This window comes from Protomyctophum bolini, assembly GCF_963924005.1.
Source record: "Protomyctophum bolini genome assembly, chromosome: 8".
Lineage (NCBI taxonomy): Eukaryota > Metazoa > Chordata > Actinopteri > Myctophiformes > Myctophidae > Protomyctophum > Protomyctophum bolini.
In genome coordinates this window covers 39,138,272-39,282,450 of record NC_137869.1, presented here as the reverse complement: position 1 = coordinate 39,282,450, position 144,179 = coordinate 39,138,272, and the positions used below count along the sequence as shown (strand labels likewise).

At 43.1% G+C, this 144,179-nt stretch overlaps 8 protein-coding genes across 11 annotated transcripts in view; 2 read left to right on the top strand and 6 right to left on the bottom strand.

Annotated features, from left to right (window-relative positions):
* shdb (Src homology 2 domain containing transforming protein D, b) overlaps positions 1 to 17,240 on the bottom strand; it is a gene marked incomplete at its 3' end in the record, with an annotated part of 36,108 nt that extends 18,868 nt beyond the window's left edge. The window contains 4 exon segments of the mRNA XM_080769999.1: positions 2,722 to 3,075; positions 12,330 to 12,480; positions 14,992 to 15,402; positions 17,088 to 17,240. Of these exon segments, the coding sequence (XP_080626125.1) occupies positions 2,722 to 3,075; positions 12,330 to 12,480; positions 14,992 to 15,360 (874 nt within the window). The 5' untranslated portion in view covers positions 15,361 to 15,402; positions 17,088 to 17,240.
* Positions 17,241 to 27,656: 10,416 nt separating this feature from the next.
* wwtr1 (WW domain containing transcription regulator 1) lies at positions 27,657 to 68,900 on the bottom strand. 2 transcript variants are annotated; one of them, XM_080770277.1, is made up of 7 exons: positions 68,120 to 68,900; positions 49,418 to 49,560; positions 37,686 to 37,979; positions 37,398 to 37,504; positions 35,917 to 36,035; positions 33,709 to 33,824; positions 27,657 to 32,245 (listed from the first exon to the last, which is right to left on the bottom strand). In XM_080770277.1, exons 1-7 carry the CDS (start codon positions 68,536 to 68,538, stop codon positions 32,058 to 32,060), a joined length of 1,386 nt encoding a protein of 461 aa, XP_080626403.1. In that variant the 5' UTR covers positions 68,539 to 68,900; the 3' UTR covers positions 27,657 to 32,057. The 2 variants fall into 2 exon arrangements, with proteins under 2 accessions (XP_080626403.1, XP_080626404.1); XM_080770278.1 differs by having other exon boundaries at positions 35,917 to 36,032.
* Positions 68,901 to 74,098: 5,198 nt separating this feature from the next.
* On the bottom strand, positions 74,099 to 79,225 carry commd2 (COMM domain containing 2). The gene is made up of 6 exons (XM_080769774.1): positions 79,037 to 79,225; positions 77,950 to 78,027; positions 77,364 to 77,446; positions 77,195 to 77,269; positions 76,070 to 76,168; positions 74,099 to 75,535 (listed from the first exon to the last, which is right to left on the bottom strand). The coding sequence occupies exons 1-6, from the start codon at positions 79,101 to 79,103 to the stop codon at positions 75,335 to 75,337; spliced, it is 603 nt and encodes a 200-aa protein (XP_080625900.1). The 5' UTR covers positions 79,104 to 79,225; the 3' UTR covers positions 74,099 to 75,334.
* A 1,558-nt stretch (positions 79,226 to 80,783) lies between these two features.
* On the bottom strand, positions 80,784 to 96,744 carry lmnb2 (lamin B2). The gene is made up of 13 exons (XM_080770688.1): positions 96,191 to 96,744; positions 92,997 to 93,133; positions 90,359 to 90,515; positions 89,801 to 89,926; positions 89,566 to 89,664; positions 88,708 to 88,779; positions 88,492 to 88,617; positions 87,962 to 88,182; positions 86,958 to 87,204; positions 86,326 to 86,433; positions 85,904 to 86,023; positions 85,125 to 85,214; positions 80,784 to 84,360 (listed from the first exon to the last, which is right to left on the bottom strand). Exons 1-13 carry the CDS (start codon positions 96,413 to 96,415, stop codon positions 84,322 to 84,324), a joined length of 1,767 nt encoding a protein of 588 aa, XP_080626814.1. The 5' UTR covers positions 96,416 to 96,744; the 3' UTR covers positions 80,784 to 84,321.
* Positions 96,745 to 97,967: 1,223 nt separating this feature from the next.
* Positions 97,968 to 100,309, top strand: rpl36 (ribosomal protein L36). The gene is made up of 4 exons (XM_080770689.1): positions 97,968 to 98,014; positions 99,027 to 99,121; positions 99,595 to 99,729; positions 100,160 to 100,309. The coding sequence occupies exons 2-4, from the start codon at positions 99,029 to 99,031 to the stop codon at positions 100,247 to 100,249; spliced, it is 318 nt and encodes a 105-aa protein (XP_080626815.1). The 5' UTR covers positions 97,968 to 98,014; positions 99,027 to 99,028; the 3' UTR covers positions 100,250 to 100,309.
* A 3,198-nt stretch (positions 100,310 to 103,507) lies between these two features.
* On the bottom strand, positions 103,508 to 118,848 carry lonp1 (lon peptidase 1, mitochondrial). The gene is made up of 21 exons (XM_080771285.1): positions 118,270 to 118,848; positions 117,412 to 117,500; positions 116,054 to 116,173; positions 115,099 to 115,270; positions 114,421 to 114,534; positions 114,256 to 114,317; positions 113,626 to 113,755; positions 113,178 to 113,261; positions 112,801 to 112,869; positions 112,381 to 112,532; positions 111,177 to 111,315; positions 109,945 to 110,123; positions 108,820 to 108,907; positions 108,492 to 108,614; positions 107,966 to 108,082; positions 107,402 to 107,542; positions 106,762 to 106,927; positions 106,279 to 106,377; positions 106,041 to 106,168; positions 105,336 to 105,500; positions 103,508 to 104,372 (listed from the first exon to the last, which is right to left on the bottom strand). The coding sequence occupies exons 1-21, from the start codon at positions 118,843 to 118,845 to the stop codon at positions 104,223 to 104,225; spliced, it is 3,063 nt and encodes a 1,020-aa protein (XP_080627411.1). The 5' UTR covers positions 118,846 to 118,848; the 3' UTR covers positions 103,508 to 104,222.
* An 885-nt stretch (positions 118,849 to 119,733) lies between these two features.
* vmac (vimentin type intermediate filament associated coiled-coil protein) lies at positions 119,734 to 125,211 on the bottom strand. 3 transcript variants are annotated; one of them, XM_080769453.1, is made up of 3 exons: positions 125,190 to 125,211; positions 124,278 to 124,592; positions 119,734 to 123,567 (listed from the first exon to the last, which is right to left on the bottom strand). In XM_080769453.1, exons 2-3 carry the CDS (start codon positions 124,469 to 124,471, stop codon positions 123,156 to 123,158), a joined length of 606 nt encoding a protein of 201 aa, XP_080625579.1. In that variant the 5' UTR covers positions 124,472 to 124,592; positions 125,190 to 125,211; the 3' UTR covers positions 119,734 to 123,155. The 3 variants fall into 3 exon arrangements, with proteins under 3 accessions (XP_080625579.1, XP_080625578.1, XP_080625577.1); XM_080769452.1 differs by lacking the exon at positions 125,190 to 125,211 and adding an exon at positions 124,965 to 125,171; XM_080769451.1 differs by lacking the exon at positions 125,190 to 125,211 and having other exon boundaries at positions 124,278 to 125,171.
* A 175-nt stretch (positions 125,212 to 125,386) lies between these two features.
* LOC308319916 (NADH dehydrogenase [ubiquinone] 1 alpha subcomplex subunit 11-like) lies at positions 125,387 to 128,119 on the top strand. Its single transcript, XM_080770148.1, has 4 exons — positions 125,387 to 125,519; positions 126,306 to 126,398; positions 127,268 to 127,390; positions 127,908 to 128,119. The coding sequence occupies exons 1-4, from the start codon at positions 125,441 to 125,443 to the stop codon at positions 128,018 to 128,020; spliced, it is 408 nt and encodes a 135-aa protein (XP_080626274.1). The 5' UTR covers positions 125,387 to 125,440; the 3' UTR covers positions 128,021 to 128,119.
* The last annotated feature ends 16,060 nt before the right edge of the window (positions 128,120 to 144,179 follow it).

Sequence of the window (144,179 nt, the reverse complement as noted above, 5' to 3'; positions counted from 1 at the left end):
TGCGTGTGTCTGTGTCTGTGTGTGCGTGCGTGCCCGTGTAGCCTCACCAGGTGACTGATTGCACCCTGCCACCATGGCCGTGACTCCCCGCCCTCCCCTCAGCCTCTCCAGAGACCCCCGACCATTCATTCTCCTCAAGGCCCCTCCCCTCCGAGGAGCCATGGCCGTCCACGAGCATCAAATCTACCATAACCTTGGATGTCCCTCTCTCTCTATCTCTCTCTCTCTCTCTCTCTCTCCCCCCCATTCCTCTTTCCATCTCGCTGTCTCTCTCCCCTCTCCCTCCCCCCTCTTGTAGACACGAGAGCTGGGTGGTGTGTGGGGGAATATGGATTAAATGTTGAGAATGGAAAACAGTGTTTGTGTGTTTACAATGTGCAGTCAGTGCTACGGTCTGTCCAACACAGACAGACAGAGAGAGACTGACTGACTGACAGACACTGCTGACTCCAAGTGGAAAAGAAAACAAGGCAAGGGGGGTCGACTCCGAGTCACAGGAACGTTTTCCTCTCTAATCCTCCGCTCTCTCTAATGGTGTTGCTGTACATGCTCATTTTCAAGAGTGCATTTTTGGCATAAAATGGAGATGGGGAGAATGAGAATGAGGGGGAGAGAGAGAGAGAGAGAGAGAGAGAGAGAGAGCCCAGTAGGCGAGAGGTGACTTAGGTTAAGTCACGTGCACGTTCTGTGTGCACGTCCAAATCACATCGATTTCCCCCAACTTGAGTTATGGCACTACTTCCGTCGTTTGGTCGGCATGTGCAAAGTGATTGGAAAGAGAGAAAAAAAAGGTGTGCCTTTGTATTTATTATATATGTGCACTTATAGGCGAGCTTCCTCGCGGCACGAAAGCTAATTTAGATAATTTAACTCTGGTGTACTAGAAACGGAACCCGTATACGAGGTTTACGTCTATAATTAAACCGTGTAGTCGCGTGCCGTTCTGCTGACCATGACGCTTATTAGCACCGGATCAGTCACGCACATGTAAGCATGTAATTAACAGAGAGGGGGGGGAGCAGACGGAGGAGGGGAAACGGGGGAAAAGAGGAGGTGAGCGCGCGTGTGTGTGTGTGTGTGTGTGTGTGTGCGCACGCAAGGCAGCTTGATTTATTATCCCATCACCTTGACCTTGTGACTGCGAGATGCAGCTCAATGAAGCCGGCTTGGCCTGCTGTACTGTGTTATGATCTACTCCACACTTCCCCATCACTCACTCACAGCTCCTCTGCCTGGCTTTAAATTCACTGTAAAAGATATACTCTTGCGTTAATTCAACTCGTACAATTAAATGTACACTAAATACACTCCGTGTGTTAAAAAGATGGAACACTGACGATGGGGTATTACTCGGCCACTCTCCATCCACCCTTCTAGTGCTGTGGCCGTTTTGTGACCTCAAAATTTAAAAGAAATATTCTAAATCCTCCAGTTTTCTGAAATAAATATTTTCACGATTTTTCAAAAATAGCAGACCTACAAGCTCGTAGCGCGCCACTCGGTGGCGCGCTATGAGCTTGTAGATCTGCTATTTTCCAATAGCTAAATTACAACATAATGTTTAAAACGCCCAAAGGGGTTCCAGCCCAGATTGGGTTAAGAACAAATGATTATGAAAGAAAATGCTTACAATATTAAAATCACTGGGGAAAAAAAGAAAGAAAAAGAGATATGATTCCAATATGGATTCCCGTGCAGTTTGCTGTGAGTGAGTGGGTTCTCCGTCACGAGTCGAGTGTGTGGCGCCCGGCGAGGTGAAGAAAAATCAATATCCACCCCAGGTGGTTGAACGCGGTGAGACGAGAGCGGACATAGACGAAATGACTGTTTATCAACCTGGGGACGCTCGCCGTCTACGAGTGCTTTTGGACATGATGTGGACGCCAACTTTACCACGCGGTTATCGTCCTTCGCCACGACGCCAACGTCGTTTACCCCCTTCTGGGACCCATGACCTCCTTTCAGACCATTCTGCTAGTCTAGGTTGGCACTTGGCTCCGAGTAGAGGACAGCGTTATGGGATTGACATTAAAAAAATCACACCCGTGTGAACAGAGTGGTGCAACTCCCCTGTTGCTGTTCCTTGGAGTGGTTGCACCACTCAAAGATTGCCCTCCATGCCCTCAATTACCCACATATACCTGACTACGGTAATTACCTCGACAAAAGTCAGCGACACCCACAGACGCAACACTAGAGGGAGCGAGAAACGATCTGGTACAACAACCCACTTATAAAATAAACATCAGTCAATGTAATTCTCCTTCTACAGCGCTGCCCCCCCTAGTGTGGAAGGCCCCTGACACCTTCCCTAACAAAATGCAGATCACTGGCCTACATTCAGGCCAAAAGGAGAGGAAATATTCACTGCTCCCTTAGACAGGTGATGATCCCCCCCCCCACCCCCTCCCTCATCCTTACACCCCCTTTCTTTCTTTTTTCTTCCACTCTGTACATATAGTGTTTTTTATATGCAGAAGGAGGAGAGGACACTGGAGCAGCACGGACAGTGTTTTTTATATCTTGTGATGAGATTGAATTTTGTTGTTACTTTTCACGTCACGTTTATGAATTTAACACACAGGACCCGAATGGAAACGAGACCGCAAAGGACCTTGTTTTGATGCTAACCTTTTAAGACCAAGTGTGTGACTGCACAGTATACTCTCATTTCATTATCATGTCTAATAGTATTTCAAATCAATCAATAAATCAAGTCACCTGCGAAGGCCTTGGAGATGTGGTCCTTCTTCCACTCCCAGGGCTGGTCGTATTCGTCGGCCGGCCTCTCGTCGTCCTGGGGCAGCCTGCTGCTCTCCTTGGCCTCCTCGTGTGCCTCGCTGTAGCCCGGCGGCCCCCGGCCCGGCCCGCTGTACCCGGGTGGCCCCCGTCCAGGCCCGCTGTACCCCGGGGGCCCCCGTCCAGGCCCGCTGTACCCCGGCGGCCCCCGGCCAGGCCCGCTGTACCCCGGCGGCCCGCGGCCCGGCCCGCGGCTCCGCTCGTCCTCGTAGGGCGTGTCGTAGAGCTGGACCTCTCCCCGTGTCCACCCCCCTCCTCCGGGTCCACGCTGGAGCTCTGTCAGGCCAACACACACAGTCACGTACAGTACGTTACACACAGTCACGTACAACAACATCACCTGCCTAAAACATGCACACATTTCCAAACACTTTTACAACAACAGCACATAAAGAAATCAGTACTCACAACAAAGAGACGCACACGCTGCTGTGGTCTGTACAGAATGAGCAGAAAACTATAGGCTTGACAAACTCTAGAGTGTGCTGTGCTGATTGCAGGGTGGATACAGGTGCTCACTAATTGAGAATACAGCAGTGATAGGCTAGGGGTCAATTTGCCCTCTGCCAGCCAACAGTTCTTAATTGAGGAGGTCAGCATGACCTCAGCTCAGTAGAGTATAAAATGATGTGAGCTGGCCTTTTTCACAATGTCACTGTAGCCAAAACCAAGCCAGAGAATGGTGAAGCGCACTGATGTCGCTGCATGCACAATCAGCAGTGGTGAAAAAAATATGTTTTTTGTGTCTCTAGCTCTACAAGCTTGGCTATTTTCAAATGGCCAGCGTTAAAATAGGGCTGAAGTGGTGAATGCATGTTTTGTTTTAATATTAATAATCAAAATCTACATAGTAAGTATAAAGTTCTCAGTAAAAGTTGAATATTTGACTCCGAGATGTATAGTGAAAAATGTAAATGCTCCACACATTTGTACTCGAGTACAGTACTTGAGTACACGTACTTAGTTACTTTTCACCACTGCTCGTTAGCCATGCAGACACGACACACACTTTGAATTCCCAAATGTTTGCCAGACACCCGGCGGGGCGTAGGAACCTGTCAGCGACGGGGCAACACGCTCAGGGGACCTGAAAAGCTGTCGGAACACGACGAGGTTCCACTAAACAAAAGTGAACAGCAACATGCCTATTGATTGTCGACCTGACTGGGACTGGCGTGGAGAGACAGATTGTGTTTGCACAGCTTGCCGTATATAAGGCTCAGCGGCTCGTATGTGTGGGCTTAAATTGGCCTTTGGGGGCGAGACGCTGGGTTACTCAAATCATCTCCCTCTCCTTTCAACACCCCACGGCTCTCTTCAAACATCAGATCACGCATCAATCATTCCTCAACGCGGAATTCAAGGAAAATCATAATAATCCAAGGATGAATTTCTCAACCGACAGCCCCGTAAATCCACCGCCCCGAAAAGCCATTCGTCAACCCGTCCTCCTTCAACGTCAAAATGTGAAGAGTTTGCAGCATTTCTCAAGAGACGAGATAGGATAAATCATGTTGGATCTATTCTATAAACCATAGCGGATGTGTGTGAGTGAGCGAGGCCCCTAGCTGGCTTTGTACAGCGGTTTTGCTTATAAAGAAATGCTCAGGAGTCGAGTAAAGGGACCACGTCCACAGTACACACAGAGATCCTGTATGAGCGACAGATAGAGCACTTTGGATATCATCGTCCAGAATGCTATACTGTAGACTAGTGTAGACTGTATACTGTACTGTAATGCTATACTGTAGAGTGTAGACTGTACTGTACTGTAATGCTATACTGTACATGCACTGAGCGAGACGCATCCTTTGAGTGATTGTGGGCAGATCACTCCAACACTAGTCTGCAAAGGACAGTTAAATTGATTATTAGCTCTCCTCTCCCAAAAGCGGAAACTATATTTTCCGCTTGTAGTGCACAGAGAGCTAGCTACGCAAAGCACTGAGACGCGACACTCGGCACTATAGGTAGTGGAGACTTGACATGCGGTAATTGGGTATTATGATCAAAATAAGAACACTATTGGATAATGGTTTGTCAAAAAGAAAAGCTAGCTAGCTAGCTCAACCGTCTGGGCACCTAGGCTGCTAAGCCAGCCTGACGGCGTGCCGCGGGTTCGACTCCCGATCCAGACAGCCTTTACCTCGTGTCTTCCCCCCCCCCCCCCCCCCATCTCTCTCCCCATTTCCCGTCAGTCTATACTTTCAACCTATCAATAAAGGCAGAAAAAGCAAAAGAATAACTTTAAAACAAGATATATAATCAAAGAATGTCCACGGACAAGACCAAGTCTGTGTCACAGACACCTTGGCGTACTACGGACCTCTGGGCTGATATACAATAGAAAGATAAGGGGCAGTGCAGATGGGCGCCAGACAGAGACAGAATGATCTCCACAGTGGAAGCGAGGGGGAGACACAGACGACATCTGGCCCTGGAGCCTTCTGGGTTTACCGTCAGTATAGTTTGAACCTCCTCAGTTTTGATTGTTAGTGGTGGAGAGTGAGTAGAGTGTCTGGCGTCGGGCTGTGAAAGAGATGTGAAGGTGTGTGTGTGTGTGTGTGTGTGTGTGTGTGTATGGGAGGGTGCAGAGAAATTGGCTGTCTCGATTGTAGTTTAACAACAGGGTGAGTGGTCTCTCTCTGCTGGAGTACATTATGGCCCCACATGGGCTGCCTGTATTTTGGTCGCTCACAGCTGAAGGCTAGCCTCGTTAGAATCTGCCCATGACAATGACCGCAGAGTTTGAGAAGTCCCTCTAATCTACTCTATACTCTACTCTACTCCCAATTATTGTTTGGCAGAGTTAATTTGTTTTGTATAGTTGTTTTTCGTCCACTTTGCCGTTGAGAGATATGAGATCTGTGAGGAATATTCCATCAGACTTCTCCAGCGCTTCCGTGACCACAGGGGAGCTCATTTCTCAGTATAATCCTCATTTATAGCCCTAATGCCCCATGTGAAAATGTGGGCTAAATCTGTAAAGGAACCAAATCTGAAATGAATTGTTAATTATGTTGGAAATACATTTCAAAGGTTTTGACCTACATTGTTTTACAGTACATATTTTTTGTAACTCTTTTTTGAACAATGTATAACTGATGGCTCCTCCTGTCTACATACATGTCGAAGCAAGACACTGAACCCCAAATTGCTCCTGATGTGCTGGTTGGTGCCTTGCATGGCTTCCGCCGCAATCGGTGTATGAATGTGTGTGTGAATGGGTGAATGTAATGCACAATCTATGTAAAGCGCCCTGGATAAAGGGGCTATATAAATGCACCATTTACCATACTTCACTTTTCTTCAGTGCACCAAACATTGCACCGATAGTACCAATAGTAAGACGCCTAAGGGCAAGAAGCGATCTCGCCCCCAAAAGGGCGAGGTTGCATGCACGCATCCGCCTCGTTGACGGCAGACTGCCATCAGGATTACATTAGATAATTGACACTGGGTGAAAAAGTGTGTTGCAAAATTGTGGGATAAAAAAATTTAAACAAAACAAATCCACCTCTCCCACCTCTACCCCCACGGTCAAACCAGCATTGAGGTGAGCAGGTGAGTGTCATTCTTTATAGCCACTGGAGGCCACCCACAAAGACACTGCCACCAACACAGTGCCAAAGCGATGCCTTCATCCATCAAGCCCAACAATTAGTCCCATCACCGAATCCAGTGCACAAACACTTGTGTGACTACATACACACCTGTCAAGCGAAACAATGCACAGTATAAATCAGCGCACGCGCGCACACACACACACACACACACACACACACACACACACACACAAACACACTCTCAAGGGGAGCCCAAAGTGCTGTTCACAACAAGCACTATAACTCCTAACTATAACAAAGACGACGGTGAACTGTGTAGTTATGGTTACAGTGCATGAACACGCACACACACACACACACGTAACATTGCCAGCCGTAGGGGCGATGTCAGAGATAAACTTTTGTTTCCTCGCTCATAGCTCCTCGGTAATGCCTCCTACTCCTAATTCCTAGCTCCTCTAGGACCCTCATGCGAGGGTCATATTTCTCTTGCACACAACTTGCAGTCATTGGAGAAAATGTAATGTCTCCACTATGGAAATTTGCAAAACGGCGGCAGGAAAGAAATGAGCACAAAACATCCCTTCACGGGAACCCCTAATGAATGCTGGATAAAGGATAAAACAAAATGGCTTATGAATGAGCTACTAAAAAAGGTGGCAATAAGCCTTGTAAGTCCCCTGATGATCGGCCAAGCTGTGAATAAGAGACTTTACAAACAAACACTGGTCAGGACGGCGACACGCTTGTTAATGTTTACAGCTCAGAAAAGCGCTATATAAGTTTGAGATATTATTACAACGATATTATTAACACCAGTGACGACATGCAATGTTGTAATTATCTCAATTCCTCTCAAATTTACGAAAAGCACAAGCCTCTCTGTTCGATGATAACGAGACAGAGGGACAATTACGGTACCAACTTTACTAAGCGCTTGCATTCATCTATCGGTGGGCCTTTTTTCACGGCAAAATGGTGTATCACACACACACAGTGTTGTGCATGCAGGGTGTGGATTGAAAAGGACCAGAATAGACTAGACTGTGGGGGTAAACGACACCAACTGCCATGCACACAGAAGAGACTACCGTACACAGACGTCATCATCATATCTGTGATCGTCGACAGGGACCACACCTCAGGGTTCTATGGGCATGGAGACGGAGGTGTTGGAGAAGGTGACAACTGATCCTGAGGCAAGACATCCTTCCTCCTGGGGAGGAGGAGTGGCTGAGAGTCAGTCAAGACATCCTTCCTCCTGGGGGAGGAGGAGTGGCTGAGAGTCAGTCAAGACATCCTTCCTCCTGGGGAGGAGGAGTGGCTGAGAGTCAGTCCGCTATACGTCAGCGCTGACACCAAGGTGTAGCACCGACGTGGCGCAAACTGAAGAAGACATTTACAACAGTCTCCCACCTGAGAACCACTCATAAACTACATATACATAAAGGCCCATTTTTACGCCTTACGACTCACGAGTAAATAGCCTATCGCTTTTTTCCCCCCCATATCCATTATTTCTGTATTACCCCAGAAAAAAAAGAATAAATGGTGACGCACACATCCTTAGCATGTGTCTCTAGATCTAGAATATGGTGATGGAAGAATGTGATTGTTTTTCCTGAGAGGCCACTATACTTGAATAGCTGGTTGCCGTTTTGTTGTGGATTTTGTATTATGTTGTTGTACATATAATGCACATGTTGTCTTTTAAATAATATGTTGTGATTTTTTTTAGTTTTAAGAATAATTTTACAAGAAATTACACTCCTTTCTGGTGTACATAAGAAAGCTATATGAATGAATGAATGAATGAATGAATGAATGAATGATTTTATTTAAGTGTGATGCCACCATGTGGCCCAACACCTCAAATATACTTACAAATATCTCTAGCTATAAATAAGCTATATAGATATGATTCAGAATGCAGCAGTATGTGTCGTGTAATAGCGGTATACCTGTAGCCTACTGACCAAGACCCGAAGGAGAGTCATTTTAGAATACATTTTCCCCTCCCAGTTAGACCACTCAGGTCTTCTGGCACGGTCCTTTTATTTGTTCCCCGGGTGAGAACAAAGAACTACAGAGATACAGTATTTACAGTACAGTACAGTGTTTGAACAGGCTGCCAGAGGAGCTGAGGACATTTAATACACTCTGCAAACAACTGTAAAACCAGTCATAAAATATATAAGCTGCAAGCGGAGATAAGACGGGGACAGGGCTCGAGTCCACCTGGTTGGAGACAGAGTAATATTAGTGAGAGAGTGGCGACACTATAGCGTTGACTCCCGTTGTAACAATGGCATGCGGACGTGCTCATTCTATCTCAATGGGATAGTTCCAGCCATAGGAGCAATGTTTGGAACTTATAGCCCATAAGGCACCCGCTTTGCGGCGAGATCAAAGCGACTCCGCTCTTACTCTACTACACCCTGGTTGGATGCTGGGAGATGACGTCACTTCTATCGTTACTCCGATTGGCTGAAGGGGTTGTCTGTCAGCGCTGTACTGTATACGCCCGCCCGCAGCCAACCATGCATTAGCAGGGTCCAGACTCTTCTGCACAAATTAATGCTAATGCAATTTCAAGGGTACGAAAATCCCAGGAGTGGATCATATAATTTATACAATCATTATTAATTGGGAGATCTAAAGGTCAAAGGTTGTTTGAAAAACAATAGGGGCCAAGGCCCCTATTGTTTTTATTCTACTGTTTTTTTTCTACTCTATTAGGGACCAAGCCCCTAATCAACAATCAGGTATTAAGACATACCTTTTTACATTTTATTTTAATCTACGCTCGTTTGCTACTGTGCTACACCGGTCTCGCTGTTCTACCATGTCCTCCCACCGTTTCCTATATTATCATTTCCTAATATCAACATTCCCCAATTCATCATTCATTCCCCAATTCACCATTCATTCCCCAATTCATCATTCATTCCCCAATTCACCATTCATTTTCGCTGTATTTTCACCGTATCGTTAATCCCCTTGTATTGCAATTACGCACAAAGGGGTGCCAAATAATGAACGCTTGATTAACCGATTGATTGATCACAGCAGCAATCTAGCACAGCTGGCCAGGGCATTCACATTCCCTCGCTAACACATTCTCGGGGCGTCCCGACACGAGACACGGATCCCAACGGAGTCCGTTCTGTGGAGTCGAGTCAATTGCGACCTTCAGATAAGAAGCTTGACACAAGCCCACAGATAAAACATTCAGATAATGTTTCTAAAAAACAACAGGCAACATCGATAGCTTGGGAGCCGAGCAGCTGCGGCGGGAGCACTAAGTAAATAGGCCTTTGAAGTGGGTGCGTGAGTTTCCGAAAATGCACCCTTTTAAATATTAAGCGAACATGGAGACATATTGAATATCATACCAAAGGAGAGGGGAAAGAAATTGAAATAGTAGGCGTTTTTTTTTTTCTTCTTGTCCACAGCCTGCGGGCAGCCCTGCCGACGACGAGGTGCACTCATGTGAGAGGGAAAGAGCGCTAATGCAAAAAGAAAATGGGAGGGTTCAACGGCGAGAGGGAGGCAGAGCCAAACTTTAACCTTCAACACGCTATTGGATGGCACCGTTGTCACCATGGAGACCATGAGAGGAAGCCCTGGAGGAAAGGCCCTGGGGTTATGGAAGGAGGGAGGGAGGGGAGGGGAGGAGAGGGTAGGGGGGGGAGGAGAGAGGAGCAGGAGCTGTGGAAGAGAGGGGGTAAAAAAAAAAAGACGGTAAAAAGAGGGAGAGGAGGAGAGAGTCGGAAACAGGTAGAGGATGATGATGGTGATGAGGGAGGAGGAGGTAAGGAACGAGGCAAGGAGGAGGAGGAGGGAGGGGAGGAGTGATGAGAGAACAGGAGCAGGGAAGAGATGTGGGTGGGAGGGTGCAGGAGGAGGTGGGAGGGAGGGTGGGTATGGTGGTGGTTGGGGGGGGGGGGGGGGTGTTGTCAGCGTTTGATGTTAAGTCATAGAGACAGAGAGGCAGTGTGGCTGAACGGAACGCTGCTCTATACCTGCGCTGGCTGTAGCACCGTACACACACACACACACACACACACACACACACACACACACACACACACACACACAGTGTCAACGACACAACCGGGAGCTGGAACACATGAAGAAGGAGAAATGAAAGCAGACAGAGCTCATGACAAATGGATGAGAAACCTGATGGTGGAAAACAGGGTGACAGTCAGACTTTGACGGAAGTGTGTGTGTGTGTGTGTGTGTGTGTGTGTGTGTGTGTGTGTGTGTGTGTGTGTGTGTGTGTGTGTTCCATTCCACAGCAACCACAGACAGACAAACGTAGAGAGAGAGAGAGAGAGAGAGAGAGAGAGAGAGAGAGAGAGAGAGAGAGAGACACAGACAGAGACAGATCTAGAGTGACCATAAAGCCTGCATGGTCTTTTCAAAGAGACGTTGCGTGACAAAAGGCCAGTTATCACTGCTACGCAAACACAGAGAGGTCCGGCGGGGGTTTGGGAGATTACGGTTGATCCCCCCGGCTCAAGAAGGGAAATGAGGATGTGCCGATCCAAAACCTGCGGCCCCCGTAACGTGCCCCGTTAACTTAGTTTGACCATAATGAAGCCACACGGCCAACAGCACTGAACAAACAGGGGCAGGGCCGACACGTCCCAGAGAGGCAGATTATAGGGGCTGTCTAGACTCCCTCAGGGGGCCGACAGGAGTTCTCGAGATGGAGAGTAAATGGTGAGAGGGAGTGGGAGGGAAGGATGGGGGGGGGGGTCCACTACATGAGTAGACGGGGGGGGCTAACGGAGGGGCGGGGGGTGCAGAGGGGAGATTGAGATGTTAGAACAGAAAGTGACAAATGGAAATGGATGGATCTGAGGCTAGAGAGGATTGGAGACAATGACATGGGAGGAAGGGGGGGTGGGGGGTGAGAGAGAGAGAGAGAGAGAGGGGACGCTGGATAGAGAGACATTCCTGAAGGGCAGAGCTGTGAGACTAATGTCTAAAGCTTACAAATCCGTCAAATCCGCACACCCATTGTGCCACTTATAGTCTAAATTAGGATGAAAGGATAAGGTCGGAGCAGTAATATAATATAATATAATATAATCAACATAACCTACAAAACGTCCCAAGACTGAAAAAGGCATTCGTCTATACTTACAAGAATGGTCCATCTTGCCAGAATAAATAGGAAGTCATACAGTAGAACTCCACTATTGTCCAAAGCGTCAATGTAATTCATAACTGTAATGACCACGGGCATTGCATCTTCTTCCCGGAATCAGAACATAACAGGCTTTCAGAATGTGTGGCGACAGAGGTCAAAATGACGCTTCATAATTATACTTTTTTATTTTTATTTTTCTCCTTCAGATTCTGTGCAAAAAAAAAAGATTGGTACACACTAGGCTATCTCCATAGTCATGTGATCATGACGGATCTGTCCGATATTTCATAATCCATGATCCAAATGGTCCAACATTGGCTTCCAAAGTTTGCAGGATTGGCCCGTTTTGAACAAAATGTCTCAGGTCATGAACACAGCATGCAATTTACGTGAGACTTTGGCACGCACATTCCTACTAGACCCGAGGAAATACATCCCACCCTTTTCACATTGGTCTGTTATAGCGCCACCAGCAGGTGGATGAAACACATTTTTGGAACAAAATGCCTCAAAGGCGTAAGACAAAATGGCACTCTTTTCAACATTGGCCTATTATAGCGCGACCAGGAGGCCACAATAACCTACCTGACCTGGCGGAGGTCAGTTTTGCTATGATTCGATTAATTTTGCATTCAATTGGTAAAAATTACGAATCAAATTATTTAAATGAACCGGTCAAAGTGAATAAATTAAGAATGCCGGGACAAACCATTAAGCTGGTAATGGCCCTTTTTTTATTACCAAAGGGGCCCGTTAGACAAGGGCAAATAACCCATTAAAGAGAGAACTAATCAACCCACCTGTTAGGACTCTCTGGGCCTCGTACGGCTCCATGTAGCTGTTGTTCTCACAGGGAACCAGTCCAAGGCACGGTTCTGCACGTGGGTCCAGACGGGCATCAAACGGATCGGAGTAATCGGTGTCCCTCGCCAACGGTGCAGATGGAACTACCTAAAAAGGGACACAAGCCATATTGGTACAAAATGATACACCTCATCGTATCCAACATGTAGAGAGGTGATTTTACACTTTCCACTGTGAAGTTCTCGTATTTTAGAATAGAAAATACTGCATTGATCTCCTACAACCTGGATGTTTAAGGACGATGGGTAAATTCTGTTTTCTGGTGCATCTGTGACTAAATGGAACATTGCCCATGCAGTGTGCACGCAGTATATGCACAATACATCAATTAAGCCTGGAAACGTCATCTAACATACAAACACCCCATACGGTAACTTAACTCTTACTCATTTGTGAGTGGTTAAGAGATTATTGTACATTGATTTGGACTTTCATTGTGGACTCTTTCACCAAACAACAGGCAGAAAAACACAAGGCTGACACACCACATCACTGCCATCTGAGCAGAACATTATATACAGTATGTATTTCCCCAATGAGAACTGCATGCCAAGCATGCCCGAAAATGACTGCTCTGCTGGCAGAAGCAGCAGAGGAGTGAGTTGGTTGAGAACATTTGTTCCTCCATACAAGCACAGGAGGAAGGCGCTGGTCAGCTGGCACAGCATCAACTACAAAGGCAGCCATATGGTCTGTCTCTCTCACACACACACTCTCTCTCACACACACACACACACACTCTCTCACACACACACACACCCGTTCTCTGTTGTCTGTATTGTCCTCTCTCTTTCTCCGTAACACAGACAAGCAGAGTATTGGCCAAACTCGTGCAACCACAACACACCCTCACAAAATCACATCACAGATTCCCTGCAGACATGCAACACGCCCTCACAAAATCACATCACCGATTCTCCTTAGACATGCAACACGCCCTCGCTAAATTACATCCAAATCCCACGTGGATTCCGTAACAGGTTATCGATGCGAGGGAATCTGCAATGTTAATTAGAGCATGGACGTTCCCACAGACGGACCCTGGGAAATTAATGAGGGGCAGCAGCAGCAGCACCAGGATGGAGAAGAGAAGAGAGAGACAGGAGGTTATCGACACAACTCCAGAGTCCAGACCACATCTCTGTCCCGACGCACTTCAGACACACTTTTGCACTTGTAGCATTTTCCAAGGCAGGCCAGGCAGAGAGAGAGAGTCATGGATTTAACAGCAGCACTGAAGGTAGTAAAACCCTGGAATACGCTGCTTAACGTACTCAGCATGTGGGTTCAATGAATAGAAAGACAAAATCCCAAGAAAAAAAAAACACACATGGCGAGGCTCTATCTATCTCTGTCTTTTGTCTCTTGTGTGTGTGTGTGTGTGTGTGTGTGTGTGTGTGTGTGTGTGTGTGTGTGTGTGTGTGTGTGTGTGTGTATCTCTCTGCCACTCTTTCCCTCCCTCCCTCTCTCTCTCTCACTCCTTTTTCTTTTTTTCACTTCACAGTTCTCATCGCAGCAGCTGTGCTTGCGTTTTCCACAACCCACACAGCCACATACATCCAAGATGAGGCAGAAGGTCCCGATGGCACCAATAACACCGTGACATAAATTACGCCCACGTACGGCACCTGACATATCACCACGATACAACACTATACATGCACGGACCCACACACCCCATGTGAGGATGAGGCCGTCTCTCGCTCAGCTTGCTAAACCAAATCCTGTTTATTATTTATGGGAGGAACCAAATCCCAGGGGACTGTGTGTGTGTGTGTGTGTGTGTGTGTGTGTGGCCCCTCCCGACATATTGGTCCGTTTCAAAGCCATCAATAACACTTTCTTCCATTAAGCGTCGAGGACGGGCCAATTTATGTGGCGCTGCTGACCCTAATGAGATTTATGGACACAGTGCATATTTGTGACACACACACGTCACCAGTCACTTGCTTAGGAGTCTAATCAATAAAGTGGCCTCAGTGACGGAGAGGAGGGGGGTGGGTGGGTGGGTGGGTGAAGTTTGTCCTTTTTCAATAATGGGCTCAGTGCACACACGCCATTTTGGAAGGAACGCGAGTGTTACCGATGATATTAATGAAGGCTCTGTTCCATTCTGGTCAAACAAGAGTCAGGGTGCTGCTGATATTGTGCATGTTGGCTCACTGGAAACACTCTGCTACACCAGTGGGTCTCAAAGTGTCCTTTAAGTGGATTCCAAATGGCCCGTACAGGTCTGGAACTGGAACAAATGGAACCTTACGGGTCCATTTGTACACTCTCAGAGTTATGCGGGTCCTTGAAATTAAAACGTTTAAGAACCACTGTACCACTGAACCACTAAATGGAACAGAACCTTCATTAGTATAATCAGTAACACCTGTGAAGGAAGTATGGAAGGGGCCCCGGAAGTAGGAAGAGTTATTCTGTGTGCCCTAGAGCTTATGAATTATCTCCTGTCACGCCACACCAGCTTCTAACATTTACCCTCCATATATTCACGTGAACTTTTATTTTAAAACACACTCTCTAACCTTCCTTTAGCCCGTACTTAACAATGCAAAGAAATAAAAGCCAGACGCGGTTCGGGGGGACTCTTACAGGCTCCTGGTGGTCCTCCAGGGAGACGGCGCTGAGGAGGATCTTGGCGCGGCCCAGCTCCTGAGAGTCCACCTTGATCAGCCGGTGTTTCGGCGACTTCGTGTCCAAACTCGCCGACTTCAGCGGAGACCCGAACGCCGACGGGAGGGCGGCGGAGGAGGAGGAGGAGTCGGCGTTCCCCCCAGACATCGACGACTCGCTCCGGAAGCGGCTCCCCTCGTGCGAGTCCTCGTACGGGTCCTCGAAGTCCAGGTTCTTCTGGAGCCGGTAGGCCTTGAGGATCTCGCTCTCGGTGTAGTCCGGCGTGGGCGGCTGGGGAGGCACCCTCCTGCTGCCGAAGCTCAGGTAGTCTTTGAGCCACTTGGCCATGGAGGCAGCGGAGCTCCCAGGACGGAGAGAGAGAGAGAGAGGCTGCAGATAGATAGAGGCAAGAACGTTAGATTTTCGTTTTTTTTGCTTTTCTGCCTTTATTGATATAGGATCGAGTGCAGAATGATAGACAGGAAAATTGGGAGAGAGAGAAGGGGAGAGACACGCCGCAAAGGTTGTCATGAACGGGACTCGAACACGCGACGCACTGTTAGGCCAAAGCCTATAATATACCGTATGTGCACGGCTGCACCACTTGGCCAGCGGGCACCCCAAGAATGTTATAGTTGCTTGACATTGTGTCTGATTGTCTGAGAGAGGTTAGTAAATGTTTTAGCAGATTAGTGTGTGTGTGTGTGTGTGTGTGTGTGTGTGTGCAGAGTAAACTAGAATTCTATCTGGCCCTAAACAGAGAATACACTGTGGCAGAATACCTGAGCACTGTGACCGGCCCAGAAGAAAGATCTTAACTAGTAGGTACAGACTCATTGAGCACAGTCTTGCGATCGAGAAAGGCCGTCATAGACAGACCTGTCTCCCGAGAGAAGACAGACTATGCACCCACTGCACACAAAATGAAGTGGAAACTGAGCTATATTTCCTAACGGTCTGTCCACTGTACCAACACATCAGAGACACATACAGTACTTCACACAGATTACAATCACCCACAGAGATTTTGAAAACATGACTAATGGCAATATCTGCTGGGCGAAGTACAACAATGTGCAAACACAGCAGCAAGATTCGTGAGAGAAGGATATCAAATGGAACACAACCACCCTAAAGATTAATAATTGTGTGTATTCCTGCATCGAGTGATCTTGCTACATAGACATTGCCTTTCAAGTGTACTATACATTTTGTTTTGATTGTATTGTTCCACTTTTTGTTTTGGCAATGTAAACAGTAAACGTGTTTTCTCATGCCAATAAAGCACTTTGAATTGTGTGTGTGTGTGTGTGTGTGTGTGTGTGTGTGTGTGTGTGTGTGTGTGTGTGTGTGTGTGTGTGTGTGTGTGTGTGTGTGTGTGTGTGTGTGTGTGTCAAAGAATTAAAATGTAGCCCAACTGTGTAAAAATTTGTAATATTTCATGTAATTATTGTATCACATCTAATCAATTTGTGCAAGACACTGATTCTGATCCACAGAGGCACATTCCACACAAGCTATGGATGGATTGGACCCACACCACAACAGGATGGTTCTGATCCACAGAGGCACAGTCCAGCGAGTCCTCCACACCACTTCCCCAACACAACAGGATGATTCTGATCTACACAGGCACATTCCACACAACCTATGGATCATGGACCCCACAACACAACAACAGGAGAGACACTCAACAGCTGGGCTTGGTCTTGGACACGGGGGAGAAATAACATTCTAACTAACGGTTGGACTTTAACCCAAGTGCTACAATTAACACACGCCCTGCAAGCAGTAAAACAAAAGCGACCTTAAAATTACTCAATCAAAAAATTCAAACCAGCTAGCAGGTTTTTACTTTAATAATAGAATGAAATAGTATACAGGCATTGTCATTTGTTTTGTCTCAGCTGCAGTAAGAAAAAAATAGATATATTGACAAGCAAAAAAATGTAAAAGTAGAGTGAAAGTGTAAGTTCTTATAGCTCATAAAAACCAACAAGCCCCCCATTTAAATCCCACTAATGTTGCTCGCTGATATCTACTACGGTACACCAGTGCCACTGTCTGTCACCAACCTTATTCAGTACGCTACTTCAGCCACTTTGCATTCGTGCGCTTTATTCCGCTTTCCTTCATGTTGATGGCAAAAGAAAAGCACAGAAAACAAACCCGCCTCCAAAAAAGAACCCTTCAGTTTGAATTGTCTGTTTCTTGCAGAAAACAACAGATCTCCCACACACACACACAGATCCTTTGCGCAGAGGAAAAGCGCTGAAACAGAAAGGAGTTCCGCGCGGAGGAACAACTGATGTGCAGAAGAAGTGAGAGCAACTAAACACTACGAGAGAGAAACCCAGCCAGCCAGCCACCACACGCGATTAAAGGGGAGGCGCTTCATTCCCAATGGAGCAGCCTCCCCTTTTACAGTCAGCCGACCGTTCATTCACTGAATGAAACATCAGCAGCACAGACTCTGGAGAGCTGATAGTGCAGTCAGTGCCTTGGGCTGATAGTGCAGTCAGTGCCTTGGCCAAGTTTGCCACACAGATAGGAATCAGTCCCACCATGAGGACCAGAGAAGACACAGGAAAAATGGAGAGACTGAATGAAGGACTAGTATACACATAGTATACACATAGTAAGGACATAGTAGACACTGGAAAGTGTATTTGGATGGCTGGTGCAAGGAGAAGTCACCACGCTAAATATCATAACTGAAGTTGTGGACATTGAAGTGATGCACATCGTCGGAGAGGAACAGGCACTGTCAGATCAGTTACGCAACTTTTGGGAGTATATCCGTGTGTATATCCGTGCATTTCCACGGATATCCCAAGCCGTGCATTTCCACGGATTCACAAGCCGTGCATATCCACGTCTTCTCAAGCCGTGCATATCCACGTCTTCTCAAGCCGTGCATGCCTATACCCACTATAGGCTGAGGAAGAAATGCCACTTGACAGTTCTCAAATCAGCCTAATGGTTGCGCTACAACAGGCCAAGTTGTGTCTCTCACACACACACACACACACACACACACAAACCTAGCCCCATATGTGCCCTCTCCCTACGCTCAGGGAGAGGTCTCATATGGGGTTAACACAAACCCAAACAAACATGTTTAAATTACTCCTAAACATTTGGCCAAACATCACACACTCTCCTATCCTCCTGGTACCTGTGCCCAGAAGGGCACTTTTTCTAGTTAATTTCTGCATCTCTTAGGGCCCATTTAACCATATAATGCATTTGGATGGCAAAAATGCAGATCTGCAAGTTCAGTGTCTTGATTGATTGATTGATTCAATGAATAATTGTTAACAGTTTGCAGGGGGGGAAAAGCAAAGTAATACAACTAGGTCTGCTATTAGATTAATAATAACCCAAGAAAGCACTATGGCTTGTTTTCATTGGGGTCTTTCATATTCAATTAATCTGAACATTTAATCACATATACCGGTAAATATACAGTACTATGCAAAAACATCATTAGAAAACGGTTAGAAATAATATGTACAGTAAGGGGGGGGGGGGGGGTTATTATTTGAGTGATGGTGGCGGTGGGTGGGGTGGCATGTGGTGGGGGGAGCCTCCGGTCGGATTCGAGCCTCCTTGAGCCAGCTGCTGTGGTTGAAGTTGAACTCAACTCGTGCCCCGATTTATTCATAATAGCTCGCCATATTTAGCCGACTAGTCTCATCAATGTCTGATGACTGTTGAGAGATTTGGGACCAGCTTGGAACTGAAGTGTTCCACATGCCTATGCATGAGGGGTCTCCTCCAATGATGCTACAGCTTTGATGGCAAGATAATATTCATGTCATGACAGCACGTATAATATATCTTCAGTGTTAAATGTTTTTTTTTTCTTTTTGTTTGTTTGTTTGTTTGTTTGGATTCACGTTAACGTCAGACATTTATATATCGCACACAAATGTATCACCCAGCTAGCTGTATAGCCTAACTCTGAGGACCACTAAGACACTATTTAAGGTTTTTGGCGATTCTTTCACTGTACAAAAGCATCGCACTTGTGTGAAATGAGGGGCGCCCACTGTGTCTGCCAGTGCCACAGGACGTCACTGCAAAACATTAAACATTAAAAGTCCATAGACTTGGCTTCCACATGTCGTCACGAGTGGGGCCCTGTTTTCTTTCTTATTGTTTTTTTTGGGGGGGGGGGGGGGTTGAATAAGACGAACATTAAAAGTCCATAGACATGGCGGCTTCCACATGTCGTCATGTTTGAAAGCCAGACATTGGAGGGGCTATAGCGGCCCTCAGAAACGATTAGGCCTACTGCCAATGTACAGTAGGATGTGTGCAGAGGCCAGAGGGGGTTTGTGGTCACTGAAGGAGCCCATCGTCAAGACAATCAAAACTGGACCATGGGAAACTCTGGGCTGCAGGGAAGTGTTTGACTGTACTGAGTCTGGGCTGCAGGGAAGTGTTTGACTGTACTCTGGGCTGCAGGGAAGTGTTTGACTGTACTCTGGGCTGCAGGGAAGTGTTTGACTGTACTCTGGGCTGCAGGGAAGTGTTTGACTGTACTCTGTTGCTGTGTTTTGTCTCCACCAGGCCGAAGGCATGGGGAGAGAGTATATGTTTTGCACTCCGTCCGTCCGTGTGTCCGTACGTCTGTGTACAGCTAATATCCGGCACCGTTAACCTGGTCGATGCCAAACTTTGCACACACACTCCCTGGATGCCAACGATGAACCACGGCCTGTTATAGCGCCACCAACAGGATTTTTGCAAAACACATTTTTGGAACAAAATGCCTCAAATCATCCAATTGCCATCGAAGGCGTAAGAACAAATGGCACCCTTTTCACATTTTGGCCTATTATAGCGCCACCAGGAGGCCACAACCTGACCTGCCCTTGCCCTGGTGGAGACCTGTGTCCCCCGAGGGGCACATTTGTCTAGTTTCTGAATGTTCCCATCAGGCCCGCTTTTAGGCAACAAGGACGCTTCTGGAACCTGGAGAACAAGAGGATCTCTCATAGTGAGTTCAATGACGAAGGCACTGAGGCATATCCATTCTGACTGAAAGATGAGGCATTCGTTCACTTGGCACAGTGATCCCTCCTCCCACACAGACATGTCCCATTACCGAGCTTCCAGCCAAGTAAATTGAATTGTGCCTGCACTGGTCGAGAGACTCGAGACACATCTAAGGCAGTTAAAGGACCGTAAAATGCGTAAATGCCTCTTTTCTTTTATGAGAGAGCCATGAGCTCACTGGGTCTCTGCAGGGGCAGGAGGAGCCTGCCTGGATGAGGTCATAATTTTAATGTTAATCCGTGCACCCCCTACCACTCACCCACAACCACCATCATCCATACATCCATTCCATAGTATACTACCTTCGGTTGTACAGTTTGTTAAATACCTAAGATCCACAGCAGAATAAAACCATTGGCTTTACCTGTACTTTTTGTGGTAAAAGCGCTCAAACTTATTTTCCTGCCTTGATCCCCCCCCCCCCCCCCCCCCCCCCTCTCTTTCTTTTTTTTTCTTGGAAGAAAATGTCACGATAGGAATGAATTTCACCCACTTTTTTTACCTGTAAAACTGTGATGTGACAATAAAGCTTAATCTCATTCTACACCAAGCAGACCCAAAGGTGGTTCAGGTGAACCGGTTTAAAAATTGGGCCTCCAAATTCTTCAGGATGAGTATAGTATAGTTCTTGAAATCCAGTTGCTATGTGATTGCGGTCCACATACTGTATTCCTGCCATGTCACAAGTGGCTGGTACTAACTGAGTAGACCCAAATACACTGAGAGAGGATAGTAGCCTGAATTCTGTTTCATTCTGAACTTAATCTGAAGACTGATTCAACCAAGAAAATAAAGAATCTTTGAACAAGGACAACGTTCTTGCTGATCCATGAATCTGACCCCCTCTATACAGGCATATAGCCAACTCTTCATTCACTGAAACGCATCACTGAGAGGAGCTTGGCAGCCAAAGGAAATCTTTGTGAACGTGAGAACTATTATAAAGTTAAATGAAAGCGCACGTGGGAACGGATTTGGATCAAATATATCTCAACTCATGTATTTTTAAATATTCATTCTTGAAATGTAGGCCTATATTCCTAAAAATAAAATGAACCGCCTAAAAATAACTCTGTTTCATGCCATGCAAACGTTCTTCCGATTGGTTCGTCTGCAAAAACAAAACAAAGAAACGTCTTGCTCTGTAGAATACTCACCCCATTCACTCCCTTGCTTTCTCTGTCTTGCTTGTTTCTTATGAATCTGTGATGTCTCTGATGTTTCGAGAGGCCTTCCACACGAGAACGGCTCAGTCTCCTATACTCCCCCTCCTTGTACACATGCAGTCAAAGTATCATATTATTCCCCCTCACAGCAACACCTCTCCACCCTACCCACAGCACCTTCACTCCATTAACACACACAGCAGCACGCAATAGATGGGCTCTGCAGCCCAGTCTACACTGGGTCTAACCAGGCGAGAACGGCGTCGGCACTGTGTTGAGAGAGAACCACAGAAAATGTTTCTGTGCCTGGTGTGTGTGTGTGTGTGTCACAGTGTGTGTGTGTGTGTGTGTGTGTGTGTGTGTGTGTGGCAGGCAGGCAGACAGACAGACAGACAGACAGACAGACAGACAGACAGACAGACAGACAGACAGACAGACAGACAGACAGACAGACAGACAGGCTTGATTGACGGAGATACAATTATTATTCTGTTAAGTACAATGATTTGCATAGAGCATAGAGAACATATTTAGTTGAATCGAACTGAAAATAAGGATTTGGTTAGGGTAGCTGTACAGGTTCATTGGAATGTCCACGCATCATACAGATGTCATATTTGGTTTTATTTCTAAGGTGATACTCCTCTTGACAGTCACCAAGACACCGTGAAAACTATAATAAAGAAACAAAGACATTTTGTTCAGGTTTTTTGAGTCCATACACAAGGAAGCAGAGTCCTTAGTTAGAGAGAGTCCACACATGTGAGTCCAACTTGTCAATAAAGTCTGCAGTTCCACATTTACAGAAATATACAGCACACCACAATAAAGAAGAACACATAATAAAGAATATATGTACCGTGTGCGCCTTTGAACCATGTGCAGATGAACTTTAATTGTCTGTCTCTCTGACGTTCCCAAAACTTCAACTTCTCTCCAGGAACTCAGTTCAACCTCTGACCCTTACTGATAGGTGACGTCATGTGAATGACATGACACTTTGATCATGTGACTCCCTTGCTTAGGGTGCATTTTTACCTTGTGGTATAACCTTTTAACATAGTATGATCATAAACGTTGCACACAAAATAACATATTTAATATTACTTATTTTTATAACTGAAAACACTGTCTCCCATTCTGGGACAGTTACAAGGTTCTCCTGATATAATTATATCATACTTGTAACGGAGTACATCTATTGCAGTATTGATACTTTTACTAGTAAAACATTAAAGTACTTTTTCCATCACATGGCTAACGCGTTCCTGACAGGTCAAGGACGGCTCTGATTGTTACAGGTCCCATCCGCAAGTCATTACAGTAGCACCATCTGGTGGACAGTGTGTGTGAACGCGTCAAAAGTTCGATTGTGATGGATATGCTCAATGATAATTTATTTATAGAAAGGCAAGTCTACATGGCAAGTCTACATGGATCTGACCCGCTCACCACAGAACTCTCAGCTCATCAGGCAGTGGCACAAGTGGCACCTGTATGGCTGTATCATCTAAATATGTTTTAAGGTGCATTCAGTCATTATACCGGTACTCACTATAGTCAGAGGGTGGATTTCTAGGCGAGACATAGCAGGTGAAATACAATTTACAATTTAGGCATTTAAATCATATAGCACCCTCTCTATTTTCCATTTTCATGATTGGTTGCTGGTACCGAGGAAACACAGCGGACCAGTGGCGCAATGGATAACGCGTCTGCCTACGGAGCAGAAGATTCCAGGTTCGAGTCCTGGCTGGTTCGAAGTTTTTCGCTTATGGGAAGGATTGTTTAATAGGGTACAGAGGAAATGACTATATTTGGATCAAACCGCAGTCAGCTCAAGGTCCTTTCCTATGATATATGGCATTATTGGCATATGTTGTTGCCAAGTACTTATTTGATGAGATACTTTGTCTCAAAATAGTGGCTTAATTCAAATAAAACGTTTGGGGATTTTACAATACAAATCTTTAAAGGCCATATATTATAATAATACCTAATTATCATGTTTTAGAGTGGAAAAAAATCATGGCACTCCATCTTTAAATAATCAACTGTTTTAATTCAGTTCGGGGCTTATATAAATATATTAGTTCATTTGTCAACTTATGTTATTATCTTTTAACCATGATAGGCAACAATGTTAAAAGAAAATATAATTATATTAACATTAAATACATTGAATATTTTCTTTACCATTGATCATCAAGATAATAACAGAAGTTAACAAATTAATTCTTGAGTAAGTAGGCTATATATTATTTTTTTATTGGATGTTAAAAATCACACGGGTGTGATTTTTAAATTTTTAATCCCACAATTATTGTAACCCATTTTCTCACCCATTGCCAATTGCCTAAAATGTAATCCTGGACATTCCTTCTGCCAACCTGGAGAGAGCCCCGAACGGAGCTCATGCTTCCTTCAATGCAGGGGTGAGCAGGCCGCTTTCTCGTCACTTGACAGGGGGGTGTCGTAGTCATGGCTGCCAGTTCCCACCTGATGTTGTGTGGGAGTTCAGACTGATCCAGACCGTACTGAATAACTGCTAGTTTGCATAATGTCTTGAGGCTAGGATTGAGGTCTAAGACATACAGGTCATCAGAGGATGATGTGCGTTTGTACGTTCCATCCTCTAGAATAAATCCTATGATACGATCTCCCATCACGCAGCAGCACATCCTAAACGTCGGACACGGTTCTTTCCCCTTGGGCTCAACCTTCTTCCAGGAGAAGGTCTCTGGACTTGAATTTCCACAGATCATTGGAGGCCCGTAAAATAAATAAATTGCAGATAGGGTCACAATAATGGCCACCAAATATGTACAGCTCTCCATTGTAGGTAAAGACTGAATGAGCAGTACGTCCGTTACAACAAACATGCTGTGTTGAAGGTGTGTTCAGCGGTTGATCTCTGTGTCAAACACTCTGATAGTGTTGTAGAAGTACACTTGCTCACAGCTGCTAAATACAAACACCTTTGTCCCAATGATGGTGGCAGTGGCAGAGTAACCTAATGAAGCAAGTGGTGGAGTTCCTCTGGTGTTAATTAAAGCCCAGACCATTGTGCTGCTGGTGTCCAACTTGTAGGTGTCATTAATATTGTGTCTAGTCTGGGACCGTATCCTCCATGTATAAACATGACCACCCCCAGGACACAGGCTGAGTGCCGGCCCTCTCCTCTGGAACAGTCCCAGGAACATGTGGTTTGAAGTTGAACCATATGCGGCCGTCGGCATCAAATGCATGAAGAACATTGCAGTAAGGCCGCCCTCCCCAGAGGTAGACAGTATATTCTATCAGCACAGCTGTGTGGCCCCGACGGCTGGAGGGAACATCAAGGTGACGTCCTCCTGTTCCAGCAGGTGTCACTGGGATCAACCTTTTCCAGCATAAAGACTCTGTTGAAGACCAACGTGTACTTCAATGTAAGCAGTAGATCTTGTGTCCGACCACCATAGCAGCCTCTACTTGTTTCAGATGTGCCAGGTCCTTCCTATGTTGTCCTTCCAGATGTGCCAGGTCCTTCCTATGTTGTCCTTCCAGATGTGCCTGGTCCTTCCTATGTTCTCCTTCCAGATGTGCCTGCATGTTCTCCTTCCAGATGTATCGTCCAGTAGCTGAAACATTTCACACAGCAGCACCTTCCTCAATGAGTGTTGACAACAAATTCACAGATGAACTTGCTAGGCACCTCGGTTTCCTTGTTGCAAATCACCAACTGATGTTTAGTGTATCGGACAATCATTTTTAAAGAACAATTATATGGCTTCAATGTCATTGAATGCTTACGTCATATTGTAGGATAACTAATGATTTCACGCAATCTGATTGGCAAATTTGCAAAAAATAAGAAAAAAAGTTGATAATGTATTAGTTTAATGTGTTTGCCAGTACTATGTCAGTATTATGATGTCAATCATCCATAGTTGGATGGAGAGAAAGAAACAGGCAACACCCGGAACAGGACTATTTGTGAGGAAGTGGACTGGCATGAATTTGAAGTGTCTCGAAGCCCTGAGCTCAATCCATGTCTGTCCCTATTGGAACGAGTTCTCAACAGGCCTGAAAATGAAGGCCCTGAATGAAGGTTCTGTATGAACAGCAGCAAGAGGGTGACAAACGGTGCATGTGTGAATACCAGGACACTATTAATAGTAAAAAAGGGAGGGGTGAGGGAAATGGAGAACAAGGGGCATCTATGAAACAATTCAAGTCCAACATGTATGTTGCGACAACATTCATTGGCTGATTCAGATTCAGGGTATACATGCGTTTTGGTTTCAACTTCTGAAAAATAAGACCATAAGAACAAAAGAAAGCTTTAGCCATATATATACAGGAATACCAAATGACTCGCCTCGTTAATTTAAAACGACGTATAATTGGTTCTTTTATGGAGTCTCAGCTGTCTGCACGGGCAGAGAGAAAGAAATGCATCTGAACCAGCTAAATGAATGTCTGATTCAATAAATATATATCTCGTATAAGATCATTACTTTTGATGTCAGTGGCTGTACTGTAGCCTATATGGTAACAGGTACGGTCGCCTCTTACCATATTATTTTCATATCAGTTCTGGTTTTACAAGTGACTCTGAAGTTACATGCAAAAGGTTACTTACAATTAAAAATATCTGAAAGAAAAGGTTTGATTTAGTACAATTACAACTAGTAAAATAAACACACATACCCCGTTTAAAGCCCATTAAATAAACTATTTCTGAGAGAATTTCTGTGAGCCCATCTTCATTAATGTACTGTAACTTAGGTGTTTCTTATCAACGGAGTTGTGTTTAAATTCGATAACAAACAAAAAAATACAGAAGCAAAATGAGGAGTGTGCATAGAATCTATAATAAACGATAATTATTTTGGGCAGATATACAGCATAGCATATTTCACTGTAGGAGAGTAGGGACTTCAAACAAACTCCTTCCATGAGCCCAGTCAAAGTCCTTGTTTCTGTCTTCCTTTTGTTTAGAGAAAGGAAAAGGCAATAAGAAAACAGATTGTAAAAAAAATAAAGAAAGAATGTTAAGAGAAAAGCCTAATTTATTTATACACAACCAAGTCAAACGCAGCCTTGGCGGAGTTCGAAAGGATGACACGAAAGACACGGCAACGTCATCTTTGTGGTGTCATAACCAGTTTATTTTTTATTTATTTTTTTAAAACAAATTATACAATTTTAATGCCATTTTATTTGTATTTTATTCTTTTTCTTTTTTTTGTTCAGAGATTTCAGACATCATTACATTGCATCATCTTCTCGGAGCGCTACAGAGTATAAGAAGGTACAGCCCTGTAATAGTTATATAGGAAAACAAAAAGACTAGCTTAAAAACAAAGCAGTAGTATTGGAGAGCAGGCGATCTTAAACTCTGGGTCGGAACATAGCAAATGGGCTATCCCAGTGGTTTTCAACCATTTTCACATAAAAAAGGCCCATTATTTCTTTCTGCATTTTTGAGCCGCGGGGCCACCATTTTGATGAGCCTCTCAGACCCAAAAATGTGAATATTTTGTTGTCGTTGGATAGGACCTTTCCACAAGTCCATGCTGTATTGATGTTGGTACCATTAGGAGTGATAACAGGCAAACATTGATCAAAATAGCAATTCTTCTACATTCGTAAACACATTTGTAAATTAAGTAATGTAGATGTTTAACAATCAATTAACTCTTTGAGAGCTTACGGGCCCATTTGGTTTTCATTTTTCACTCTCAAGAGTTAATTTGGTTACCAACTCTCCATCATTTAGCTGCGGGGACCACCTGGAACCCCCTCTTAATGACCACTGGTGGTCCCCGGAACCACTGGTAAAAAAAAACCCCACTGGGCTGTCCTGTTTCTCTCACATCACCCTCGAATCTGTCTGGGAAGCAAGCAGGCTCAATAATGCAGTACTGTACATGTATGTTCTCATCACCACATGGATTAGTCTCTCTCACTGTGAGACTCGGACTCAGTAAAACATAATAGTACTCCTCAATTGTCATATCGGGGAATAGCAAACTGAGTAAAATATATTTCACGCTGGGACTCAGACCCATCACCCCCCCCCCCCCCCCCCCCCCCGCCCAAAAAAAAAAGGAAAAAAGGAAAAGGGAAAAAAGGGGGAAACACACCCCATTCTGGGTCCTTACCCATAGCTTAAGAAAACACTGCTTTAAGGAAAGATGGGCGTGAATAAGTATAGCATGGCATTTTTTATAGCCCGACATTTGAACACATAGAACCTGAATTGGATAGAAAAGGCATTCCACATCTCGTGTGGGATGTCGATTTGAGCACATTCTGAATGCTCAGTCAATGTAATTTAATTAACTTCTTCTGGAACTGTAACGCCCCACCCACCCGCAGTAGTCACATGACAGTCAACCCCACCCCACCCCACCCACCTCCCTCCTCTAGCTCATTTAGATAAGACAACATCTACTCTACATGTGTTCCACATGCCTGGAACAAAACCATAAAATACTTTGAAAAATGGACTCATCGATACCAATAAGTCAATTTCACAACTTAGATTTTTTTCTCTCTCTCTCTCATTGATGTTTAGAACAAATATTTGTTTTGTTGTAACTCAGCAGCATAGGAAATGAGTCTTTCTCTTCCTCAATGCATTTCCGAGATTTAAATAAAAGGTTGTTTGATGCAAAGCCTCCATTCCGCAGTACACTTCAAAGCTCCCCAGTCAAGTTCATCGTGTTTTTCAAAAGGACTACTCAGCTGACATCGATCATACGCTTGAGTGTGCAGGTGTCAAACTGCTCCTCCTACTCCCTTACTACTGTCCAAAATTCCTTTCCTCCCCTCCCTCCCTCTCTGGCCCTCTGCCATTAGGACATCCCCAACATTGCTTTTTACTTAGCCAACACTTCTCATCAAGTCACATTTCTTTGTTCACCCTCAACCAAGGCCCGTCCTCCATCCTCCACTCATCAGTTCCTCTCCAAAGTGTTTCGATAAACCTCCACTGCCTTTTCTCACAGCCTTGGCTCTATAAGCAACCACGGTCGCTACCACAGTAACTATATCATCATCAACCACATGCTAATTGTGAGTCACAGTTAAAATTATTTGACTTTCAGTTCAATCAATTCTAATATAAAGTGATAGGCTGCCACAAGGTTATGTAAAAAAAAATGTGATTCCTGATATAGCTGAACGTGAACTCAATTCAGCGTGGCATGCTTAAAAACACAACCCACCATAGCGTAATGATGGCACGACGCCAAGCAAAAGAAATACAAACAGCTCCGCGTCCGCCCATGCCTCTGACCTATAACGACAGTATCATAACAGCAACATGCCACAAAGAACCACAATACTTTACTCTGCGTTCAAACTACTTTCATCATCACCATGCTACTGTCGGTCTACCGATAAGATTATAGCCGTCACGTCGACGCATCATTTGCGGGCTGATGGCGGCGATGTTGCCAATCATGTTCAGCTATGACGACAAACTATCCAGAGCAGGAAAACCAGGAAACAATATGGCGATCGAGGTCAACACTGGCCAACATGTTTCTGGAACTTTCTTCTCGTGGCTATTTTTTATTTAAAACAAGCTTATATAAAAAGAAAACTGTTACCATAAAGCCTCTCAGCCTCTCACAATAAAACATAGCTGTGGTCATTCCAATCAGCTGGGAGCAGTCTCACCTAGTATATCCACCACTCAAATTATGGCCTTATCGTTGAAAACTTTACAAGGTAGAAGCTCTCGTTAATGGGAATGAGATTAGCTCCATTTTGACTGGTACGGCCGCTACATACACAGCACAACCCAAGAGTGTTAATGTAGCTGAGAGTTTTACAGTCTCGAGAGTTTAAAAGGTTTTTCGCTGTGTATATTTACAAGTCACTGCAGCTCCTGTGAAAATGCATCCGTCAGATGTTCTCTCTGTTGCACAAACTGCCCTCAACAGGTCCTTTGCTGGCTGACTGGAAGTTCACCCTAGTCTTCTACTAAAATGGTGCATTTATATAGCGACATGTAGACAGGAGGAGGAGCCGGGATTCGAACCGCCGACCCATGGATCATTGGATGACCTGCTCTACCTCCTGAGCCAAAGTCGCCCCCACTGCAGCTCCTGTGAAAATGCATCCGGCAGATGTTCCTCTGTTGCACAACTGCCCTCAACAGGTCCTTTGCTGGCTGACTTGGAAGTTCACCCTAGTCCTCTACTAGTAATCAACACCAACACAACTCGCTTTCCGATTGATCATGTGACTGTCAAACACTTCTTGATCAAATGACCTTTGTCGAGCCATCTCTGATTGGTAGTGCTTAGAAATCTCAGTTCCATAAAATAAAAAAATTACAAATCTCTATAAAATAACAAAACAAATCAAAAGAAAAAATGAATTATAGATCTCGATAAATACTAAAAAATACAACCTCTAGTAATGCAAGTCCTACAGCGGCGTGCGTACGTACGCACGCCACCTTTCTGGACTTCAGATTACAGAATGGAAAACTGTGGTTACCAAAACTTTATTAACATCACTGGTGCTTTTGCTCCGTTAATAGTCAACGGGATGTAAATGTTGCGCCGCTGAGAAACAGTGGGATAAAAAATAAAAAATAAATCAACGGTACAAAGATCCTCTTTTGTTGACAATTATAATCTAGAACAAATTGGGAACTTGTTTTGTTTCCAAAAGATAAAATTGGGTCTCTGTTGCATTTGGGGAAACCTAGAAGTCCACAGAATACTGTAATAACAACAACCCATTCTAGGCAAAAAAAACTGAATTCTTGAATTTACAGTAGGATAATTATAATAATAATACAGAATACTGTAGCAAGGAGTATAAAAAGAGTATAAAACACTAAAAGTCTAGTTTCAAGAACAACATGGCTGCTTGTTCACATGGCTACTTTACCCTCATCAAAACGTCATTGTCTTATTTTTCATGATCAATAGTAGTATTGGTTTGACCATTTAAAGCTTTGTTTAACGATACATAGATAGTCTCGACAACAGGAAATACATATTTGGTATAAAAACCTTAAGCACAAATGCTTTGATCTGACTGGCTATTATAATGTTTTAGCTTTAGTGTAGCGGAGAGGGACTGCTATGCCGCCTAAGATCTGCTCCCACTAAAGCCTGGTAAGCCTACAAAGCTCGCTTAAACATGGGAAAGCAGTCCCCCCCGCCCCCCCCTCCTTTTGGCTGAATGGTAAATATATGCAAGCACTTTCTGTTCAGTTTTTGACAGAGGGAATCACGGAGTGTTTTTTCCCACAGCTTTCCCACTTTACAGTGCTCGGGCTGGGTTGGTTTGTTGAGCTAGACTTGGTTAACAGCTGCTGCAGAGGCTGCTGACACTCACAGGAGGCCATTTTACAACCGCCTCTGCACTCTCTGCTGCCATCTTAGAACTCTGGCAGCTATGGCAATGTCCCCCTCTCGTGGATAGACGTGGTACTGCAGGCTATAACGGCATTATGAGCGCAGTAAAACGACAGGGATAGGAGCTGTTATTGTGTTGTTCACATCGTCTCCATTGACCGTGAATCCAAATAAACTATATTCATCTGGCTTTTGTTTTGCAAGAGTCCAAATGGATAGACAGAGTTTAAAGGAGTACTTATAGTTGACTCACCCCGCGATGGGTTGAATAGAAAGATAATTCTCGTTTGCATGACATTCCTTTACGGAGAATGAAGAATTCCCCCCCCCCCCAAAATGAGAAAATACTTGATGAATTGAAGTAAATAGGCGTCAACAACTAACAACATCAAAACTATATTAAAAAAAACTAAAAAAAACGCCACTCACAGTGTAATCCAAAGTGTCTCGTATCCAGTCATAAGTCATATGAAGAAAATGTAGGGTTTTTTTTTTAGAACTAGCCAGGTATGATTTCCTGATAGAAGTAAAGTACTCCTTTAAACAAACTCGTCCCTAATAATTGCTTATTAACCACTTTTGGCCTGACGTCGAAATTTTAAAAAATTTCTTTTCTGAAATACCTGTTTCTATGTCAGAGATGCTCAATATTTCATGTCAAGGATCCCAAAAATAGCAGACCTACGAGCTTGTAGATCTGCTATTTTTTTCAATAGCTAAAGCATAACATATAATGCTTAAAACACCAAAAGAGGTTCCCGCCCGAAATGGGTTAACCACTTTCAACTGGGGCATCCCTATGTTGGCCAAGTCATGAAAATAAAACAACAGCCGATCTACTTGTAGATTGAAATAGGGCTTAAGTGGTCCACTCTGTCTATCTGCCGTTATCCCCGCAGCCTATACCTAGAACTCCATGACATTCAGACGCGAGTGGAATAGTAAGAGAGTGGCTGCACACTTTTGATCTCGCCGCACAGCGGGGGGTGCCTATATGGGGCTATAGTTCCAAACATTGGAACTATACCATTGAGATAGAATGAGCACTTCCGCGTTCCATTGGGGGAGTCGGCGCTATAGTGTCGCCACGTCTCTTACTAGATGACTCCGACTCGGACATACCCGGCAGAGAACAAAGTGCAGAATGTTATGAAAGCTGTTAACAAAGTGCTCCGTCCTCTTTCGCTGCATTGGTTGGATGTGTGTGTCCATTCTTTAGTGTAACGCAGCTAGTTGTAAAAAATAAAAAATAAAATGTGCATGCATCGGCGCAATGAACATCCGAGTGTATAACTCCGACCTTATGTACAGTGTTTATGCATAACGTGGTGTGTGTGTGTGTGTGTGTGTGTGTGTGTGTGTGTGTGTGTGTGTGTGTGTGTGTGTGTGTGCGTGCGTGCGTATGTGTGCGTGGCGTTGCGAACGTGTTGTGACTATACTACAGCCAGGTGAGGAAAGGTTCGGCCTTGTTGAGAACTGACTCCACGTCGTTGAGGATGGGCATGAGGTCGGAGCCCTCCAGGGTTCCCAGGTCAACGTTGGTTCCAGGAAGTGAATCCAGGAAGTCGGGGAAGCGGCTGGGCTGAGCCCCCGGTATGTTCAGACCGCCCTGCGCCAGGGACTCACCTGATGGGGAAACCAGATGATTTACATACACTATACACCATTGTGTGAATGCTCGCCTTAAAGCCCATTCTGACCCGAGATCAGATTCTAAAAATGTCTTTTCTACATCCTGACAGTTTTCTGAAAAAGCTATGTTTCTATGTGTCAGTGGTTCTTGGATTTTTTTTTAAATTGCAGACCTACAAGTTCGTAGCGCGCGCTACGAGCTTGTAGATCTGCTATTTCTCAATAGCTAAAGCATAACATAATGCTAAAACCAAAAGGGGTTCCCGCCCAAAATGTGTTAAAAACGAGGTCTTTGTATTCTTTGCATCCGTTTAATTGAGAATAAGGTTAGAAATAAGTTTAGGGCTGGGCATAGATTTACTGCCGTTAAGGTTAGGAATAAGGTTATAGGTTTAACCGTTTAAAGGCATATAGTTTACTGAGGTTACGTTTAGGAATACCAGGCCGAGCAGTTCGGCTGGATGTGCGCTCGGCCCCCGGGGCGACTGTGTTTTGAGGAGAGTGTTCTAGTATCCTTGTGAATACATAGAAAGTACAAGACAGGAACCTTTACATTCCAAGACTTCCACTCTCCTCCTCCTGAGCCACTGCTGCCCACGCACGGTGTGTGTGTGTGTGTGTGTGTGTGTGTGTGTGTGTGTGTGTGTGTGTGTGTGTTGTTATTGCAGTTTCACAAAGTTAAAGGAGAATTCCATGCTAGAAGTCTTTCTTACCTTTATTTGTAGTGTCTGTATTTGGTTACGTCCCCACCAAAGAGGTCCAGGTGTTATTTTGTGCAAAAGTGCATTATTGGCTATTTCCCCAAATATAAGCCCTGAATGGGGATTGGGTTTTTGTGCTAATTCGCTTATTTCCATCGAAATAAGTAGTAAAGTGTGTCGCTTGGGGATACTATTTACATTATGAAGAGAGGATTTATACAAAAGAAATAGATTTTTTGAGCGAATTAGAACAACACACCATAGCCCCATGCATTGCAATGCAATGCAATTCATTGAGGGCTTATGGTAGGGGAAATAGCCAATAATTTTGCACAAAATAACACCTGGACCTCTTTGGTGGGGACGTAACAACTACAAATAAAAGGTAAGAAAGCCTTCTAGTATGGAATTCTCCTTTAAGGTTAGGGAATAGGAAATATGAATGAATGCATGTATGTATGTATGAATGTAATGTATGGGTTGAGGTTAGTGTTAGATTGCTTGTATGGAATGAATGGCAATGCAATTACGCGAAATGTTCGCAACCCCCCCCCCCCCCCCCCCCCCCCCCAAAAAAAATAAAACGCAGTGTGTATGTTTGTGTACCTGTGTCCATCTCCTCCATGTTTAAAACAGTGTGTGTATGTTTGTGTACCTGTGCTTATCTCCTCCATGTTTAAAACAGTGTGTGTACTATGTTTGTGTACCTGTGCTTATCTCCTCCATGTTTAAAACAGTGTGTGTATGTTTGTGTACCTGTGTCCATCTCCTCCATGTTATTTAGGAAGTCTTCAGGTGTTGTTGGGATGCTGTAACAACCCAAACCCAGTCCACTGTCACTGCTCTGCTCTCTGGAGTGGTGGAAATGACCGCTGAGGAAGAGACACACACGCTGTAAATCCTAAAAAATAATGGATCATCATGGCTCAATTCGATTCTCACATTGCCAGAGGAGCTAAAGATGTCCGCCTAGAGATACATCTGGGGAAGAATTCAACGCGAGGGGCTAGGAAACAAACCTCTAGTGACTTGATATCATCCCAATATGAAGGGGTAGTATTCGTCAGATGTCCCAATAATCCAACACCCATACTACCCCTATCCCCAAACCCTAACCATAGAGCACGGGGAAGTCACGGGTGAGTCTTAACCCATTGAGACCTGACCGATTCTACAAATGTCTTCTAAATCCTGACAGTTTTCGGAAAAAATCCATGTTTCTATAGGTTCTCAAACATTTTCATGTCAAGGACCCAGGGCTCGAAATAGCGACCATTTTGGTCGCAAATGCGCCTGAATTTTAATCTGTGCGATCTCAAAATATAACTGGGCGCACCAGTGCTACTGCATATAATTACTGTAGTGCGACCAAAACGATCGCGACCGAAAGTGTCGCGGGCCGGTTCCCTCCCGCGAGATGATTTAAACTTGTAGAGCATAAAGATCTGAGCATGTAAAAAAAAAAGTAAGTTCCTAGTCCATTCCTGTCCAGAGTTATGATTGTTTAAAGAAATATCTCCTTGGCTTCTTCTACTTCCTCTAACCTCCCGTCAGTCCGTGGACTGATTGGGTGATCAACATCAGCTGGACCTGAGGTCCTCAGCTGTGAGAGACAACAAAAGGGCTCAATTGAATGGAATGTGTGGAGTCACACACACACATTTATGATGACGTTATGAAAATAACTTCTCATAAATATATACAGTAGGCCTATATATATATATATATATATATATTTTTTTTTTACTTCAATCAAAAAGCAGGCCTACATAAAACAAAGGGTTTTGTAGCCATTTACAAATTCAGAAATTATAGCAGAGACAGTATTTAGAATTTAATTATATTTTCAACTGGTTTATTGCCACAAAAATAGCATCTCATACCAACTGGCTTGTAGGCCAGTGGTTCCCAAAGTGGGGTCCGGGGATCCCTAGGGGTCCTCGGTTAAATGATAGTTAGGAACCAAATGGACCCTTATGGGTCTGAAACTCTGAGAGTGTACTACATACTATGGGTAAACCAATTTCACTGTACATTTGTACACTCAGTTAAATTAACTTTGATTTTATGGGTCCCAGAGATAGAAATGGGGAACGGTAGCCTAATTCAGGTCAAACTGGGGGTCCTTGAAATGTAAATAACTGAAAATCACTGCTAGAGCCGTAAAAATCTTCTCATATGGGGGTCCCTGGCATATATTTTCAAATGGGGGTCCGTGGGCTAATGAGTGTCAATTTGAGGGTGCTTGACATGAAAAATGTTGGGAACCACTGCTGTAGGCTACAAGTGTAATAATAATGAATGTAAAAAATCGATTACATATTGGTGCTCGTAAAATTTTGGTGGGTGCTCCTAATTTTTTTCTGGTGCTCCTTCATTCTGAATTTGGGAGCACCAGTGCTACCAAGTAAAAAAGTTAATTTCGAGCCCTGCAAGGACCCCCCAAATATATATGTATTTGGCCGCCGACTCCCCTCTGAAAAAATGTTGTTCCAGGGACCCCCCCCCCAGGAGCAAAGATTTGAGTTAAAAACGATTGCTGTAAAGATATGAGTGAGGTCTGCGAGAGTGAGGTCTAGCCCAACACCAACTCGGGATTCCTGGATAGCTGCCTTCCACAAATTCCTATCCAACATCAGGTTCTTGAGCTCTTCAGTGTTGTCAGCCAAGCTGTCGCGCCGCAGCACATCTACATACATAGGTGGTAGGCTTCTTTCCCCTCCTGGCTTTGCCTGGGTTGGCTCCCATAGGGTCAATTTACTTGCCTCAATTTCTGGGGCAGCTGCCAGCCTCATCCTTTTCTCTCTGACTTTGTCCGTGACGCGTTGTAAATGTATATTCAAGGATTTGCGACACATTTTCCAGATTTTTCTAAAATAGCAGATCTACAAGCTCGTATTAACATAATACATTGTGATTTTAAGCTACCCAGCAGCACATAAGGAACACCATGGCTTCATTTACCTGTTTAGGAAGGGGTCTGAGCTGTTGGCGGGCATGTTGTTCTGACTGGCACCAGCAGGGGTCAGCGATGAACCCAAATTCTCTCCTTCCATTGGGAGCTGTCTACATAGCGCCACCTCCTGAGGGGAAAGGTAAGGGAGGAGAGGAAAGAGAGGAGAGGGAGAGAAGAGAAGAGAAGAGAAGAGAAGAGAAGAGAAGAGAAGAGAAGAGAAGAGAAGAGAAGAGAAGAGAAGAGAAGAGAAGAGAAGAGAAGAGAAGAGAAGAGAAGAGAAGAGAAGAGAAGAGAAGAGAAGAGAAGAGAAGAGAAGAGAAGAGGGAGAAGGAGAAGGAGAAGAGGAGAGAACAGAACTTTAAACTAAATTATTTTTCCCAACACAACAACAACAACAACAACACTAACACTATAGAACTGTGTGTTCTCTCTCTTTAAACCGTTTCTCAACTTTCCAGGCCGGCCAATAAACTTCTGGGTAAGATAAACACTTCCTGGATATGAGGTCACCGTCTTTAGTCTTTGAGGGAATGTCTTCACGCCAGAATGTGTGTATACGTTCAAGTGTGTGTATAGAGAGTGACCGTATGCATGTGTGCTTGTGAGTCAGTCAGTGAGTGAGTGAGTGAGTGTGTGTGTGTGGGCGCATAAGGACGTCGTTGTATGCTCCATCGGTGTGTGTGTTCATGTGCATAATCATGTGGTATGGTTGTTCACATGGCTGGTTGTGTGTGTGTGTGTGTGTGTGTGTGTGTGTGTGTGTGTGTGTGTGTGTGTGTGTGTGTGTGTGTGTGTGTGTGTGTGTGTGCGCGTGTGTGCGCGTGCGTGTGTGTGTGGGCAGGGGAGGGGGTAGTTGCATGATTAATTAAATACAAGGGAGATTTCAGTTTGAGAATGAATGTTATCAGAACCACAGAAGACTGCAATCCTTTGAACGCATTTAGGATGGGAACGCGTCTGTGTCGCTTTGGCGTTTAACCACGTTATTTTAAACTTTAGCTGTTGAAAAATAGCAGATCTACAGATCTGCTTCTTCTTTTTTTTTTATCGTAAAAATGTGGCTCAAATCTTTGACTACATATTCTTTCACAGCAAACGTCTTTTAACTCAAATCTTTGCTTCTGGAGGGGGTCCCCGGAACACCATATTTTCAGATGGGGGTCGGCGGCCGAATGCAGATAATTGTTGTGGTCCTTGGCATGAAATAGTTTGAGAACCACTGATATAGAAACGTTGTTTCTTTTCAGAAAACATTTTTAGAATCTCAATGGTCAAACATTTTAGCAGGTTTTTTTCCCCACCCCTCTGGGTGTGCAGTGGATGCGTGTTAACCCATTTTGGGGCGGGAACCCCTTTTGGTGTTAGCATTACGTTATGCTTTAGCCATTTAAAAATAGCATAATCGAGAAACATAGCTTTTTCAGAAAACTGTCAGGATGTAGAAGACATTTTTTAGAATGTGCTCTCAGGTCAGAATGGGTTAAGTCACCTGTCTCATGAGTTCCTCCTGTCTCCTCTGGATCCTCTCTCTCTCCAGATGGATCCTCTGGAGTCTCATCTTCTGCTGCTGACTCACCCCCACCGCATTCACTGCACCTGACAGAGAGAGAGAGGGGCGAGAGACACCCGTTAATACACACATTCACACCCACCGCATTCACTGCACCTGAGAGAGAATGAATAATCAAAGAACGACTGACATAGAAACATGGCTTTTTCAGAAAACCGTCAGGACGCAGAAGAAATTTTTTGTTCAGGTCAGAACGGGTCAAATTACCTTGAACGCTGCTCGGCCCGCCGCTAACTCCACTGCCGCCGGCCCCCAGGGGCCCTCCTCCTCCTCCTCCTCCCACCAGGCTCATCATGGCCCCAGCGGAGTTGTGCTGCGGCGGGGCCCCCAGGCTGCCAGGCGAGCTCTGCAGGGGCCCAGGAGTGGGGCCCCCTTGCTGGGCCTGCTGCTGCTGTTGCTGCTGCATCTGCTGCTGCTGCTGGTGGTGGTGATGGTGCTGTGGAGGAGGATGCTGCTGGTGTGGCTGAGGCTGCTGCTGTTGGTGGTGTTGCTGCTGCAGCACTGGGAAAGAGAACGAGAGAGGGAGAGAGAGGTAAGTAAGTAAGTAAGTATAGCCTAGCCGAGCCATGAGGCCCATCTCCTGTTTCTGTAGCGTGAGGCAGCTTGATGTACAAGCAGGGCTCGACAGTGCGACTAGGTACTCGCATTTGCGACTAAAAATATCACTGTGCGAGTTGTAAAATTAAATTTGTAGCACAGGTGCGACTATACAGGATTTGACCATTCAATCGTGATAAAGACAAGTCTCTGTCTACAGCAAGTGCACATTCTATAGTCGCGGTTCTATACCTACATTTATATTTCTGAACGGCGGTGTCGTTCGCCAAAAAGAGCAGAGCTACAAGCTAACAACGTGTCGCGGCTCAATGCGGTTTTCATTTGAAGATCTGTCCCTTTGCTCCCACCGGCACCGCCCCCCCCCTCCCTGTGTTGCTGATCAGTTCTCTTCTCTTCCCTGTCAGCAGCGGAGCGAACGCAACAGGATAGCATTAGCATGTATTGGTAGCACAGAAGGAGTTGCTAGGACCCCGACACGTTGAATACTAAAGTTTGTAATGTTAAAACATCACTTGATATAACTTTTAACCAAACGTGGATGAAACAGCGTGCAGCCGCGCACGTAAAGAGTGCACGTGCGCACGCACATGGAGTGGACGGATTGATGTATACCGGTATACCAAAACAACCCTTGCTAAGCACCTCGCTAAAAGCGTGTGCGCAGCAGCGCAATACGAATGACCGACCTGGCTGGATATATTAGTCAGTGGCTAGCTATGGACCAGAGCTAGTCAGTGGCCTCACTGGCCTGCATAACGAGCAACGTAAAAAGCCTATAAGTCGGATTTTCTGTCTGAACTGAAGCAGTCAAAGCCAACATTACTAATTCACCATCGAGTAGCCTCTGCACTAAATGTCACACTCACATGATAGAACAGCAAGATAAAAACGGATAGTCTGTCCATCCATCCATAAAATGAATTGACTATCTATCTATCTATCTGCATACCAAACTAATAGTCTATCAGTATAAAAACAAATTGATTATATAGATTATATAAAAAAATATGATATCCAGATGAATATCAATATTGTGATAATTTCTGAAAAGATATTGTGATATAATATTTTGTCATATTGCCTGCCCCTACCTCATATCACTTTATTAAAGAAAAATCACACCTGTGTGAAGTGAGGCGCACTCTTATCATCATACATCATGTTTTAATTTACGTCATATTTAGCAGAATTTTGACCTAATTTCTCTGTTCATTGTCAATGGCAAATATTGAGACGTGTGGGGACTAAAGCTGTATATAGGAAGGGCTAGCGCCCCTCAAAAACACATTATGTGATAACTTTTCATCGTGCTCCTAAAATAATTTGTGTGCTACTAGATTTTTCAACTTAGGCGCACACGTGCTACTTGGAAAAATGCTAAGCGTCGAGCCCTGTGTACAAGTACACCCCCTGGACGCTGACGCTAGTGTCGCAGGGAATCCAACCCTTGATGCTGAGTGTCACGCAGGGAGGCATTGGGTCCCATTTTTTTTTTACAGCCGGGGATTGAACCCCGACCTCCCAGTCTCAGGGCGGACACTCTAACCACAAGGCCACTGAGCTGGTGAGGTGGCTGGGGGGGAAAAGAAGGAGAAAAAGCGATTGAATTTGCATTCCAAGTGGACGAATGATCCACCAGGACAGCGTTGGGTCGGGTGTGTGCCCGAGACGCGGCGGTCATGATTACACATTTAAGTTGACGATTAATTGTCACACAAATAAACTGTGATTAAATGGTTTAATTGTGTTCTTCTTAGCCATTGGATAATATTGGAACATCAATGAATAGAAATTACATTTCTGTTTAGGCTTTTAGGCTTCGTAATAAAATAATGCCGATGTGATAAATAACTGAAATATACCAAGAAATTACTGGCATTTCTTGTGTGACGTGTTGTAAAGTTCAACTGACGTGTTGTGAAGTTGTAGATCTGCCATTTCTGCTTTTTTTTAATGTACAATTTCTCAAAATGTGAGATTGCGATTATCTAAAATAATTGTTATTAAGAGTGTTGTAGTAAAGTAGCGCTCAAAAGTCCAGGAAATCTACATCAAAGTTGATTAAAATAAAAATGTATAATAAACAAGCCATTAATCATGCGTCCGCCCTCATAGTTAACTTAGTTAGTTTAAGCAACTTATTTTTAGATTCCTCCTCTTGTACGATTCTAATAATAAGCCTTTTACATGACCAGCCTGCAACAATTAATTACATTCTCTTGCCATGTGTCCCACGGTCTGAAAAAATATATTTTTTAAATACATTTGACTGTCTGTTGTTGTGTCCACTGTGATGTGTTAATGTATCCAGTCTGTGAGTGATGTTAATGTGTCCCAGTTTGTTAATCATCAGTTAGCTTCTGATCGGAAAATCATTACACTACTATAGACACAGTCAGCAGATCTTCAGGTGTTTCATTAACAGACTACTGTGGCAGAAAGAAATCAGTGTTTTATAATCTATAATCTCAGCACCCCCAAGATAAAAGCAAAGCATTTACATAAAGAGTCCCAGGGTGCAGAGAGTACACTTTCACTCACACCACAAGAGCACAAGCGTTCAAGCCCGGGTTCAATGGTAGGACGCAACATCTACTCAATGAAGGTCTAGACAGAAGCCGGGAACCCCTTTTGGTTGTTTTATGCATTACATATTGAAAAATAGCAGATCTACAAGCTCGTGAGCTTGTAGATCTGCTAGGGAGGGGGGGGGGGGTCCCTGGAACAACATATTTTCAGATGGGGGTCGGTGGCCAAATACTGGCTCCTCGACATGAAAATGTTTGAGAACCACTGACATACAACATGGGTTTTTCCAGAAAACTATCATGATTTAGAAGACATTTGTAGAATCGTCCAAAATGGATTAAGATAGTTTCAGTGTGCCCGGCTCACACAGGATGGGAGGATATCCTGCCTAATTTCCATAATTTAAGAAATGAAAAAAGAAAAAATAAATGTTACTATGGAAAAAAAAACAAAAAAACAACACTGCACTTTATTACTTTAGTTACACATCTGTATGGCCCTATAAAAATGCTGTATGTATGTAAGTATGTTTTTATCGTTTGTTTCCAAATGTAATGAATTTGACTGCTCAAAGATGAAGCCATTCAAACACTTTCACGATGCAGCACAATGAGCCTCTACTGATGCAAAGGTGTGTTTTCAAACTCTGAACTCAACACGTTTGTTGTGGAACTGAATGATCCTATAGTGGACTAGTGTCCACGTTTCGAGGGACAAACGAGCCAAGTGAGATCTTTTACAAACCTGTACACAAGAGCTAACCATTAGCTAGGCGGCCCTCAACCAGTGGTGCCGTTCTGGTTGGGGGATTCATTCAGTTTTAGGTTTCAAACCGGCCATGGTGTTGTTTTGGGCCCGGTCGCTCGACGAGTTACACCGACAGTATTGTGAAAGCATCATTGCCAGTCAATGACTCAGTCATTGTGTGTGTGTGTGTGTGTGTGTGTGTGTGTGTGTGTGTGCTGACCGCTGCTTCAGTAACACAGAGAGAAAAACACTAGCACCCAGCATGTATTCTCAACAAGTACAACTTCACTATACTGGCAGTGGACATACAGTATACATTATACATAATACATAATACAGCCCCAATAGGAATCACATCATTATAATCTTGGAAGTGTTCATCATGTCCCAATGCTCATGGGATGAAGCTAATTCAATCTCACTTTTGTCAGTGCGAAATCTGTGATTTCGTGAAACAGCACGAAAGTTTCCTAAACAATGAACTCATTTTATTTTGTCAGTGCGAAATCTGTGATTTCGTGAAACAGCACGAAAGTTTCCTAAACAATAAACTAATTTTTATTTGTCTAGAAGGATTGAGGCTTTTCTCAGAAACTGCAGTGCAGTTTGCCGGCAACCGTTCAGCATCAAGTCCAATCAATCACACTCATTCCATCTTCATACCGGGCTATTTAAACTGGACATTTGCACTGCTCATCCTGCTTGCTTGCTTATACTGCTGCACACTGATGCTGCTGTCTGCTAAACCTTTTGCTGCTCACCCTCCTCCTCCACCCCGGTTAACCCATTCTGACCGGGCACCCATTTTGGTGTTAGCATCGTGTTATGCTTTACCTATTGAAAAATAGCAGATCTACAAGCTCATATCGCGCCACCGAGTGGCGCGATACGAGCTTGTAGGTCTGCTATTTTTGAAAAATTCGAAGAACGACTGACATTTTTAGAATCTGATCTCAGGTCAGAATGGGTTCATCAGACCAGTGTGTGTCCAGTGGAAACCTCGTATGAATCTGATCTCAGGTCAGAATGGGTTAAAATCCTGTCGTTTCTGGATCTGCTAGTTTAGGTACGGAGGGATTCGGAGTCCCAATGGTTGAGACTGATGTGCTCGAAATAAAAAAAAAGTCATCTGAAAGAATAATATAATTCAAAGATTTGTGCCTCATTTTCACGATTTTTCCAAAAAATAGCAGATCTACAAGCTTGTGGCGCGCTATGAGCTTGTAGATCTGCTATTTTTCAATAGCTAAAGTATAACATAATGCTTAGTTAAAACACCAAAAAGGGGTTCCCGTCCAGAATGGGTTAAGGTTTTGCTTGTATGACATTTCTGAGAGCCATTCGTGTTTCTGGAAGATAAACTTGCACCGGTATTATAATGCTAGTTTGATCACTTCAAATACGCTTTCATCTAAAAAATAACTAATGACCTGAAAATAGCCGATCTACAAGCTCACAACACGGTCGGTCGCACTGCGACGTGTTTCAGTACAAGAGATGCTTCTATAGTAAGACCTACTGGCTGCTGTGAGGAATCCCAAAAGACTGAAATCAGTGGTGAAGACTGAGAACTTTAAGACTGAAATCAGTGGTGAAGACAGAGAACTTTAAGACTGAAATCAGTGGTGAAGACTGAGAACTTTAAGACTGAAATCAGTGGTGAAGACTGAGAACTTTAAGACTGAAATCTGTGGTGAAGACAGAGAACTTTAAGACTGAAATCAGTGGTGAAGACAGAGAACTTTAAGACTGAAATCAGTGGTGAAGACTGAGAACTTTAAGACTGAAATCAGTGGTGAAGACTGAGAACTTTAAGACTGAAATCAGTGGTGAAGACTGAGAACTTTAATTCATGCATGCTGCAGACAAAGCTCTGGTCACTGACACACTGTATGAAGCTCTCTCCCACCCACGCGAGCAGACACGTGTCTGCTGCTGACTGAGTGACAGTCAAACAAAACAAGCGATCGTTCTGGAAGATAAACAGCCTAAAAAGCCAGTCTACCCAGTTAAGTTAGCTCGCCTTTTGAGCTGACACACGAGGCCGTATTTTCTTAGAATACATGATATACAGTACACAAGACATACCATGATATGTACCCGTTTTAACTTATTCACACGCGAGGACGCATGTGTGTCACCTTAGCTTTTAACCACTTTAACCATTATTCGCTTTTTTTTTTTAAACAGCAGATCTACAAGCTCGTAGCGTGGCACCGAGTGCCGTGCTATGAGCTTGTATATCTGCAATTTTGTTTAGTTTTTTTAAATTGTGAAAATGTGTGCAAACATTGAATATATAGTTTTTTTAACGAAAGTTTGGGGCGGAAGTTCCAGACCCACAGGAACGCACCCAGGGGGCCGGCCCGATTCCGGCGAGCCGCCCCACTTCCAAGACGGTTGAGAAATGACGGAGTTACCGTGTGGGGGTCCCTCTACTGTACCCTCTACTGTACTGTCACTGTACTACTGACCCACAGGAATGCACCCAGGGTGCCGTCCCGAATCCGGCGAGCCGCCCCGCGTCCGAAACTGTTGAGAAATGACAGAGTCACTGCTGTTTTGGTGCTCAGATGCACCCACCCACCCACCCACACACAAAGCTCCATAAGGGAGTGGTTGCACCACTCAAAAAAGACCTAAATGGATACACCTGCTCTCTCTTTGAAGCCAAGGGGTGTGAGAAGGGATCTGTACAAAACAAAAACACAAATCTTGTACAACTACAAACGGGACTGACTGACCCAGTGTTTACTGAAGTCTACTTTAGTCCTGTGATATTATCCATCTGTACGGCTTGTGTGTATGCAGCGGTGTGAAGTAGTAACTAAGTACATTTACTCAAGGACTGTCATTTCTAGGTATTTTTGTACTTTAGTGGAGTATTTCCAATTTTCCGTACTTTTTTACTTCTACTCGTGAGTACTTTTCCACCACTGCGTGTATGTGTGTGTTATTATAAATCAGCCCCAGATGAAGCAGATAGAAGGCCAAGAGGAGTACAGAACAGAGTCTGCAGCTAGACGCAACAACGTCTGCCAGGTGAATCCAGCCATCCCTTTCTTCTCCTTCCCTGTACTTTCATCCTGCTTTATGGTACGCCTTTGATATTGCAATAAGTAACAGATTATGATAATGGCACCGTTGCTCTCGTAGTCCACACAGTGGCTGCATGGCGGATTCAAACGTGGAACAATGCTAATAAGTAACAGATTAATAATGGATTATGGAACCGTGTCTCATGGAATAAAGCAAAAGTAAAATCTCAAGACTGAAAATGTAACGATGTTGTTTTAGGTTCCCGACCAGCTGAAGAAATCAAAGATTTGCTTGTATGACATTTCTGAGATCCATTCGTGTTGCTGGAAGATGCTTCTAAACTTGCACCGGTATTATAATGCTAGTTTGATCACTTCAAATACGCTTGTAGATCTGCAATTTTCGGCGGGCAGCATGCTTTCACAAAAAGACACCGCTGGGCTTCTATGGAATCTAAAAGACGACTGAGAACTTTAACCCATGTGGTCCAACACAGTGACTGCATGGTGGATTCAAAATGTGGAACACGCCGTAGCCAACAAAGTCCTTCTAAGGACGAGTCCAGACTCAAATGTACCATGCCAGGGTGGCTGGTAGAACGGGTCCGTTCCGGCCAGCGTCCCACTCCTCGTCCACCACCAGAATGTGCCGGCCGGTATTTGGCCGGTGGTCATTGAAAATTACAGGTCTCTAGGTTCATTCTGTTCCAGGGCTAAACCAATAACAGGAAGTGATGTCACATTCCTCACACTAAACTTCTGGGAATACCAGCAGGCTTTTTTCTTCAGAACTAACTCTCTCTCTCTCTCTCTCTCTCTCTCTCTCTCTCTCTCTCTCTCTCAAAGTCCTTCCCTATCTGGGTCTCCCTCTCTTCCCCTCTCTTTCCTTCCCTATCTCTCTCTCTCTGTTTTATAGCAATCTTTTCCTCTATCTCTCTGCCTGCGTTTGTTATTTTCTCTCTCTCTCCCTTTCCCTCCGTTTTCACCCCGTCTACTCTCCTCGACGGGGTCTGTGCAGCCATGTTGGGCGACCGTGGCGTGGAGCTAGAGAGAGAGAGAGAGAGAGAGAGAGAGAGAGAGAGAGAGAGAGAAACTGGCCGCGACAGAGAGAAACATACAAACACAGAAACAAACAAAGAGAGAGGAAAAGAGCAGAAAGAGAGAGAGAGAAAGGGAGACAAAGCCAGCGTTGTTCCGTTCTTGTCAGCAGTGTCAGCTGGCCAACACTGGCAACACAGGAAAAATCTGCTACACATTACACTAGCAGTGTGTGTGTGTGTGTGTGTGTGTGTGTGTGTGTGTGTGTGTAAGGCAGTCTGGCAGAGGTCAAAACGCTCTTCTCACGCACAGGCATTCTCCACAGACAGCCTCAGGACACACTCATGTACGCGCGTGCATGCACGCACGCGCACGCATCCGCACACGCGCGCACACACACACACACACACACACACACACACACACACACACACACACGCACACGGTTAGGCGATCAAAACGGGGGTGGCAGGCTGTGGCTACGTTACATCACTGGCAAGGAGGGGTGAGATCAACGTTCTGGGGGGTTGGAAATCTGGGTACTTCAGCTGTCCGTCGCAACAAGCCAAAACATAATTAGATGATTGATTAGGTCATTAGTGTTGGTGATTCATTAAAAAGGGGGGGGGGGAAGAGCCAAGCATGGAGGAGAAGAGAGGAAGGCATCGTAACGTGACAACTTTTGTGTCGCGATAGTTTTTTTTCCTTTTCTTTATATCCGGGAAACATTGTCCAGATCGTTTCCATACAAGGTGTGACAACGAGGGGGTCTGGACATTGTGGCATCTCCGGGAATTCCGGGTTTTTTTACTTCCTACACAGCGACGTTCTCACTGTTAATTTATCACCAAGTGGAAAAACTGGATGGAGGATTGTACTGTATATAATTCTATTTTGTTGCTAACTGTTAATGTAAAATAAACACATTCCCGGAGAGTGAGCAGAGTTTGGGATCAAGGGGTGCTATTGTTGGGCTTTGAATATTAACACATTTTGGGCGGGAACCCCTTTTGGTGTTTTAAAGCTTTATGTTATACTTTAGCTATTGAAAAATAGCAGATCTGCAAGCTCACAGAGCGGCACTCGGTGCCGCGCTATGAACTTGTAGGTCTGCTATTTTTTTTAAATCGTGAAAATGTGCCTCACATCTTTGAATATATATTATTACAGAGTGAACATTTTAACTCAAATCATTGCTTCTGGGGAGGTCCCTGGAACAACATATTTTCAGATGTGGGGTGGAGGCATATTACATATACGTAAAAAAAAGTAGTACATTAGTCTTTAAACATTGTACCTTTGAAATTTCCAAAGCAAAATAATACAGGCCTTTAAAATGTAAGTTGGCAACAAAAATCTAGTTTCGGGTAAGTTTCAACTACACAAAGCTCCATACTACCGAGTTTAGCATTTATCCTACTTACTTTATTTGGACGGGACAGTATTTATTATACTATAATAATTATATTATAATTATATAATAATAATATATAATAATAATATAACTATAATAATTATATTATAATTATTATAATATTAACCCCCTTTAGACCCAAGGTCGATTCTGAAAACGCCTTCTAAATCCTGACCAACCGCCTGGGAAGTTTTCCGGAAAACGAACAACATATAGGTGTTCCGTTCCAGGTCTAAATAGGTTAACCCATTAATGCCTGTGTCACCTTAACTTTTAACTATTATTATTTTAAACTTAAGCTGTTGGAAAAGTAGCAGATCTACAAGCTCATAGCATGGCACCAAGTTCCGCGCTACAAGCTTGTAGATCTGCTATTTTTTGAAAAGTCGTGAAAATGTGCCACAAGTCTTTGAATATATATTATTTCTATTTATTTGCATGGGTTTAACAGACTCTCGGGGCAAAAAATGTCGTCCCTTCCTCACTTTTCCTCCAAGGACGCAGGGGGGTGGGGTGGGGGTGGATTGATTGGTTGATTGTTTGGTGGGTGGGTGGGGTGGGGGGGGCAGGGGTTCTTCTCAGGGATTGGTTACTTACAGAGTTTTGGGTGGAGCCAGGAAGTGGAGTGTGTTTTGTGGTCAATGTAGTAGGTCTCTCCCTGAGGGCTGGCGGCCTGCTCCCAACCAGCCGGTAAGTCCCCTGGACGGGCAGTCAGATAGTCAGACAGACAGACACAGACACACAGCCATTCACACAACAAACTAATACTTTTTCCAGGAAAGCCTCAGTCAGTCAGTCAGTCAGTAGAAGTCAGTAAAAGATCAGTCAGTCAGTCAGCCAGTAAAGGTCAGTCAGTCAGTAAAGGTCAGTCGGTCAGTCAGTCAGTCAGCCAGCCAGCCAGTAAAGGTCAGTCAGTCAGTAAAGGTCAGTCAAAGTAAAGGTCAGTCAGTCAGTCAGACAGACAACCAGTACAGGTCAGTCAGTCAGTCAGACAGCCAGCGAGCTAGTAAAGGTCAGTAAGTCAGTCAGTCATCCAGTAAAGGTCAGTCAGTCAGTCAGTGAGTCAGTCAGACAGCCAGTAAAGGTCAGTCAGTCATTCAGTAAAGGTCAGTCAGTCAGTCAGTCAGCCAGCCAGTAAAGGTCAGTCAGTCAGACAGACAGACAGCCAGCCAGCCAGTAAAGGTCAGTCAGTCAGTCAGTCAGTCAGTCAGCCAGCCAGTCAGTCAGTAAAGGTCAGTCAGTCAGCCAGCCAGTAAAGGTCAGTCAGTCAGCCAGTCAGTCAGTAAAGGTCAGTCAGCCAGTAAAGGTCAGTCAGTGATGCTGGAGTCAGTGTGGACTAATACTTGTTGAAGAGGGTCACCACACACAGACACAGCACTGGCCAGTTTCCACAGAACTAGGACGGTTGAAGTTTTAAGCTCTCGGTTCTTCCTGACTGACCTACTTTTTAATAAGATTACTTTTATGGCTTTTTTTTTATGTACTTATTTGGACAGTAAGAGTGCAACAGGAATGTGGCGATGTTTGAGATGAACACAGCTGGCATCCCGTGATACACCTTTAAAACGTTAAAGACACCACAAAACACACAGTATCTCTCCCCTTCACTGTTTCACACACACACACACACACACACACACACACCCCCCCCCCCCCCCCCCCCCAGTGACCTCCGTGAGTTCAGTCCTGCACTGTTTAGTATAGGCCAGGGCATAGCAGTGGCTGACATTTTGTGGTTCCACAATTTGAAAACCCATCCATTGTTCCCAAACTGCTCTCCACAGATATTCACATGAATTATTTTAAGCCTGGGACCGAGGCCAACTAGACTCCTGGACTGGTGAGTCATGACCCTAAGTCAAGACATTTGATTCTGTGAAAAACTATATTTGAAATAAAACTGCTAAAGAAAGGCTATTTATTGAATAATAGCATAAATACCAGTAAGATGCGTGTGATGAGATCAGATCAACAGAACAGGCCAGCTCCATATATGGAGATCTAAGGGTGTCTTGAGTGTACAGGGTTTGACGAGGGCCCATGGGCTTTAATTTTCGGGCCTGTTGAGAACTCTAGTTTTCGCCGGCTGCTGGCCTCACTAATAACTTTGGGGGCGGGCCCGTCTAGAGTTTGAATGGACAGGTATCAGTCAAAAGGAAGACAGAAGAGGAAAGACGGGTGGGGTAGGATCCGTGAAAATGTCCGCCTCCGTCAACTTTGATCTCCGATTCTTTTTCCCAGACTGCGTTTTTGGTCAAACAAGTTTTATTCATGGCTCAAAAGTAAAGCAGCGTTTGATGTTTTTGGTGAATTAAAATAAGACCGCATTAACAGCTTACACAGCCATTTTGTATTTATTTTTTTACTTTTGGTTCACGGGCCCATTGAATTTTTCATCTTCAAAGTAAGAGCTTGCGCTGAAAATATATCGTGGTCAGTGAACACGTTTGTAAGGACTCCCCCATTACATGAACGTGTGTGTCAGTTTTGCTCTCGATCCGATTTCCGATCATTTGAGTTTAAAAAAATGACGTGATCGATCGCCCCCCCCCCGATTTCCGATCACGCGACGGGATCGCGGGGGGGAACAACCCTATAGCTGTGACTTTACTCACCCAGGTTGGGCTGGGACAGAGCCATGCTGCGCTGGGGCTGGGAGTGTGGGTGGTTGGGGGGGTTGTGGTGCAGGGACATCGCCGCCATGTTGGGCGCCAACGACTTCCGCGGGTCGATCCACGTCGTTATCTTCTCTATGTGGCTGGAGGGAGAGAGAGAGAGAGACAGACAGAGAGAGAGAGAGATGCAGGGAGAGTATGAGAAGGGAGGAATGTTTATTTAATAATTGAAATGTGTTTATTCGTTCAGCTCATCTAGTAGAAATTAAAGACGTGCATAGTATACAGAAAACCCAAATCATGTGCATGGGACGTTGAAAAGCTGTGTGACCTTTACTGACCTCGCCTATTAAATCAACGCAACGCAACGCACACACACACAGACAGACACGCACACACTTTAAGAAGAGCTAGCTAGCTTGTAATAATCCCCGGTGAGGCCAAGAAGTATCTTTTTGGAGCCAACGCGATGTCCATTTGAAAACGTTTGTGTGCTCCAGTAAAGGTGATAAAGACAACATTCAAGGAGAATTGACTAAATATTTAGTTTGAGGATGAGATGGAATATTTGTCATGTTCCTTTGGGTGGTCCATGATAGGAAAAAAAAGAGAAAAGAAACCTCTGGTATGTTGTTTCAGAGGTTAGCAGGAAGATAAATCCTAGCAGCAGGAACTGAGAGGTGTTGGAGGTGAATCACACGAAGCGGCGCTGTGTGCAGTGTGCAATACAATCTATCATTATCTTACACAGGCACGCACACACACACACACACACACACACACACACGTTACAGTGACTTTAAATAAACACACAGACGCTGTCTGTGTCTCTCTTTCCGCTCTCTCCAATTATCTTCCGTTCCTCTGATCTTCTCGTCTCTATCCTGTCTGTCTCCTGTCTCTGTCTCCCTGTCTCGGTCTCCTTGTCTCCCTGTCTCCCTGTCTTTCTGTCTCTCTGTCTCTCTGTGTCTCTATCTCTATATCTGTGTCTCCCTGTCTCTCCGTCTCCCTGTCTCTCCGTCTGTCTCCCTGTGTCTCTACTCTATGGGCTCCATTTTCGTCACCGCTAAACCCCTTATCGCTAAACTTCTTTTTGCTTTTTTACTATTTTTGCATAACATTTTTGAATATTTAAAATGGCCAGTCTACAAGCTCACAACGTGTCAATGTAGATTGGCTAGTTGAACTGTTCAAAATGTTTTTCAAAATAGTAAAAAAAAAATAAGCGGTGATGAAAATGGAGCCCTATATCTCTGTCTCTCCGTCTGTCTCCCTGTGTCTCCATTCTATATCTGTCTCCCTGTCTGTCTCCCCTACAGGGGCCACTGTAGAGGAGACAGAGTTTTTAATGTTTGTTTAACTAAAAACAAACATTAAACCTGCATATAGGAGGGGCTACAGCTGTGGGTGCGGCTACCACCCATCACCACCCACCAGGCAAACGTAATGAACTGGTGGGCATGTCCACATAAGAACAAACCTTTAACGAATACTGTACACTTTATTTGAAAAACATCCAGTGGATGTACTTTTGTTGACCGAGGTCCACCAGGGACCCATCCACGGCCCTCCCCTCGTTCCCTCTCTATACCAAAGCTCTGGTTCTGCATAGCCAGCTGGGTTGCTAACTTGCTGCTATGCTATTGATTTTCTTGGGGACATTTTCGGTCGTAGTGGCTACATCTGTCATTAAAGAAATTACAATGAAAAACGAGTTGACGTGTTTTTTAGGGTTTTTTTTAGGTTAACTGTGGTAAAATTGCAATATTACACTCGGGGATGTGCGTTGCGTTAGCGTCATTAACGGCACTTCTGCGCTGCCTACGGAACTGGCCTTTTCCGACCGCTCCTCGTGCCGTTAATGACAGTAAAGCACACCCTCTTGTGTAATATTGCTTAATTATGACATGCCAAGAACAGGGTTCGAGTGGTTCAGTTCCCAGGGAAGGAGAAAGAAAGAGAAATGGGAGTGGTTAGTAGCCTACAGAGATTCATTCACAGCATTCAGATACAGTTACAGGGGGAATTCCCCCATATCTCTGTCTCTGGCGTGTCTTCCCCCCCACGTGTGCAACTGTGCACACACACGCACGCGCGCGCACACACACACACACACACACACACACACACAGACACACGCTCTCGCAGACACACCATATTGCATGTGATGCCAACAATACGACTCTCTCTCTCCATCTCTTGCATGCATCTCATTCTACTTTAATTATGGAACGTTGGCATTTGATTTTCCAACCTCTTGACTCCGGCTGAAGGACATCACACTGTAAATGGATTGAAGAGTGCATTATTCGATGGGGGCTGTGTGTGTGTGTGTGTGTGTGTGTGTGTGTGTGTGTGTGTGTGTGTGTGTGTGTGTGTGTGTGTGTGCCACCTGTATGGACACATAGGGCTGATATCAAAATATACTGCACCGTATGTTGTAGTAACTGATTCCTCTGTGATTAAAGGGAACACTTTCAACCATATTATATCATTATGAGACTGTAGCATTTCGCGTCTCAGAGACGGGTTCATTGTGGACCGCTGGGGTCAGGGTGACCTCTGGGGGTCCTTGAGGGGGGTCTCCACTCTCCAGCTAAATGACTCATCGTTAGGAAACAAATGGACCCTTTACAGCTCTGTGACTCTGAGACTGTAGTACAAATGGAACCAAATGGTACACTCGCTTATGTGGGTCTGTGGGCCGAATGCATACAAAACTGGGGGTCCTTGAAATCCAAAACTTTGAGAACTACTGGCCTACAAAGACTATAGGTCCTTTCAAACGGGCAGCGATTAACGCGCCTAGTATTTCATTTCCAATGAGACCTGCGTTTTTTTGTCTCTACGCGTGGAGAAGTCGAGGGACGACAACACATGCATATTTCCGTGAGCACAGTCCCGTGAAACTGTCGCGCGTGTGCTCGTTTCCGGCACACGCTGTCCAGACCTGGATTCTGTAAAGATATATATATTTTTTTTTTTTACACTAGCGAAAAAGCTAATGGCCATCAACAGCAAGTCAGCAACCCATTTTAATGAATGAACGAACAACCACGATTCAAAGTGAATCTTCATGGCCGGCGGGTTAATTAAAGCCGTGGCCCATTTCATGATCCACAATGATTTGAGTGTGAAGTCCAGTCCGAAATGATACATGACAGAATGATTTGAGTGTGAAGTCCAGTCCGAAATGATAAATGACATGACAGAATGATTTGAGTGCAAGTCCAGTCCAAAGCCTATGATGATACCGTTGCGCCCTATGGCTAGTGTCCACAGTCACTGTGACACCCGCAAGGCATTATGGGTGGCTCCTCTGGTTACCAGCTAGAACAACTGCTAGTGTGTGTGTGTCGCAGTGGCTATAGTTAGATAGATGTCTTGGCAACAGCTGCCGTGGTTTCCACCCCCACCAGAGAGAGAGAGAGAGAGAGAGAGAGAGAGAGAGAGAGAGAGAGAGAGAGAGACACACATGCACACACACACACACACACACACACACACACACACACACACACCCCTTGGGAGTGGCGGTAGCGAGACCTCCAGGCTCCAACCAACATCATGTATAATATGATTTGATTTCTCTACAAACCCAACATATCACACAGGAGAAATACAGTCCACTAAAATCCTACTGTCAATTGTGCTAAAATGGCTAATCTATCCATCTATCTACCTATAGCTACCTACCTGCCTGCGACCACAAGGTTCTGGGTTTGATCCCGGTCTAAATGTCTATCAACTATTTCAGCCTGAATGGTGCTATAGCACACCGTTTCCCTCACACTGGGTCGTGACCCATTTGTGTGTCGGACACATTCTTATGGGTCCCTAGTCCTACTCCCTTTGTCGTTTTTGTTTCCTAAATTTAGTTTTTAATTATCATCATTTCAGAACATTCCCAAAAGGAATGAATTAAGAAAAACTAACTTCAACGATTGTTTTCGGTAATTTCATGAATGATCTATGATCATGGATCTAAGAAAATGTTAAGAAATTCCATGAATTAGAAAACAAATGTCTTAAGAAGTAGCGAAAATAGCCAATCTGCAAGCTCATGATGCGGCGTGAAGCGATGCGTTGTGAGCTTGTAGATCTATTTTCACTAGTTTGGGTCACGGGCTAGAAAGTTTTGGAACGAGTGCTATAGCAGGTTAAACAGAAGGTCCATGTGTATACTATAGGGTGCTATACCACCAATAAGGTACACAAAGTGTTGTTGACCACTTAACCCCTATATACTTTGTTGACGGGAGTCCCCCAGGGGCCAATGCTAGGTCAGTCCCCTTTCCCCCCCTCTACACTAAATCTTTTTGCAGAAAAGTGAACGACGTCCTTAGGGTTGGCCTGGCCACATGGTCGACAAACCTTTGACTGAAACGAGATGTATTTGAAATATCTCTGAATGTATATTCTTTCACAGCAAATACTTTGAGATGGGGGGGGGGGGGGGGGGGTTCTGTTGTAGAATCAACCTCAGGTTTTTTTTAACACATTTAGGCGTGATGTCGAAATAAAAAGAAGTCTTCTGAAAGAATATATATTCAAAGATTTGTGCTGCATTTTCACTTTTTTCCCCCAAAAATAGCAGACCTACAAGCTTGTAGATCTGCTATTTCTCAATAGCTAAAGTATAACATAATGCTTAGTTAAAACACCAAAAGGGGTACCCGCCCAGCATGGGTTAACTTGTAAAACTGTGATCATGTGACAATAAAGTTGATTTGCGATTCTGAGCAGAAGAAGTATATAAAGTATAAAAAAAAATGAACATGCCATTATTGAAGGTACAAATAGTGATGGCAAAGCAGGAAACCACCAGATTGTTGTAGTAGTATGCCTGAGACCTGGTTATTAGCCCATCCTGGGCTAACCCCTTTTGGTGTTCTAACTAAGCTTTATGTCATACTTTAACTATTGAAAAATAGCAGATCTATAAGCTCGTAGCGCGCCTTGTAGGTCTGCTATTTTTGAAAAATAGTGAAAATGCAGCACAAATCTTTGAATATATATTCTTTCAGAAGACCTATTTTTGTATTTCTACGTCAGGCCTAAATGGGTTTGTTATTTGTCTGTTTCAGTACCTGCTCTACCTCTAGCTCAGCTGTCCAGAGCCCCACCCATTAATCCGTTTGGCCAATATATCATTATTATTGATTGACTTTTTTTTCAGTTCAAATAGTTTGGTTCAAGCCTAGAGGAGCACACGTCAAATTTAGTTTTACAGGGAGAAAACACATTGGATTGAATATATCTTTTGAAAATGCATATTTCATGAAATCTCAACTTTGGTGTGTGTGTGCGCGTGTGCGTGCGCGCGCGCCTAGGGTGGTCTGTGGTCAAGGAATGTTAAAGTGGCATAGCTCTGTAGTCAAGGTAACATGGAAAATGCAGTGAGTTGCTCCTTTGCTCTCTCTCTCTCTCTTGCTCACGCACACACATGCACGCGCGCACACACACACGTCAATTCCCATAATCAATCACTCTCTAGTGACTCTACCATTCCTTGGTGGTGATCTGATCAGGCCACTTTGATGACATCGTTGAGATTTTTCTTTGCGGCCCCAATTCCAATACAACGATACGTTTCTCATGATAACTCCATTACATTTCATTGGATGCAGTGTTATGTATCGTTGCATCATGCAGGGCAGCTCTCAGCAGGGGTTCCTTTTTTCCCACGGCGCCGCCCGCAACGTGCCTAAAATCTCTGGCACCATGCCAAGACAAGCCAAGAAAACTAAAATAAAAGTGGAGTGAAAATGTCAAATGATACCGTATTATACTACCGGCAATTCACCCTTTGTCAAGTCCCGCCCATGGTTGTATAGCCCCTCTTCGCACCCATTGGTTGCCGTTTCGTGGTTGGACAAAAATCCTCTCTCTCCATCCACTACCATTGAAATAAGGTGTTTTTCAGTTGCGATTCGTATTGATATTCGGTGTGTTCAATTGTTATTTTAAACTTGGTGTCAGTAAAAAGGAACATCACAGGTGCAGCAATGGTGACTGGGCATATCATTTGTTTGTTTTTAGTATTTTCCAAAAATGATGTTATAGCAACGTCAACATAAACAAGGTGGAACCAGGGCGGAACAAGGCAGAAAGAGCCTGCTGGTTAGTCAGTCAGTCAGGGACCAATCAGAAGGCTGACAAAAGGGTGAATTGGTTGAAATAAGCTCTCAAGCTGTGCTGAAATGGGCATGCCAGCACACCTAGAGCGGGGGGTGTATTGGTGGTGGGGAGGGGGGGTGGGGCGGGGGTCACGAGACATGGCCAAAGCATTTCCGGGGGTCGCCAGCCAAAAACGTTGAGAAGACCTTTTGACCTATAGACTTTAATAGAAGATTTGAGAACAGAATCAAAAAATCAAAAGATGTGTGTTATGAAACTTCTCTTCTCTAACAACTCTTTTATTTTGAGGGCAATAGTAATGAATAAAAAAATAATAATAATAATAAAAAAAAATTTAAATGGCACAGGTGCGCTTCAGTTGCGCGCCGGAGAAAAAAAAAAGCTGGGCAAAGCCTTTTCCTGCAGGAAACACTGCTCGAAGTTTGGACACTTTATACTTCATAGCACGACGCATGTGGCATACCGGAAATAACCGATCGACAGAAGATCTGTTCTTTTTGACAATCGGCGCCACAGTGAGATGAAGTATTGACGTGTATAAGACGGAGAAAAGATTATTTATCGCGAGGGATTTTGCGGTGGCAGACGTCCGCCTTCAGCCTCCCCGACCACAAGTTTGATCACTGCTTTCACACATTCGACATCTAAAAAGGCCGTCATTCAAGGAATGCATTGTCACGCCGCATGACTTAACGCGGCCGTGCACGCGCGCAACGTGCACACATACACACAGCACATTCCTCTCTGTGTGAGGCAGACAAAGCTGTCAGTCAAACTGTCAAGTGGGCCAATAGCAGGAAAGATCAAATGGCCAATGAGACCACAAAATGGATCATACATCACACATTGACAGGCCGGGAACTACACACACGGACTGGCTGGCTGGCAGGCAGGCAGGCAGCAGGCAGACATGCACACACACATATGCATACAATACGTTGTGCGTCTGTAACACTCAGCGTTCGTCTGTAGCAGCGGCAAGCATCTATTCTAGATATAGGTTCCAAACCTTTTTGGCCCAAGTACCCCTTTTATTGGGGGGGGGAAGATTTTTTTCCAGGTACCCCCTCATCCTCGCAACACGGATAAGCATATTTTCAACGGAACTATTTTGTATTCAAACTTCTCAATCAAAGTCACAACACATTATCACAACATTTATTTAAGATGCTATCTTAGAATAGATGTAGACCTATTTGACAGCGCAGAAACTTACTTGGCTTCCTTGATGCATCAATTAAGCATCAACGACCATCAGCTGGTCACAGTCACAGACACTCAGCCTCGGCAGCACTAACTGAAAGTGACTGCATGTGGAGTCTGTTTCATTTCTATCCAAAGGCCCCTTGAATGATGGAATATGATGAAGGAGCACTGTGATTAGGGTAAGCTCACATATCACACGTACCATAATTCACTGACAAAATTATTATTTAGCGGACCCCACTTTTTGGGAACCACTATTCTAGACCAGTGGTTTCCAGACGTTTCAGGTCGAGAGACCCAAAAGAGATTAGATGTTTGCCCGGGACACAAACCAGTGAAAATATAGCAGATCTACAAGCTCGCAACGCGGCACTTTGTGTGCTTGTAGATCTGCTAGTAGATCGGCTATTCTCACTACTTCTTAATTATTATATTTTTTATGTTTGTAGTTTCTCATGAAATACTAGTTTTTTTTTTTAAATGTAGGAAAATAAAATGGGCTTTTTACTCGAGTCGTGGCCCATAAGAATTAGTCCGTGACCCACAAATGTGTCCCGACCCACTGTTTGGGCCATAATAACACGCCTTCAACATTAACACACACACACTCAAACACAGACACACACCCGACCTCCAACTCGCAAAGACAACCTCCACCAAACGCACACAACCTCCAACATACGACCTCCAACACACACACACACACACACACACAGTCACACACACACACGGCTGTCGACAACAATACACCCACATAACTGCTGCTCACATACACATTCCACAGCCATGAATAGAGCAAAGGAGAGTGAAAGAGAGAGAAAGTGAAGTAGAGGTAATCTAGAGGGGAAAATGTACCGACCCAAAAGACGTCCATCTCTCTCTCATGTGTCCCCATTATACCTTCTCGTGTGCCTTTTGGCAGTTAAGCCTTCATCCTCATCAGCATCGTTTTCTGCAATCACCAGCCTGCGTTGGGCCGGGGGACCGGGGTCCCAACATGTTTTGACTAATTGGCGGTCTTCTTTTGTTGCTGTGTTTTGCACATCCAAAAGTAGTTAGGCTCACTAGCAGTCACTAGCCAGTCACCAGCACCTGACTAGACCCCTCTAAGAGAGATGCGGGAAACTGATCAAATGGACCCCGGTCCGGAAAAACAACTTTAGACGGACGACATATTCGGCAGCAGTGTGCAAATGTGATTGCACACACTGCCTCCATCTCCTTCTCAACCCACCCCCGTCTTCTCCTCTTTCTTTGTTTTCTTGGAAAGTTAATACGATGGGAACTATGTACAAAAAACTATTTCACACACTTTTTTTTTTTTAACTTGCAAATGATGTGACAATAAAGATGATTCCGATTCTGACATAAAGTGAGGTCAACTTTTTGTTCTACGTCCTCCGAAATTCGCTCCGATATTCGGCCAGTGTGCAAACAACAAGTGGCAGTTCATGTCCCTGCTCTGCATGCAGGCGTGCACGTGCGTGCGTGCACACACACACAAACACACACACACGCACGCCTCTCTCTGAAGTGGTCCACTGTTATTGTCCCAGACCCTGCGGGCTGCACTCACAAACAGGAAACCATACGTTCCATTTCCTGTCCGTCACACCATCTGTGTGTGTGTGTGTACGCGACTACGCGTGACAGATTATGGAAAATACCAACATGAAGTTCAAAGCAGACTGGATGATTACTACCAATGGTTCAGCCCATGGACACGGAAAGATGTCATTCATCATTCTCATATTTTTCTAATGCAGATGTGACACATGACATTATTACTATGTTATGATTACACAACTACTACTAATAATAAGAGTATTATACTGAAATCATCCATCCGGCCATTTGATTATAGACTACAGAAGGAGAGAGATTAAGACAGAGAGAGAGAGGTCAATTAGGTAGCGTTTCTATCCAGTAGTTTGTCTGTACTCGAATAGACTAAACACAGATAGCACAGACAGACCCCTCTTGCGCACGCACGCACGCACGCACGCACGCACGCACACACGCACGCACACACGATCTATCCAAGGACTCAGACATTGTTGAGATTGTGTGGTTGTATATGCAGGTAGTAGTACAGCGGGAGGCTGTCTTTGTCTCCTCGTCTCTGCTGACAAGTTACAGCTGCCTTCCTGTAAATACCCCCCCCCCCCCCACACACACACACACACACACACACACACACACACTTTGCCAAGGGCCGGAGTTGAATTGTTCACCGAGTCAAAGTGTTTCTGTAACTCTACTGTCCAAGACAACATACCATGTTACCGTCTAGCACTGTTGTGAAGAATGTGAACACTGAATCTGTATCATATCAGCTATCTTGCAGTGGTTATTATTGCCAAACTTTAACTACTGTTCTACTAAAGCTCCATGAGGAATGGACCGCCTAATGACGGACCACAAAGATTTGGGAACGCCTCAAGGCTGTTTCGTACTCGTAAAATAGTAAATCCGGTCTGGCTCCCTTTGTAAGCTACTACAACATGATTGAACATTTGACAATTGCTTCAAAACCTGTGATAGCCATTAGCCAGTCATGAAGGGCATATACAAGAAGTTGACGGGTAGATTAAGGTCTGATAAATAATGATGCACTGTGCATGTTCAAATCATGTATACTTTACAGAACTTAAGACAATGTTTAGGTGCCCACTCTTCCTGTATCCGAGAAATAACATGCATTTTAAACCTGCTTTTAATATTTAATATCATATTGTCTCTGTCCCTCAAAGTTATTTCGAATGGTTTGAGCCTCAATCACCACTCTGATATAACCAGTCCTTGTCTTTCTGGACTTTGAAAGCCGTTTTAGCTGCAATACCACAATGTCCTGAGGTGGTGGGGGTACTGATATGCAGATTCTTAAATATTTTATTCATTATAAAACTGATGCTAGATAAAACCAGGCTTGTTTCAGCTTGGAAAATCAACAATGGTGGACATTGTAAACAAAGTGGAAATGCAGATTTGGAACTGAAGACTGAAGAAGAGGAGGAATTATACAAAGTATAGGGTGACATTGATGACAAGCAAGTAGGCACTCGACAGAGTGCAGTTCTAGTTATTATTATTATTAGAGCATTTTTCCTTTCTACACTAAATATCTTGTATAAGTGGATATAGCAATTTTCAGCAAAAGATTTCTCCAGAATTGAGATGCTGGAGATATCTTGTGATTTAATGTCCCAACGCTGGCATTGTCCCTGCCCCTGTGTATGAGTACCATGATTCTCTACTCCTGTCCTGTGAGGTAACTGGTAAATGTTGCATTTATACATTAGCGCTTTTATCCAAAGCGCTTTGCATATATTGTGCATCTGATCACATTCACCCATTCCCACACATACATTCATGCACCGATGGCAGTAAAAACCATGCAAGGCACAAACCTGCACATGGATCGGGAGCAATTAAGAGGATACTCTGGTCTAATAAGACAAATATTCCTTAATACATTATACTTGACCTTTATAACAAACAAAAAAAAACACCTTCATAGTTTATTTCTTTCATAAATAAAGAATAGGAACTGCTCCTGTCGCAAGTTGATGATGTCATATGTCCATATGGTCTAGCCCTATGGAATGTAAGGAATGCATATGCTAATAAAAAACAACTTAATACTTCCTAAGGATAATATGAGCATCAAAGCAATATTTTAATAACTTTTTTTATTAGCACATGCATTCCATATATTCCACAGGGCTGGACCACACATGGACATAATGACATCATCAACTTGAGCAGTTCCTATTGAGTGAAAGATTCTCTATTTATGAAATAAATAAAAAATGTAAGGTATTTTTGAGGGGCGCTAGCCCCTCCTATATACACTACAGGTTTGTTTTTAGTTCAATGTTTGTTTTATAAACGCCATTGACAAATGACAATAAAGAGAAATTAATGTTTGCTTTGCGACTGTCTGAAAAAAGTTTTTTTTTTTCTTCCAGACATCCAGTTCTAGGAAACACAGAATGGGGGGGACTTTTTTTTATCATTTCCACACAACCGCTCTAAGGTATATTAATGACATAGTGAAATGTTGAAAATGAATCCTGCTCAAGGACAACTCTGGGGGAGCCAGGGATCGAACTGGGAGCCATCCGGCCGCTCTACCGGCCACTCTAGCACTGAGCCACTGTTCTACTCCTGTCCTGTGTATGAGTGAGTGTCATGATCCCTAATCCTGGAGCCGCTCAACACATCCTCTCCCAGCAGAGTACTCTCTCCATGCCAATTTGATACACTCCCATCCCCCGTTCCCCCCTTTGTGCGTGTGTGTGTGTGTGTGTGTGTGTGTGTGTGTGTGTGTGTGTGTGTGTGTGTGTGTGTGTGTGTGTGTGTGAGACTGTGTGTGTGCATGTGTGCTTCTTTTATGGGTGGGGGTTAAGTTAATTAACAGCTAGCCTTGTGACTATTGTCACACTGTTTTCAAGTTGCTATCTATCTGTTGAGGCTGTGAGTGTAGCGAAAACCTACAGGGATGCCCTCTTGTCAGCTGGTCCAGGGACTATATGCACAAATGCAAGCACAAAGCTACCTGACATACTGGAAAGAGAAAATGGAATGCCATCTATCACTAAAAAGTAATATACATTGGCTGAATACCAGAGCACGGTAAACGACTCAAAACTTAGGAAAGCATTGACTATACAGACTCAGTGAACACAGCCTTGCAATAGAGAAAGGCAGACCCCGTTCCCAGGGGAAGACAGACTATGCACCCACTGCACAGTGCACACAAAATGTGGTGGAAACAGAGCTACACTTCCTAACCACCTGTCCGCTATACCAAGACATCAGAGATACATACTTCCCACAGATTCCCAAAGCGAGTTTGAAACTATGACCAACGACAAAAACAAAGCCATACCTATTGGGAGAAATACAACAAACACATGCAGCAAGATGTGTGAACTGCAACAAGGTTAGCTAATGGAATACAACCACCCTAAGGACTACTATCTGTACCAAGTAGACCTACTGCACATGTAAACAGAGCTGCGACCTTTAAACACATATTAAATCTGTATTTTTGTATACCATTTAAATAATAGTCTTGAGAAGAAAAATGCTAATATTTGTCCCAAAGCGACTGCTAAGATTTTTTTCAAAAAAGCTTTATACCCTGTATAACATGTATATAGCGATGCAATGTGACCATTTTCAACAGTTTTTATTGTATTTTTTGGTAATGTAAACGTGTGTTTTCTCATGCCAATAAAGCTCCTTAGAATTTAATTGAATGTGTGTGTGTGTGTGTGTGTGTGTAGGAGGTTGTTTTCCTACAGCTTCTGTAATTACTGCCCCCCACATAGCACCAATGTGCGCGACACACACACACACCCCCACCCCCCCCCCCCCCCCCCCCCCACACACACACACACACACACAGACACACACAGCTAACAGAGCTAAATCAGTAACAAATATGGGGTAAAATAACCAAATAATTCCCTTTTTAAATATAAAACAACATGACCATTTAGAATATGGGTGCATTAAGCAAACTGAATGGTCTCGTACAGCAGGGATATGGGGCAACAAAAAATGAAACCGCTTAAGCCCCATGATCTTACACTTTGTTGTAAGATGGTGTCGTGTGGCAAGATGTGCCTATGAAGACAGTTGACAACCTGTTGCATTGTGAAGTGTTATAAAAAGAAGAAAGAAATCACAAAATGCCAAAAAAAATAAAATAACCATGCTTATTATTGCTATATATATATATATATATATATATATATATATATATATATATATATGTGTGTGTGATTCGAAACAGCCTCTGTTTTCCAATGATGTGTCGACCATGTGACTGATACCAAGCTGACGAGATTAGACCATAGTTAGGCATCTATCTAATTATATAATACATCTACACACAGAAGGGCACACAATTGCCCAGAGCGTTGCTTAAACAAATCAATGGGATAAGATAGGACAGGGAGAGAATACTTGAGTGTTCCAGTGAAGAAGACGAATTTGCTCTTGATTTGTTGGCTAAATATTCCGGTGCAGTACTTAGTTTTTGGTTTAGACTAGTTATTGGTTAGACCAGTCATTAGTCCTACAACTACAACCTATCTCAAACCCTCACCCTAAACCTAACCTCCCACGGGGAAGCACACCTAAACCTAACATTAACCCATGTCTAACCAATGACTAGTCTAAACTAAGTATGCACCCCAAATATTCCACACAAGAAACATGTGTCCAGGAAACACCAGAAACATCAGACTAAAGTGATTTTGGTTAGCTAATAGCTATTTATGATATAATTGATCTGACAGCTTTGTTGATGAACTAGATGGTTTGCATTCTGAGGGTAGCAGAGTGAAGAGTCAGAGTTTTGGGGGGTCATGGGTATAGGGCTGTCACGATTACTTTTCTGTTTGCTTTTTGGATCTGTAATTAAAAAGAAAGTGCACAGGGAAGATATGACAAATAACTCAAATATACCAAGAACTTGGCATTTTTATAAATTTTATATAAAATATATTTTATATAAATATAAAAACTGATCTACAGGCTTACAACATGTTGCAACTTGCAAGCTTGTAGATCTACTATTTCTGCTTGTTTTATGCATCAACATCTTTCGACATGGAAACGATTATGACCATTATGACAAGAAGATTATTGTGATTATCTCAAATAATTCTGATTTAGATGATTATGTAATAATTGTGACAACCCTAGTCATGGGGCAGCTGAATATTTGGTTACTGTCGTTATGTAGGAAAGTACCTACCACCACCACAGTAGCCAGAAGTCATACTAATAGCTTCAACACACAACACAACAGTTGATCATTAAGCAGCATCTGCACACGTCCATGCTTGTGCAGAATATGCAGGAGCACACGCACGCACGCGAATGTGTGAGTGTGACAGACAGAGGAAGAGTGGGTGTTTAGTGTTATGTCACGTGATTACCGGTGCCAGATATCCAATCAGGTTGGACCGGCTGGTAAAAACAAAACCAGGCTCCCCATCTAAAAAAAGTCACTCACTTTCCTTCCTCTCTCGCTACAAGAAAAGAACAGAAAAGCACTAATCACAGACGTAACCTGAAGTGCATGGGTCTTATTTTACCATCAAGATGCTTCAAAAAGATGTTCAAGTAAACACTTTTCTTGTATTCTGTAGCATACATTTTTGTTAACGCAATCTAATCCCAAGTGAAAGGTGAGTATACCAAGCTTTTCCAGACATAATGTATATAAACAACCCATGACTTTAGCTTTCAATTTCTGTCGGCAAAACACCCTTACATCAAAGCCAAGCCAAGATATTATGCCAAAGTTATTCTGTTCACATAGGGCTGGGTGACACGACTTCAAATCAATATCACGATTATTTCAAACTTTTATTTCAATTACAATTAATAAACGATTATTTGATATGCTTTTAAATTTTCTGACAAGGTCTGTGCTGAACTATTAAAGCATTTATTTTCTAATAAAAAGGAGTGCATATCTGTGATTTTAAAATAATTCAAGGAAAAATAGATTAGGCTATATATTTTTAACAGTTGGAAGTTAAAGCACACATCACCTGAAATTAAAAAGACTTCATAAAAAAGGTCATATATTAGAAGTAAACTTGAGTTGTTGGTTACAGTCATGTCGCTTTAAATCTCATCAAGAAGTCGGGGGTTTGATTATGCAATTTTAGGTGATGCGGAGTAGACCTACAACAACGTGGTGGGGGGGCAACACTGAGCGATGCGTTACGTTCATAGCTTATTAAGTTATTAGAGCTGGCCATTTTCTCTTTGTACAAGAGAGATGTAAACAACAGAGTGGTGTGGAGTGGTGTGAACTTTTCAGGCCTGCAGTTTCTATTAGCTTGTATTCCCCATCGATGATGTCACTGGAGGACAGTTTCTAAACTGCCCACAGCCCTCCTATGAGACACTGAGTAGAAAGAACTCGTGCCATTTTATCATGATTATTAGTGAGGACCGATTATATGACTATAGGTTGAAAGTGGTGAAGTGGTCCTTTAAGTCAGTGAGAGGTTCTAAATGTCGGTTTTCGATATGTTTCTCCGACCTGGTTTCACTGTGGAGGAACTCCCTGTAGTCACTAATGCAGTAGACTGGAACTCACCTATGCTTTCCATGGCATAGGCAGCTCCCGGCAGGATCCGCCGGGAGAAACTACACGCAGCTGCATGACATGAGCGACAGAGAGAGAGAGAGGAGTGTGTGTACGTGTGTGCGTCAATTTAACAATGGTGCAGACGATCAGAAATCAGCAGAGAGTGAGCGACGTTTGCGCTACTGTATGCGGAATTGAAGTGGACTTGGCCCCAGACTTTTTTTTCCCTCCATGGAAATAAAAACGTCTGGGGTTTCCGAGGCTACTAATGCAGTGACAGAACGACCTCCCGACCCGTGAACGTGACCAGTTTGTTTACGCGCCTGGCCAAGTTGGATGCACCACAGTCTCAATGGGGGAACTTTACCGTTGCGCGGTGACACCCAGATGCCCCCTTATGCTAAATAGTTTCCACATTGCAAGTTCGCGTATGGCTTTTAAATTAGCATCCCAGTGCATACAATGGCCCTGGCCCCTGACAGACCCTTAGTTAATCTTACTGAGTTCTTCTACCTATCATCACTGACAAATTAAAGTACTAGCTAAAGACTACTAAACCAAGCAATAGCATTATAGGTAATTCAATTCTCATATTCACAATCACAATCAGATCATATTTGTCAGTGGTGGAAAAAATACTCACATTGTGTACTCCAGTATCAATATTGCAATATAGAAATACTCAAGTTACTCAAGTCCGGAATTCAAAGTTTACTTATTATTTATCATTTACTTTATTTCTGGAGAGATTCCAACGGATTGTGTGGCCCTGGTCTGTCCCTAATCAATGGGACTGATGGAGGGTATAGCTACTGGGACGTAAGTCGGGACTTGATCACCCCGGCTGGGTCACCTGAGTGAGGGTATGATGTTCGCGTGACCCGAAAACCCGATGACCTTGGGATACATCACTGAGGATACGTCCCATCCATGCGATGTATTTTTGTACTTGAGTAAAATTACAAAATTATTGGTAATTTGGTATCAAAATATACATAAAGTAACAAAAGTATAAAGTACTTTATACAGAATGTCTCATTTCAATCTTTCAAATGTATACAAATCTTTTGATAACAGCAGATCCACAAGCTTACATTGCATTGCTAAGCTCACAATGCATCGCATAGCGACACATTGTGAGCTTCTAGATCGGCTAATGGATGTTTTGTAATAATAAACCAAATCTGCAAAGTAAACTAGTAACTAAAGTTTTCAAATAGTGGCGTAAAAGTACAATATTTGGATCCGAGAAGTAGAGGAGTAGAAGTATTGGAAATACTCAAGTAAATTACAAATACCTAAAAGTTATATTTAAGAAAATGTACTTCCGCCAGTGATATTTGCTCTTACTTCATACGCTGGGTGTGCACGCAAAGTATGAAGTGAGAACTTCATTCTCTCGCCATGTGAATATGGTCTATTGTAAACCCGAGGTGAAAATTACCTTTTACCATGACTTACGCAAATCTTCTCTTTTGGGGGTCCCTGGCACAAAAGAATCTTCAGATGGGGCTCTCCAAGTACCACCATAATAACTGATTATTATTATTAAAGTACAGGAGCATAGACCTGCCCCATCCTATTCAGCTATGCACGGTTAACACAGGAGGGAAATTGAATGTGTTCTTTGATTTGTTTTTGTTCCATTCCTAATCCTAAACCAATAATGTTGCTGCTCTTGATTAAACTCTGACCTAATCACTGATCAGCACAACTGGCGATCTCAAATCTTCGGCTAGGTGTGCCGTCATGCCCATTTCAGCACGGCTGGAGAGCCAATCTCAACCAATTGCTTGGTCAGAACAGAAGAACTACCTTGTAGAAATATAAATATTTAATTCCACTTTTGTCTCCGTTTTTGGGCGACTCCTCTGTGTACCACCAAAGGGGGGCTCAAGTACCACTAGTGGTACACATAACACAGGTTGAGAACCACTGCTCTAATCTATGCCATTTTGTAGGCCTACTACACTAACATGCTGGTGTGCACGCTCTCGAATACCCCCCCTTGACAAGCGTAGACAGGGTGGCACACACACACAGTCACACACACACACACACACACACACACACACACACACACACACAGGGGGTGGTAGTAGTGGTGAATGAGGCAGGCTATTATAGTTTTAGCTGACGGCTGAAAACAAAGAGACAAACACACACACGCGCGCACACACGCACACACAGACCTCTCCCAGACCTATTGTTGTTGTGCCTAGATCAGGTTACACCACTAGCCCAGTTATCTACAGGCCTGGCTCTGCTAGAACTAAGGCCCTGTGTCCACCACACAATCCTGTGCTGCTAGCAGCGCTTGCTTGGGCAAGCACTAGTTAGTCAGTAGACAATGCTCCTGCTCTTGTAATGTGTATGTTTAGCATATTTAAGCTCTTCTGCCAAATGTTCCCGGCAGTGTTTAGTGGTAGAACGCCCCACTCTCGTCTCAGCCCTGTTGAGAAAACAAAGAACTATCTGATTCTGGGAGGCTTAGATGAGATAAAGGTAAAGAATGGGCAACTAAAAACAAAACAAGTATTGTGATAGAATCTCCTCTGTAGCCCAAGTATCGACCAATCTCAGGGTCATTAACACCATGCCAACTTTGCCAAGGATCTGCCCTGGCTCGCTCAAACCATGAGAATTTCAACTGAATAATGTGGTTCTCAGAGAACCACTCTCTGGTGAAGAAGATAACCATATTAAGAGAACCATATGACAGAATTAAAGAAAGCTGAACAGAGATGATCTGAGAATCCATCGTCAAAAATAAAAGGAAAAACAGTCTGTCAGACTAGAACAGAGATGATACACAGCCAATGAACTATGGTTAATGACCAGCAGTAGGCTGTGAAAATGAATGGTATACCGTCAGAGCAACAACAACAACAACAGAGAAAGTTAGAAAGGTATCTCTGCCAGAACTAGGCAACTAGTGGTCACCGCAGCAATTTTACTATGAGCTACTGTTTTGCAATCTGTTTCCATTCCTTTGTGTGCATTGTAAGGTGAATGTGGTTGTCACAGGGCTTTCTGATAAAACGTCACTGATGAAAGTACATGAAAAAAATGAAACTAAACGAAACTAAACCACCACTACTAGATGCATTGGAATGTTGTGTTCTAAAGAGAATATATATATATATATAAACCTCTCTTTTTTTCTCTCCCTCCATTCACAGACACACATAAATACAACCCCCCATCCATATAAATAATACACATACTTAAGAAAGTACTTCTGGCCGTTGCTGGTGTAGGCCATCTCCCAGCCGGGCGGCAGTGGCAGTTCCTCGGCCACGTCGAAGGACTGGTGGCGCTGGTGCTGGTGGTGGCCCTGGGGACTGGGGCTCGGGGTCACCGTGGAGCCGAGCTGCAGGGAGGCCGGGGAGGAGTGGGAGCGTGTGTGCGAGACCAGCAGGCGGGGAGGGTGGGACGTGGAGTCGGTGCTACTCTGCCGGGAGTGGGAGCCCGAGTCGGGCTCTTTGAAGAACGACTCCGGGAGCAGTTTTTTCCTCCACGAAGAAGGTTTGGGGTTCATGACCGAGTTAAAGAGGGCCTCCAGGTCCGTGTCGGAGTCCTGGGCTACGTGGACAACTTGTTGCCCCGGCATGAGCTGCGGCGGCTGCTGCTGGTTGGAGTTCATTTTCGCTTGGGGGGGGAAATGTCAAAAAGTTTTCGGTCAGCAAGTTCGAGGAAAAGTTTTTCCGAAGTCCCCTGACTCTCCAAGCAAGTCAAGCCGCCAGACGGCAGATTGACTGCGGCCTCTTGTCGTCTGTCTGTCAGTGTGTGTGTGTATGTGTCCTCCCCAAAATCTGTGTTTCGACCAGGTTCCGACACTCCCGTTGAAGAAGGGAGAAGAAAAAAATCCTTTCCTCACCCCGAAATAACTTCACATAAGTTCAACGAAAACTTGAAACGAATCCCCCCAACATGAGAGAAGTTTGTTGGCGATGTTTTCCCTGCGTCCAAAAAAAAACTCCCGATCCTCCCGTTGTTGTTTTTTTTCCCCCCTGGCTGCCGAATGGGAGTTAGTAAACTGGAAAGTTTGCTGCTGGGACGGGACGGCCCAGGCCGGGCGGTGCTTCATGCATATTCAACAGCGTCGGGGAGGGGAGAGGGGAGGGGAGGTGGTGTTTATTGATTACAAAACTTTACACGAACCCTAAAAAACTACAGTAGGCCTACGGCGTTGTTGTAATAACAACTAATTGGCATTGTTATTCAAATATGAAGTACAATGAAGTTGTATTTTCATTCAACTGAGAGATTTTTTTTTTAAGGGGAGGATTTGAACTCCATTCTGCTGGTAAATCTCAGCTCAGCTACACTCACTCCGCCCTTTGGGGGAATCGTTCGCTAAACAATAAAATAGAGCCAGAGAGAGACTCACTCGAGTGAGGCCATATTAATAATCCAGACTACATTGACTCTTAATAAAGCTACAGGTGTCAAAACTCAACATTGCGTTTGATAATTGATTTGACGAAACAATCAAAGATGTTATTTTATAAGCCACTGGATGGAGTAGCGCTGTGTTGTGTAGTGTGGGTGGGTGTGAATAATCAAGTGAAACCCGAGAGATTGCAAGTTGTGACAGCAGAGAGAAAGAGAGAGGGAGAGGGGAGCGAGATCTGCCTGTCTAGACCTCTATTGTTCTGACTGGAGGAGGACTATTAATAAATCACATATTTAATCACAGTCCAGTGGTCTAATAGCTTTATTATGAAATCTGTGATTTTTGATGTCTAGCCTTTTGCAAATCCAATTATTAGAGATGAATCCTACAAATTAGACTACAGCGACTTGATTGATCTTGATTTTTCCGATTAACCTGCAGGGAAAATAAGACTAAACTTTTTTTTATACTTAATTAATAATAATAATAATAAAAAGTGTTGTAGTTTTATACACTTTTATGTTTACCTATCATTCACACTATGTTTTTTTCAATGAGTCATTCCAGAAACCAGTACGATTTGCAGTCCCTCTGACATTTTCAGGTGTATTTTATCGATTGAGTCACCAAAATCTATTTTTAAAAGCTTGTTATCATCAATTGAAATGTTCCCTTTAATATTGTGTAAAAAATTACATACATTTTATCTTCATATCAGAAATTATCTTGCTTTCTTTCAGTAGACACACCCTATGACCCTTAGATCTCCATATATGGAGCTGACCTGTTCTGACAGCATAATATTGATCCTTGCCTACCCGTCCTTCCTCTTCAATGTCTCCCTTTTGACTGATACCTGTCCATTGAAACTCTAGACGGGCCTGTCCCACTTTGGGACGTCCCAAAGTTAATAGCGCAGCCCAGCCTGACAGCCAGCAAAAGCCGGTGAGTTCTCAACAGGCCCAAAAGTTAAGGCCCGGCCCTACTTGGGCCCTAACTGGGCTGCCTCGAGGCCCCGCCTGGCCTTACTAATTAGCACACATTTTACGCCCTATACTCAGCCCGAAAACGTCATTTAAAAAAAGGGGGGGAGGGAGAAGGTCCATATATGGGAATTCCCAGACCTGTTGTTTCAGCGCACCTCTTGCCCTCCAGGGTGTCTTACTCAAGGCCAGATTAACACCTCTGAGGGCCCCTGGGTACTGAAGCTCGAATGGGCCCCCTTTCACACATGCACACGTAAATCTTTGATACGCACATGTACAATTTTGGCTGTTTTGGGGCGGTTTTATGCCGTTATATTGGCCTATTCCCAGTCGCCTACCCCGTCCCAGAGTGACAGCCAGGCAGTAACAAACACATTATTATTTGACACATTATTTTTATTTGACCACATAGTAAGCAAATGTTTTTACCTGTTTTTGTCGAGCCACCTGACGTGCTATCATGCATGCAGAATGAAAACAAAGCAATGCTGGATGGCGGACATACGTCTTTTATTACACCAGAATCACCTCTCCACCTGACCTCACACAGGCCAGTGGGCCCACCCACCTTGAACAACAGCCAATCACCTGACCTCACACAGCCCAGTGGGCCCACCCACCTTGAACAACAGCCAATCTAGCGCCTTGTTGCTACTTTACACACAATTGCACTTTTCAGCTGCCTTCTCACCAACAATAAAACACTAATCTTTTTAGACACCATTTATTTCATTTGGATTAGCAGGGACATTTTCTGTGGAGCCCCTGGTGCCCATATGATAGATCCGGTCCTGGTCTTACTGATTACTATTGATACAGCAATGGCCTTTGTCTTTCCTTTTTCTTTTTAGATATTAAAAAGGCCACTTCATTGTCATCTGGGGACCCCCTACAACCTGTGGGTCGACCCACAGGTGGAGAACCACTGCTTTATTGCATGAAAGGTTGAGCTCACATGCAACTGATGCCTGTCACAATGTGCAGGATTTATAATGTTTTGTTTTTTGCTATGTCTTAAGTATTTGCTTACTATTTAAATTATAATGCATTGGTCCTGTTGGTTGGTGTTCCAGGTTGTAATCTTGGACTCTACTGTTGCACTGATTGCTATAAGCATCTGTTGGAAGCTATAGCTGCCTCAAATGTAAAGAAATATAGGGCCCGATTCACTAAGCTGTTTACACCCATAATTTGGGCGTAAAGGAATTTTCCAAACTTCCGTTAGTAGTTCTAGAATAAGGCCTTCTAATGACATCCAGCAAGCTTTGGTCCGTAAGTCTGCATCCGTACCGACTTGAGAAGTCCCTACTAATTTCACTAATTCACAGACAAAAAAAGATTACCTAATCAGACTACTATAGTACTAACATGGAAAGTTTGGAAAATGCCTTTATATCCCAAAAGAATATGGGTGTAAACAGCTTAGTGAATCGGGCCCTAAGACTCCAAGCATCTGTATGACAGCAAAGTCAAATCTGGATTGTTACTTATTATGTTGTAAAGAAAATCAATGAACATATGTTAAAAAATAATAATAATCTGGAATGTTAAACTATGAGAGGGTAAAAATGTACCAACTTTGAACTCAGTTGGATTTGTGCTGTGTGGTAGGCAGCCGGCAGGCACGCAGTGTGTAGCTGGCATATTGCAAGGTTATTAGTGTTGGGAAAACAGCTGTCTTTGGGTCATCTGGTAAGGTCATCAGACCACAGCTTTCACCACACTTGTGACGGAGTGTGATGATGATGAAGTATGGTGTGGTCTTTTACTCTTAACTTGACTGATGACTTGGATTTTGGAACCATTAGAAAAAAAAAAGTGCAATTAGGATTACTTGAGATGTTAAATTATACAATTGTTTTTAAATTACAGATCACAATACAAAACTTCCAACACAACACAAAAGAAAACATACACAAGTCATATGCCCTGCCTATATCTCAGATCAAACAATGCAGTCATGATGCCTCTTAATGATAGATTACTTACTAGAGGGAGTGGGTCACACACACACACACACACACACACACACACACACACACACACACACACACACACACACACACACACACTCTCTCTCTCTCTCTCTCTCTCTCTCTCTCTCTCTCAGGTCAGTGTTGCAGAGTTGCGTCCATCTGTCTGTGGCAACAGTTGACTCGGCCAAAAGCTCAGCTGACAATGACACACATTCACACTCCACCCTGAATGCAAGCGCATGGGCGCACACACACACACACACACATACAAATGCACGCACACTCTTTCCCTATAGCCTGGGAAACACACCTGTCTCCTCCCTCCACACTCCCTGACATCTTTCTCATACTGTACGTCTAATTTTACTTTTTGTCCATCTCATTAACTCCAAGTGCTCTTGTGCAAAAACAAAAACGTGTAAACAAATCCACAGAACGCTGCCCTGTAGTTGTGCTCTCACTATTGTCGCTTGACACCAGTTATGATTGCCGGTGCCGCTCTGTGGATGTGTCTATAGAACAATGTACAACTATTAGAAGTTGCATGCTTGCCCTATGACGCTGCAGGAGAATTTTGAAGCGGCTATATTGGGCATTTTTTTTCACGAGGTCGATTCTTGTTGTTAATTATTTTTTTTATGAGGCTGGTGAATGTAACGAAGACTCTCGCTTCCAGTCATGTTGTTGGATCCGAGTAGTTGCTCATTGGATATTTAGTCCCCATATGTGGGGATATCCGACTAGGCCATTGGGCTATATGGCATGTGACATGTCTAGTATGACAATCCCTATATTTGGCCCGAGCCGACCTAGTGCTGATATCAGATAGATGTGGTAGAACCATATATGGATAGATCTAACTGGCTTAGTCATCGTGACAGGCATAGTCTGGGAATATATAATAAGGGTTCAGGGAGAAGTCGAAGCATCCTGGTTTAAGTTCTAATCCGACACCACTGTGGGGGTCCCAACCCAAGTAATCAGCAATAGGGTTTTAAAACCACTGGTGGTTAATTTCTACTCATTTCGTACTGTGAGCTGCCAACTGGATGTACATCAGTACAGTGCCCTTGAAATAAATACTGGGCAATAATGGATTTCTGAGAAGCACGATAGAGCATGCACATCCACTAACTGAAAACCACGTGCCGGGCCGGGGGTTAGAATAACAGAAAAGAAAGATAAGGTCCGCACACAAAAACTTAAAATGTTTATTCAATGGTTTCTTTTACACCGTGGACGTGACGTTTCGAGCCTCTCGGCTCTTCATCCGTCTGATGAAAGTCGAAACGTCACGTCCATGGTGTAAAGGAACCATTAATAAACATAATAAGCGTCATCCAGTGTGCAGACTTATCTTTCTTTCCCAGTAATGGATTTCCAACATTACTCTCTGTTACTATACCAACCAGTTACGTGTCAAACACCCAGGTGAATATATCCACAAGCAACTAGTCTTTCAATCTGAGAGGAAGTGACCTCAAGGAGTCAGCAGCTGGAAGAAGCAGGATTGAGCATCTAAGAGGAAATGACTCAGGGGAAACACCTGCCACTTCCTATCGTTGTCCGACACATGCATACATATATGTATGATCCATCTCTCTCTCACACACACGCGCGCACACGCACACACACACACAGGAAATAGCACTCCTCCTGGACGAGGGAGCATCAAGTGAGAAGGGACAGTTTCATTATTGCCGTACAGAATACTTTGCCCTATAGTGATTTTTGCATTGCTCTGAAGAATTCAGTGTCATGCTTTGGAGACAGAAAAACATTTGCCTGCTAGACATAGGAGCATATGAGACCCGTTTCCGCTGACCGAATCACATCTACGCAAGGATGCTTAAAAATATTCCATTCATTTATTACAAGCACTGACAATTCATTCGACAGTTACTTCCTCATATGGATATATACAAAGTATAAAAAGCAGGTACTACTACTGGTATTAATCCCATCCGTTAATATCGCATACTGTAAGACTGGACTGCGCACGTCTGGCATTCACAAGATTATATACTGTGTATAAGTGTATATACATTTAGTGAGCCTTGTGGTATGAATGAAGTCACAAAGAAAGGTCGGTTCAGATTTCACTGCAGAGCTTTCCGTTTGTCCTCCATTCACAAACAGGGCCACGGATGTTGACATAGTATATTATAAGGCAAGGCTGTAGTACTTTAAATAGTGTACTTGCATTCATCATATAAAACACAAATGTATGCGGTTCTTGAAACAGGAGTAAACCTGGAAAGCGATGCCTTTATTTCTTACCCTTTGCCTTGCTCTTTTTGATCCGACAGTAGTTCACCATCTGCCTGTGAAGGCAGGTTTATCTTGCTTGGCATTAAACACTGGAATAGGAGACAAACACCTGGGGATGAGGAGCTCAGTGGAGATAAATCACTGCCTGGGAAATCAGGAATGATCAGACTAGAGTCCGACCGATGAATTGGTTTGGCCAATATATTGGTCATTATTAGATTGTTTTTTAACCCCAACTGCACACGAAAACCAAGTAGTCGAAAATGTCACTCCGTTCCCGTTTTCGAGTAGGGCTTAAGAGGTTAAGTTAATGTGTGTTTGTTTATGTTTGTATATGCTTATAACTTAAATCTTCTCAAATAAAAACTTGATCAACTAAAGTTTCTCAAATTGATTTCAAGATTTTGCGCAACAACAAAAAAGAAAACGATCAGGAATCGGTGGTCTGGGACTCTCCAAATTATGGATGTCTCTGGGTGCACAAATACTCAACTTCACTGTTGCACTGTTAGCACATCTTTGTTTTCATATCTGGTAACAACTTGTTACCAGATATGAAAACAAAGATGTGCTAACAGTGCTATCCTTTCAAATCCAAAATAAAGTCCTGTGATAAACTGGGAACCTTATATGGTATGAGACAGCGCTAAAGGTTATTTACAATGCAACACTGTCTGATGTCGAGAAAACCCGGTGAGCAACACAAGACAATGTTCAATATTTGCCAAGAGGAAGTGGAAACTCGTTCAAAGATCCCAGTCAGGAAATAGGAACACCACTCAGTCATGTACAGGAAGAGAAGTGGGGGCTCTATTTGATGTTGCGTAGAATACGTCGCGCGTGATTGGTCTTCATGGCGCCGAGGGCGGTCTCCAACGTGCTAATGAGGTGTAGGAGGCTTGCGGGATCCGTTTGTAGAATCCTGGCGCTGTGTTTACCGCCATCATCGGCCAGGACCAGCCGCGTTGTGACCGTGGGAACGACCTGCTGACGAAGGGAACGACTCGCCACCTGAGAGGGAGGAGAGTGATGGAATAGTGTGGCTTGAGGACAGGAGAGATACGCTAGTTGCCATTAGAAAATCAGTTAGCATAAGGATAATCAATCCTATAATTGATTTGAAACACCATACCATTGTGTATACCATTTAAATAATAGTCTTGAGAAGAAAAATGCTAATAATTTGTCCCAAAGTTTTGTTTCAAAAAAGCTTTATACCCTGTATAACATGTATATAGCGATGCAATGTGACATAGCTGTTTACAAAATGCTGTACCCCCTCCAACTGTATATACTTTTATCACTTTAACCATTTTCAACTGTTTTTATTGTATTTTGACACTTGTTTTGGTAATGTAAACGTGTGTTTTCTCATGCCAATAAAGCTCATTTGAATTTAATTGAATGTGTGCGTGTGTGTAGGAGGTTGTTTTCCCACAGCTTCTGTAATTACTGCCCCCCACATAGCACCAATTTACGCACGACGCGACGCGACACACACACACACACACACACACACACATACACCCCCCCCCCCCCACCTACCTGTACATCTAGTCTCCACTCCAGATTGTGGTAGGAAGGCAGACTGGGGGCTAGCTGGGTCAGAATGCACCGGATCTCCTTGTGGTGCTCTAGATACAGCTGAAACACACCGCCACAGAACACAGAGTTAGTAATCACAGACCAAGTGGTCCACGATGAGCGACATCCTTGATCAGCATTCTTAGAAACTCGTTTACTGCCATTTACTGTGTCATTATGACACCATAACAGTTGTTACTGTGCATGTTCGTTTTGCAATGTGCCTGCCAAGCATGGCTATCCCTCCTTGTTTGCACAGTTTATGTCTTTATGGCAGAGAATGCACTTTGCGTGACCTTGTTTTTACACCCCGTAATGGGAACGTATGCTCTTGTCTTTTAACCTGAAAGGCAACCTCCCATTTTTAGCCCCAGCTGCATTTAATCCATGCATCTGACTGCTTCACTTCAAGTGCACCACGGCCTCCTAAATCAATGGTTCTCAAGATTTTTCATGTCAAGGACAAGGTTTGTGTTGTTTTTAAATTACAGATCTACATGCTCACAACACATCACGATCAGATTTGTTTTTCAAATAGCAGTCTTAACAGATGTAAATAGGCTTAAAGCAGTTGAACTGATTTTGATAGGATACTAACTGATTTGTCTGAGGACTCTCTGGAAAGCAAAGCAAAGCAAAGGTACTATGTTTACCCAGGGTAACTGGACTAAGCTCAAGAACTTGTTTACAGCGAGGCCCTGCTCATAGAACATTTCATGGTAGGGGTTCAATGCCTTGCTCAAGGGCACTTCAGCGGTGGTAATTTTAACGTGCCGGTCCGGGGATACGAACTAGCGACCTTCCGGTATCAAGACTGCTCCGCAAACTGTTCGGCCACCGCTGCCCCTAAACCCCACTCAAGGACCCCGGGACCCCAGTTTGAGAACCAGTCCTAAATCTCTCACACTGAAAGTTGATGGCACAATGACACAGTGTAGGAAGCTAGCAGCCTTCCCCCCAGAGAGGGTGACCTACTGTTCCCCAGACCCTTGAGTTTTCCCTGCTTTCTAATTGTTTCTACAAAAATGATTGCCTTTATTCTGATGACATTAAAAAAGGAGAAGGAAACAGGTTTTAAAAAGTCACCTGTAATAGAACGTCGTTGAGCTGTTGGCTGAATCCAAGAACCAACACAGAGTCCTGGAAATCTACTTCTGAGATCTACAAACACAAGGTATATGCAAATTTGATCAAGTGACACCGTCACAGCCAGAGGGAGATAGAGAGACGAGTGTTTACTGTATTTTCCAGTCACCATGAGTTTAGAGCTCTCCGTCAGTAGAAACATCAGGCCTTCCACTCCATGCTGTACTGTCTCCACATTGACGTTCAGCTTCCCTGCACACGCACGCACGCACACACAGAAACACACACACACACAAACAAGATCTATATGCAGTTCTGTACAGCCAGGAGCTGATTCTTATCGTATCCATACTATCAGGCAGCATATGCACATTTTCTGTTTAGTCTTTTGGTGTTAGCATTATGTTATGCTTTAGCTATTGAAAAATAGCAGATCTACAAGCTCATAGCGCCACCGAGTGGCGCGCTACGAGCTTGTAGGTCTGCAAAATCGTTAAAATGTGGTGCAAATCATTGAATATATATTTCAGAGCGAACATTTTAAACTAAAATATTGGCTTCTGGGGGGTCCCTGGAACTACATATTTTGAGATGGGGGTCCGTGACCCAATAGAGATAATTCTGGGGGTCCTTGACATGAAAAAGGTTGAGCACCACTGACATAGAAACATGGGTTTTTCAGAAAAATGAAAAACTACTCCTATATTAGAGCTCGGCTATCCTAGTACATTAATACATTTGTGAGCTTCACTTACTAGCAGCTCCCTCGTATATTTTGTTGTTGGTTCCTCTCCTCAGGAACTCCACTGCTATGCGTCCAAACTCACCCACCACTGAGGAAGAAACACATCATTTAGCACAGTGGTTCCCAGACGTTTTTTCGCAAATGTTCCCGAAATTGACACTAATTAGCCGACGCCGGACCCCCATTGGAAAAGATATGCCAGGTACCTCCATAAGAGAAGATTTTCAGGGCTTTGGCAGTGATTCTCAACCCCTTTCATTTCAAGGACCCCCAGTTTGACATGCACAGACAGAGTAGTCTAGTAAGAGAGTGGCGACACTAGCGTTGACTCCCATTGTAACAATGGAATGCGGAAGTGCTCATTCTATCTCAATGGGATAGTTCCAATGATTGGAACTATAGCCCATAGCACCCCGTTTTGCGGCGAGATCAAAGCGTGTCGCCACTCTCTTAAATAGATTACTATGGACATGCATTAGTTAACATGTTAATTTAACTCTGAGAGTGTACAAATGGAACCAAATGGACCAATTTGTACACTCTCAGAGTTACAGAACCATAAGGGTCCATTTGGTTACAAACTATCATTTAGCTGGGGACCCCTGGACAAGGACCCCTTGGGGTCCCCGGACCACACTTTGAGAACCACTGATTTAGCACGATTAGTAACATGGTCTCTAAGTGCTCAGTGCTCACTATTTTTCCCCTACAGAATCCAGACAGAAGCAGCAGTAGCACTATGATAGCATCATAACATCCTTGTCATATGAAAACGAAACCGTAATTTAACCAGCAAGATGCTAGTTTACCAACCCAAAAAAAGCAGATATACAAACTCACAACTTTGAGCTTGTAGAGCTTTGTGTGAGCTTGTAGATCTGCCATTTTCCCTAAGAGACAGTGGCAATCAAATCAATATTAATACAAATCAGGTAAGAGATCACTATAACGACCGATATTATGGACATTATAATTGTATACTGGCTTCACTGTCTATGCATTCTACGTGGAAAAACACGTCTCTAATGTATATATCAAATATCATATGGTGATCAGTCACATAACGTAGAAAATGGGAGATTGATGTCTATATTTACCTGCAAGATCAACCTTTGGCAGAAAACCCAGATGTTCTTTATGCTCGTCAGACAAAACCAACAACATCCTTCCTATATATACAAACTCTGTGGTGGAATAGTAAATCACTTCGGTTTATAGACAAATATGGGGGGGTGGAGATAATGAAATTACCAGCTAAACAACTAGCTTGATCAAAATCATATGACTATCAGGTGGTCCGAACTGAAGGCTCGACGGAAACACGAAGTTAGACTATTGGTTCCGCCCGCAGTAAGCGTTGTAGCGTTGTAGAGTCGCCCCCTGGCGAAATATATGAATGCAACACAAATTAAGTTTGGTAGTAAATAATGTGTAAAAAAAACAGCATTCTACAAATACATATCACACAAAATTATACCTAAAAAATAAATCGAATTTTAACAGCAATCCACATTGAAAAACACACACACACACACACACACACACCCTCTCCATTTTTCGGACTCGTTTTGTTTAGTATTTTTATATTGATTAAAAAAATTATTGACTTGTTTGTGTAACCTTTTCCAGTCAATCAAGACCCTCTTCAGTGAACACTACAGCAATTACTATAAGAATATAGAACTTTAACCGTTTAACTAAAAATCTTCCCACGGGTTGCGCTTTACATTGATTGTGCATTACATTCACCCATTCACACACACATTCATACACTGATGGCGGCGGAAACCATGCAAGGCACCAAAACCTGCACATCATGACAGCAATTAGGGGTTCAGTGTCTTGCTCAAGGACACTTTGACACTAAACTCTGGGGGAGCCCGGGTTCGAACTGGCAACCTTGCAGTTGCCATCCAGCCACTCTATCCACCACCGGCCCTCAAGGTCACCTTGAGCCAGGCAATCAACATTAGCAGCTCCAATGAGAAGCCTTTGTCATGTTACAGTATAGTGGTTAGCTTCCAGGTAGAAATGTGTGTAGATCAGTGGTTTTCAACCAGTGGTCCTTGAGGGGGTTCCAGGTGGTCCCCAACTAAATGGAGTTTGTAAACCAAATGGACTATTAGATCTTTAACTCTTAAATGGTAAATGGTGCATTTATATAGTGCCTTTATCCAAGGCGCTTTACATAGATTGTGCATTACATTCACACACACACACACACACATTCATACACCTATTGCGGTGGAAGCCATGCAAGGTACCAACCAGCACATCGGGAGCAATTTGGGGTTCAGTGTCTTGCCCAAGGACACTTCGACATGTAGACGGAGCCGGGATTTGAACCACCGACCCATGGATCATTGGACGACGTGCTCTACCTCTTGAGCCACAGTCTCCCCACTCTTGAGTGTAAAAATGAAACCAAGTGGAACCCTACAGGTCCATTTAGTTTCATTTTACGCTCTCAAGAGTTAAAAATCTGCATTACTTAATTTACAAGACGTCCACACAATTAGGAAATTATGTAGAATAATTATGTGTGGTCCTTTGCCTGTTATCTCTACTATAGTACCAAGAATCTTATCCAACGATAACATATTCTAAGTTTTGTGTCCAAGAGGCTAAATCTCAAATGGTGGTCAGTGGCTCAAAAGAAATGTGCCCTTGATATGAAAAGGGTTGAAAACCACTGGTGTAGATGACAAATGTTCAGACAGTCTTGCCATGGTGAATCTATTCTTACAAACGATCATACACAGTGAATAATCAGAATATACAATGTATGAACATTGTGAGAGGAATAAGTGTAATATCACTTTTACATGAATGAGCGGACACAGATTAATATTGAAAACATTTATTATGTATACAAAAAAATAGTTCAATAGTAAGTGTAATAATCATTATGAACGAACAAACTGACATTTGGCATGCTCCCCTCCCCCCCCATTAACAATAATGGATCTCTATGACAGTGATTAAGAGATGGGCATATGGACTCAATGTTTATTCTCTTCACAAATGAAATCATTCCTATTAGCCAGATAACCCAAACTGTTAAATAAACTGATAAATAAGAAGCAATGATCAAGTAAATGTTTTAGAAATGATTCAGGAAAACGAGTTAATTCCATAATAGTATATCTTTTTTTTCTTCCTGAAATGCCTCCCAAGGAGTGTACGGTATACCGTAAAAAAAAAAAGAACGGTAAAGTCACAGCCTGTCTGCCTGTCATAGTTTGGAGCAATACTGCTCTATTATTAACTTGCCAGTGGAGTTCAGATTTTAAGAAAATAGCTTAATGATAATCACAGTCTAGGGCTTCACATAATCTATAAAACTATTGACTCTGAAATCATCTACCATAAATGCCTGTGGTGTGACTGACTCACTTCCAATACAAAACTAATCACAAAAACTATTTAGGTGAAATTGTACGACGGTCGCATTTAAACCTTTGTACGTTTGCCCAGAACATTATATGAATAATTCACTAACTTCCTGAGACCCAGTGTCACAAAGAAATACCAGTACTAAATATATACTGTAGCGACCACCAAGTATAAACAGACCTACAACCAATACTTTAACAAACACTGGTTATTATGCCAATAGGCCTTTTTATACTAGAACTTGTGGATGGTTTTGCAAATGTTCCTGGATAGCGGCTTGCTAGCCATTATTTGTCATCACATGACAGAAGCAGTCATGTCAATGACCAATTCATTTTCAGCGGTCAGTCATCTTTGATCAGCCCAGAATGTAGAAGTAATCTGGCCAACACATATATCGCACATCCATCAACACCCAAACTTAATCACCCCCAGAGACCCTGACAATACAAAACTAAAACATTTCATGTAAACAAACTGATTACATTAACAATAACCCTATCAAAAACAAGAATATTTAGTAATGCAAAGCACTGCATTCAAACACACAATAGGAAAAAAATTCTGTTTCCCCAGGCCAATATCATTAGTTAGAAAAACAACTGAGGCAAAGCAGCTTCAGTTTATACTTCAATCATTCAGATAGACGGAACACTTGTGATCCAATCAAAATGTTTTTTTTTGTGTTGCTATCCAATTGCAGTTGTGGTGATTAGGAGTAAGCCCCACCCCATCACAGCTTACATTCACCAGTGTGGAAAAAGTCATACAGTTTGCCACAAGTTTTTAGTGGTAGCCATGTTTACACCATAACTGTGCTTCATGGTGGTTGCCAAAGTATATTTGGCATTCTTTTGACCAATATTTACAATGCTGGCCACCCTGCCATAATTATGCCAAACCATCAATGACTCCGTATAGAAACAGGATCCATTTCCGCTGAAAAAGTCAGCCATTCTGTCCTACCACAATCACGGTTTAAAAAAAATATATAGTGATTTCTTTAACAGTTTAAATGTCTGATAAACATGTTTTTTCAGATATCACTATGCGTGAGTTAACTTTAGGGCCAGGCTTTTCTAACACACAATGTTTATTTATTTTTTAAAGAAACCCATGATTTGATCATCATGGTAGCATCACAGCTTCCAGCAGGGTGTGAGAGAAGAGAGGCTAGTCAATGAGGCGTTACAGTACATGATTCAGCACCGTGCACAGGCTGATGGAACTCTTATCACAGATAACATTCAATGTCCAAGCAGACATATTTGCTCCTTATAAGCCCACTTATGAGTCAGACAGATTGTTGACCCGATTGCCAATTTACATTCCCAATTCTTTCACTTTCTTCTTTGGTCTCTCAATATTACAATCTTCTCAATTCAGAGGTCCGTCCCTTCGTTTCAGGACTACGTTTTATCTTTTAAATCTAATATAGAAATAGAACAACCGAACGCATTCAAAACAATGCCAATGTTTTACAAATTTCCATGAATTCCAACAAAACAAAGCCACCACCTCTCGCTCCACCGTGCTGGATCCGATGCTGCCAGGCATTCTAACTCTTGCTGAGAGTTTAATATCACCCAAAGGCCCCCCCAGGCAGGCAGCAGGGTGACTGTCTGAGGAGTTAACAAGCCCTTCAGTGGCAGTAATATAGACATCTTGAGGGGTGTACCGAGAAGACATGTCCAATTCAGGGCACTCCCGTCATGTCTACTGAAGGGCCAGACGTGTAAGGGCAAGCCTGGTTTCCACTACAGTGCCAAAACAGGACTTTGCTTTCAATCAAGGGTCGTCCATTTACTTAGTAGAAATGGTTGGTGAGGCACCTTTTAGTTCCTAATACACCAATGGTGTTTACAGTAGTATATCTAAACATTTACTTGGCCCTGGTCTAGCCGCACTCGAGCTAGCCGTGGAAACCATGCTAATGATATCAAACTACCCAGTCACTAATGGTGCTAACGTTAACAATAGTTAGCTGTCAATTATACTACAACACACAATTGGAGGATAATATCACATGATCCCACTAACCCCTCCCAAACACATCTGTTCTTTGTCTTCAATTCCTTATTTATATCTTTATAGGAGACAAAGTGGCGAGATTTTAGAGCAACCAGGAGTTCAGTTAATCGAATCTAAAGGCCTTTCTTTCTTTTTTTTCTTTGAGGAGACAAGGGATACAGGGTTAAAGGAAACTTTGAGGGGATATAGGAAAGAGGAGGGAACAAGGGAAGGAAGAAAGAGAAAAGAGGTTCGGGACTGAGTTGAGGGTATCTTTTATGTACAAGTCAGGATGGTGACAACAGGTCTCATATCAAAGATTTATCGGCAGGCCAGCAACAAAAAACATGACTAGAAACTAGTTTTCAGTACTCCGGGAGAGTCTGTTGCCACCATCCGTCGCCATAATGGACAGTCAAAACATTGAATTCATGACATTATAAAATAATAAAAATCAGCATTATGTTCGAGGTCCATTATCTGGGAAGCACATTATAGCATTTTCCATAAGTCAATGGATTTGCTATATTTGTTGCATTTGAACGCACCATTTGGCATTCCCCCAAATAATTAAAACAAATACTTACTATAGAGACATAAAATAAAAAGGTGAGCAGTGATATCTGGAAGTATACAATTATATTAATGTCCACACAGACATTCCCCTGTACTGTACTGGGCTGTTTATTCCTCAAAAATGTTTTTGCAGTGAAATCATACTTCTGTGTAAAGTAAAGATAATCACTACATGACCTTTTATCTACAGCTAGTTTTATTCTTATTAAAAGCGGATCCAGGGTTTGAAGTAGAAACGGAGTCCATTAGAAACATGGCCAAAAAGTCCTTTTTGTCATCTTGAACTATGAAAAGACAGCGGAACGACGACAAGCAACAACAGGACAAATAGAAAAATATCTGAGTGGCTCTAGAAAACAAATTGGAAGTTTAAAAACGACCAGTGAGCGTCGCGGGGGCTTCACATGATGGCACACTCTCTGGATGTAGTCTTTCTTCCCTGGATGGTTCAATGGATAGAGAGAGAGAATGTTAACACAATGTTCCTACTAAAAAAAACAAAATTTAATTACAAAGAAATATAATCCCCACAAGCATTTTAAAGTACATGATTTTGATCATTCCTTTCTTAATCTCACAATTCTATTGCCGAGGTTAACTTTGTAGAGTCGCAGTCATCGCACCATTTCATAATGATAAGCACCTTTTAAACATGGACACCTTTTGTGCTATGTGGTCAGCTTTTGGTCATTTCTCAGAGGTTTTCATGTGAAAAGGAGGACAGTGTGAACAGTTAATTTGGACTTTTAGACTATATTGGACTAGTAAATAACCCAACCCCAGCAAGGCCCAGGAACATAGGCACATTAGACCATCTGGCGTCTCAAGCATAGCATAGACATTAAAAAGGTAGCCTCCTTCGGCCCTCGGGCGTGTGCTTCTCGAGAGGAGGCAAGCTTTCCTGAGATTCCTTGTGAAGCATGAGCGGAAGGGGACGTTCGCTAGGCCAATCAATCAATGTAAACATTTGTTTTCTCATGCCAATAAAGCTCCCTTGGATTGAACTGATAAGTCCCGGGAAAGACGCGCCATCATTGGCCAGTAGTCACTTGAGTGGCAGTGACTTCCTCCTTACGCTGGAGAGACATGGCTCCAATGAACCGCAGCGGCCAATGAGGCATCCATTTCTTTAAATATCTATGGTCTCAAGGACGAACAGAAGTTTGTGAATTCTTCCAAGATTTTAAAAAGGTCAAGACTTACCCGTACCACCACTTCCTCCTCCTCATCCTCTTCCTCCTCTCCATTCTCCATGTCCACCTGAGACTTGCTGACAGTCCTTCTGGCCACCTCCTGATAACACAAGCAGAGCAGGAACAAACCCATCAGAGTCAGGTTACAGAACCACAGGGGGCTGAGGTGTACAGGCAATGTTCTACACTTCTATAATAGATGCATAGCTTTATTGTCATTCAACAATACTGCCCTGCAAAGCCAAAGTGCAGTAACTAATATGAACAATATTTTAACTGAAAATGGGTATTAAAAGTGTTTCAACTGGTCAGCCAAATGAGATATTGGCATATAAGTGACATTACACTAATTTCACCAAAATTGAAAGGCAAGACTTTTGGGGTAGACAAATAAGTTGGTGTCTAAAAACATAGTTACTGCACTTTGGCAGAATACATGAAATGGACAATTTAACGAAATGTTGTTCCACTGGCTTACTATTAGTAGTAAGCCTATATAAGAGCATATACTATATCAGTAATAAATACAGGTAAGAGACAAATGCATCATGACTAAACACTGTAAATAACTGCAGCCTGAATTGTTCATTTTTTGTATCAAATCGGTGGTAGGCATGCCATACATTTCCATGATATACCAGTTCATGCTTATTCTTATTAAGATCTCGTACTGGATAAAATGCTAAATGCCCACATTATCAACTGTAATTGTACCAGTCTACTCCATCCACTCAAAATAAGTATAAATAAATGAAAGAAAATAATAATCAATATTAAAACGTTCAATACCTCTCCATCAGAATTCACCAGGGTGGTAAGGATTTCATTGCCTGTGCCCCAGGAAGCCTGGCTCTTCCATAGCAGGTCGGTGGGGGGTCCGTGGGCCACGCCCGCATCAGCAGACCACACCTGTACAGATTAACATATTGGAGTAATTAGACCAACAGTTGCCACCTGCACAGGACGTGGAAACATAGTCGTCTCCCATACGCAAATATAGTTGTGTCTATAAGAGCAACATGTCGGTCGACCAGTTGGTTACCACGACTGGACACAATATAATAGCTTTGGACAAACTCGGATGTTAGAGAGAGTAGTTGTAGAATTAACGGGTGATTTAATACTTTTTCAGATAAAATATGGAGAAACTGGGAGAGGGAGCGTATGAAATGTACTTGGTGAGTGACCCGTTCCATGGATAGTCCTCTTACCGTTACGGTCTGCCCAGCCTTGAGGACAAACTTTGGAGAGAACTTGTAGACAATCTCCTCTTCTCCGTCGACCTGCCTCGTCAACCGCCAGCTACCCAGGGGTTGGTCCTGCAACACACAAACCGGTTATTGGCCGAGAAACAACGGTATCTTCCCATGTAAATACTTATACAAACAATTCAAAAATCCACAATTAGTGGTACTCTGTGTATTCATGTAATATGTTCACACCTTTCTACATGGGTCATTTTTTTTGCAGCTTCTTAAAAAAGGCATATGCACCGCTGACAATGTCTTCCGCTAACTTCCAGATTTGTGTATTACCCATAATTATTAGCAGTGTGCTAAACATGCTTAGCGACGTGTTGTCAATTTACAATTTAGGCATTTAGCAGACGCTCTTAATCCAGAGGGATTTACACTGAGCAAGAACACATGCTAATTAAATATAGCAAATACATAGAAATAGTCATCAAGGATCATAAGTAAGCCAAGAACCTAACATCCGTCTAACTCTAACAGTACAATCTGTTCAATGAAACTCATAAGCATACACTACAGAATGGTATTTCTACATTTCACTGACAACAAAAGATCAACAGCACTCTGGCAACTACAACTCCATTAATTACCTGGTCGGTGTCATTAGCCAGAGCCACAGCATTTCCATCCATGTCGGTGGGGGATATGGTCACGGCTCCGCTAGCGGTGGCCTCCTCCGACACGAGGAGCTGGCCCTCTCCTTCCTCTCCTTCCTCCACCACCTGGCCCTCCACCTCCACCTCCACCCTCTTCCTCTTGGAGGAGTGCGAGGAGGAGGAGCCCGTCACCCTGGACACGGTCACGCGGCTGGACGGAGGGCTGGGAGACAGCTTCAGTCTGGAGAGAAAAACATTAAAAAACACAGTATTAATAATAATAACTAAAAACAGGATGTTCTGAAACGGTTAAGCGCCAGCCATTTAACCCATTTAGGCCTGACGTCGAAATTTAAAAAAGTCTTCTAATTCATGACAATCTTCACGATTTTTCAAAAATAGCAGACCTACAAGCTCGTAGCATGGCACTCGGTGCCGCGCTATGAGCTTGTAGATCTGTTATTTTTAAATAGCTAAAGCGTAACATAATTCTTAAAACACCAAAAAGGGTTCCGTTAATAAATAATGCTAAATAACGTGACAAAAAAAGATCAACGTGGCGAATAAATCTATCAAGTCCCATTTATAACACAGAGGCAACTGTGTTAAATAAAAATCTGGCATGTTCGTCTCTGTATCTACTCTCACTGCTCTGAGTGAGCAGAGATCTATTTTACTCTGTCCAACCAATGACTGTTTGATATAGAATTTATAATAATTCATCACGCTGGGCAAGACCTAGCCGGTTGAGTGGTTTAACCCAAGTAGTGGAATTTTGGCGTTCTCCGTGGATGAAACGAGTGTTGTGATTGCGGCTGAAAAATAACGTATCCGGGGGAAATTCGACACGCCTTAGGTAGTGACCAGGAATTTAGGGGTGAGGAGTAAGGCTGGGAACAATAATTTATGCACGTTCCGTTTTAAGTAGGTAAGAACTAAGGCCTTGTATATGTCTATGTGTATATGTCAAACTGTTGTAGTGTTTGTAACAGACATACCTAGACTCTTCTCCCTCCAGCAGTTTCCTGTAGGCGTTGATCTCCATGTCCAAGGCCAGCTTCACATCCAGCAGCTCCTGGTACTCGTTGAGCTGGGAGTTCATCCTGTCTCTCAGCTCGCTCATCTCGTATTCCTTAGTCTCGATGGCCCTGCGGTGCTTGTCTCTCTCAGACGACAGGAGGTCCTCCAGCTCTCGGGCACGGTCCTCTGAGGCCGAAGCCTAACAACACAGTCATGACATGAGAAACGTGACCAGGAACACCAAAAAGCAGGAGATTGGCCGACAATCTATAGCGGATATTGATGGGGTATGGGTGTTAAAAGGCATAGCCCAAGTTTCATTGCTCAAAGCTCTGAGACGATATTCTACAAATGTCTTCTAAATCATGACAGTCTGCTATTTTTCAATAGTTAAAGTTTCAAATAATGGTTAAAGTGGCTAAAAGCTACAGTGACAGATGCCTCCCAGGTGTCAATGTGTTAAATCCTTTTTTTATTTATAACTTCATAATTGCTTTAGGCGTCATACCTGTTTCTGCAGGGCACTGAACTGGTATGCCAGAGACTCTATCCTCATGCGAGCCTCCTGCAGCTCCTCCCTGGCAGTGCTCATTGCCTTCTCATTTCCTTCTGAGGAAACCTTTGCATTCTCCAGCTAGAGGAAAGAAAAAAACAGACCGATGGAAAAAGAGAAAAGGCAGCAAAGGCAGACACTGACTGTGCAAAAACATCTGGGGTCTCCCACCTTGGATTGGTAGGTGGTTTCCAGCTCCTCCTTGTACAGAGACACCTGTCCATCGTGCTGTCTCCTCAGGTCCTGAAAGAAAAAGCACAGAAACACTTTGATGAGTTTTCAGAATTTCCCACAAAACTCAACGGCAAGTGATTGAGTCTCTCCCTCCATCGTCGCCTCCAGTCATCCCGGTTCTCCATACATCCGGCCAGCTCGTTGGTGCTTTGCGCTCCTGCATCTTTCTTGAGTATATCCACATTGATTGAGTAGTTACTATAAAAACAAGACTACTTCTATTTTCTCAACCTTGAATGAGACATGGCTTGTCCCAACTCCACATTGATGTCCTACCTTAACACAGAGTTATATTTACAGGTATCTCTGTAGTTTATATGTGGCGCTCTCAGTCCTTTTTTTAAACCTGTAGTAAGTGCACATTCTAATCTACAGGCTGCACTACAGTACTTGCAAGCCGCTCCAATGCTATTGCAGATTTGTGCCGTTGATTGCGTTACGCATTCACGTCCCTTACTCGGATTTCTGTGAGGGGTCCAGTTATTCATTCAAGTCTTGAGGTTGCCACTGTGGCCGTCTATTCTTGGACATGAATTTAATCCGGAAGAGACTGCGAGACTGTATCTGTGTCAAAGGATCGGGTTGGTAGACGGCGATGCAAGTTTACGCAACAACATATACCCTACCCTTCACCTCAACTGCACCGGAGTGAAAATGACACACTTGTACTGACAAAGGCCTGTCAAAACCTTAAGTGCAATTTTTGAATAGTTTCATCTCCCTACATAGCATAGCAGGCATAGAGATAGTGATATTGGCATCAATGGAGTATAAATGGTATGTTGCCCACTATACCTGTAAAGCCTGGGACAGTTTGAACTCGTAGTCCTGTCTTACTCCGGAGTCCACCTCCACAATCCTCTGCTCCTGTCTACGACGAGTCCCACGCACTTCCTATACAGCGGAAAAAAAGCACAGGCAAGACAGAAATACACGAGAGGGAAAGAGGTATGCGATGTTAATGTTGTAGTATTACGACAAAAGCAAAGAGCATATGTTCTGTATCATCCATCAACATGACGGCACACACCTCTTCAAACATGCTCTTTCTGAACTCGAGATCCTCGCTCAGAGACTGACAGCGGTTCTCCAGGTCAACGCGCATCAGAGTCTCCGTCTCCAACTGGCGCTTAGCGACAGCATGGCCGTCCTCCGCCTGTGAGATGGTTAAAAACAGACGCTTGGATTGAGCCTCATCGATAGCAGGACATATCCCTCCATGTCGATGGTGAATCCATCTTCAATTAGGGTTGTCACTATTATTACATAATCGTCTAATCGCAATTATTTTGTCATAAATCGTGTCCATGTTGCACATTTTTCATACATAAAAAAGCAGAAAGGCTGCTATTTCCGTCACTTTCAAAAAACATTATGAAGCCTAAAAAGGCAAACAGAAATGTAATTTCTATTCACAATGCTCCAATTTCCAAGGCCGAAAACGCAATAAAATAGTTCATCGCAAACAACTGATTGTCAACTTAAAACGTGTAATCATGAAAGCTCCATCTACAATCATTCGTGTCAAGTTTAGAATAGTTTGCCTCCTGTGGGAACGTGAGTGTTAAATGGTCACATCTATCCATACCTTGGCCAGCAGACTCTTGAGGTCGGCGAGTTCAGCAGCCAGAGCAGCGTTCTGGCTCAGCGCCGTGGACAGAGCGGCTTCACTCTGATTCAGCTGACCTTCCAGAGTGCTGGCCCGGGACATCGATGCCAACAGGTCGCCATCTTTCTTCTTCAGACTGTGTGGGAGGGACGGAGGATGAAGTGTGTTACAATACTAAAAGTATTTAAAAACTGAAATCTTCCATTGTTCAAGTTGGGAGGAATTGAAATCTCTCAAGATAGACTCTGCTAACGGCAGAATCTGTCAGCACCACCGCCTGGAACATGTAGTGTTTTTGTTGTTAGTAGGAATAAACAGCGCCCAGGAGGAAGAAGACTAACAGAGGGGAGGAGCCAAACAGAGTTGCTATTTCAACACCAAATGGGTTCCCAACTTCCCAGATGAGATCAAGGACTGTCTAAAGAGGACGAGACGCGAAGACTGTGCTCCATGGAAGGAAAGAAACATGCGCAGTTGAGACCAAGTAAGCTGAACACGGAAGTGTTGGCTGCATAATAGCCTATTGCGCATGTTTCTTTCCTTCCATGGAGCACCATGGAGCAACATGGCGTCGCCCACGTATGGTCTTCGTGTCTCGTCCTCTTTAGACAGTCCTTGGATGAGATGGGAGGTGTGAAATGTGAATATTGTGAACATAGTGTTTGAAATGGTGCTCCCTTATTTGAAAGACAGTGATGAAAGTTAAAGGAAAGTTTTCGCCAGACTACTGCTGTTATGTGCACTTTAGTACGTCAGATGATTTATTTAAAGTGCTTTGTGCCTTTTGTACACTTATTTATACCTCCAGTGTACCTTATGATTGATAATTTGAGATAAAAAAAGGTCAGAATCCTGGTACATAAAGCAAGGTTCCTGTAAAACCTTATCTTATTGCCACAAGGAACTTCAATCAGTTCAGGGACTACGTCTGGTTCACTTTTATGGCAATGTTCCAGACAGTGGACAGGAAGGAGTAGCAAGTAAAACATTTTAGTAGACTGTATTTCAGACAGTTAGGCCGAGTGAATGTTATGTTTCAAGTTCCTATAAAGTTAGGACATTTCATGTCTCAATGAAATCATAACCATTCTCAACTTCCTGGCAGAGAAAGGCTACTTAGCAACCTCAAATAAAAGTTTAGTTTTTGTTTATTAAATTCCTTCCAAAATGCGAATTGCAGTCAAGTCCACATAATCACTACTCAGATATATCAATCAGTCAAATATCTTTCTTTAGTATCATTCAACACCATCCTGCCACCCAAGTTCCCTATCAAACCCCACACAGCCCATGTCCCCTTCCCCCATACCTCGCTTTTTCCTCTCCCTTCCTCCCATCCCATCCCCCCTCTCTCCCCACAGTCCCTCTCCATAATAGGCTTAAAGACGAAGCCAAAGTCACTGACACTTCCTTCAGCTTAAATAGCTCTGCAGATATTCAGTAACCAATTCATCAATTAAGTGTCCCCAAGAAGACTGATTGTAGTCTGTGGTCTAGTCTTCATAAATTGATGCTGTGATTCTACATTTTTCTTGATGGGTCAAAAACTAGAAAGGACATTTAACCAATATATGTAGTGAGGTCATGACCCAATGACCCATTGTGAGCTTGTAGATCAGCTATTTTTGGTGCGCCACACTGCCGTACGGTGGGGTATAAATAAACATATCCAGCGGCTCGAAGCCTTATAGGGGCAGACACTGTATAAAGAAAGTGCATAGTAGACGGACGGTCCATCTATACAGCCCCAGCCAGTCCGCCTGATTATATTACAATCACTTTAATGATGTGCGGTAATCTCCCTCATTAAAGTGCGATAAATCCGGGAATCAATTAATTGATGTCCAATTCCAATGAAATGCAGGTCCTGCTAAGTTGTCTTTTTATAAATGCAACAAAAAGACTAGATCTTTTCTCTCGATTTTCTCTCTACTTCAGAAGCCTGTTTTTATTTAGGCAAGAGCATTTTTTTTGTAAAAGAAATCCATCCTAAATTGATGAAAGCCATGTGTTTTATTAAAGTTCACGGTGTGAAGTAAACCCACAGTGAATGCTCTATTACACAAAAACCTTTGAAAACAAATACTAGAAAGCGGGCTGCAAAAGGCGGTTTGTTTCTCGATGCACCGCCTTTTTACTACAAGTGCCTTATCCAAATACCATGCATTCCTGTTCCTAGGGGAGCCCCATGCTAAAAACAACCTGATTGTTGACTTTTACAAGCAGCTTTTGAGCTTAGGGCTAATTGCTCAAACCCAATGGTTTACATGACTTAACTTATTTTAACTGATCTTAATGCATAAGTATTCCTGGAATCTGCCATGATCACCTTTCATTCAAAGTGTTTTGGTCACATATACAGTGAGCTATAACGACAACAAAATAAATGAACGCGGATACTACCTGCTCTGTGCTCCAACTGTATTTCTGTTACAGAAAATCCATATTTTGCAAAGGAGTTTTCCAATTTGCTAAAGTATTACTTGAGCAAATTGGAAAACACCACCACACATTCCTTTTTCATGCAGTAATTACATCACCCTCAGGCCATGGAAACATCCGATCAAGTTTGTAGTTGCACAATTACGTGCGCTGTGTGTTTAGCATGGAACATTACCTGCGTGTAGTTTCATCCAGTTCAGACTGAGCCTTGCCCAGATCAATCTGCAGTCTGGCCCTCTCTTTGGCCGTCTCATCCAAAACGCGCCGAGCATCCGCAAGCTCTGCCTCATATAGAGCCTTCAGACCCGTCACCTACACAGAGGGACAAACACAGAGGGACAAAACAAACACATAGAGACAGATAGTTTAGATTCAGAACATTATTAAAGAAACGTTTCATGAATCCACTGAAAGTATATCACTTTCAAGCATATAGCAGTATATGATTATTATTATTCACACTTTCTGGCACAGATATTGGCTGGAAGAAAAATCTCCTTTGATAAGAACTTTTACCACCATTGTTGAATGGATGGGGGGGGGGGGGTGGGGTGGTCTCATGGTGTGAATTGGGGGTTTCAGATTTTCAATCACAGAAAACAGAGGCCATTGTTTTCAACATGACGATGTCACACAACTTACACAAATTAATCAAAAAAAGCACAATCCAATAGAGAGGCAGTGAGGAATGTTTATTTAGCAACTTTTACAATTAATTCCATATGTATAAACTATGCAGGCATTACAAGCTGAAGCAGAGAATAAAAAAGTGATTTGGCTGTTGTCAAATGTAATTGCAGCCTTGATTTGTTGCACTGAATATTTGAGCAATACTTTTAAATGAAGGTACCGGTAATAAGTGTAACCTGTTTTTTTTTTTCTTCTCCTTTATTTTCTTTACCAACACCAGCAACCCCTCTTTCTCTAATGATTGATAAAATGAAAACATTTTATATTTTGTTGAAAGTTCGAAAAGCGTGCTTCATCATCTCAAAGCAAACAATAATAATTCAACTGTCGAAACCAACTGCAAGTCAAAAGTCAGATTTTAAATTTGAATGGACGGCCGCCCCATGCTCCGCCCATCTGGAAAGCATGTGGACAACACCACTATTGATACTACAGAGAGAGAGAGAGCGAAGGGGACAAAAACAGGGTGTGGAAGAGTTGGAAGTCTGTTAGGAGGGGAGGTTCCCGGCCGCTAGTAGTAAGTCTACAACAACACACTGACACGGAACAGCTGTATGGGAAAGAGAAGCAACTGTGGAAGTCGGTGCAAAAGGGCGGGAAGAAAGATTTTAAAGCAGCGATATGGAAAGAGAGGCAGGAGAGGAAAGAGGGAGAAAAAGAGGGCGGCGACGCCCGGTGAGGAATGTAGGCGAACGTAGAAAAAAGCAGCGAGGAATGTAGAGAGGAGGAGACGCTTAACTAGAGACTGGTGGAGGGGAGAAAATTACAGATGGGCAGAAGAGAGGGTTATATAGGAACAGACAGCATTCTGAAGCTCTGGTGCTAAAAGGCAGAGCTTGGCTCTTTGCCCACGACACTTAGATTCCACTAGCACCTCCACCAGCACCTCCACTCGACATTGAAACAATATGGAAGAATGTTAGTCTAGAATGCTGTTGTACGACTCTGGGAGGCTATATGGCTGACATTGAACATTTCAAAACGCCTGGTAAAGAGTAAAAGACTAGTAACTAACTACTATTACACCTGGGCATGCGTATGTCCACTGCCCGGTCGGGTCAGTGTCATGGCCCCAAAACCAAAAAGAGCATACTTTGTTTTCAGGGGTTAAGGAATGAACAGGAAGGCCATTAAACACCCCCCTCAACCTCTCAGCTGCCAGTGAGCGTCAAGGAGGAAGGTAGCCTACTATGCAGTATGCAGCTGTTCCTTGCCTGTGGTAAAAGTTACATGAATGGTGTAATTGCCACCACCAGTTCTTCTTAGCCTCTAGTATTAACAAACTTTACTGGATGAAGCATCTCTGAATAGCCAGCCCACATAAACCTGTCTGCTAGCCAAGCCCTGAGTTTTCAATCTTTTATTTACAGATGATAGGGATAGTCAGTCCACGCCCAAATGAGGCAAAAGTAACCTTACCTGGTTATCCAGGAACAACAATATACAACTCTAAAGGAATAAACCCGTATTTTATCGAAATCAGTAACATCCTTGTTCTCAAATTCACGAAAATCAAAAGCTTTTTATTTTAATTATACAAACACGATTGCCTTTGGCAATAGCAAGGCATAGGTTTTGATAGCATCCGGAGTTTAATTAAAACGGTAAACCACAACGATTAACTCTCAAAGCCACAAATAAATATGTCGACGTACATTTCAAACAACAATGAGCTACTGCATCATCCAGTCAAATCTGCCCTGTGAGTTTGAAGGGAGCGGGGCGGGAGACGAGAGTCCCTCCCGACTCCGTCACTCCGGAGTGGACGGAGGATCATCAACGCTTCTAAAAACATGTCTGCCGTGCGTGGTGCCGGTGGGCGCGCACGACCTCCCGCTCAATCCATCCTATCCGCCGGCTCCCGTTATAACCGGTTTATTAACCATCTATTCTTAGTAAAGGGACCTCAGCTTCTAAACCTGGACCGCTTCCCTCTCATCTACGCCAAATTTCTCAGCCAAAAATAGCCGATCTACAAGCTCACCACGCGCTGCCTGGCTGTGAGCCTTTAGATACCGGTATGCTATTTTGGCTAATGTTCCCTGGTTGGTTCATGAACGGTTGAACGCGAATGAACAAGTCAATATGCCATCAATTAACACGTGCGTCTTAATGTATTCATATTAACGCATTAACAGATTATGAGTGGAAGCACCAGAGCTTTGGTTTTAGACTAGAGTGAAGACCGATGGTTGTGCACAATGTGCGGCATTAACATTAAAGTTAGCATTGTGTACTAGCCCCTCGATTTCGCAAACTATTGTCTCTTTGTTGTGGTTTGAAACCGACTCTGCGGCGTATCGCTGACTACATTGATTGATCCCTGTGTGCACTGTATTTATGTGTATGTATATATGATGGAGTGTTGGTGAAAAGTTATTAGATTAGTTATTTTAAATCGCAGAGACAAGATGCAACTCTACAGGGGGAATAACCGGGATGTTTTAGTGCTGTGGTTTTCCAACCAGCGGTCCGAGGACCATCAGTGGGTCCTTGAGGGGGGTTCCAGTTGGTCCCACTCCGCAACTAAATAATGAAAAGTTGCTTAATCTCGTCAAATGGTGGTCCGTGGCTCAAATGCCAGAATGGACATAGACATTAAAAGGGTTTAAAGAGAACCACTGATATAGAGAGGGAAATACAACCGGGGTGTGTGTGTGGCTCCCTCACTGAGCTCACCTCTCTGGTGGTCACCTCCTCCTTCTCGGACACTTTGACCATCAGCCGGTCGTTCTCAAGCTCCAGGGAGCGGACGCGGTCGATGTAGACGGCCAGCCGGTCGTTGAGGTGCTGCAGCTCCTGCTTCTCCTGCAGGCGGGAGATGCGGGTGGGCGACAGCGGGGTGGAGGAGGCCGCCGCCCGGCCCGGCCCCGACGATTCACGGCTGGGAGTAGCAGTCGCCATGATAACGGATCTCTCTCTCGCTCTCTTTTTTAAAACAACCCAAGAAAGAGTGTCGCTCCTCCAACCAAAAAAAAGCTCACAGATTCACCGACTTTAAACTGCTTGCTAAAAAAATATATAATCCTCGCTCGGTCCCTGGCGAACTAGTTTAGAATGAGTTTGTTTACCAACAAACCGTCGTGTGTGTAAAAAAATGAATGAAAACGCAGCGTGTTCGCCGTAGTTCCAGTTTGAAAGAGAGCTCTCCTGCCCTGCTCACTGGCACCACTGCTAGCTCAGTGCTCTAGCGGGAACAAAGATGGCGGACTGGCTCACGCGGACCGCGCCAAAAGGGGATACGCAAGCACTTCCGGACTCCTCGCGCCGGCGCCGCGGTGGGTTATGGGAGGTGGAGTTTTGTACTTTACAGAAAGAAAATGTTGAAAGATATTTTCTTCAGTAAAAAACACAGAGAGCATAACATTGTTTTATGCATCCTTAAAGGACCACTTCACCACTTTTCAACCCAACTTCATATAATAGGTCCTCACTAATACTCAGTTTGTGTCTCATGGGAGGGCTGTGGGCAAACTGCCCACAGCCCAGGGCAGTTCAGAAACCTGTCCACCACCACCAGTGACATCATCGATGGGGAATCCAATGTTGGGCGTTCGGAACGTGCCCCAAGCTAATAGAAACTGTAGGCTTTCTAGTCCTGAAAAGCCTGAAAAGCTTTCTAGTCCTGAAAAGCGAAAATGGAAGCCATCGTTCTCACAATAATAAAAATCTAAACATTTTTGTAAAAAGAAATATTGTTTAAATATAAATATTGTTTAAAAATAATCTGCCTATAAACGATGATGACACAGCCTACTGAGTAGAAACAAATTCAAATTGTGCCATTTTATCATGATTATTAGTGAGGACGTATTATATGAAGATAGGTTGAAAAGTGAGTTTGTAAACTTGGTAATTTGCCCGATCTCAAACTTGCCAGTCATTATTGCCTTTAGACAAAGTCGACGTTCTTTATTTTATTGTAACTGCATTTTGTCCAGTTATTTGTAATTGTAATGTTTGATATTTTGTCAATAAATAAACCTCAAACTACACCGACCGAGGAATATGCCCTGATGTGTTGAAAATGTGTTGATTGATTGATTGATTGAAAATTGTATTCACAGTTTGTAGAATGGGCAGCCTACATTCAAACGAATGTACACGAGGATAAAAACCATAAAAAATACTAAATACTTCGAAATACAACAACTCAGGATATGGGATTAATTTCGGGTCGTATTCTACTTGTAGGAGCCTAGTGCCTAGAAGGAGGCTAAACCTTTTATGTGGCCCAGTGGCCGGACACTGGTGTAAACTGGTCTAAGTGCTTTTTCTGGTTTTATCCTCGTAACAGTTTGTGTATTGAATTGACTTGTGCTTTCGTTTGAAATGTATTGATGTACCCATTCTACAGTTTCAACGGCCAAAATGAAGTCCTCCTCCCACGCACCAGAGGGCGCTGTAGACATCCAAACCTCACGTCAGACTCGGAAGCCCTCATTACCCAGCATCCACTTCTAAACATTCCTTTTCCGGCTCGACCGCCATTAAAGAAATACGGTAAGAAATTATCCATGGAATTAAACTATCACAATCTGCCACGAATCACAGCAATCAAACATCTTACACACAAACAAATTAAACTACGTGGAGCTACTGATATAAAAGAACCCGTGTGTTAAATATTGTGTGTCTACAGAGAAAGATACGGTTATAAATATTACATTGAAGTTGCAGCTCTCGGCTGGTCTTCATGCTACACACTAGTACACAGTACAACGTTTGACACAACTCGTATTGACATTTTTACAATATATTTGTAGTAGTTTGGGAACCGGTATTAACAGCAGCACTGTATTAAAAATAGACTGCAAATTAAAATGTTTGTTCCGCACGAAACCAATGTATTGTACATCGTCACTGACGCTCATCCTACCCGTAACTAGCAAAATGCTACAGTTTGTTTGGTTAAAGCCTAGTTCCATCAGACCTAGTCCGTGAATAATATATAGCTATAGCTAGATAAACTAATGAGCAGACCGCTAAAGCCTGTAAGAACTCAACGTGGACTTTTGTAGTGGACTTTTGTTTAACAACTGGATTCATAGTAAACACAACCTGACAGTAGGCATGGACTGGATACAGGATGGGTGGGCACCTCGATTACATCTTGTGTACATTATTTGTTTATGCCCAAAAAGTACTTAAACTATACAGGTTTTTTTGTAGCAAATATTGACCATCATTGTTGAATGTTTAAGCCTGCTAATATTTACTTTGTTTACTTACAAACATTTTCCTAATATTAGATTAGAAAATTCCAATTAAACATTGAGATGCCCACCTATCCTGTTACCGATGGTCTTACACCTTTCTATTAATGTATGTTTAAATACACATGTAACGTTTTATACACTGTCATACACATATCCATAGTTGACATGAAGTGTTGGTACTTGGTAGCTGCTCAATGTCAGGCCAGCGTGACCAGATTAGTGTCATAATTGAGATATGGGCAGTCGGTGTATTTAATTAATCTGAAGTCTCTGCTCTCTCTCTCTCTCTCCTCCAGACATGGCAATACGCTACCCTATGGCCGTAGGCCTCAACAAAGGCCACCCTGTCACCAAGAATGTGACCGCGCCAAAGCACAGCCGCAGACGTGGTGTAAGTTGACCTGGAAACCAGATGAAACATGATTGTATGTAGAAATGCAACATTGTGGGCAACAAGTCATGCTGTCAGTCAGTTTGAACCCATTAAGACCTGAGACCAGATTCTACTAATGTCTCCTAAATCATGGCGGGTTTCTGACAAACCCTATGTTTCTGTATCGGTGGAGCTCAAACTATTGTCAAGGAGCCCCAAAATTATATGTAATCGTCCGCTGTCCCCCATCTGAGAATATGTTGTTCCAGGGACCCGCCAGAAGCAAATATTCGAGTTAAATGTTGGCAAATGTGAACATTTGCGACGCATTTTCATGATTAAAAAAAAATAGCAAGGTCTAAATGGCTTAAGTGAATTGTACATGTATACATTGGTGTCTTAATGAAGTATGGAAATAACATTTTATATTTAATTTCATATAACCTAGTTCGAATCGATTTTAATTGAACTCTTCTTACCTTTCAACCCAGCGTCTCACAAAGCATTCCAAGTTTGTGCGTGACATGATCCGTGAGGTGTGTGGATTTGCTCCATATGAGAGGCGAGCCATGGAGCTGCTCAAGGTGTCCAAGGACAAGAGGGCCTTGAAGTTCATCAAGAAGAGGGTACGTGTCTTGAACTCTATGACTTGATGTATTTTGTGCCTTGGTCTGTGATGCATGGGATACACTTGAAAGCAGAGTGAGGCAATGTGTGTCAACTGCATTTTCTTGTAGTCCCTTGTGTGACTCGGCGCTCGTTCTACAAGCCCACAAAGCATTGCAAACACTAGTGATGATGAATTCTAACAGACGGGTCTCAAAATCATATTAATTTGCACACAAATGAATGTAACGGGAGATTGTGTAAACACAAAACGGGTCCTAGTAGCTTCTAAATTTAATAGAAAAGGCACTGACTACTATAGACTAGCGTAAGAATGCCGCCCCAATAGAAATGAGTAGACGCAGGACAGGACTCTAAACACTTGAGTTATTATATTATGGTCATATTCAGCTGTAATGATGTTTGTCAATGTATTTTTTCCCCCCTCAGATTGGCACTCACATCCGCGCCAAGAGAAAGCGTGAAGAGCTCAGCAACGTCCTGGCCGCAATGAGGAAGGCTGCTGCCAAAAAGGACTAATCTGGCTCTTTGAAATAATTTGAAAAAAATAAAATATTTCATTGTTTGTTAAAAGTCAAATGGTCTACTTTTTGTAATGTGATTACTTCACCATTATGGGTGTTAAGTCTCTAGGACAGAGAAACTTTTAGCCTCATGTTGCTTGCACATTTAACAATTAAAATCCACCTTTCAAACTACAATCATCTCAGGTCAGAAACGTATGTGTAGGTAAACAAAATCATTACTAGTACGCCAGTATTGTATCAAAGCCAGAGATGTATTGGTTGATTTTGAAATAGTTAGGGTAGATGAGGAGAATTACTGAATGTCAAAAATACCTGGGTCCATAACTGAGACTACTAGTATACACTGTTTAGGCCCATTTGAAACTTTGGTCAAATGTTGCATGTTCAAAAGCCTTCAATCTTTTATGCTTTTGTATGCAATGCATGTAATCTTATTGGATGGTGATGCCCTATTCACGGTATGGGTCTGAACACTAAATGCATAGTAAGGGAAACAAACAAGGGTGTGTTAGGTTGCTGGCAGTGGAAGAATTTATGTATTTTTATAAACCAGTTCTATGCAAGTGACTGACCTAATGGTTATTGTTTAGGCGGTAGCATTTATCTTATTTTGAGCGCTAAGGCCATATAATCGATGAAACAAATTTCACTTTTATCCAGAGCTTATTTCAACAAAACTATTTAAACCCAGTGGATTGGTGTTACAGGGATAGTTTAGATGTTTTCTAACTTAAGCTGTATGAAATACTTTTCAATAATAGTGGTTGCAACTGTATCGATTGCCCCAGTCCCGTGGTGGGAGTTCTGCTCTGGTTTTGGTGAAATATTAAGTAGTTATGGTCAGGGTTTTGTGGGGTGCACAGGGGCCCACACATTAAAAGTAAATGAATCCACAAAACTAACATTTGTATTGACATTTCTAAAATATTAGTGCAACTTTTGTTCATTCTTGACACAAACTAATTTGTGTCCACTACGCCCTAAAAGTTGAATGAAAGTTGCGCTAATATTTTAGAAATGGGTCAATACAAATGACGTTTAGTGAATTATTTTTACTGCGTGGCCCCAGTGCCCCCCACAAAATGACCGGAAACTATTTGATGGTCCCTTCACGACCAGTGAGCTTTCCAAGGAAATCCACAGTGATGGAGGGCAAGAGTGCTGGGCCAGATGGCATACCCCCAGAGGTCCTAAAGAACTGTGACCTTGACCTCACCCTGGAGTTTTGCAACCTGGCACTAATGAACAACAAACAGCCTGAAATATGGTCTCTGTCCAACATCATTCACAGTGCTTAAAGCTGGGGACCTCTCAAAGCCAGACGACTACCGAGGCATCAGCCTGACTTGTATCACTGCAAAGGTTTACAACCGAATGATACTAAACAGGATATCGCATGCCATCGACCCTCTCCTGAGGGAGAACCAAAATGGCTTCAGAGGGGGGAGAACTACCGTAGCACAGATTTTGGCACTGAGGAGAATGATTGAGGAGGTGAAGAAGGATAACTTGACTGCTGTACTCTGCTTCATCGACTTCAAAAAGGCAAATTTAATTCGATTCACAGAGGCACAATGGTGAAGATCCTTAAGGCCTACGGTGTCCCTCCCAACTTGCTCCGGCCAATTAGAGACCATGTATGCTATGCAGGAACAAGGGCCAAGGTGGTGACCCCAGATGGCAACAGCGAGGAGTTTGATATCCGGGCCGGGGTAACGCAGGGGATACCCTAGCCCCCTTCCTCTTCATCATAGTCATGGACTAAGCAATCAGTGGACGAGAGCAGGATCTTGGCTTCACCCTAACACCAAGGAGATCGAGACGACATCCCAAAGTAGTCCTGACAGACCTGGACTATGCGGATGACATCAGCCTGCTCTCCGACAACATGGAACAAGCTAAGGAATTCCTGAACAGAGTGGAGCTGGAGTGTGCCAATGTTGGCCTTAGGCTAAATGCCAAGAAAACTGAGGTTATCACCTATAACATCTCACAACAACAGGAGGCACTGTGCTGAAGGAAGTCAAGGACTTCAAGTACCTGGGCTCATGAGTCAACTCAACAAGAGCAAGATCTGAAAGTGAGGAAGGCACTTGCATGGATTAGGCATTTAGCAGACGCTAATGGCCTGAATGGCATGACCAGTGTATGGAACTCCAATCTCCCCCGACAAATCAAACTCAGCTTCTTCTACGCAACAGTGGAGACTGTTATCTTATACGGCAGTGAATGCTGGACCCTGAAGCCAACCCTGCAGTAGTCCCTTGACGGGTGCTACACCAGAATGCTGCGTGCAGTAGGCTACTTAACATCAGCAAGACTGTACATGTTACTAACAAGACTCTGTATGAGTATGAGGGATTACCAAGGGTGAGCCAGAAAATAGCAGCCAGGAGAATGAGACTAGCAGGACACTGCCAAAGGCATCAAGAATTGCCAGCCAGCAAACTGGTGTTCTGGGAACCAACACACGGGCATCGATCACAAGGACGTCCCACACCAATGCTACGTGGACGTACTGCAGGAGTACAAAGTACCAACGAACTGGCCAGATGTATGGAGAACCGGGATGACTGGAAACGACGATGGAGGGCTCGTCTGAGGACGACCTAGAGAGAGACTTAATATTGACCAAAACCAGAGCAGAACTCCCACCACGGGACTCGGGCAATTAATACAGTTGCAACCACTATATATATTTAAAAAAAAGGCCAGAGGAATGTACTAGGAACTAATACTAGTGTAAATGGCACTAGCTGATTCAATTTGATCTAATTTAATTAATCTAACTAAATGAGTAGTGTGACAGTCATGCTGGTAGTAACTGGACATAACTGCCCACACGAGGAACACTTACTATGTAAAAGAGGATACAAACTATTTCACATGAGTTTAGTTTCTGGATTGAAGCAACCACATTCTACTTACTACATGCTGGTGGTGTTTTCCTTTTATGGGCAGATACCGCTACAGTACATTAGTTAAAATGTTGAAATACCACACCAATCTGATCTACTGAGCACTTTAAGTGTCATGGGAAGAAAAATAAATTAACTTGTTTTCTCACTATATATATGTTGTCTCCATGAGATCTCAATGGACGATAAACATTACAGAATGTTTTTCAGAACATCAGGCAACTCAGTCCGACCAGTGTCGGAAATAGCAAATGTGTGCAAGGAAGTGAAACATGATAATCCATTCCATTTACTGCAAAGAACAGACTAGAGAGAGTAGCCAGTGGGGTTGTGTTCAGCATTATATTAAAGGCAACAGAACATCAAATGATTCACATCTGGTCATATATAACACAATAATAATATCAATATAAAATAACATCGCTTATGATGTAAAGTCTGTCCGAGCTCTCTTATATCCCAGGACACTTGTCTTGAGACCTTTCTGTTCCGGGCTCTCTGGCATTCTGTGGCTGCTTGGCAGCGAAGTCACAACCCCAAACGTACTGGTTAGGAGATTATCATCGTTCCGTCATTTGGTCCTGGGTGTGATGATGTGTCCGTCCATCAGACACATTTATTTGGCGGATGTGTTTCACATCCTTTCTTCACCATGGGAGGGTGACTGCCTCATTGTTAAATATTAAAATCATATTTCGGCCACCCTCATAATGAGCAATCACACCACTCGAATTTTAAACAAATCACGCACTGCACATCTCCACAACAGAACCAAGCAGGGCTTACCATCATGATCGGGGCCAAGACTATACATGCTGACAAACGGGGCCAAAATTCCCGTTTGAATCTAATGTCCTAGCGACAATCTGCAGAAATAAAACAGAAATGTTTTTGAAACTAAATAATAAAATCTGTGCTATAAATATTACGTGAACCACCCTAGCTAGAGCAGTTCTGGTTTGTTTTGTCTGGCAGGGTTTGCCCCTTTTGGCCCTGTAGTGGAAAGCAGGCATGTTGTGTTTGGCCTTGTGTTGGAAATGTCAATGTCTACGAGTCTGAGAAAACAATGGGGTATATTTTGTCATAGTGATCCACAAAATGGACCTCCAATCCCTCCCTGATGTAGTCTGCCAGATCTGAGAAATCCTTCTTGTTCTCAGCAGGTAGGATGATGCAGGTCACTCCTGCACGACGAGCCTGGGGAACAAAAGACAACATTATGAGACAGAGACGATGTTGAGAATGTGTGTCTGCTTTACACCTATCAGTAGCATTTGACTGATCACTGGTCCCATATGACAGAAAACTTGTCGTACGGTTAGTTCTACGCACTGCTCTGCATTTATCACTCAGTTATTTGACATGAGTGGAGCCTACGATCACATCTCATGTCAATTGTCAAGTCTCAACTTAATATTGTGTATGCAAATGTTTGAGCGACTCTGCTGTAAACAAAGTGAGATCTGGCCTGTGGGGATCTCGTACACAACATTGCACAGGATAACGCAGTACAATTGGGTGCTATTGGATGTTCCGATGCAGTCGTAGCTACAACTGGGGGCTGTACGAAGACGACAGGACCTCATTCATTGCTTCTAAAAATAAAATGCAAATAGGTCGGGTGCAGTACTTAGTTTAGACAGTTTTTGGTTTAGACTAGTCATTGGTTAGACCAGTCATTAGTCCTACAACTACAACCTATCTCAAACCCTCACCCTAAACCTAACCTCCCACGGGGCAGCACACCTAAACCTAACTTCAACCCATGTCTAACCAATGACTAGTCTAAACTAAGTATGCACCCCAGTAGGTCAACATGGGAAGCAAGCAATGCTACGGTTAGTAAAATATTTGAATTTATGTGATTAAAGTGTCAAGTGTTGTTGATGGATATATTTTTTATCTCTGCCACTGTTGACAGCATCAGTGATTCATTAAAGACTGCATTCTTAATACTTCTGTATACAACATTTTACGTTGTTTGATTATAATTATGACATTAACATAAGTTTCTCTTCTTGGCCATATTCTGTAAACTCTAAAGCATGAACTATAGCGTGAAACCGAGAATTGAGATTGAGATTTCTGCACTCGGATCTGCGATGGTTTCCGTGTGTGCCGGTGTGCCTGACCGCAGGTTCATGTGGGAGTCATACTTACGGCTATGGTCTTCTCCTTGATTCCCCCCACCGGCAGTATTTTGCCAGTCAGAGACAACTCTCCTGTCATGGCCACATTCTGGCGCACTGGCCGGTTGGTTGCTAGGGACAGCAGAGCAGTGACGATGGTGCAGCCAGCGCTTGGCCCATCCTTGGGAGTAGCCCCCTGGAAATGAAAATGCAGCTTTATTAAAGCAGCTAGTCACCCTAAGTGAGTTGTTTCATGGCAAGAGGCACTCAAATGGAATACAATACAAAACGTTTTTTTCTCGTGGGTGATGCACCAAGAGAATAGCTCCTTGCACACAGCCTGCTTTTTAATAGAACCTTTGTGGACATTTTCTTAAGAAATTAGATCCAGACCCACCGGAACGCACCCAGGGTGCTAGCCAGTTTCCGGCAAGCCGCCCCGCGTCCGAAACGGTTGAGAAATGACAGGGTTACCATGTGGGGGTCCCTCTACTGTACCCTCCATCTACTGTACCGTCACTGTACTGGCACACCCGGAATCACCATATATATACAGTTAATATGTGTGTTTGTGTGTTTGTTAGGTTGCGCACAAGTGGTGAAAAACAACCATGCTGTTTTCGTACTCACCCAACCACCCAGCCAGCTACCCCCACACACACACACACACACACACACAGCTCCGTAAGGGAGTGGTTGTACCACTCAAAAAAAGGTTATTGTATCACAAGGTTACCTCGGGAACATGCAGGTGCAGGTGGGAGTTGATGAGGAAGTCGTTATCCAGGTCCTTTTTCATGAGGAATCCTCTGGCAAAGGTTAAGGCAATTTTGACACTTTCCTTCATTACGTCACCAAGCTGACCTGCAAGGTTGAAGGAGGAGACATTGACCCTTCATTACATATTAGTTTCACGCCTTAGGCTGTATTATTCATCTCTTATGTTCAGTCTAGTGTCTGATGATATGACCGACCTGTGACCTCCAGCGATCCCTCTCCTTCTTTCTCCCCTTTCTCCCCTTTTGTGACACGAGGGCGACGTAGCAATGTCTCTATGAACAGAGTAGTGCCACCTGGAGAGAGAGTTGTATTTTGTTTATGTAGACATAGCACTATATAGTATATATGCATAGTTTCATTATATAGATATATTCCACTGTTATGTTCTTAGCTTACGTATGATTCATGATAACTAGTCTTTATGTATATGATGTATCTGTATGCTTAATGTAAATCTCTCTGGAGTAAGCGTCTGCTAAATGCCTAAATTGTAAATTGTTACAGCAGTGCCCATTTGGTTCCAAACTATCATTTAGCTGGGGACCCCCTGGAACTGCCTCAAGGACCCCTGGGGGTCCCCGGATCCCACTTGGAGAATCGCTGTGTTACAAGGTTAGGTTAGTAGATATATTAATGCATACAGTATTAATATATGCCTATGCGTGCGAGCATCTCACCCATGGCGGTCCATGCCAGGCCCATGACGACACCCGGGGGAGTTTCCTCGTACATTCGGTCGACGGTGTACAGCGGTTTGCCAACGTAGTTCTGCAGGTTCTCGGGTGTGATGGTGACGCCGCTATCATCCCCGCTAACGATATGGAACGCCACTTTACGGAACACCTGGGAGAGACGGGCATAGAGACACAAACATACACGCAGGAGACATTAAGATGGCTTAATTCGGATTATGTAACCTGTGTAACTAAGAGAACACTTGTTATTTAAACCTAGCATACATACTGATACTTGGTAAATAAGGTAACGACTCGAGTAATATGTTTTTAAGTGGTGCAACCACTTCAAGAAACAGCAATGTCCGTCCCTGGCTGTGTCTGTCCCTGTGTCTCTATGTTTAGGGTACCAACAGGGGGCACTGTTGCACCACTTCAGACGGGACTCATTTAGTCATCAGAATAACAATGTTCCCTTTTAGAATATAGTGAATATTTTTAGACTGTGCTCACTAAACATGTAAGTAAGGCTCCCTATATCTTGTTTCTGTAGTGAGAGGCGACTTCATGTGTACCAAAGGGTCATATGCCATAATGCCAACCTAAACATAATTTTGTACTTCAAGGTCAAGTTTAGATTTACCTTTTCAACTTGTTTCTGTAGATTCCTGACCCCAGACTCCCTGCAGTACTGTCTGATGAGCAGACTGAGGGCGTCTGAAGAGATGGAGGCCTTCTCCTCTGTAAGACCACACAGTGTACGCAGCTGAGGGACCAGGTAACGCTGCGTTTGGAGACAGCGTGAAGAGAAGGGAACAGAGAGAGAGACGGAGAGAAAAAGATGTCATTCGAAGAAGTCTTCAAAAAGTGGCATAACACGATAGCTCCTTCTAATAGGCAGGAGCGAATGTGAATAGTTACTATTATGGACAACATGTGTATTTTTAAGAACACACCGGTCTATTGTGTGCTAAAAGTCTGACTTTGAGACCGTTTTCACAGTGTAGGTCAATGAGAATATATCGGATCATCACTTTTTAAGCAACGGAGCAACTATTGAAGATATCTCACCAAAGTTGCAATGAAACTACACAAGTCAAACCTTTACCAAAGTTGAATTGAGCTTTAAGCTAGCTGTGAGATTCCTTTGCATAACTGACAATGACCGGAAATGCCAGTTGAATGGACATGCTTTCCATGGCGTTACCTCTGCGATTTTAAGCTTCTCCTGTGCCACGTATCCCGACACATTAATCATCTCCATCCTGTCCCTCAGAGGCTCTGGAATGGTGTCGACCACGTTGGCTGTACAAATAAACAAAACCTGATTGGACCAGGAACAGAGGGAGAGAGAGACGGCAGAGATTTAGACAACAGGAAGTACAATGGGAATAGATAGTACAGTCAAAGCTAACAGTTAACCGTTAAAAATAAAAAGTGAACTCAAACAGTTCAGTCACAATTTGCACCCAACAGATTGTGGAGGAGGCCCTTCTAAGTTCAAGTTATAAATGACAGCATTTAGTTTATCCTCCAAGTTGAGACGACCTAAGTCATATCTGGAACATGTGCATCACAACCTAATGAATTAGTATTTTATCTTTCAAAATACTCAGGTAAGAATAAGATACTACGATACCGGTATTAAAAAATATATGCAGATGAAGCACATTTTCTACCTGTACATGTGCGTGAGTATCAGAGCATCACGCATGCGCACCGACTCTCCTTACCTTCGATAGGTCCACAGGCACGTCCAGGTAATGATCCAGGAAGTTGGCGTTCTGCTCGGGGTCCAGAAGCTCCAACAGTGCCGAGGACGGGTCACCCTGGTAACCACGGCCGATTTTGTCCACCTAACAGCGAAAGGTTAGGACCGGTTAACCAAACACAGTTTAACCAAACTCATCAACATTGTTATTACCATATTAGTATTATATATCACACTCCAGCCTATCCACCTAGCAAAAGCAATATTCAGTTATACTAGGAGAGAAACAATGAAGTCATAGCACTTTGTAATCATGTAGAAATGAAGTCTCATGGACAACCTCCACTAACCTCATCTATGAGCACCAGTGGATTCTCCGTCTTGGTTTTCTTCAGGCACTGGATTATTTTCCCTGGCATTGCACCTACATAGGTCCTCCTGGTCGCAAAAAGATACATTTAAGTTACAGTACATATAGGACCAACGGTGCAAATAATGCAAGTAGAAATAGTAGCCACTATTTGTTGATTCAGTGAATTGGAAATTTAGGATCATGTTTAACAAGTCCCCAACAACAAGGTGTGTGTGTGTGTGTGTGTGTGTGTGTGTGTGTGTGTGTGTGTGTGTGTGCGTGTGCGTGCACCAATCAATTCTGATTGGATTTGAATCAAACTTCATACAAAGCTTGACAGTCGACCAAGGACACTGAATTCTAAAATAGTTTTCAAATTAAATAAAAATGTGTATTAATGCCCACTAGTATCTAATACATTTTGAAAATATGACTTTGTTAACAGTTTGACGCCGCTAATTGTTTAATCCAGGGTTCCACCGCGCGTAATACGACATTCCCGCCTTTTGTTTTATGTGTTTAATTCACTGTATTTTAACAATTAAAAAGAAACTCCATCTTTGCCGCAGAGCTGGAAACGAGACCTTCATGTTATGATGACGAAACCGGAAATCAACACATGCTGTGGGCTGCTAGGGCTTCTGGGAAATTGAGGCCAATGCAAATGAAAGGGGTACAACGCCTCAAGGAGGGGGGTCTTGTGGTGCACCAAGATGGCGGGTGGGGCGATCGTTCATAACAAACGGACAAACGTTTTTTCGCCGGATTTTCACGGATCAAAAGCCCAAATACTTCAGCGTATGCTTTAAAAGGTAATAAAACAATCTCGGCAGCGTAGAATATTTGATTAAAATGCGGGTAAAGTGTGATTTGCAGTAGAACTGTTAAAGGTTTTGCCCGCTCACACACAGACCTAGGCATTTTCCCATGTGCCATTTTAGTTTGCATTTACTCTATTCTCAAAGCCTAAATACTTCTCTGTGTGCAAAAAACAAACAAAGAAAAGTTACTCAAAGATTTAAATCATAGACTGCCAAACATCTGGAGTGCACTGGCCATTTTGCAATTGTAGAAGATAAAACTGTAGTAGTATTTACAGTACTGCCAGACTATACTTGCGTACCTATGGCCTTTGATCTCAGCCACGTCAGTCATGCCTCCCACGCTGAAGCGGAAATACTGCCTGTTGAGGGCTCTGGCGATGGAGCGGGCTATGGAGGTCTTCCCCACTCCTGGAGGGCCATAGAAGCACAGGATCTTCCCCTGGGTAGACCCACGCAGCTGACTGACCGCTATGAACTCCTACAGACAGACAGACAGACAACAGACAGACAACAGGGAGAGGACGAGGACGAGAAAAAGGATATTATATGGGTTCTATAGAGAGAGAGAGAGAGAGAGAGAGAGAGAGAGAGAGAGAGAGAGAAAGAGAGAGTATGTGTGTGTACTCTCCCCCAGTATGTCAAGTAAATGATACCTGGACAAATTGTGTTCAGCGTGAAAACAACCCGTCTGAGAAATTACATTCTGATCTGCACGTTGCAGGCAGCCTGTTTGATCAGGCCTCCTAAATTAACCTACAGACACTGAATTCTGGGGTTGGAGTTAAATAGTACAGAATTTGTTCCTAGTAGTACTTCCTAGCATTGATGTGTTCTCACTTGGGCAACAGTGCAATATACCAAAAAACTAGTTAATGTAATAATTTACATACATTAAAAAAATTCAATCTGTTTTATATATAAAATACAAATGGCAGAGCTGTATATGGAAGAGATGTTGGTGGCAGCAATATTGTGATGACAAGTAAAGGCTCATACATAGTCTGGATTTTCAGTGGTGGGGTGACCACCGAACTACAACATGACGTCATGAGCCGCGGTGAAGAGCAAACCATCGCCACCGCCACCGCCCCAGCCCTTCTCTCTGTTTTTACTCACCATCGCTCAACGTTATTTCAGCTCCGGTGGTCAGCTCACCACCGAGGGGTGGTGAGCTGACCACCGAAAATCCAGACTATGAATAGGCCTTAAGACGCGCAAACGCAGCTAGTAAATTGCAATAACAGCTTGCTGAATATCCATTCACTCACTTCTGCACGAAGCACTGTTGTGAGCGCAGCCTGACACACACACACACACACACACACACACACACACACACACACACACACACACACACACACACACACACACACACACACACACACACACACACACACACACACACACACACACACACACACACACACACACACACACACACACACACACACACACACACACACACACACACACACATTTGGTGTGAAAAAATATTGCCAGTGGAAGTCAAAGTCATATATGGTATTCTAACCAAGATGCGTTTCTTGACATCATCCATCCCATAGTGATCTTCTTCCAGAACCTCTCCGGCTCGGTCCAGTGCCAGGTTCTCTTCACTGTACGTCCCCCAGGGCATACTGGTCAGCCAGTCGAGGTAGTTACGGGTTACACTGGAACACAAAGACACAACTTTTAATTAAGACGGTAATTAAACTCAACTAAACTAATAATTGGTGATGCACCGAATATTCGTCCGCATGAAAATATTCGGCAGAAAATGGCTAAAAATGCATTTTCGGCCTATTCGGTTTCGGCCCAAATAGGCAGAAAATATATCACCGAATAGTGTATGCAATTAATGCATTCAAAAGAGCTGAATAAATGTTTATTATTATTCAAGTTAAGTTTTGCCAAAACCATTTATTTTGCCATAAATCAGGTAGCTTTAAGGTACAGCCATGACAGCAATGATAGGAAAAAAAGATATAAAATATTAATCATATTCGGTACTCGGTTTTTGAACAACTGTTTCCTATATTCGGTATTAGGTTTCGGCCAAGAATTTCCCTTTCGGTGCATCCCTACTAATAATCAAATCATCACTGATTGACAGTGGATCAGAATAACGTTTAGAGTGGAGCAGTAGATATGACAAGGTTGTTCAGTGTTGAGCATATAGTAGGAGAACAGAGGAGAATAAGATAATTATTGTATTATTAAGATAACAAAAACTGTAGCAGAGACTAAGCCCAAACCACATCAAAGGGTCGGATCAGACGGTTTTAGGGTCAACCACACCAATACAACTCATTGAGTTGCAATGAGTTGCATTGGTGTGGTTGACCTTAAAAACCATCTCGTCCCGTCAATTTATGCTTTCATCGACGAGTTTGGAATGACATGGCACACTACGTTTCACAATGTTCAGAGTGTTCAGCGTGGTCAGAAAATGTAAACAAAGGATGTGGTCTTCTTCAGCTCTGTGGTAATGGAGCTTACTTCGTTTTCCCAAACAATCAGAATAGGCGGCATATTATGAAGCACCTGCGTCCATTCATTTCTCCAAGGTACACGACACACTGTGATGCTCTTCCGTGACCCATTTGTATTGGTTTCATTGTCACTTTCGTTGTGCGACGATGTGCACGCAAAGCATAAATTGACCTTAACCGAGTGGTCCTCCTGTAATATGTAGAGCACAATTGAAAACAGCAGAGCGAGCAGGGCAGACTAACTTGAACTCTGAAGAGTGGTTGTCCAACAGTCCCAGTTTGGTCAGTTCTTCATTGATGACGTCCATGATGTGTTGAGGGACAGTTCTTTCCTTCAGCCTCTCTCTGAACTTCTCCTCGATGGCGTCCTTGTCCTCCTTCTCCAAACCCAGCTCCTGAAAACAGCACAAAAGACCAACATTACTTTACAGGAGGCCATAATAAACAGGGCCACTGACATACTGTCGTAAGCGTACACATTGTTTTCACTTCTGAAATCACTGCCTTACTCAAGGATCACACATATAATACTGGCATAGAACTAAAGTTCTACGCTAATCAGACAACTTGATACACCCGTGTTGGTCCCCAACATGGCAGGTGTAGGACTACATTTGAAACTCATGAATATAGTCTATTCTGAGAATATGCCGTGTCTCCAACCTTCTTAATGATCTTGAGCTGCTCCTGTAACAGGTACTTCCTGTGGGTCTGCTTGATCTTCTCCTCAACCTGGTGGAGGAAGGAGAGGAAAGGCAAGGGTTTGAGAAAAATGAGAGGGAATTGGTTGAATATTTAACAAATTCTATCATTCTCTATCGTGAGGACATGTGAAAATACAAGACACAAGACTTCCCGATCTCTCTCTGAAAAAAAAGTCAAATTGTGACTATTTCCATAGGCCCAAGCACCGGTGCGTAGTGTTGGGTCTGATTCTCATATGTCCTCAGTTCAATATTGACGAGTTCTCCTTTAAGTAAGAACAAAATACCATACAGCACAGTGGATTATAATTGTGAAAATGCTTGATTTGACGTGACCTCTCTTCCCAGGCGTTGCTGCAGTTTACTGAGCTCATATTCCTTCTTCAGGAGAGACAGAGCCTTGTACAACCGCTTAGGGATCTGGGGAGAACAGACAGGGAAAACAGTCAACATGTGACGAGAATGAGTTTGAACTCTTTCATTGTCCAATGTCGTTCATGTTGAAACGATTAAATATCCTAGAATGTGAAACGCTACATTGCAATAGAGGGTATGCGATTGTATAAAGTGAGTGGCAAAGTGAGCTTAACGTCGTTTAACGCAATCAGATAGGGCTTTTCTGTTTGGATGGATGGGCTGTGAAAGCCAGAAAGTCGTTTTTTGCCACTCAGTCAGTAGGCGTTCCCGCATAACATCCGGGTATGATGATGCGTCACGTGCATACCCTCTATAAAAAGCAGCAAAACATTGTAGAATGAGAAGCTAAAAGCGGACTTCAACTCACGTTGATCTCTTCCAGAACGTCCTGGAGTTCGTGGGACTCTGCTCCGGTCAGAGCCGCTCCCATGTCACTGAGGTAGATGGGGTTATCAACAACTCTCTGGCCCGCCTGCATCATCTGGAGGACTGACTCCCTGAGAGAGAGACACACACACACAGATGTAGTCATGACAACAACATCCCCATGGAATAACGCTAAATAAAATCTCATGACTGAAAGTTTAACGAAGAAATCACAGTTTGACGGCTCACAATTTACAGCGCTCGAAGCATTTAGAGATACAGGGCTTGGGAAATCATGTTATAATAATGGAGGCTCAATGGAGCTGGATGGAAAAAACCCACAGCTGGTGGGGACGGAGGCATTGCATAGCTACTGGGGCAATGCTAAAAGGTAAATTGACGGTCGCCGCTATCATATGGAGTATATGGGTTCTACAAAGTACGTCCGTGGTTGGCACCTGCCTACCCTAGCCTAGGAATAGGAGACTAGAATATGTTCGTAGATGGCGCAGAAAGAATTAATGTTTGTTTAGAGTAAAATGTTTGTTTAAAAGGAGTGAAGCGCCCCTCACTTCACACGAGGGAGATTTTTTTTCTTTCATTTGATTGACTGAATTTTCGGCGGACAAACCTGTAGAGTGGGTTGAGGGCGATGATGTCACGAATGGTCTTCACAATTTCAGCCGTCAGTGCCTGAGGAGGACGGAGCACAAGCATCGTAAAATGTACCGTTATTCTACCGTACTCGACTGTACTCCTTTGCTGCTGGAAAAAACACCGGTGCGTGTCTGTGTACCTTAACCTCCTCTGTGACGGTGAACTGTTCATGTTGGATGTTGTCCACCTCGACCATCAGGATGTCAGAGGACAGTAGGGGCTGGATCTCTGGGGTCAGGTCTGCCTCTTTTATCTGACGAGTAAGAGCAATAGACCCATCAAAGTGTATAGGGACAGATGTGTCAATATGTCAAAAGAAGAGGAGGGAGGGGAGTAGTACTGATCAAACAAACAGCAAAACATCCTAGCTCATGGTAATATCTTATTCTTACTTAGAACAGTCCTAAATATAATATTTTATACATGGGCGGAAAGACTACAGGCAGCAGGCGTTCCCCGTCGCTGCCACGCCCCACTGTTGGCCTGGGGATGGGTGTGTAGACTACCACGTTCAACTGGCCAGATTGTAAAGAGTGCCAAGGTTCACGCCATCTACCCGCTTTTAACTCCCAGCTGAGCAGGCACCTTGACCAACCACTAGACACGGACACTAGTTTCCCCTACCGGGTTCCCACCCTGTTTGGAGCACCCAAGCCACTACCAGGAATCAAACCCAAGCCTCTGTGGTGGTCGGCGAGTCATTTTACTCTATGCCCCCCTCAAATTAAAAAAATAAAATCGACAGCATACTGCACAATATAATACAGTGGCAAATGATCTGTATCGGGGAGAGAGAAAACATTTCTCCTGCACTGACCTTATCCTCCAGTGTTTCCGTAACAGCACCAGAAGGGTCTTTACGGTTACGTTTGGGTTTGCGTCTTGGTGCTGCCTTGGGTTGTGAGCCGCTCTCTGCTTCAGACTCTGATGTAGTGGAGGTCGCCGCCTCCTCCTCCGGTTCCACGTCCAGCTGCCGGTTGATACGGATCCTGACCAATCAAAATGCACATAAAAAAGGTGATATAGATCCTCCTGACCAATCACAATGCACATAACAAAGGTCATATACAGTAGATCCTCCTGACAAATCACAATGCCCATAACAAAAGGTAATACTGGTGATATTATAGATCCCTGACAGCCTCAGAATGTACAGTGGACAGTAGGGCTGTGACGGTTCGAAATTTAAGCTGACGATTAATCGTCACAAAAAAAATCTATTAACAATTTAATTGTGACTTTATGCATTGCATATTGCAACGTTATACAATTTGTACCGGTATTTATTTATGTTTGCCTTTTAGGCATCTTAATCACAAATTGCACAGGCAGATATACTTAAATATACAAAGTAGTATTTCTTTTATAAAACAGCAGACATCGTTGATCTACAAGCTTACATCACAAAGGTACGTGTTGTAAGCTTGTAGATCTGCAATTTATGCTATTTTAGATTTTTTTATGGACATTTTTCAACATGGAAACGATTGACAATTATGCCAAAATAATTGTGATTATCTCAAATAATTGCAATTAAGCATTGTGACAGGCCTAGTGGACAGAGTCAATGAATAATAGTCGTTTCACTGCCGTGGCAGCCATGTTGATGATGTGATTGTGGGCTGATTGGCTGACCTGTCCATAGCCCAGCAATGACACACAGTCAGTGGGTAGACGGAAATCGGCCATCTTATAATGAGCATTAGGAGCAATTAAACAAAAATATGGTTTGAAAATGGGTCAAGTACTCGAGCAGAAGTATAATTTCTAACCTGCGGTGTCCCATGACAATCATTCTTAGCTTGTCCCCCAGGTCCTGCATCTCATGGATCTGAACGAAGGTGCCCGTGGAATAGACGGCATCTAGAGACTCCACCACATCTGATTCATTACTAGAGATGGAGAGACACACAGAGAGAGAGAGAGAGAACAGCTCATTATACCCATTATATTTGTGAGAGCCAGAGAATGAAGCAACACTAAATAAAGAGAAGTATATTAATGATAATGATGAGAGCATCCACATTGAAGAATGATAATGTTCTGTAAACATGTTGAACATGAGTGGTGTGGCCCTTAGTGCCCTCTGATTTTAATGTACAATTTGAGGTCTGAAGGACAATCATGTTATAATTAAGATAGTTCATATTCTACTGGTGGCAGGTTATGAGTTAAACGTACTGTTGATATGGCACACTGACCATCAAGATAATTAAACGGCTGCCAACCCTACACACAAACCCTTCCATTCATTAACATAAATTAATTGTGGAGAATCGGAGCAGCAGTATTGCAGTCGCTGTACAGCACTGTTGTGACGAAAAGAGAGCTGAGCCAGAAGGCAAAGCTCTCTGTCTAGTGTCTACCGAGCAATCTTCTTTCCTACTCTCACATATGGTCATGAAGTGTGGGTCATGACCGAAAGAATAAGGTTGCGACTCACGAATACAAGCGGACAAAATTTGTTTTCTTCCACGGGTGGCTGGCATCTCTCTTAGAGATAGAGTGTGAAGTTCAGTCACACGAGAGAGAATTGGAGAACCGCTGCTTCTTTTCCTGGAAATGAGCCAGCTTGGTTCGGGCATCTGGTTAGGATGCCTCTCGGGCGTCTCCCTAGGGAGGTCCTCGAGGCACGTCCCACTGGGAGGAGACCCCGGGGCAGACCAAGGCACAGTTGGAGGAATCACATCGACTCACTGGCCTTGGAACGTCTCGGAATCCCCCAGGAGGAAGTCACTAATGTTGCTCTGGAGAGGGAAGTCTGGAGCTCTCTGGTGGAGCTGTTGCCCCTGTGACTCGACTACGGATAAGCGGTTGAAGATGAATGGAGTTCATACACTACACTGTGTCCATTTCAGAAGATCTCTGAGATCTTTATTATTCGTTTTTTATTACATTTGCTTGCAATTTTATCATCAGGTTGTTATATTGTTCTGGTGTGGAGTCCCACTGCAGAATGAAGTAAAGTAAACATTGCTTATCACATTTCTTTAAAAAGGACTTGTTCCAAACTTCCGAGTGTGTTGGTATGTCTCATTCATGCAAGTTCATTCAAGGGGTGAGTTAAACAGACTAATTCGGCACAGTTAAATAAAAAAAATAATCTTAAAAAGTGGGCTCATCTTCGTACTTATCGTCTCTCTTCAAGAAGACGCCAGCGTAGGGCTGAGCCAGCCTAACCTTCCTCCTCAACAGTTCCATCAACGGTTTATTTTTCACCTGTCAGAAATAAAATCACAAATGCTGGTCACACTGGTATGCAATGTGATTGACACACACACACACACACACACACACACACACACACACACACACACACACACACACACACCTTTTTGAAACAGCACTTCTCAGACTGAGTTGATTTTACACGTTATGCATCTTTGAAACATCTCACCGACACTCAAGCGGTGCGCCGCTCTCCGTGAACGGAGGGTATGTACATCTACATCCCATGGGGGGCTTAAATAACCGATCAGGGACCCTAGGGCAGCGACGTCCAAACTTCAGAAAAGCAAACCGAGGGTGCCGAAAGGGGCTACCTCAACTCCTGAGGTGCACTAGCACAGACATGTTTTCTCACCCACTAACCATTGAATAAACATAGATATTGCAAATGTATATATGGACTATTGCGAGACCATTATTGCGAGATTAAATTGAATATATAACAGAACAACTTTGTAATTTTCTACAAAACATGGTTATTTTAGTACTCTGCTCACTTCAGTCTGCATATAACCGGTGGTCTGTGTCAACTGTGATTGTAACATTGCATCATCCTGCTATGTCCTTCAGACTCAGAGACAGTGCCTCCCCCTTAAATCAACTGATACATAAAACAAACACTAGCTCTGGTTCAGAGCAGAGCTACATAAGCACTTTATTTCTCAGCTAAGGTCTTAGGTTTACATCACAGTACAAATTAAGCCCAAGTTCATATAAATTAATGGATGCATCATGCAATGAATTCATGTTATCACCTTACCTCTATTATTTTTATGAATCGGGGAAACACGGGGTTCCTGTTAACGGCGATAAGCGGCACATAGGGAAACACCTCGGGCACCAGCATGGGCGTGAGAGCGGTCATCTGGGGTCCGTAAGCCCCGGCTCCACCGCCTTCTCCGCCGGACTCCTCGCCCCCGGAGCCCGCGGCGCTCTCCGCGCCGTCCTCGCCGCCGGCTCCGCTGGCGCGGTTGCCGTACGCCCGGTCCGCGTTGACCTGCTGGGGCAGCCGGCGACCGAGCGGGGCGAGGAACCCCGTTTCGCCGCCGCCGAACACGCCTGCCACCCGGGACCAGCGGTGGTGGGGTCTCCCCGCTAGCCTCCAGCAACCCGCTGTCATTGACGAAGTGATGGGAACGCTACCCAATGTTTTCTTTAGGGTCAAATTCACGCTAAACGGGCGCCTGCTGACGAACCCTGTGAGCGCGGAGGTTCCTCTGAAGCACGACGAGGACGCCGCGCCGATTCGGCATATTCTGCTCCAGTTTTGCGACATAAAGTTAGCGTTTTTGTACAGCTGCCTACTAGCACCGATCATCCTCACGGAGGTGGCCATGTTGCTAGAGCTTTCTACAACACGAGCACGTGACCAAAACACGTTCCTTAACTTCCTTTTCTTCCGGCAGCTTTTGATGATGCTTGGCTGCTTGCACCGGCGCCCCGCCCCCTGCACTGGGGTATAGGTTAACTCTATGGTGGGGGTAGGTCAAAAGGTCATGAAAAGGTAAAGGTCAAGTTTATTTGTATGTCTCCCAGCCAGGTGATATAACATTGTAAAAACACAGAGTTTTGGGGACTGGTTGTCAGAGTTCAGAACCCGCCCACGGCAGTTGTCCTGTAACTATAAGAACCTAACCGAGATGTCTAAATCCCTGACACAACAATATCTGGGTTGTAAAGCCAAATATCGTTGAGATATATAGGTTGTAACTTAATTAAGGATGCTTGTGACGATGACGATGCCAGTGAGTCAACTGTGGATGCGTGTCACAATGACGATGCTATAGTCGTCTATCCATATATGGAGTTTCTACATTGACCTGATGTCAGTATAGCATGATGATATAGACCCCCAGGAACGCGCCCGGGGGGGATCAAAAATCACTCGTGTGAAGTGAGGGGCGCTCTTATCATCGTACATCACATTCCATGCTCAGTCAATCAGCTGAGCACATTTCGTGCTCATACAGACACACAAAGCTGTGCATAGGAGCTCAAAAAAGTAATGTTAATAATAAATAAATAAAGTTGTCCATGGGGATTGGAGGTGTGACAAGCTATTTTCGATAAAACATTGGTGATGTTGGCCATGGGGGATGGTACATGTCCATACTCCAGGCCAGAGCCAACATAACACATTTGATCTTACAAAAAAATAAAATGTTATGGCCTTCTAACACTAACTTTATTTTAAACCGATTCAAACATGACAACAACCAACCAGCAGAGTATAAAATAAATAATTTATTCATGTTGTCAGGCGTGATGGTTATAAAAGACATTTCTGGTTTACAACTGAAATGTAAGGTTTCACAGATCAGCACCGAACAGAACAGAAATTCTGCTATCTGTTATACAGTAGCTTCCATGTGAATTCCTTCCAGCATAGACACACAAAAACATATATAGCCTATAGCCACGATTAAAAGTACGGTAGTATTTTAAGTAAGTTCACACAAGTATGAGGCAGTCGCGCATAGGGAATGAAAAGATACGGACAGTACACATCAGTAACAGCAGGGAGAGACAATAGACCATCAGCAGTGGTTATTATGAACCATTCTTGTCTGTGCAGCAATCACTTTCAATTCAACAACTAAACTGATAACAATAAATTCTCAAATATTTCTCAAAAGCAGCAAGCCAATTAGCTGCCAAGTCAATTAAGCCGGTGAGTACCAGGCTGCTTGTCAATGTTCAGTCAGACAGGAACATTAAGTAAAACAACCACCAACCAGCATTTCCATGGACTGGCCAGCAGCCTGGTTGACAACAGCGATCTTAGGACAAACATATCTGCTCTCGAGTACCAGTCAAATGTCAGAATGAATTTAGTTTTTTTTTGTATCAATATCATTATTATTCCTTCACCAAGACACTGTGGAATATTACATGCTGGAACCTGTACAAATCAACTTGTAATGACAGATATGTAGTATGAAGAACACAAGTGCACATATCTTAAAAAGTTGTATTGAGGTATTTGGAACTTGGAAATTACTAACTCTTGGAAATAGATTTCATTGTTAAGCCATATTATTAGCCAAAACTCTGCAATCTACAGAATAGAGTAGGCCTACAGGATACCATATTGTAAATTCGATCAGGAAGCATGACGAACCATCAGGGTTTCAGTGGCCGACAGCCCAGCAGGAAGTTTTGCATAGAGCTCCATTAAAGTCTGTACAGTAGGAGATTGGGCCTATTGGATTATTTCTAAAATGTTTTCCACCCTTTTCTCCCAATTTGGTCATTCTGTCAATTCACAATTCTCCTTGTCGTTGCCGACCCCTGCTCGTTGGTCTTTAGGGAGGGTGTACTTGTGTAGGGTGTTTGTCTCATTGACCAATTGTGTTTGTTGGGACGCCTGGCCAATGCTAGAGGCATTGTTTTGCCTGTGATTCCAGTCTACTGAGGCACTACATATGGAGCCATATTGGGGACAAACTGTCTCTCTGTATTTGATGTACTGAATCGAACCGGTAACAAGTGATTGCCTTGCGAGGATTCAATCCCCTGGGTCTCTGCAGTGGTCCCCGTTAAGTGAATTTTACATACATCAAAATACAGTTGAAGTGCAATTATTTAATCTCAAAGGCTACAGGCTACCGTTCAACAGTTTTCTCCTTTAAATTATAAAATAGGTTTAAAGGGATAGTTCACCCACAAAATGACTTTTTATGACTTAAATTACTGAACCCATGAAGCCTTGAAATCATAGAGATTCATTCGTTTTTGTCACATTCCTGATCTAATATTCCAATATATGATGAATTTAAGTAAATAATACACCGTCACCAACTCTTAACAAGAGCATCACTATATTTGAAACATTTTATAACCTGGATAGTAGTCCACACTGGATTACACTGTGAGAGTTGTTGTGGAGTTTGATTTAATTTAATTAATTCTTGGAATGTTAGATCAGGAATGCGACAAATCAAAACTCCATGAATTCAAGGCTCCATGGGGTGAGTAATTGATAGAAAAGGTCATTTTGTGGGTGAACTATGTGAGAAGATGTGAAAGCATTGCTAAAGTGTATAGAGTACATTTACACTTGTATTAGCCTATAAACATGTTTGTAATCCCAATAGTGCTATTAAGAGGAACATACAAAGTTTCAGTTGTGTAACTGATGATTAATAATTAATGATTCAGTCATTCATTACAGGACTACTTTAAGTAATTAGCAGTTATATAGACCTAGTAGAGACCAAGAAGATTTTGGTTTCACTTTGAATTATTTCATAATTAATTTGTTAACAAGGCAGGCCTTCAGTCATTACATTCACTTTGGTTGCATTCTCACTGACATAAAAAAAATCTAAAAAAAGATCTTTCTCCACTTATGCAATTCAGACCGGTTTTATATGTACACTGGCCATGTAAAAGTGAATCTCATATGTCAATCTTAAATTATTTGAGCTGAATTATGTGGTCATTCTGCCAATTCCTCTTCAACAATGCACTATATGAGGGGTGGGAAACCATAAAAGATCAATAAAAGAAATAGATGTAACGATAAAACCTGGATTGCATAAGTGAAAAATTAAATTAATATTTAATAAATTATTAATTTCAATATAAGAGGAGAAACTGACATACATGCAAACTAAAAACTAAAACATAGTAACGCTAAATAACACTGAAAAAGATATGCATTAGCTGCGTAAAGCAGTATCTAGACTCTAGAGCCTAATTAAGGGCACAGTCTCACACATTCTTCAGAAGCGTGACGTGAGTATCCTGTTCAAGGAGCAAAGGGGTGGAGTGTCCCCGCTGTGGCATTTTGAGGCGGCGCTTTTGGGCTCCAAAGTGTGGAGCCCAACATTGGTCAATTTGACCGGGTGTCAACCAACAGGGGGAAAAAAAGCCCTGGTTTACCAGGCATTTCACTTTTCTTCTTCTTCAGTAAGCCAACCACTCCAGCATCCAGCATGTCTAACACACCAGAAAACCGGATATATACCCGGAGTATGCGTTGGCTACAATGGGCTCTAATGCAGGTGTGACCGTACCCTTATCATCATTGCATGATGGTGTTGCTTTTCTGGCTTAGCAACGAGTGACATTGTCGTGTGATGAAGTATGAATTGAGGTTAAGGCATCAAACTAGGATATTATTAATATACAAACTTGAAAACAAGGGTTAAATTCTCTTGCGAGACAAGGTGTGCCCTGTAACTAAATTATTTGAAGACTAAAGAATAATGCACTTTGTACCTTAATAAATCTAATGACCCGCAGAAAACATTTCGAGATAATGTAGATGGGGCCATTTCTTTTTACCACAGTGACTTTGTACCAGTTTCTTATTCTGATTATCTGTGTTTCGGTTTGTTTCGTTATTTTATGTGGGGTGGGGGCACGCTCCTCTTGGACAAGTCTATTGACGCTAGCATCACCATGGGCCCAGGTGTTGTTGCAATGCCTCCACCATCCTACATTACTGTATATCTAGACCCATAATGCAAGGCTGTAACTTAAATTCATATCAATCTAATGGGCTGGCTCAACAGTAGGTCCCAATGACAATCTCTTTCATTCATATTCATTTGCCAAGCTTTGTCCAACATACTGTAGATTGGTGCAAAAATGTTTTGATTGCCATCAGTAGTCCAAACCCAAGTTGCTCACACTAGTCTAAACGGTGGTCCCAAAGCCCATGTCATCCATGTCCTGACTGTCTACATCATCGTCCTCGCTCAGAGAAAAGTCTTTGTGGTTGGAAACAACTCTACTGGGGCTGCAGTAGTCAGAGACTGGTACTACTCTGCTAGGGCTGCAGCTCGACTGCACATCTGTCAGGGAACAGTTGGCCATACCCGACTCCCCTGGCCCTCCTACCACTCCAGCTACGGGTCCGAGTCTCTCTGCCTCGGCCATCAGCGCTAGCATGCTGTCCAGAGTGGGTCTGCTCTTACAGATATCGTCCAGCAGGTGGCAACGGTGCTGCAGCTGAACAATCAGCGTTTCTCTCTCTTTCAAGGACTGTTGGTAGTGATGGATGGTCTCCTCATACCGGCAAAGCTTTTCATTAAGAAAAGAGATTTCTCTGTGAAAAGAGAACGTAAGCGTTAGGGACAAAGGAGCTTAGGATACAGTTCACATAGGAAACAGTAAACTCCAATACACTCTTTTTCTCCCCGCATAATCTTTACTGACCATTCAGTCCAGATGGATAGAAGCATTGTTCAATAAAGTTATTAAGTAGATAATTGTCATCAACTAAATGCACTCTCTTCTTATATCGCTTAAAGATATCAGTGTTTTGTTTAGTATGAAATTACCTCCCCATTGCAATTAGAACTGCAGACTCACACCCAATCTTCCACTGTAGTCTGAAGACTCACTTTGCAGACTTATTATACAAAGGCTAGCAATGCAATTTAGATAACATGTTATGTAGACAGTTAGCCACAATTTGCAACTTTAGATTTGCGGCTAATAGACAGTGTCCTCCTATAGTGTTTATAGTTTCAATGTACAGATTATTGGTTTTCTATGGATATCCTACTGTTAGACTGAATGATGATAGGTTCTTGGTTTACTTGATCCTAGATGTCTATTTCTATGTATGTATTGATGTATTACCTTCTGTTATCCATGCTTACTGTAAATCACTCTGGATTATGACTGAAGAGCGTCTGCTAAATGTGTAAATTGTATATTCTACTATATGCCATGGCTGAGCTAAGGTTCACTGTGGCCTGGCCCGTAGTCACTTTTCTTTATTACAAGATTACAACCCACTGCTCTCCTCACCTGTCTTTTGTCTCCGTTATATCCTGAGAGGCAGCTCTCATCTGTTCATCCTTGCGTATCAGACTCTCTGCCTGTTCCCTCACGGTATTCTCTGCTGCCTGCAGTCTCTCCTCCAGCTCTGCCACGTGCCGGTGCACGGCTGCTAGGTGGACGTTGGCCTCTCTGATTTGGACTGGGGACGGCGAGTTTGACATGTCACTGACGTCTGGGAGCTGGCCTCTCGCCCAAGGACTGCTACCGGTATAGTCACACCGGAGCTTACATCAAGTTATAGGACATTAACACATAGGTGAGGGCAGGGTGGCTTCTCAGGAACTGAAAATAACAGTGAGAAGAATGATAAGAACACCAATACAGAAACTCAATGAAGTCTGACCTGTAGGCTTAGTTTATACAGTCTTTCTGGTTAACACAAGTATTAGCTCCTTTGCATTGGCATTAGTATGGACCAGAGCTAAATGACTTATGATACTAGGAGGATCGAGGCACCACGACTAGCATTAAGTAAGCTAAGCTAATCTTATTACTACCCTGCAAATAAAGCATGCAGTAGCATCTCCAGAGTCTGACTAAGGTTTACTGTTAGTCTACTCTGTTTACATTCTCTGCCATGCCCATAATGAAAGTGAATGCTATAGTCCCACACACATTGGATGGCTGTGTGGATAGCTCAAATAAAATGCTAACATAACGGTTTAACGGTTTCCTTGGCGACACGTCATTTATCCAGATCCCAGTCAAATGTATTTAGTTTAGCTTTGCAACCGCTTGTCGCGACCCCAGAAAACAACTCTATTAAGGCGGTTTCTGGCTGAGCCATCGGGTGGGCCATCACTCAGCAGCAACGATGAGGAGGATGTTGTTTATATCTCATAACTGTCTGGAGGAGTTTTTCTGCAACATGATGCTCACCTGTAGACATGACCCGGATATGGTCCAAGCTGTCATGTCATCATCAGCAGCCTTTTTGGCTCAGCGTTTCTGATGGAGCCGATCTACAAGCTCACAACCCGTGGCGAATGCAACGCGCCGTGAGCTTGCAGATCGGCTATTTCCTTAAGACGATGTGTCAATAAAGTTTCACTGTAGTCTCGCGAGAGAAAACCAGACAGTGTCGTTCGTGTGTGTGTATATATGTCCTTGGATGTGAAATCAAATCCAAAATGGGTTACTGGGAACTCGAGGAAGGCAAAGACTGTGTTGAGAAGACATGGATCACCACCAAACTAGGCACTGCTTTAGGTAAACACCATGTCATTCAAACAACCCGGCGTTTGTCTGCGTAAAGATCATGGAACAACAACAGCACAGGCGAAGCTATGACAACTCAGGTTGGCTAGCATGTTAGCTAACGTCACTTAGCTGCTAGTAAACACTGCAGCATTCATTCATGTTTGTGAGCATTATGATGAATTTACTTATGTTCATTGTCACGTGTTAATTGGCGGCGTGACTCTACGAACTTAGTTGTAATGCCTTTGTTATAACACCTTTATCCTTTAGCTTCTGCAGGTGGTGTATCTATGTAATGTATGTGTGACTGTCCCCAGTTGAACTCCCTCAACACTGTCCCCAGTGAATAATAGTGTCCTAAAGTTGAGTCCAAAAGACCAGTGTTAATTGTCTTCTCTCCACCCGTACACATATTGTAGCTAATTGTAAGGGCTTTTTTGATTGATTGATTGATTTATTAATAGTTTGCAGAATTACAGTACATTTCAAGTACAACTCGATACAACAACTGTTAACAATGAGTGGACGACACATAAAGCATTACACTTGTTTACAATAGGGCCCACCTTTTTCAATTCATCAAAACAATTAGAGACGTACGAATATACACAACTATATAATCAAAACAGGAACTCAGAGTCATCATAGAGGAGAATCTAGGGCTAGGGCTTGTCAGTGGATATGCGTCATACTACACAATGTATTCCAGGGCAGGTGGATATAACCTAAACCTATTAGGCTATTACAATTTTGTGGCATTTGATATTGACACATTTCTTGCTTTGTGTTTTGCAGGTCTGGTAGGCTCAGCCTATCACATTGTAGCATTCCAGCCTGACTCTGCAATGGCTGCTGTCCAGAGGGCCACCGGTGCAACTGTTACCATGGGTAAGTAATTTGACCCAACTAAGGGCCGATTCATACTCCTATTTTAGCGCTGTTTCGGCGCTGTAGTGCCGAAATGATTTCGGCTCGTCAGAATTTTTTCAGTAGCACCGAAGAGACGACTTTAGGACGGTTTAATATATCTGACATGAACATATTATGCAACTATGAATAACATTATATCACATTCTAGTAATATCAATGCACCAACATCTTAATTTCTACAGTCTGAGTTGTTGAGAAAACAACCTTCACACACCTAGAGAGAGGCGTAGAAGGAGCAGGTGTGTAGGCAAATGCACATCAATAATAAAATAGAAAAATGTAGTTGAGCTGCTTGGTACAAGAGGATAATCTATTTGAAGTAGGCAACATTTTGGTCACTGATGACCTTCAGGTATTCACACTAGTCTGAGTTAAATTAAACTAAGACTGAGGATTGTACTAGTGATGTCATACTAGTGAACTAGTCTATTGACCAAACAAAACATGCTGCTACTGTCTGAAAACTCACCTCTCCAGTCTCCATAATCCAACTCATCCATCACATACCCTGTTGTAGGCTGGTGAGGTTTCATAGCGTCATGTCACTTTTACTCCAATCTCACTCTGGATAAGGGTGTACTGTATGCTAGCCTGACACTCAGTCTGAACTTTCTAACGATGGCTAGCGATTCAGGGCTAGGTGTCTGCTAAGTGAATGCCTACATTGTAACAAAAATATTGTGTAGGCTGTGGCCTATAAACATCCAGCCTCTTCTGAAAAGCTTTAAAGTATAAAGTACTACATATGGCTGTTGAACATTGTAATCTGCCGCTCTGGTCGACCAGTGGAACTGAAGATGTGTATGTGTGTGTTTCTGTTTCTAAAGCATCCTTGGGAGCAATCTTTGGTATGGCCACGTGTCTCAGTGCTCAGGCTCGTGATGCTCCCGATGACCCTGTGAACTACTTTGTTGGAGGCTGTGCCTCGGGTATATTCCTTGGAGCAAAGAGTAAGTAGTATTACAGACACTTGCACTCTACCAATACAGAATACACACAAAAAAATAAAGCAGTCGTTTTCTGGTTTTCGACCTTTTTCATATCCCGGTCCATTATTTAATTATTTGGCATTTGAGCCACGGAACACTATTTGATAAGATTTAGATTCTCAGACCCAAAACGTGTAATATTTTGTTATCATTGGATAAGATTTTAGCCTAGTAGCCAAAAAGTGAACCCGGACATGTTGAGTACACCAACGTTTTATGTTAGAAATGTTTAGTATGGGTCCCCAGCATGTAGAACCATTAACAACCTATAGAAGGCAAAATGTCATTATGCTTTATCTAATGCAAATACTAGAGAAAAGCAGAGCACTCAAATGTTTAAAAATGAGGAGAGGGTGGATAAAAATCAAGGTACTTTATTTAGAAATGTTTAAAAAAGCCAACATGTTTCGACTCCAAAAGAGTCTTCATCGGGGCAGGCATGCTCATATTGGTGTGTGTGTGTTTTACCCCTTTCCAGCCCACAGTGCAATGACTGGTACAGGAGCCTGTCTTGGACTGGGAACTCTGGCCTTCTTCACCAAAGTTGGCAAGATGGAGGGGTGGAGGCTTTATGGAGAACCAAGACTCTGAGTAGGAGTCAGCGAGACAGCAGCAGGAGGAGGATGGGCGGGTGTAACATGTATATTGTATATTTAATTATTCCTTGAATAAAAACGTTTGTGGAAATGACATACTGACTGTTACTAACTCTCACCTAAAGCAGAGGTTCCCAAACCTTTTCAGCTTGAGACCCAAAAGTTTGGGTCTTCTGTGACCCAAACTTACAAAGAAAAACAACATTTGAAATGAATCACATAAGCCCATTTAAAAATAGTGAAATGTTTGTTTTATGAAACTTATGGAATTGAACATTTACCGAAATGATTTAGAAAATTAAATCTTTGAAATTATACATTTTAAGGAAAGAAGTGGTATTTGGTCCCGACTCCAAAATGGATCCTGACCCATTGTTTGGGAACCAGTGACCTAAAGCACCAAATCACGCTTTTCACATTTTGTAGACACTGTAGATACTGTAGAATAGCGACAGGAAACTTGAGGACAGAGAGAGGGGGATGGACATAACAGGTCTCCATCTGGAATCAAACCAAGGACATAGCAGTTATGTGGTCAATACACTACTCCACTCAGCTACCAGCATAACCTATCTTCACCAAAATGTGAACGTTTGTCTTTGTTCTGTATTATAAAATGTCATAGGACAATGTTTTTGACTGCTGGCCAAACATTAAGCCTTTTCAAGATGTATGGGTTTAGCAGAGGTGAGTGATGAGCATTTATCATCAACTTCATTAGTAATTATCTTATGGTCTAAATTAATCGGATACATTAGGCTAATCATCAAAAAAAAAGAAAAGAACTGCATTATTTTTTTATTCAGAGAACAATCATGGCAACATGCTAACTGTAGCACAAACTCCCTCCAGCAGGGGAGGATAGTGGCTAAAAGGTCAGAGGGTGGGCAACCTTTTTGGGTGCATGATCAGTGTTCTGCTGACCACCCAGTGCCAGCAAAGATGATGAAAAATCTACGCCTCACAACAGGCTTCTAATTAGAATAATGCAACAACAATAATAATAAAACGCAACAAAGAATGAGTCAATAATGTAATATGAATGAATAATAAAGGTAAGTTTCTATTTCTAAATTCTAACTACCTGGGGAGAAAATCTGTATGCGCATTAAACTTAATGTTAATTTAAAAATAATGTTGAGAATATTGTTAACAGAAGGATCATTAAGGGAAGGGGATGTTTCTGTATGAACTGCAAAGAGTGTAACCAATCACTCACTGGAAATGGACTTACTGTGGAGATGAAAAATCAATCCAGAAGTTAGAACAACCCCAAAAACAAACAGGTAGTTTGTTTGGATATTAATGTCAGAAAGTGGAAGGTTGCATCATGTTTTGTAGCCTACAGTTAATTTACTGTTTAGGAGCTATTAAATTGAAAGAAGCAAGAGTTAAGCCTAATTTATGCTATGGAAATAATGGATTTACAAGCAGATAATTTACTTTAGCTGTCTAAATCAGTTATTTTTGGCAAGCATAAATTAGGCTTCGGGCTGATAAGGGAGAAAGTGAAGATGGGAAAGCAGGACTGGTCGTGACAGAGAAGAAGCTTGTAGCAACTCAAACTAAGGGAGAGCTGATGAGGTTGTCAGCTGTCTCAGATTTCTGTGCTGATGGCTGCTTTAATGTTGTCTGTCAAGTAAAGCCGGAATTATACTTAGCCGTACACCGGTGTCAGTCACGTACCGAAAACAGCAGATCGTCAAGCTCACGACGCATCACAACCGCAACATGTTGTGAGCATGTAGATCTCATAACCCTTCATGTTTGTTTATAGCCCGAGATATTTCTGAGACATATTTGTTGGATTTATGGATTGGCAGTAAAAAGCTGTCATAGCAGTTATGTCTACACATGGAATGGAATGGAAATATATAGGGTACGTACTGTAATGTGTAATGAGCCTTGGGTTTACTTGGACCACTTTATAGAATGGGACATTAAATAGTATACATTTTAAACTATGTACCGTATGTATATATTTTTGCATTGGTCTTATAATTTTATATTATTTATATTAGGAATATTTTACATATGTCACATTTTTCCTTGCCTCTTTCTTTCTCTTGAAGCCACAAATGTTGGGAGCTTGTATGATAATGCATTTCACCCACACGTCACAGCTATAAAGCTGTGACGTGATAACAATATATTGATTCTCAAAACACAGACTGAGTATAACATGCCAAATGTAGTTCAGTATATATATTTGAGCTTTGAAGAAAAACCCACGTCTTGGAATGATTGGATTGAAAGCAAATTCAAACCAGATCTACTGTAGCCATCTACTCTAGCCTAGGTCCCATGCACTGCCAAACGTCGGATCATAGTATGCCTCCCCTGCCGAGCTGCGACAGCGATTCAGTCTCAGACAATCACAGAGGAGGCAATGTCAAACACAAAAGGACTGTCATGCCTGGCTGTGATACTGACCTAATGCTGTACCTGTGTGTAGAGCATACTCACTGTATAGGCCAGGGGTGCCCACACTTTTTTGACTTGAGAGCTACTTTCAAAATGACCAGCTCAACAAGATTACCCATTATAATAGCATTGCTGAAAATGTCTTTGGAATAGCAGCGCTGGCATTACATTTAAGACAAATGCACTTGGAATGGGAAATAGAGGGGGAGGAATGGAATAGAGTTTTTTAATTTGTAATTCTACCAACAATCGGTTCGGCAGTGTCATATCCCTAATATGTATGGCAGGGTGTAGTACAGTTGAGTTTTGGTTTTGCACCCCAGCCTACTGACAGGAAATATGCTGAGCTGTGTATCGGACGGTTATTCTCTTGAAACCACATGGTTTCATGGAAATCATCCACCCACATTTCTTATCTCTTTACACAACTAACAGTAATAAAACAGGGGAGTAAATTATGCCTCACACATCATGATGATATCAGATTATCTCATTGTGAAAGTACAACAGAGGTTAACGTTATGCGATAACCAGCATTGCTGTGTCTACCTGTTATTACTTCATAAAAGATAACAAACACTTTCAGTTTCCTGATGTGGTGTCCTGACTTGTGTGGCCTATATTATAGGCCAATGTACTGTATTTTAATATAGCCTATTAAGTGGGCTCTATAGGACATTCACCTGCAGAATATTATGACTGTTGTCCTGACCTAGCCGCTAGCGTTTAACCCAAGTACTTTTAGATGACTGGGGTTCCCTAGTGGTCTATAGCCTACTTGCCTTGGTCCCCTCTTTTTCCCCCCACTACAGCAAATCTCTTCGCTGAGAATAGCCAATCTACGCAATCACGTGTAGTGACTAAGGTTGTGGGGGTACTACTTAAGCTCATTTTTCTTTTCTCTGGCCAGATAATTTGTATGCCTGATTGTCCAGAAGAAGCTATTTAGCAATGTACTGCATGCCAGTGGCAGTGGCCTTGTGGCTGCGCCTCTGCAGAGCCACTTTCCATGTGGCAGCATCTGAAACATAGTCCATGGCTGGTTTGACTGCAATCTTTGTTGATTCTGTGAGCTTTGCTGACACAATGCCCATTGAGACTCCTTTCAAGACATACTGTAGGCCTATACTCAATGGATGGAGGGAATTTCAGAGATGTGCTCTGCTGACACTGGCAGTGATGCTCTCTGTCTGCAGGACCTTGTGCAGGCCATATACCAAACCTCTTGATCTTCAGTCTTCTGAGAAAGTAGAGGCGTTGTTGTGCTTTCCTCACGAGTCGTTATAGGTGTGTGTGTGTGTGTGTGTGTGTGTGTGTGTGTGTGTGTGTGTGTGTGTGTGTGTGTGTGTGTGTGTGTGCGTGTAGTTGTGTACGTCCCATTTGATTTTCTCAGTGATGTGCATGCCAAGAAATGTGAAGTTGCCAATGCTGTTGACCCTCTCCACTGTGGCGTCATCTATATAGGCTAGATGGCGGTGTGCTCTCTATACCTGACCTCCTCTAGTTCTGGCAGCACTGGGTCCGGTTCTCCACCTCTCTCCTGTAGTACTGTTTCATCATCGATCAGCTTGCGCAGTGTTACCAGAGACATTTTCGGCACCCAGCTTTGGCCTGGGTTATTGTGCGGTTTAAATCTCACTTTCCCTCTCCCCCTCCCACTTCTCACTCTCCATCTCTCTCTCTCGCTGATCAAGCTCGATCTAGTCTGATGTAATTGTAATTTCTACACACACACACACACACACACACACACACACACACACACACACACACACACACACACACACACACACACACACACACACACACACACACACACACACACACACTGTTTTTTGACTGGGGGGGTCATATTTTGACTGTCATAATTTCACCCCCCCTCCCTATTTAAGTGTTGGACAGTATTAGGATGTTGATATTCATTTTGTATTCATCCTTACTTTAGAAAGAATGAGTGTGTTTTTTTTAGAAAGAAAGAAACAGTGTTTTTTGATTGGGGGGGGGGGGGGGTCATATTTTGACATCAGCAACTGCCTGTCATAATTTCAATTTAAAGAACGAGTGTCTATTTCAAACACAAAATGTTTTTTACCAGGGGTCTAATATAATGAAGTACTGTCACTTCATAAACACATGAAAAACTGGAAAAAACATCACTGCACTCAGTACCCACTGCCATCGCATACAATGCCATTCAGTGTTGCCCCAAGATGACGTAAATTTTCCCTTCATTGTCAATGGCGTTTTTAAAACAAACATTGAACAAAAAACATTAAACCTGTATATAGGACGGGCTAGCGCCCCTCAAAAATAGGGGGGGGGGGGGGACATTTTTACAGGGGCCAGTTTCGAATTGAAGCCGCCCGTAAGTGCTCCTTTCTTAACAGTTGTTGGTAGGGCGTTTCACATTTACACACACAACACTTTCCCTTTTGTTCATTTTTGTTGCATTTGGTGGGCATCTTCCAAACTGTGTAGCTATAGTGTCTTGGCCTGGTATTCAAACACCAGTGGGAATTGGTAAGGGAATTGGCCTCACCACATGAGAAGGATAATGTGGAGCTTGTGCAAGGCAGTAGCTGTGTTTCAGTGGTGGCCAAGAGCTGGAGCTGGGATATAATAACAATGCTAGGTGAAACAGCTGGCATATTATGGCTGGGCTTTGTAGGCAATGTGTGAAATTGTGGCCAAGTTGTTGTTAGTCTGGTTGGTCTCCAGAGAAACTGAACGTGTACAGTAAATTAGAGTGCTTTTACGCTGCTTTGTCGATGTGTATAATAGGAGTAGGACGATGGTCAATGTCATCATTGTGTGTGCGTGCGTGCGTGCGTGTCTGTGTATATGGATGATGGACAATTAGTCAAAGCCCTGCCTTGTCCTTTTTCTCTTAGTCTCCTGTGTTTCCCCTGTCATGTCTTCTTGTGTGTACAGTACAGGGTGTGGGATATAGGGCTGTCGTTTTCTCCCTGGCATTATCTCAGCTCCCTATACTACTGAATCTGATTGACAGCTCAGTCACCTCACCTGCTCAGCCCACACATCCTGCCTCCCGCATCAACTCATGAACTCACCAGTATAATCTGATCTGGTCTCTCAAGCAGTTTTGATTGATTGATTTGAAATATTTATTAGCAGCCGTCCGTAGGTGCCCTTTGAGAGCGCTTTTGAAGGAGTCAAGGGATCATCAAGTCCTCACCACATCCTTGTCTTTATTACTGTGCATGGTGCAGTCGCTCCAGGTCGGTCACAGTGAAGTTCATAGTATGAGCAACTCGGCTCCGCCATTTTCTGTCACCTCTCCCCTGCCTGCTTGGCACTCAGCATCTAGGGTTGGATTGGGGGTATCAGCCCCTATAGGGCTGATACTAACTAACTGATAACTTATATAATACAGGGATGATATACTGTAGCAGTGTAGCTGTGCACTCTGTGAAAGTAAAAGTGCCACTGTGCACTGAATGCACTGTGAGCATGCAGGTTACATGTTCCTTGCTGCGGTACTCAACGTGTCTAACATGGACAAAAAAACAAATAAAAAAACACCAAGCACAGCTGCTGTGGATCGTCTGTGGCTATGGGTATAATGATACAATTATTCTTAATCAAAATGGTCTGCATTTCTATAATGAGCCTCTGGCTGATTAGCTGCACAGTCAAATGTCATCAACAGCAACGGTTTGTACGTATTGGCCTCTCCTTCTTGTCCTCGAAGTCCTCGAAATCACTTGCATGCTGTTGAAACATTTGCCTGGCAATGGACACAACATTGTGCACGCTTCCACCGTTTCATAAATCATAATGCATGCAGTCTATAGTCTACCTCTTAATCAGCATCGTACACCGAGTTCCCCCCCCCGTTATCACATCCTTTTTTTTTTTTTTACATACCCAGCACTCTTTGAAAAAACTGTAATTGCACTAAGTGGACAGTCCCAGCCGGGGCAAATAAAGTGAATGAACGAAGAGGCTGAATGATGGCTTCTCTGCTGCACTGACGCACTACAATCCTGAAGATCAATGAATGGGAGACAGAGGGACACTTCCTGGATGCCAATGGAGATTTGTAGACCACTGAATGAATGCAAAGGGCTATAGCTGAGGCAGCGTACTGTTTCCCTGCTCAGATTACTCTTGAGTCTGTATCAATGTAGATTCAATCAGCCAATGTTTCTCTATCGGAATACTTTATTCGCCACAGTTTACATTCTATTGGCCCGATTCACAGACTGAGTATAGTACAATCACTAGTGATTACTATAGTAATGGGACTGCTGGTTTATGGATACATCATATTTCAAGCTTAATGTTATTAACTATACTGTGATGGAATCTAAATGGATGGTATTTGGGAATCCTTTAAACAGAATCAGAATCGTGATGATAGTTTGAAGTTATTATTTGTGTGTTTCCATGTATAGGACACATGTTGCGGTCCTGTTTGATTGATTGATTGAAAACAGTGTTGTTAACAGTTTGCAGAATAAAGCACAGGAAAGTATACAGTTCAATACAAGGTCTGCTAAAAGGATTAAAAACCCAAGAAAGCACGAAGGCTTTTCCCCCCTCCATTTTGGAGTGTTATAGATACAGTCTTTTGTTAGTATTAACTTTGTAAATACTACAGATTTGTGCTCCGGCGATATATGTTATATATAAGATTTGTTTCTGTCTGTCTATCTGTCTGTCTGTCTGTCTGTCTGTCTACTAATGTGTGATGTAAAAAGCAGATTCAATTGATTGATTAACAGACAGAAGTGTTTATATGATCTCACACACACACACACACACACACACACACACACACACACACACACACACACACACACACACACACACACACACACACACACACACACACACACACGCGCGCGCGCGCACACACATGCTTTACTCATGAGTGTGTTTTTCCCCGTTTTTTCTTCTAGGAAATAGGCGAGTGTAAATAAACTTTGTTGTGAACTTCCAATTTGTAGTGCAAATGCATGTCTGTATGTAATGTAGGCTACACATGTGCAGGGAGTGCACCTATGTCCCCTCAGCCCTATGTTCTCTCAAACCCAACCCATCCTTACCAGCGGTTCTCAAACCTTTTTGGCCATGATGCAACCCCTGTTACCCCGATCCCAACCTAGCTGACGCACCCCCCCCACATGGAAATATAAATTGCATAAGCTATATAGAGACATATAATTCCTATTTATTCACATATATGCACATAATATTAACCTGAATATGGCATGATATATGCAGAATAAGCTATATTCTGCATAAACTTGCCATATATTAGCCATATATTATGTTAATATATTTAAAATAAAACCGATGGCACCACCATTAGCCTTTTCATGCCGTGCACCCCCTAGAAGGTGCTCGCGCACCACAAGGGGTGCACGCACCACAGTTTGAGAACCAAACCCTATAAAACATGTGTTTTTTCATGAAACTACTGGACAAAAACCCTGACATAGGGGATAGGGCTGAAGGAACATAGGGCTGTGCCCCATATGTGCTGTGCCGCAGCTCACAGGCTAATCAAGTCAGTATAAATTATTGACCGTCTGCATGCTGACCATGGAGAATCTAATGCCATCTGATAAAGCTCTCCCTCTCTGACTGTCTCCGCCTGGTAGTGGCTATACCATGTCTCTCTCTTTCTTTTTCTGTCTGTTTCTAAATGCGCTATCTCTCATTTTCCATCTGTTTCTTTGTGTTGTATATCAGGTGTATAGTCCTCGGGGTGATATCGAGTTCGTTCTTTTGCACTCTGTGCCAGTGGATGGTCAGCCCTTTCGATGTCACACTGTCACCTCACAAACATTTCCAAGGCATATCATTGCCTCTGCAACTTGCAACTACTACAACCGCAGCACTAATTAAAACTAAATCTGTGGTCAAAGTCAAGTAAACAGTATTTCAAAGTCAAACGAGGGTTTAACTTAGAGCTGTTCCTATAGTTGAGCCACTATAGCACACTCCGGTGGACACACAGGCTATAAAACTCATGGATCAAAAACCACTGAGATGGCATCTTTTTACGTTTGAAAATGTTGTGTTTTCTTTCTACTATCAAGTTGTTTTTTAAATGTTTACATGGTCATGTGTGTCACCTTTGTTCTCTGGACTGGTTGACACAGACTTCCGAGCTCTGGTAGAGCAACTACACAGCCTCCACAAGTGGTAACTGTATTGTTCCCAGGTGTAACAACTTTTAGTACCTGGGTACTAAAACTACTAGTTTTAGTACCCAGGTACTAAAACCAGAGACGGACGGTAACGTGTTCTACAGAGTGACAGCTTTATAGCTGAGTGAGGCTGTTAAAATAACCAAAAGACCAGATACCTCGACCTTATGAATCTTCACTGGAAAAGTGAGAACCAAAGTATCCCCAAAAGCATAAAGATGAACTCCAGAGAAACTTAGAGGATTGCAAAAGACCTGAAAGGATTTTGGACACAAGACACAAGTTTTTTCTAGTGTTTCTAAGTTATCTTTAGTAAGTTTTCTTCAGATCCAGAGCGTATACAAATGTAAAGAATAGAGGAGAGAGAATTCTCCTAAGTGCTCTGAATGAATGTCACATCATTTTGCACAAACATATATACTGAAAAATATGTCATAGATCAGGATTCAGCTGTCACTTTTCAATAGGTTTAAAGGTCTGTCAGGGTGCGAACAGAGGACCCAAAAGCAGTACGACCAAAAGGCAGGATTCACGGTTCAGGATGTTTATTAAACAATAAATTTAAACTTCCCATAACATGGGGCAGGCAAAACAAGTACACAGACACTGACACTCTGACATGAAATGACGATCTGACAAGGGACTGAACAAACTGGGGTATATAAATAGACAAAGACTAACTAGACACAGGTGAACTCAAAATACAATCAAACACAGGATAGGCTAACAGGACAAAGAGGACACAGGTGAAAACACGGACACATCACAAGGTAGGTGAGACAAGGTAGGGAACGGTAACAAGGCAGACAGGAAACACTAGGGACCATACTACAAAATAAGATACACAAAACCAACCGGGTAACAGAAAACCAAACAGAACAAGACATGGCAAAGTACTGAACATAAAACAACCACATAACCAGGTCAAGCCACATAATATTAGTCCAGTAGTTTGGACCTAAGTTAATGCTCAAATACAAAGGCAGAGGAGCAAGGCGTGACAAGGTCAGAGTAAGGTGTCATCAGGCTGTCATGGGCGTCCGATCGTCTGAATCCTGTTTTTACATTCCGTGATTAGGATTCTGTTGTTGACCCTTTATCTCATGAGGTGAGAGTATTTATCCTCATCTTTAAGGGCAAAGTTGTCGTCGTGTTGTTTTCCATGTTTTTCCATTAAATCATATTTCCCTTTGGTACAATTGACAATCTGGAGTGTGTGACAGCTGATGGAATTAATACACACGCAAATATTGATATGACACTGTGTGACAGGGCAGTCCTGCAGTGCACCAGATGCAAGATACTTTACAAGGTCTTTTTTAACATAGTAATAGGATGTGAACATAAAATATGAAACAATACATCATAATTAAGAAAATACCCATCACAGAGGACTCAAACTATGGTTGGAATCAAATCAACTTACATGAAAATGTTTGAAGAAATGCTCTGAATCATAATCTCATGCTTTCCGTCAGAGGAATGCTGGCAAAGCTGGCTTGGTGACTCACTCAACCTAATGGAAAGTTCCAGTAAATAAATGTTTACTGTGTTTACTCTATGCAGACTTTGTTGACTCCGTTTACTGTCAGTCAACACACACTGCTAGATCCCAACTGATAAAATACTCACTTGCAAACACACACAGTCACACACACACACACACACACACACACACACACACACACACACACACACACACACACACACACACACACAGTCACACACAGTCACACACACACACACACACACACACACACACACACACACACACACACACACACACACACACACACACACACACACACACACACACACACACACACACACACACACACACACACACACACACACGTGCGCACTTAAGAAATGCTAATACAATGACAAAAGGAATAATTCTGAAACAAAACACACACATGCTGATGTCTAACCATTTTAGCCTATACTGTTTTTCATTAATAGGCCTTTTATCCGCTTAGCAGATTTTGTACTGACCTGTACTTTCCTTGAACTGTACCCATCTGCAAACTGTTAATAACATTTTCAATCAATCAATCAAACCCTAACCGCAGGTGGAAGTCACGTAGTTGGAATGGCGGTGTGTCATAATGCCACATCTGTCCTCGAACCGAATTGATACTCAGAAACTTTCTTAGACATGTTGACATACAGGCATGAACTCTTATGGAAAAGTCTTTGGCTGGTGTCGACTGTGTCAACTACTGTCGACCATTTAATTAAGTACCATCATTTGTTTGCTTTTCAAGGAAGCCATTAATTTCGGTACAGTAGGAAATTCAATTTGCAGACTGGTTTGGTGCCTTTTGTCATATAATTATGTTATTGTGCTTTAATGTTATTGTGCTTTAATGCATTTTGTACACAGACGCACAGATTGATTTGGAAAATAGCTATGTTATCTGCACAATAAAGGTTATGCCAATATTGGCTCAATTATTCAGGTAACAGATTAATGACCGGAGAAAATATAAACGAATGCAAAATCTATTTAGTGTCCCCGAAGGGCAAATTTGGGAAGGGGAAATGGCCTGTGCTTATGTAGGGTATTATGGCAAAAGGTGTGAATAGTATTGTCACCGGTATACCCTTCTGTGAGTGTGTTTGTGTTTGTGTAGACATTGTTTCTCACTGCCAGATAGAAAAAAAACCCACTGTTTATTCAACCATTGTCTTCAAAACACAGTGTGCTCAACTGCTCATCATGTCATGAACTTCTCACTGATACGAAATGTTGTTTAAGTTTTCCTTCTCAAAATATTTATGTTCTCTCAGTGCTGAATTACAGCACTGAAGTGAAAGAAGAGTGACTGAGAGTGGCTCAATCAGAAAATGTGAATCAAACTGTGGTATAGCTGCCCTGATGAGAGCCATACTATACTGTAGCACATAATGGTCCTCTGTCTTGAGAAATATTTCTTACTGCGTTTAGAATTTGACATATCACCACTGTGACAACGAGTCCTAGAATGTGCAGGTGAATAATGCTGTTTTTGGCATCTCAACAGAGAGTTCCTTCTAAATCTGACCCATATGAATTCTGAGAAATATTAACTATATGTACATTACTCAACGTGAAAGATCGGACATACACATTATAACTACTAGACGTTAAAGTCAAGAAGCTATAACTTTGCTTTCTGGAGTTGCTTTCTACATCATTGCAGGGACAGACACCCTTTTTAGGCTTTGTACAATGTAATAAACTATAAGAAATATTGTGAGCTCATGAACCATAGAATGTTGAGCAGCGCTGTAATTTCATAAGGAACTAAGGTAGATGACTGTGAACCCGTAATGGATCTTTCAAAGTGGCATGGATCATTGTGACCTCATATGGGGATTTTAAAATGTCAATGTCAATTAGATTACCTTGAATTTGTTGGCCAAAAATGCGACCAATGCCCAAAATTGTATTTGAGGGGCGCTAGCCCCTCCTGCATGGCTTTTGAACATTACGTCATATGGCAGCCAAATCTATGGGATTTTAAATGAGCACTTATGGCGTTAATCGTTTCCCAGCCAAGTCTATGGATATTACAATGTTTGTTTAGAGCACTTTAGAGCCAGCCAAGTCTACAGACTTTAATGTTTAATGTTTGTTTAGGGCACTAAATGACAACGTAAGATGTCATGAGGTCGTATACAGTGGGCGTATTCTTTTTTATTCAGCAATGCAATGAATGATAAATGAGTTCTAGATGTGTGGAGAATTTATGAGCTCATAAGGGAGTTCGAAATTATTCGAAATTATTATTATTATTAAGTACACTTGTGTATAGTAAAATGCTGCTGGTGATAAACAATAATTTTTAGTCTATTCCAGATCTGATTAAGGGCAGTGGACAACTGTAATCTCGTGAAACCATGAAACCTTTCTAGCAATTTAAAAAACAATGAATCTTCAGACTCTTCAATAATTAGATGAGAGCAAAAAATGGCTAACATTAGTTTATTAAATTATAAAACGTTTTATGTAGGCCTTTAGGGAGCAATTGTATCTTCCCATGGCGATTTGTCCTTTGTTAGTGAAACTATGAGTTCCCTTTTTTTCATTTGCAACTAAAAAGGGGAGAAAAATCTGAAAATAACAAAGAATATGCCAAATGGTCTACGGCTACGCTGACGCTTGTCAAGCCAGCAGTGTTTTTCTGTTTGTCTATGTTCTTGCAGTGCTCCTCAGCTCTCTTTTTTACCACTCCAGGTATAGAGGAGAGTGGAGAGAGAGAGAGAGAGAGAGAGAGAGAGAGAGAGAGAGAGAGAGAGAGAGAGAGAGAGAGAGAGAGAGAGAGAGAGAGAGAGAGAGAGAGAGAGAGAGAGAGATAATTCATCATTTTAGCAGACGTGCTCGGCACAATTAAACACCAATATTAAACATTAAGAGCAGGGAGATAGATATACAATAACAACCCACCATGGGGAACAGAAATAACAGAGCCTGGGGTGGCGGTGGGAGCAAACCAACAACCAGGAACCGTATGCAGAAGGAAGGCAAGGACTGTCTAAAGAGGACGGGACGCGAAGACTGTACGGGCGTCTCCATGTTGCTCCATGGTGCTCCATGGAAGGAAAGAAACATGCGCAGTAGAGACCAGGAAGTTGTACATGCACAAATTTGGGCATGTACAACTTTAAACAGTCCTTGAAGGAAGGCAGGAAAGCCAGGAAGAATGCATACATTCGTCAGGTGAGCTTAAATACCCCGCCCAATTGGTCAGCTGACTGCCACATCAGCGTATATGACGTGTGAACCGTGTAATCTTCATCTTTTCGTGTGATAATATTGTCACCACTCACCACCACTCTAATCAAGGAGTCATCAGCCTTGCTGACCTGTTCTGACATTCCATATGTTGATCCTTCCCCACCCGTCCTTCCTCTTCGATGTCTCCCTTTTGACTGATACCTGTCCATTCAAACTCTAGACAGGCACGCCCCAAAGTTATTAGGCCCCATTTACATTGGCAGCCAAATCTATAGCCTGAATCTATAGCCTGAATCAGATCTGTGTCACATAAAGATTGAAATCCGATTTGTCTAAATGCAGACAGGTCACATGGAATCCGATTTTTTGAGGAGATGCGTCTCTGAATGCAACTTTTCACCTGACAGGGAGGAGGTTCCCCCGGTTGGATGTATAGCGCGCGGAACACGTTACTCCAACCAGTTCCATTTCCCCTCCATCAGGCTGGCCAGAGGCAGTTTAGAGTTTTTTCTGAGAGGAACCTATACCCTATTTTTTGTCTTAAGGGTGTCTTTACCAGTCTCCATGAAAACATGACCAGGTCCAGCTGCAGTTGATTGGGATGCTGCTGATCCGTGTCCTCACTAAGGACACGAGAAAGTTGACCGTACTGCACTTCTCAGATCTTTATATCCCCGTCTGTCAAATGATTCATTTAAAAATACTACTCTTGGTTTATAAAGCACCCAATGGTTTATGGCCAAAATAAATTTCTGATCTTGAGATACATATCATGACTGAGCCATAAAGACTTTCTCAAGTCATCGTAAATTCTCTGAACCCTGAAGAGTCTGAATGTGGTATTCAGTTTTTATATGCACCACATATCTGGAATAAAATCCCAGAAAACTTCAGGTCTGCTACAGCTGCCTTTCATTTAAAAGATTCAAATAATTTAATCTGATTGATTGATTGATTGATTGATTGTAAAATGATGTAAATAACTGCTACGAGGACAAAACCATGAAAGACGTGTTTACATCAGGGTCCTCCATTTTCAATTTAAAAATGTACAAATATACACTTCAATGAAAAACAGGAAATCAAAAGTGAAAAAGGGAGAAACATGCAGTATGCATGTTTCATGGGACTTTTACAGGGGCCAGTTTCGGATTGCTGCAGGTAGGTGCATTGTAGGTGCTCTTTAGGTCTGTTTTGAAGGAGTCAAGGGATCTACCTTCCTCAGTCCTCCTCATTTTTATTTAAAGGTGTAGGGAAACGTAAATAACACACACACACACACACACACACACACACACACACACACACACACACACACACACACACACACACACACACACACACACACACACACACACACACACACACACACACACACACACACACACACACACACAAACACACAAAGATAGTATTCCTCTATTTCTCTATTGCACAACCACCCTGGTCTCTGAGTGGAACCAGCTGAGAATGTGTGTGTGTGTGTGTGTGTGTGTGTGTGTGTGTGTGTGTGTGTGTGTGTGTGTGTGTGTGTGTGCGCGTGCGTGCGTGCGTGCGTGCGTGCGTGTACGTACGTGTGTGCGCTGTGCATGTGTGTGTGAGCCACATGTTAGAAAAACCAACATTCTTTCTGCAGTGAAATTGACCATGTTAAAATATGACTGGTGCTGCACTGCTACCAGGCCCATACAGTCTGATTAGGAAGACAATAGCATTCTCACACAGCAACATTACTGCATATATTTTAGCTTGACCTCATATCAGGGAAATTTGGAAATTGCCACGCCTCGCTATCTAGGGATATAGAACGCTCGCCTCAAACTGCTCAGCCTGGTATTGCTAAACGTAACCTCAGTAAACTATGCCTTAACCTCAGTAAAACTATGCCTAAATGGTTAAGCCTAACCTTCTTCCTAACCTTAACCTCAGGAAAACTATGCCTAAATGGTTAAACCTAACCTTCTTCCTAACCTTAACCTCAGAAAAGCAGTGCCAAAACCTATAACCCTATTCCTAAACTTAACCTCAGTAAAACTATGCTTAACCCTGAACTTATTTCGAACCCTTATTCTCGATAAAACAAGTACAAGAATACAAAGAACCACCCCACCGAGCGGCCGGCGTGAGTTCGGCGGAAAGGAAGTGTGCGAGCGTGTTTTAAGGCGAGCATTCCGACTACCCCAGCTAGATGCCTATCTACTGTATAGGCAGTCATCCCTTTCCTTCCATATTCCTCAGTAGTAAAATGCGTTCCCTTGTTAGTCTATCATTCCACCGTTGTAAAGATCACTAAATCATCTTTATCACTAAATCCCATATCTCAAAACAGCTGCTACATCTGCCAGCGAGGAAGGAATGTAGAGGAAAATACTACAGCTGTGTGTGTGTGTGTGTGTGTGTGGGTGTGTGTGTGTGTGTGTGTGCGTGTGTGTGTGTGTGTGTGTTTCTGAGATTGGGTGAACATGACGGTGTGGGACTGGGAATACCTTTGTGAGTATACATACAGTATGTGCTTGTTCGGTTGTGTGTGGAATGAATGGATGCGTGTGTGGAACTGTGTGGGTGTGGGAATGCCTTATGTGTGTGTATCCAATCTGTTAGTATAAGCCTTCACCTGCTTGCTGCTTGTGTGTATGTAAATATATATAACATACCAGTATACTGCAAAATAAAGTGGAACAGCTAATGGATAGAGCAGGTCTTGGGTCAATTCTGTTTCGATTCAATTAACTCTTTTACATATTTTGTAGCTATTGGTTAGTGTTATATCGCCTAGTAGTATATAACTAAGCAGGCTTTAATATTCTGTCTCATATAACGTTTGT

Excerpts from the sequence above, each read along its gene's own strand:
- wwtr1 (XM_080770277.1), bottom strand. The coding sequence starts at position 68,538 with ATGAACTCCAACCAGCAGCAGCCGCCGCAGCTCATGCCGGGGCAACAA. Across the intron at positions 49,561-68,119 it reads GGCCAGAAGTACTTTCTTAA|CCACATAGAGAAGATAACGA; the intron begins GTATGTGTATTA and ends CTCTCCCTCCAG. Across the intron at positions 37,505-37,685 it reads CGGGCCGAGCAGCGTTCAAG|GTGCAGTGAATGCGGTGGGG; the intron begins GTAATTTGACCC and ends TCTCTCTGTCAG.
- commd2 (XM_080769774.1), bottom strand. The coding sequence starts at position 79,103 with ATGTTGTTGGTTTTGTCTGACGAGCATAAAGAACATCTGGGTTTTCTG. Across the intron at positions 78,028-79,036 it reads GCCAAAGGTTGATCTTGCAG|TGGTGGGTGAGTTTGGACGC; the intron begins GTAAATATAGAC and ends TTTCTTCCTCAG. Across the intron at positions 77,447-77,949 it reads AATATACGAGGGAGCTGCTA|GGAAGCTGAACGTCAATGTG; the intron begins GTAAGTGAAGCT and ends GTGCGTGTGCAG.
- lmnb2 (XM_080770688.1), bottom strand. The coding sequence starts at position 96,415 with ATGGCGACTGCTACTCCCAGCCGTGAATCGTCGGGGCCGGGCCGGGCG. Across the intron at positions 90,516-92,996 it reads CTGGATGAAACTACACGCAG|TCTGAAGAAGAAAGATGGCG; the intron begins GTAATGTTCCAT and ends CCTCCCACACAG. Across the intron at positions 86,434-86,957 it reads TGGCTAATGACACCGACCAG|GACCAACCCCTGGGTAGCTG; the intron begins GTAATTAATGGA and ends TGTGTGTTGCAG.
- rpl36 (XM_080770689.1), top strand. The coding sequence starts at position 99,029 with ATGGCAATACGCTACCCTATGGCCGTAGGCCTCAACAAAGGCCACCCT. Across the intron at positions 99,122-99,594 it reads AGCACAGCCGCAGACGTGGT|CGTCTCACAAAGCATTCCAA; the intron begins GTAAGTTGACCT and ends CTTTCAACCCAG. Across the intron at positions 99,730-100,159 it reads TGAAGTTCATCAAGAAGAGG|ATTGGCACTCACATCCGCGC; the intron begins GTACGTGTCTTG and ends TTCCCCCCTCAG.
- lonp1 (XM_080771285.1), bottom strand. The coding sequence starts at position 118,845 with ATGGCCACCTCCGTGAGGATGATCGGTGCTAGTAGGCAGCTGTACAAA. Across the intron at positions 112,533-112,800 it reads AGCTCAAGATCATTAAGAAG|GAGCTGGGTTTGGAGAAGGA; the intron begins GTTGGAGACACG and ends TGCTGTTTTCAG. Across the intron at positions 106,928-107,401 it reads TACAGAAACAAGTTGAAAAG|GTGTTCCGTAAAGTGGCGTT; the intron begins GTAAATCTAAAC and ends CGTCTCTCCCAG.
- vmac (XM_080769453.1), bottom strand. The coding sequence starts at position 124,471 with ATGTCAAACTCGCCGTCCCCAGTCCAAATCAGAGAGGCCAACGTCCAC. Across the intron at positions 123,568-124,277 it reads ATAACGGAGACAAAAGACAG|AGAAATCTCTTTTCTTAATG; the intron begins GTGAGGAGAGCA and ends CTCTTTTCACAG.
- LOC308319916 (XM_080770148.1), top strand. The coding sequence starts at position 125,441 with ATGGGTTACTGGGAACTCGAGGAAGGCAAAGACTGTGTTGAGAAGACA. Across the intron at positions 126,399-127,267 it reads CGGTGCAACTGTTACCATGG|CATCCTTGGGAGCAATCTTT; the intron begins GTAAGTAATTTG and ends CTGTTTCTAAAG. Across the intron at positions 127,391-127,907 it reads TATATTCCTTGGAGCAAAGA|CCCACAGTGCAATGACTGGT; the intron begins GTAAGTAGTATT and ends ACCCCTTTCCAG.